General features: G+C 36.1%; 2 protein-coding genes and 1 non-coding gene across 4 annotated transcripts; all 3 read left to right on the top strand.

Moving 5' to 3' along the window:
- The first annotated feature begins 17,206 nt into the window (after positions 1-17,206).
- NDUFA5 (NADH:ubiquinone oxidoreductase subunit A5) lies at positions 17,207-39,309 on the top strand. Its single transcript, XM_036905604.2, has 5 exons — positions 17,207-17,314; positions 17,637-17,681; positions 21,633-21,749; positions 35,157-35,222; positions 38,146-39,309. Exons 1-5 carry the CDS (start codon positions 17,294-17,296, stop codon positions 38,245-38,247), a joined length of 351 nt encoding a protein of 116 aa, XP_036761499.1. The 5' UTR covers positions 17,207-17,293; the 3' UTR covers positions 38,248-39,309.
- Positions 39,310-44,698: 5,389 nt separating this feature from the next.
- Positions 44,699-121,762, top strand: IQUB (IQ motif and ubiquitin domain containing). Of its 2 annotated transcripts, XM_036905605.2 has the most exons (13): positions 44,699-44,846; positions 49,311-49,732; positions 51,996-52,130; positions 55,107-55,268; positions 55,357-55,529; positions 55,692-55,847; positions 80,050-80,260; positions 92,194-92,369; positions 101,029-101,199; positions 103,618-103,794; positions 114,232-114,480; positions 115,130-115,315; positions 119,078-121,762. In XM_036905605.2, exons 2-13 carry the CDS (start codon positions 49,315-49,317, stop codon positions 119,258-119,260), a joined length of 2,397 nt encoding a protein of 798 aa, XP_036761500.2. In that variant the 5' UTR covers positions 44,699-44,846; positions 49,311-49,314; the 3' UTR covers positions 119,261-121,762. The 2 variants fall into 2 exon arrangements, with proteins under 2 accessions (XP_036761500.2, XP_057360715.1); XM_057504732.1 differs by lacking the exon at positions 44,699-44,846 and having other exon boundaries at positions 49,590-50,458.
- On the top strand, positions 102,842-102,948 carry LOC118922676 (U6 spliceosomal RNA). The gene has a single exon (XR_005028844.1). It is a non-coding gene; the product is annotated as a U6 spliceosomal RNA (small nuclear RNA).
- Positions 121,763-123,774: the final 2,012 nt, after the last annotated feature.

The raw sequence follows: 123,774 nt of genomic DNA, 5'->3' as shown, positions 1-123,774 counted from the left end.
TAAGTACAATCTTCTTCTTATACACATTAACTGCCTTTCATTTGATGTTCACTTAATAGCTGCCAGTCTGATTCACAGATAAGGATATGGCATTCAGTGACATCTACTCTGATCAAGAATTTTCAAGTCAAGAACACATATTGTCTAAAATAAATGAACAGCAGATATAAAGTAAGCACAGAATCAGGATTCTTGACTGGGAGAGGGTTGTTCATATTCAGTTTTTTAAAAATCAGTAAGTTTATTGTCTTACTGATTGTCTAATGAAAATAATCTACCATAAATTTGTTTTGGTATGGTTATCCTTGGGTTAACTTGGCCACTGTCAGCTATCACAAAGCCATCTGGCTCCTGTCCCCACCACTCCACTAAAACAGCTCTTCTTAAAGGGTCTCAGCGACCTGCTAGTGTCTAAGGTTGGTTGACACTTTTGATTCTTATTTTTCAGGTGCTGTGTTATATTTTGTTGCCACTATGCCTCTCTTTTTCCTAAAACTTTACTCCCTCGGCTTTGGGGAGTACTATATGCTTTCGTTTTCTTATCTCTCCAATCCACTCTTTGTAGGTGGTATTAATGAATTAAATACATGTATTATAGTGAATTTATCAGTTTTATTTCAAAATTTGGAAAACTAAATGTGAAGTCAGAAGTTCCAATTCCACTTTGTGATAAAGAGGCTGTATTTCATTCATCTTTTTACTCATTTCTTAGAGTAAACCCCAAGAGATATTTTGTATTTATAACACTATTAGCAATGTCTTGAAAGAGTCAAGGTTGAAGGTTAGAACATTGTGTGCGCATTTTATAATTATTAATTTAACTTGGAACTTTTCAATAAAGAATTCTTTTAAGAAGCAATCAGCACTGTGAAACACTTTAACTTTTATACAGCAATACTTTTAAAAAAGTTACAATATTAAAGATTCATATGAAGGTTTAGAGTATAATGTAATTTATGGGAAGCTCTATACCCAACATTTTAAAATGTGGTTTGGTACATTCCAGGGACATTTCTGCTCTTATACTAGTCAATTTATGCCTGTTTTATCCATTTATATAATAGTTATTATAGATCCCTTTATGAAATGCAAAATTTAAAGTAATGCTTAAAATAGAAAGGACAAAAAAGAAAAACTGTATGGTAAATAAATGAAAATATGTTATGGATGACATAGACCTATGAGTAAGTCTTGCTGTACCACTGACTATGTATGTCACCTTAGATTGACTATTTAAATGTTTTGAGACCCATTTTTATTCAACTGTAATATGGGAGTGATAATAATAACCATAATAAAAAATAATAATACAGTGACCATGACACCCACCATTTTTATGAGGCTTATTCCTCAAGTAGTTAATCATCTATGCACACACACAGTAAAGCATGCTTTCGGTAATTCAGATATTTAAAATAATGATTTGTTCATAATCACCAGACTTCCACATTAGCCTGTTTTGGAAGTTGGCTTTTCCTGCTGGTTTTCTCAAAATGGAAACAAAGTGAATCAGATTTTTGAACAGTGCACCTCTGGTTTGTCTGGTGAGGGTGAGTGGCAGGAGGGGTGTGATCCAGCAGTGAAGGACTGTTGGACACTACTGTTGTTCTGAAAGTACATATAATGATACCGACATCCAAACACTGTCCCTTCTATCTATATATAGCAAGATATGCATGTCCTGTATAAAGATGATTATTACAGCAAGTGATAGGAAGAGTCTTAGGTTGAAATGGTTGGATCACTGTGTTAGAGGGACTGGCCCTGGAGCCACCCATTTTTATTTTGGGACCCAGGGGTTTAGGTAGCATTGTATGAGCTCCCAAGGAGCAAAGTGGCATCCTGGCCTTTATGTTTTAGGCACTGGCTGCTACTACACCCCTCACTTGTCTATAGGTACTCTGTGTTCCTGAAAACACATCTGGGGGGCTTGCAGGCCTTTGACTGTGAATTAAAAATTCAGCTGTTGCTGTGATTAGCCATACAGTCACATCCACTCTCCACAAAGCTATTTTTCATATTTCATTCTGATCTAGCCCATCTTTATAAAAGCTTTACCAAGACTGCAGTTTTGTCTTTCTTTCTGGGTCAAATGGTGCTGTACAAACACCTTGGAGAATCCTACTTTGTTTTGTCCTATCATTTTGTAGTTTAGTAAGCAATACTTATGTACATCTCTTGGCTTCATTTTTACTTTGATATATTTCAGATTTTCTTCTTTTCTTCCTTTCTGCATTTGTTCATTCTTTTGGCCTTGGGGGCTGTGAGAAAAAAAAATACATATTTTATTTCAGTTGTATAGAAAACAGAGCAGAAAAGAAAGAAATCCTTTATTTCTAGTATACTTCCCAGTATTTTGATAGTGGGTTGTTTCTTCTGCTATGTTTTCCACTGTTTTTTTTTTTTTCAGACAGAAAATAAAGCAACTGGAACTGTAAATCAAATATGTTAGCCTGCACTACAGTAGGAGTGCTGATGTCACAGGCCTCTGGGAGAAGCTGCACTGCTGACATCACTTGTCATTTCGGGGCCATGTAGCAGCTCAGAGGCAAGTGAAAAAAGGGTAGTTTTAGTAAAGAAGCACTATAGATAGCACAGCAAACCAACGATGAGCAAAAAGTGGGGAGTAGTCTGTACCAGCATTCGGTTACATTTACTGCTTCTTCACCAGGGTCTCATACAGTGCTTGCCAGGTAGAAAGAACACATCAAGTATGTGCTAAATATTTTGCTGACTACTGGTGACTTGTTCGCAGTTATTTCTTATCAAATTTAACTAAAGGTTAATTCAACTACAACTGAGTCATACGTGAATTTTAAGAAAGCAGTTTGATCTTCTCTTTTTTAGAATAAAGCTCTTAGTTTTTACTACTGTGAGAGACATTTCAAATGCATCTAATAGAAAGGACTCTGGATTAAAAGAAGACAGGGAATCTATATTTTAGCCTAAGATCTATGCATGTTTTTGTAAATGAAGGCAAATCATTTAGATGTTTGTGACTCTGTTTCCATCTATGTAGTAATACTGCTCCTGTTATTTCACATTATTGTTATGAGAATAAAATAAGAGCATAATTATGGAAGTTCTTTGAAAATTTAATATTCACTCTAAAGATACAGGAATTATACTGTCTGTATACAGTATCATACTTCTGGGACATAAAATGGACATTGAAGAAACTGTCCCGTTTGGTTGTCTATTCTATACATGCAGACACATGTTTTAGTATTTGTAGAATGTGATGCTAGGCCATTTTGGGGTATGCATGCTAAGATAGGTGGGATGCACAGTTCTAGTCCTTAAGAAGTTTACCATTGTGCAGAGAAAAAATAAGTAGAAAAGAAGCTAGAATTCGGTAAGAGTTAAGGCATAAGTAGGTGTGGAGAAGAAGGTCAGAGAACAGAGGCACACATACTTTTCAGTTTTAAAAAGAGAAAATGGTTTCACATTAATGGATTATCAAAATACTTTCAGAATCTTCCTTTTCCTTGTCTTTTATAATTCTGACCTCTAACATATCCCAAATTGATACTGCTAAGGCAAGGAGACTTTCACTACTCCTAGTATCTTATGTAATATAAACTAAATGATCAGAATCAAGATTATATAAAGGAAATTTATTTTTGCAACCAAAGTAAAATTGAATTATTGAAAATTCAATATTGTAGTCTGTTCTTTCTGAAAATAACTGATTTTTTAAATGTATACCTGTTATGTTCCATTTTTTTTGAAAGTGCTAATGGATAACATTCCATCAATTAATATTTGGTCATGAACAAGAGTATTTTAACACTATCATTCATTACATAAAAGCTATATGAATTTGATGTACTAAACTTACCATGCTAAAACTCAAAAATTTCAATGTAAATTCATCCTTTCTACCATTAAAAGATCCTGTTTTTGCCCTTCTTGCATTCAGATCTTTATTTTTTATATTCAAATTTGAACCACTGTCTTGTGTATGTTAAAACAATTTCAGTGTAAAAAGTAAGCTTAGAGGTTACTTTAAGAAAACTAGAAAAAGGTGATTATTGCTGCCAGACTTTAGATTCATTGTTAGACAGTGTAAGTAATGGACAAAGTATTCTGGGTTTCCCCAAATCTTGTTTCTACTAAATATCCAGCTTATTATGGTTTGATTTAAGGATCTCATATGTAATTACCATACAAATAAGGGAAATTTTCACATTTCCTTCAGAGATGCTATAATGTCAAACGTATTAAAATCAAGTGAGTTTTGAGGTTTTGTTAGGGTGTGTTTCGAGTGTCTAGGTTATTTTCTAATCCTGAAGATCTGGGCCATCCAGTCTCAGCCTAAGTGAATACTTCCAAGAGGGTTTTGGGTGGGATAAACTAGTGAACCGACTCACTGGCTATGGTGCATCCTATAAAGTCAGGAATGGCAGGACCCAGTGAAGTAGATAACTGTGGGATTCTCACCAGTGTGATATTTGACAAATATTTATTGAGCATGTACCTTGCCAAGTTCTGTTCTTGGCTACCAATGACCTCCCAGGTCCCTATCCTTAAGAAATTTACGTTTACATTAGTAATGTGAATATTAAATAAGTAAGAAGAGAAATGGTAATAAACTCTCCGAAGAAAATCAACATGACAATAGTTGGTAACAGTTGTCTCACGTATGAATCCCCACAAGTGATGTGTCATTTTGGGAACTCAGTCCCAGTGCTTCCTAAGTTCAGATCCAGGGAATAAGAAGAAGGAATTTCTTTTTCTGTTTCAAAATATTTGTTTGCTTCTCTAATCATTTAATTAGGTCAAACAGTTTATTTTTCAGTAACTTTAATCAGAAAAAGTGAACCTTTAAGAGGGGGAATTGGTACACAATTCAAGTGCAAGATTATTCTAGTCTTTTGTTGAGACAATTATATCCTACAAGTGAAAAATACAGGGAAATGCCAACACATTTCTGTATCTATTCCTTCACTAGTACCATACTATTTTGATTATTACAGCTTCATAAAATGGTGTGATACTTTGGCGAGCAAGTCCTTCCTCATAATTTTTCTTATAAAAATATTTTTCTTATTTTATACATTAATCTCTTTCAGGTAACTTTTAGAATCATGTAGTCAAAATGGAATTGTAACTGGGAATTCACTAAGACTAGATTCCTTTGGGAAGAATTGGTATGTCTTAAATATTTACTTTCCCCATCTAGGAATATGGTATGTCTTAATTTAGTTAAAAATTTTTGACTTATGTAAAGTGCTATAGTGTTTGACTTAAGTCTTTTTTATTTCTTAAGTGTTTATTCCTCAGTATTTTCAGTTTTTATTTCTTTGTGAGTAGAATTGTTTTCCTCAGCATATTTGAATTGGTTATTTCTGGCATACAGAAAGCTTACCTTCTTTGTATATTTATTTTGATTCAGCTGCCTTTCAGAACTCCGGTTTATTCTAATTATCTTTGGTTGATTTTCCTGCATTTTCTACTTTTTGTACATAGTGCCAGCATGTTAAGTTGTTGGAAACCTTGGGAGAAAGATTAGACTAGCTTGTTAGGGAAGAAAACAAGAGGGAAATTCTACCATGAAACCTTTAAAACAAGTAATTATTATGTAATAAGTATGATTTCTATAGAGCAGTGTTCTAAGGCTTGGCTCCCACTGGCATCACTGATGCCTGGGCCCCTCCCCCAGATACTCTGGTGTAATTCCTGGGCATCAGGATACTAAGAACTGCAGGTAATTCTAACATGTTGCCAAGCTCAGGAACCATATTTATACAGTGATCTAAAATAAGAAATACACTGCCACGCAAAAACACACTTCTTTCATTCCTAATTGTTAACTTTGTGCTGTGACATGTCTAACTCTTGGCTTCAAAGAAAAATCTGTTCTTAAACATGTATTCATTCATTATCACAAAATTATTCATTCACTTATCCAACAAATATTTTCTAAGCAGAGAGTTATGTTCCAGACATACTGTTCTAGATACTCAGTACACAGGAATGAATAAAACATCACCATTTAACATGCAGGGATTTTTATCTTTTTGAAGGCAAAATCTATTGTATTTGCCTTGGACTGGATGTTGGGTTTGTGAGAAAGGAGACCAGGCTGGAGCCTAAGCAACTGGAAGGATAGAGATGTTGTTAACTCGGATAGAAAAGGTTCCAGAAGGAGCAGGTTTAGAGAGGAGGAATAGAAGCTCAGTTTGGATCACATAACACTTGAAATACCTATTTAAGTGCAAGAGGAAATGTTAAGAAGGTGGGTGAATGCGAGTCCATGTTCAGGGGGAAGTCTGAGCTGGAGGAATAAATCAGTGATGCCTAAAGCCATGAGCTAGAAGAGCTTACCAAACAAATACACCATAGATATAAAAATAAAGACAGTCAAGGGATGAGCCCTGGGACTAGCCAAAGCTATGAGATAGCATGCAAGTCAAAGGAAGGAAAATATTTGCAGCAGGAGGGAATTATCAACTGTATCAAATTCTGCTGCTGGGTCAAGTAAGATGAGGAGTAGGAACTGGTCATTGGACTTAGCAACCTCTTTACACTTGTTTTGTATTTCAGAATCATTTCACTCACTGCCCAGGCTTCCTTTCAGTGGTTTCTCATCTTTTTTTGCCCTCTCTATGAGGAAAGAAAGACACAGTGTTCTTATTTTTAGGGGATTGTAAAACCCATATCTATAACTTTCTAAATCTAGGAATGTTACTACCTTTTCTTAAAGCTTTCCTCTCTGACAAATCTCTGTCAGTTCATTTTGTTTGCCTTATTTTATGATTAAGAATCATTGATTTATAAAAATAATTTCTCCTAAGGTTTATACTAGTGACTTCTTTAGAATAAAAACAATGTCATCTAACAGAAATTTAAGTAGAATTAAAAAGTGTTCTATTTTTAATTCCTTAGAAAATCATCAGACACAGGATAAGCAAAGGTTGAGTGAAGGGCAGGACTGTGGCATGATAACTAGTCTCTGAGAGGATTTTTGGAACTGTTTAGAATTTTGCTCCACTTCCTGGTCCTCAATTCTGGCTTCTTCTAAGAGCTCAGTCTCCAGGAGTTCTCTTCCTGTGACATAAGATCATGAGAAAGGAAAATGCCAAAACACATGGAAATGGGTGAGTCCCTTACCTCGCTGACCCTCTCTTTCTCAGCTGAAATATTGAAATTAGGCCTGGAATTAGATGAGCTCCATTTCCCTTTCAATTTTAAGATTCTTTAATGCTATCATTTTATATTCTATAGCCTAAACATTACTTACTCCCAAATTTTCAGATTCTGCTAAAATAATTCCTGTTGGTGATGCTTGTCATCTCTTTGCCTTCTATCTGAATCAGATTTTAAAACAGAGGCTAATAGATTAATTAATAGATTAATCCTTGAATAAGATTGACACTGGTTTATTTCACCACCCTACATTATTATTTGTGAGCAACCGAACTGTGGCGTTATTTCCCTTTCAATAGAACTGCATTCGTTTGTCCACTAGGCGTAGACGTATTAGCAGCTGTGTGCCACGTGCAATGGCAATAGCAAACCAGGCAGCTCTTACGGTGGAAGACGGAGATGAAGAGATGACCGAAGAGGGCAATGTTTAGCTTCCAGGAGGGGAGAAAGCATGCAGCACCGAGAAAATAAAGGTTTGAGCTGGGAAGGATGAGAAGGACTTTTTTGGATAACCTGAAAAGAGAAAGGCATCCCAGGCAGAGAAAATGCATATACGTCTGAGAGAAAATGGCATAGGAGCCCTATAGCCGCTCACAGCATGCATTGAGGAGCTTGCAGTAAATGAGCAGGAGATTTAGGCAGGAGTCAGAATACAGACGATATTATACACTGAACTAGGGAAGTTAAGGTTTTATTTTATTTCTTTTTCTAGGGCAGTGGAGGTGAGAAAGGACTTTCTCACTGGCATGAACTAGGGTGAACACTATTATTCACCAGAATCTCTGCTGCGTGTATAGCCTGAACATTCTGAACTCCCTTTGGATATTCTAATATAAACCCCATCTCCCATCCTCACACATCGGCCCTTCCAACAAGACCTAACCTTCAGACGCTGTGGAATGAATTTGTCTGTCAAGTGTCCTGAGTCTTTGAACCACTGTGGCAAGAGGAAGCCACAGGAGGGTTTTGGGCAGGAAAATGTCATGATCTGATTTAATAATTCCTCCTCCCTCTTCTCATTTTGCAGATATTTTATCATTATGATTAAGATGTAGATTTTTATCCCAAATTAATAGGAGATGCTCTGTTCGCAATGGACGTGGAGCAGAAGCGGCATAATTTCCACCCCAACGCTACCCAGAGTGAACGGCTGGACCAGCCAAAAGGCTCTTTAAAGCTTGTTAGTCAACTCATTTGCTTTACCTAAAAAGCTCATTCATACTGTTTTTAATAGTTTGTAGAAATCTTTTAAAAAATAGTCTTGAAGTCTATTTTCTCCTGAAAATCTGTCAGACTGGGAGTGACAGAGAGAAAATGTGCAGACATATATGGCATATACCCAATTGGACTTAAATAGCATGAAGATAAAAATGTTCATTTTACAAAATAATTTACCAAGTAATTTCTTAAGTAATAAATTCTCCTTATAATTTGATGTATACCAGTGCAACTAAAAAATTTCCCCCAAATCTATCTTTAGTGCAGTGAAATTCACATGTTCTTTAGAACCAGATAAATAAAATAATGAAAAGCCTTAGGACTTAAGTTGGGCTGGATCCTCTTCCTCTGGCATGGAGACTAGATGCCTGGACAATACCTTTTTTGTATCTACACCATTGGTTTACCATGTCCTGCCTCAACTCTCACTGTAACAGTATCAAAGGTGGTCAAATAGTAAAGTGATGCTGTTATTTGGTGAATTAATTATTGATGACATTCCGGTTTTGAATCCAAAGAGTTAGGAAGTCAAAGGAGTTTCTTCACAGTGGCTTGCAGTCCCCCTTCAGCTTTCAGCCATCTGGTGAGAATCCTTTCCTTGGAGCAGTGTTTAAGTAAATATATTAAGGAACTCTCATGCTGAGAGAGAAGTAACACCTCCTCCTCACAAAGAGCTGAAGAAAGGCTGTGGGAGACAGACACTATTTGGCTATTGGTAAATAAAGGCCATTTGTAAACAGAGGTCAGTCCCATAAAAACATGACGAAGCTGTGCCTACATGGGAGACAGCACCACCTGCTGGGAGGACAGTCACACAGGACTGGACACCCATTGCTTTGTTTTCCAATTCTAAGACTTCAGTGTGCACTGTGAATACATTGGTCTCTTTCCATAACTGGCTTAACCAGATGGTCTTCTGACTGAGCCTCAACAATGTTTTGGGGTGTTTTGCTGCCTAGTAATTATAATGATGGCCGATATTTGTAGAATTTGTGATATAATCAAGCATTATGCTAAGTCTTTCCTCAGGGCTTCTGTGTACAGTTGCTCAGGTTGTGCCTGGCACAAGGATATTTGGGGTGAAGGGACTGAAATCCATCTTCATCTCCCCTCATTGAGTACCCTGGTGAAGGCTGTGCCTACCTGGAGAAAGGGTTGAAATTTTCTAAATTGCACAAAAGGTGCTGTACAATGGAGTCCTGTTCCTCTATATGCATTAACTCACACTTAATCCACACTTAATCCTCACATTCCTGTAAAGTAGGTATGATACTATTACGGCCATTTTTTCAAGGAGGAAATAAGGCCTATGGGGTTAAGTGAGTCGTCCAAGTTCACATTGCTAGTGAGGATCAGAGCTATGATTTGAACCCAGAAAAGCCCGCCCATATGCTTGAGGCCTCCCGGAAGCGTGAGTGTGCGTGCGTGCGTGCATGTGTGTGCACTGGAGCACCAGGGGTTGCCTTGCACCTCAAGACTTCACCTGCTACCTTAGCTGAACTTGTTTGCTCTCTGAACAGGCAATGCACATTTTTCCATCTGTGACTTATTCACACTGTCACCTTTCTCAAATGCCCTTTGTTGCCACTCACCATTTCTGCCTCTGGAAGTCCTTCTGCTCCTTTAAGACCCAGCTTAAGTCTTCCTTCTCTATGTCTGTCAAGTTTTTCTAATTCTGTCAGAGAACATCTCTTTTCCTCCTTTATTTCTCATCATATATTTTTTGTTTATTTTGTACTGTAAATAAGCATGTACCTTTCTAAAAAAATCAGGTTTTCATTTACAGGGGGTGTAACATGTGGGACTTGCACAATGCAGGCTCTCAATAAATGTGACTTGAATTGAATGCCCTTGTAGCAGCTCCACCAGATGTTTAATATTCTCGTTTAAACTGTGTGTCTAAATAGGAATTTCAAAATACAGGGAAAGACAAGCTATCAGTCTTAAGGCAAGTCAACATGCATTCTATAACATAATAGATTTGTTTTTAATAAAGACCTAGCGAATAATTTAATTAGTGTGATTTGCTATAATTAACTCAGTTCCCAGGAGCTGAACAAGTTACAGATTTGCAAGCCCCTTTGTACCAGGCAGGTTGCAAACTAGTTCTGAGTTAATTTTTAACTTTCATTTGGCTATGATTAACTATTGGGCCCCAGGCTAAAGAAATTTTGCGTAGAAGTGAATTGGTAATAAAAAAGGATTCATAGAACAAACATTACTATTATAACCTCTGCAGGGAGTATATAGCAATGTAGAAATTTTACAATATTCATTCAAAAAATAAATTTAAGGTCCTTATTTTTTAATCCTAAGGAGATAGTTTTATCTAAAATATTTTCCAATTAAGCCTTGAAATTATTTTGAAAAACATATTATTATGGAATTAATGTATTCAAGTATAATTGGTAAAGTAAATATGACTCATATTTTAATATATTGGATAACATTTACTATTAATACTGTTATTTGATTCTTACCTGTACATATAAAATATCTTGCATATAAAATGTGTTATCATGGATTTATATTAACTAAGAAGAAGAAAACTGGATAACTCAGACAGGAAACAGAAGAAATAAGACTTCATAAAGTTTACAGATGGCAATGAATACCTACCAGAGGGAGGGTAGACCATAAGACATAAAACTCTAACCATGCATGCATAGATTTCACAGAGCAAGAAAAGGTTGAGGCATTGAACGGAATTACTGTGGTTCATATCAATCTCTCTTTTGAGCTCAGATATTTAAAAAGAGCATATATAAAAGATTGCAAAGGTCATTACAATACAGATAAATATAAAAACTGGTGATAATGTTAGGAAAACTAAAGCTTCACATTAACTGAGCTTACATGAATGAACGAATGAAGGAGCAAGTACCAAAAATATAGAGATAACTTTTTATGGAAAATTTCTTTAAAGAGAAAGAGAAGTAGAAGCAGGAAAGAGGGTATGTTCACAGTGTGAGAGGCAAATAGTAAAATGACAGGTATCTCAGTCAAGTTATTTCCTAGAGACTAAAACACATCCAGCTCTGATCACAGAAACACTGCTGCTAACATTTGACCAAGATAGAGGATGAAATAGGCATCAAGAGGCTTTGCAGGGGTAAATGTCATGATTTTAAACTGACATGAAATATAAGCAGGAGTTTGGGAACAGTTAGGTTAGAAACATGTACCTGATATAGATTGTGGGTTACTTTTATCATTTACTTATTATTCATATATCTTTTTATTTATTCAATATTTTAAAAGCAATTTCTATGTGCAAGGTACTATGCTTGTTTATTTATTTTTCATAAGAAACACTAGTCTCGTAGATAGAGATTGTTATTCTACAATGCTTTTGACAGAAACTAACCTAGCAACCATGGGGATAGAGAAACGTGAATGAAGAGTTAGTGGGCTTAAGACTGAATAACCATACCCCAAAAAAATCTTGACTTCAATTTGACTGTATTGTTCAACAAGTTCAATGTGTTTATTTACATCTTAAATCAACTGCTATGAACAGTGAATTTTGGGGTTTTCAAAACCTGGGAAGGAGAGAATTATTGCAGAAAGAATTTAAGTTGACTTATAGTGATAAAATATGACAAAATTGCATGAATAAAAATGGATCTGCATAAAAATATGGAACTCCAATAAAAATGCACACCATTGTGATGGGCTCTCCTATCTTAAGTGAACCAAAAATTGAGTGCTGTTTTCTAATAGATATTAAGAAAAGGAAAACCAGACCATTTATTGAAGTATTTAATGTAAAACATAGTACTTAGTTCTAGAATTGTGTTCTTCTCAGTATAAAAAAAAATAGTGAAAAATATCTCCAGAAATAGCATAGAACACAAGTGCTAATGTTTTTATCAAAATGCAAAACCATCTCAACATGCTGGAAAATGGGGAAAATCTAACAATGGAATGTATCAAGGATATATTAAATTAAACCTTACATATAAGTTCAAAATATTAGTCATATAGGTCTATGAAGTAAAGACTTGACTTAATAGCCAATAATATGAAAAAGACAGAGACTTTAGTTGCTTAATTAAATATCAGCTAGTTATACAATAGCTGTTGTTGCAACTACAACTGCTATCTTATACAATATTAATAAGGGAATAGCTTTAATAGCAAAATAGATAATAGGAAGTTTCCTGGTTTGAAATTTTATGGCTACAAAAGTTCATATTTTTCCCTTTCTCCTTCTGGAAAATTGTACAAAATCAGTAAGGAAAATGACAAGAAAACAAATGTAAATTCTATTTTCAGAAAATCTGACTACTATAATCCATAGCCTTCACAAAAATGTAAGGGCTGCTAAAAGCATAAAGATTTGAAAGAAATTTTGCAGGAGGATGTAATGGAAAGTGAAGAGTGGTGAGAAGGCCTGGTGGCAACAGATCTGAAAAAGACCAGCAAATACACACTTTCCAAAAGTGAAGAACTCACATTCAGAGGAGGTTCTATAGCAAAATCTACTACCTTTGGTTGTAGCAATCTGTGCAGGAACTAAAGAGAGAAAGGTGTTAGCACAAACCCTCTTGCATGTGGTTTGGTTCAGAGAAACAGAGAAAGAGACCTACACAAAGAATCACATAGATAGGCATAGCTGCAGGAAGCAGTCTCTGTTATCTGTTAGACAGGGTTGGCCCAGGAAAATTCAACTTATTTTAAAATGATTAGTAAACACGGAGGTCTTATACCATAGACAGAAGAGTACAATAAAAACTATGGAAAAGAACAACAAAACTTTCTGATAGATGAAGTACAGCCCCCTGGAAAAAGTTGCTATTGAGCAGATGAAAATTATGGCCATATATTTTACCATTAAGTAAAACAACAACATAACTTTATTTATGAAGGAAGACTGAACAGTAGAAATGCAAGAACTAAGTGAAGAGATGGAATTAGAAGTGAAATAAAAACTGGCAGAATTCAGGAAAGAAGCAGAAGAGAAAAAAAACAAGCTGACACAGAAATGGAGATAAATTTGGAGGGCTTCTCAAAGGAGAATAGACACTAAAGAGGACACAGTATAAAGATAGGGGATAAAAATAAGACAAGAAAAGAAAATGGAATGAAAATAAAGCCTTAAAAAGGATAGCAGAGAACATACCTATATGTCTATATATTCTTTATCTATATTTAAGAGTCAAATAAGGTATAACAAATGCATAATTGGAGACCCTAAAGAAGGAAGTTAAAAAAAAAATAGAAGCAAGCAAGAATTGAAAGACATCAATAAAACAAAGTTTACTGAAATAAAAGAAGATTTAAATGTAAATAGCTACAGACACATTATATGCCAGGTAAAAATTACCTTGTACCCCAGCCACATCCTGCCACAGCACTTTGCCTGCTCTTACTTTTGCCCTTACTCTTCCTTCTGCCTGGAACACTCCTTAGCTAGTTTTGTATGAATGGGTGCTTCTCTTCCTTCATTTCTCAGAATAAATATCAGAAAGGTTTTCCTGCATTCTTAACTAGGTACCCATCTCTATCATATCATGTTATTCATTTCCATTATCATGTTTGGTAATTCTATTTATTAATTAGTTTTTTTTTGTTTACTGTGAGTCTAGCCATTATAGAATGAAGTTCCTTGAGGGTTGGGACCTGTTAGTCTGGTTCATTGACAGATCCCTAGTACCTATTGCAGTTTCTGACACAAAGTAAGCAATTAGTATACACTTATTTAATAAATGGTTATTTTCGTTGATCTGCTGTTTATCTGTTTTTTTTCAAAAAATGATCATAGCCTGCATTTCACATTTCTGAAGTCCCTTCTCTACTTTAACTATTGTCTTCTCTCCCTCATTTTAACTTGTTTATTTTATTTCACTTGATTTATAATTTTATGTCAAGGAGACTAGTTAGAAATATAATATCTACACTTATGATATCTTTTTACCATTCAAATTTTTTTATACCTAATTTTATCTTTCTATTTCTAGATTTTTTAAGGAATTCATTTTAAAAATAATTTTTGTCTTATTGCCATTTTACCACCATTTTGTTAATAAATGCTTGTTTATTTTAATCTCATAATATAGTTTTCATCCCTTTAAACAAACTTCCTGCCTTTGAGCCCTTCTTTCATTTCTTCCACTTAAATGGGCAGCCATAGCATTTGGTAGACAGAAGCGGAGCTAGACGTGCCCCCATTGGCAGGGGTGAGGTGGCTAGAAATCTTTGTTATTCAGTTCTTCCAGAGGTTCTGCCTGTTTTTCAGTAGATATCCCTGTGTTTAACCTCCACATTAAATTTAACCAAATCTGCATGAGAGTGTTGGATAGCTCCATTTTTGCAGATTAGGTAACTCAAATATGTGGAAGCTGATAGCCCCTAACATAACCCTGAGCTACGGCTTTTACCTGAGTTACAGCCCAATTAGAATGAGGTTCTAAAAACCAACATAGTGGAAACGTATCAGAAATTGTGTCTGGTTATAGACACTTTTTAGAAGTATACACAGCATAGACAGAAAAGAAGATAGGAAAAAATAGAAATTGTTTTGAACATGCATGATATGAATGGCACAAGAGATGGATAATATTCAAACTATTAGAATTTTAATATGTCAGTCCTTTCTAAGAACCATCTTGAACAAAAAATGATATTCTTTGTTGCCAAGTTTGGGAGAGGAAATAATGCTCTTTGAATGGAGATTACTTTCACCCTGGCTCTCTGATCACGAAAACTATGGGGAAACTGGCCAAAGCAGTGCTCCTCCCCTCTAGATTTTAAGGAATGAGCTCCTCATGCCCTGAAAATTAAAATGCTTTCTTCCTCTGCAGTTGAGTGGTCTCATACCTCTTAAGTAACTGGCTGTAGAGCATAGCTCCAGAGCCCTAGACTCCAGGGAAACATCGTAAGATCCACCCCTTCACAAAAGAGCCTTGTGTTATAAAGGAGCAGTAGTAACTCTTTCAGTAGCTTAATTTTGGAGAAACAAGACCTTCCTTATTGGATAGGCTAGGGGTCCTGCAGAGCAAATTGTGCAAAACATGAGATCCAGATTTTAGCTCTAAGTCACCTGGCCTGCTAACTTTATTTATAGAACTTCCAACATCTATCTCAGAACTCTCTCCCAACAAAGAATACTGATGCAAGAGCATCAAATATAATAACATATTCTTAAATTGCCTTCGATATCATGAATGCTAAGGTTGATATGCCCTTGTAGCTAATGCTTCCATTGTTTTCACTAAAAATATATTTATTGAGTGCCTATTAACATACCAGGTCCTATTTTAGGCATTTCAGATATGGTAGGAAAAAATTTCCATCTGAACATGACTTACATTCCAGAAAGGGTGATACACAAACATAATATAAGTAAGGTAATTAAAGAGCATATTAGATGATGAAAGGGCTCTGAAGAAAACTGAAGCAGAATAAGGAGGTCCGTCTACCGATTTGCAATTTTACATTTCATGGTCAGGGCAGGCCGCATTGAGAAGGTAATTTTTGAGCAAAGACATGAAAGAGGTGAGAGATTGAGCTTCGTATCTATTTGGTGGAAGGATTTTCCAAAAAAAGGGTTAGAAGAGCAACTACCTGAGCAGTGAGAGGGGGATAAGAGGTTGATCTGAGAGGTGAGAGACAGAGGGTACAGTCTCATGTAAGCAGAGAAAAGGAATTTGGCTTTTACACCTTGAGTGAAAAACCACAGAATTTTGAACACAGTACTTTTTAAAAGGATTATTCTAGCTACTGGGTCGAGACTAATAATAGCAAAATAAAAAATTAATAACAATCACTTGTGTGGTACTATATTCCATGTACTGAGCCAGGTGACTTACACATACCAACTCATTTAATATATTCCAGAGAGCGATGCAGGAATGGAAGCAGGGAGACCTGTTCTGGTTATTAGTTGTTACTGATTTTTGGAACTTCCTTATATATTCTAGGCACAATTTACCTTCCGGTGATTACATGTGGTTGCAACTATCTTTTCCCATTCTGTGAGTTGTTTTACTATTTAAGTTATGCTTTTGCTATTCAATGTGTATATATATATATACATACATACATACACACACATATGTATCCTTTGTACATGTATTCTCTGAATTTGTGCTTTTCTTCCATTGACTTTTTAGCAAATGCCTTCTTTAACTGGTCACCCACAATTTTTGGTTAGCTCTTTCCTCTTTCCTGCTACCACTGCATTTGACTCAAACCTTTTTTAGAATACTTATCAAATTACTTATTAATGCATGTCTTCATCATTGTTTTGTGAATTCCAGGATGTGAGATCCTGTTTTACAAATTGTGCTCCAGTAACTAACACATAGTGGGGCTCAGTAAATGTTTGTGGAAGTGCGGAAAAGTGGTATGATCTGGTATCATTTCACCTGGGAAAATGAGTAAAATGGTAAAGTTGTGAGATGGGAAATGGCCTCACACTGCGTACTGCCTCGGTTCATAAGGCTGAGAATACTAACATCTTTGTGCTACAAATTAACCTTTGCAGCTTTAAGATCTCTTGGTAGCTCCGTACGAACCTCGTTTTACTACACACTATATTGTGGAACAGAAGTTGAGGAATTCGCCAAAGGTTATGCACAGTGCAGGTTCCTAGAGCGGCTACTACGTCCGAGTTTTTCGTAGCTTGGAGTGTTCCCCTCAACCTCTAAGCAAGCCGTCAGGGCGGAAGGGACAGGAACACAGACACCTCACACACAACCCTTTTCCCAGTGCCTGTTTCAGACGCTTGTGTACTCACTGCGCATGCGGCGATTTTCCTTTTGGGAAGGGGAGCGACAGAGCCTCTGCCTCGGCTGAGACCGCGCGGGGGAGGAGCCCAGCTGTTTCCACGGTGACGGCGTGGCGGCGTCGGCGGTGGATTGAGCGGGTCTGAGCGCGGTTCCCAGAGGGCTGCGCGCCCTGGCTCGTCGGCGCTGTCATGGCGGGTGTGCTGAAGAAGGTGAGCCGGCTGGAGGTCACTGTTGGCATTTAGACTGCGGGGTAGAGTCCGCTCGGTAGCCCCTGGTCCCACGGGTGGTGGCGGAATTGGCGCGGGCGTGGCGGTGCTTCTCGGGGACTCGTTCTGCTGTGCCCTTAGGAATGGCGAGGTTAGTGGCTCCGCTCGGAGAGGCCGCGGAAAGCTCCGAGCAGGTGTCATTGAGGCCGGTAGCTGGTTTTACGCCAGGTTTAGCCAGGGGAATGGTGGTGGCTTTGGTTTCCGCAGCGTGGTGGGCCCGCGGAATGTAAGTAAACAGCATGAATCGTGTTTTGTTTTTGAACAGACCACCGGCCTTGTGGGATTGGCTGTATGTGAGAGTCCACACGAGGTATGTACCTCTTTTCTCCCTTCAGTCCTGAGTTCCCAAGGAAGACAAGAGCCCTGTGACCTTGTTGGAAAGGCAAACGGGATACGGAGATTTCAAGCCCCAAATTACAACTCCGCATGAGCTCTTGAGGCAGGAACGTTATCCACTTCGTGTCATAGTTATAGTTGTTGCCGTGATGTCTTTCTTAAGCTACTTTTTTGGTTGACTTTTTCCGTGGCACTGTCGTGGCTTCACTTGTGCTTTTGTGAGTGCCCTTCCGTGTCTGTATCTCCATTGTCCACCTACCCCTCTGCCTGCACCCCGCCTCACCTTTTCTGCTAGATTCCGTACACTTTTTGCTAACCGAAGATACCGCTTTACCGATTTCCCCTTTATGTTATCACCTTTCCCTTCTAGCAGGTCTTTGCCATCAGTATTCAGGCTGCTTCCATCTAAAAAAACCAAAAAACCTCCCTTGATTATTCTCCTCCCTCCAATAATCATACCATTTCTCTCCTTCCTTATGTAGGTAAATCAAAAGAGTTACCTGTACTTTACTGTCTCTTAATTTCTCTGTTCCTCTTTGAACCCATTCTAGTCAGGCTTGGCCAGAACTGCACTTTTCTTTCAAGGTCATCATCATCTCTGTGCTGCTAAATCTAAGGATCAGCTCACGTTTCTCATCTTAATTGACCCAGTAACAGCTTTGGATGCATTTGGCACTGTCTCCATCAAACACTTTCTTTACTGTGCTTCAGGATAGCTTCAGGACAGTGCTCGATCTTCTGTTTTGTTTTGTTGTTTGTTTTTTTGCTTTTTGTTTTTTTTCCCTCCTAATACTGTCTTGCCTTCTTTCTGGTTATTCCTCATATCCCCACTTCTAAATTTTGGAGTTCTAAGCCTTAGTTCTTAGATTTTTTTCTATATTCACATTAACTCTTTCTTGGTGTCTGGTTTTAAATACCGCTCTAATGGTTTTAAACACCACCTATGTACTGATAACTTGTAGATTTCCCTATCAGTCACTGACCTCTCTTTATGAGAGTCTTGTATATATATTGCTTTGTGGGCATATTTGCTTGGCTCCCAGATGAGCAACCCAAACTGAAATGTCCAAAATTGGGTTTCTGGTCTTCTCCCTAAAACCTGCTCTTCTCTCAGGCTCACTCATCTCAGTAAATTATAGTTCCATTCTTCTAGTCACTCAGGTTAAAAAACCTTGAAATCATCTTTAATTCCTTTCTTTCTCTCACATTCCATGTTTGGTAGTTCAGTAAATCCTGTGGGTTCTGCTTTTAGAACACATCCAGATTTTTAACACTTTTCACCCTGTCCTCTGCCACCACCCTGTTCTCCGCCACCGTCATCAGGTGTCATTGCTGTGGTTCAGCATTTGCTCCCTAACTGCCTCTCTGTGCTTGTCACTTCCTCAGTTTGGGCCTTTTTCAACCAAAGTAATGTCAGTCAACCTGTTAAAATGTGAGTCAAGTTATATTACTCCTTTCCTCAAAGCCCTGCTTAAGGCTTTCCATTTCACTCTAAATATATGACTCCACTCACTATTCAACACACTGTAGTCAACTAATTAATCTTGTTTGTTGCCTCTCTTTCTACTGGACCATAAGATTTCATGAAGGCAGAAATTTTTTATTCCTTTGTTCACTTCTAGAACTATGACTAGCATGTGGTATGTGCTTAGTAAAGAATGTTGAATGAATATCTTAAACTCATTAATAGTTCATAATGATGTTAGAGTAATTACTTTCTAAAACTGAATTTATGATTTTCCCTTTCTAAATCTGTTTCTTCTACTGTGGACTCTTTTTCTTGATGATATCAGAATCTTTCTATTCCCCAGGCTGAGAATTCAGACATAAAAATTAATACTTCTTCCACCCTTTTATCCTCATGTTCTTTACAGTGATGAGTTTTGTTGATCTTTTTCTGTAATAGCTCTGTAGTCTGACCTCTCTTTCCTTTTCCTACTGTTATTACTATACTTCAGAGAATTGCAACAACCTTCTTACTGGCTTTTCTGCCTGTTTCTCCTTCATCCAATCCTTTCCACTCACTAGTACCACTTTAGTTTTCCTGAAACACAAATCTAATCATACAATTTTCCCAAGTCTTTTCACTGACCACAGAATAAAGCCCAAATGCTTTAACCTGGTATGCAAAAACACATTCTGACTCACTTTTTCTCCAATTCTATCTCCTAAGCATTTCCTTTGTGTCCAGTATTTTTGCCACATGTTGTCCAATAAAAATATAATATGTGTCCAGTATTTTTGCCACATGCTGTCCAATAAAAATAGAATGTAAGTCATAAATGTAAGCCATGTTGGTAATTTTTAATTTTCTAGGAGGCACCTTTAAAAATAAAGATAAAGGTAAAAGTCAATAATGTATATTATCTAACGTATCCCAAATATCACCATTTCAATATATAATCACTGTAAAAACTATGGGCATTTTATAGTCTTTTCATACTAAATTTTCGAACTCCAGTGTGTATTTACACTTGCAGTACATCTCAGTTCAGACTAGCCGCATTTCAAGTGCTCAAAACCATATAGTAGCTACTGTATTGGACAACACAGATCAAGGAAAATAGAACTGTATACTAATTTCTTAATGTTCCCTGTACTTTCTGCCATTCAGTCTGTATGTTTTTATTTGTAAACTTTCCTCTTCCAAAATCTTTCAGTGTTTGTATACGTCCAGCTCTATTTCAGGTGCTTTACCTTTACTGTGAACTTTTCTCTTATATCTGCTGAAGTGACACTTTTCTCCTGTAGAATACTAATGCAAACATTTATTGAAATTTAATGTGTGCCAGGTACTGTTGTAAGTTATATGACACCCTATGAAATAGATATTATTAACACCCCATTTTAGAACCCAAGTCTTTTACCAGGTTTTTCTGTTGTCATACCCTTTGCTAAAATTAAGAAAAAATGAGGCTTAAAAAAACACAGTTCAGATTACATGTTATCTGACAAGCTCTACATTAGGATAGTAGTAGTATTCTCTATTACTGGACATCATACTCAAATACATAAATAATGTTAAAATATGCAGACTAATTTTCAAGAACAATTCTTAAGAGGCCCTCAAAGTGGATTTACTTGTTACTCATATATATATATATATATATATATATATATATATATGAGTGAATAGATATGAGTGAGTTATTAGTACCTATAGATTTTATGCAATTAAACTAGAATTTAACATTAAATATAAAGAAATAACAAAGTTCATCATGTATATATATTTGTGATTACGCTTACTATTTAGGAGCTGTTGTGAGTTAGGATCCGCTACAACAGCTTCTTTGCCATGTGACTTCACTGCTGGTTGCTGTATGTGAACTTACAAGTTCAGTGTGTTTCCACCATTCTGGTGGTGACTCAGTTTTCTTGCTGCTTTTCTCTATTGAGCCTTTGCTGGAACCTTCATTTGCATGGTATAAATTTGGTCATCATCAAAAGCATAAGCACTGAAGTTTTATGACTGCATTCAGTTAATTTGATCACACACACACACACACACACACACACACACACACACACTTCTACAGAAATTTAGGTTGGAAGACTTGAAAAAAAAATCAAAATTTGTAGTGCCTAGGACCTCAGTTTGAGAAATACTCATTTAGTAAATGATTTGATTTCTAAAAAAGATGATCAGCAATAAGTTAGAATGCAGTTTTATTTTTACTTAATATGTCTTTGGCTTATGTACAACTTTTGTCATACATATCACATGAAAAGTTTCCATATTTATACTCACATTTCCCTCAGTTGTAAAAGGGGTAGATAGAGCATTGACATGAAGAAATTGGAGTTAAATGCTTCTTTGAAAGGTAGATGTGCCTTTAAAAAAAAAAATTTGTGGGACTTTTGTATGTTCCATTAAGTCATGGGTGATACTTTAAGGTGGAAATATGTCTATTTGTCTTTTCAGAGGCTAAAAATATTATACACAAAGATTCTTGACGTTATTGAGCAAATTCCTAAAAATGCGGCATATAGAAAGTATACAGAACAGATTACAAATGAGAAGCTGGAAATGGTTAAAGCGGTAAGTAGTTGATTGTATTTTCTTGAATTTATGGTATCCAGTGCAACATTTAACAAATTTAGTTGCTTATATTTTGCATATTTTACACACTTTCCTCTCTTACTTCTATTCTCCTTCCTTCTGTGCTTTTCATCCATCTATTTTCCTTTCATTCAGCAAACTTCTATTCCCTCAGTGCTTTCTACATGCAAGGAACTATATTTAATAGTGAAATATTCTTTAACTTCACTCTGGAGTGCTGGAGTGAAAGATTAAGATCAAGTACCTTCCCTAAGTTAACACTGTGGCTGTTTCTACTACTCTTCCCTATCCAGTCCTTTATTGATCTTTTATTCCATATTTATAGATACATCAATCTTTATCTCTTTCTAGTTTCAGAGTAGAGAAGAATGAAAGCAAAACAAAAAAATATGTGTTGTAGAGAAGAATGAAAGCAAAACAAAAAAATATGTGTTGTGTTTAAAGAAACTGTCAGTAACACCTATTTTAAGAAGTACTATATTGAAAAAGAAGAGAACCAAGTTAGTTTCTTAACTACTAAAAGTTATATTGAGCATTGTTAGGAACTAAATGTGTCCTCTCAAAATTTCTGTGTTGAAGCCCTAACTCCTGGTGTGGCTGGAGCCTTTATGAAAGTAATTATAGTTAATGAGGTCCTAAGAGTGACAGTCCTTTCCAGTAGGATCAGTATCCTTACAAGAAAGACACCAGAGAGCTTGTACTTTCTCTGCCATGTGAGAACAGCAGTGAGACGGTAGCTGCCTACAAGCCTAGAAGAGAGCTCTCACCAGAAACTGACCCTGCTGGGTCTTGATCTTGGACTTCCCAGTCTCCACAGTTGTGAGAAAATAAATAACTATTGTTTAAGCTATCCAGTCTGTTTTGTTAATGGCAGCCCAAGCAGACTAATACAAGCATTATACAGCTTCTAAATCAAAGGCTGTAGCCAGGCACACAGAATTGTTCATTCTTTTATACCAAACCATATTGCTCTGTTAAGTTTTCACACTAGAGATTGTTTAATGAACTTTTGTAGTTATCCAAAATAGTGTTATAAACTCTCAGAGTAATTCACATGCTTGCAATAAGTGGTCCTAATGTTTTTTTTTTAAATTTTGTTATCATTAATCTATAATTACATGAAGAACATTATGTTTACTAGGCTCTCCCCTACCCCAAGTCCCCCCCACAAACCCCATTACAGTCACTGTCCGTCAGCATAGTAAGATGTTGTAGAATCACTACTTGTCTTCTCTGTGTTGCAAAGCCCTCCCCTTTCCCCCATCCCCCACATTATACATGCTAATCATAATACCCTCTTTCTTCTTCCCACGCTTATCCCTCCCTACCCTCCCATTCTCCCCAGTCTCTTTCCCTTTGGTAACTGTTAGTCCATTCTTGGGTTCTGTGATTCTGCTGCTGTTTTGTTCCTTCAGTTTTTCTTTTGTTCTTATACTCCACAGATGAGTGAAATCATTTGGTATTTGTCTTTCTCCGCTTGGCTTATTTCACTGAGCATAATACCCTCTAGCTCCATCCATGTTGTTGCAAATGGTTCTAATGTGTTTTTATTATTAAATTACTAAACTCTGTAGTCCAAAGAGAATTCTCATCTTTTCCTTAGACGTACAGCGAAATAAGCAATTTGATTTCTTTAGCTAGGCAATTCTGGACTTTAAAAGGGGAAGTTAGCCTTTGTTTGGATTTCATGTTTTCCTTAAGAAAAATGGGCTTATGCACTTTTTCATCATCATAGTACCCTTTTTCCTTTTTCTTTTCATGAGGTGAATCTCTTTCTGTCTTTGAGTCTTTCTCTGCTTTCATTCCCCATAATCTTGTTCTCCTTTAACCATTTTAGCCTCCTATTTTATTATCATCTTTCAGCTAGCCTCAAAATGTATTTAGTTTGTTAATATCTTAAAAGAAAAACTGCATCCTTATATTTTCCTTTATGTTTGCCCTATTTTTCTTTTCTCTCATAGCCAGTGTCAATCGAAGAATAGTTCCCTGTCATTACTTTCATGTAGTAGTCCTAAAATACTTTGACCTGGGCTATTTCAGTTGCCTTTTAACTAACTGGTCTGTGTCTAGTAACATCATACTTCATTATATGCTCCATACTGGCAGTAGAGTAATTCAGTACATAAATCTGATCATGGTATTATCCTGCTTAAAATCCTTATTATTATGGCTTTCTGTTCAGTGGTTTCAGAGGCTGAGTTTAAGAATTCATACTGAGCTGGTTGTATGAAAGTCACTAGCTACTTTTATCTGCATGATTTTGATGTCCTGCCAGGTTTGGGAAGCACTGGCTTACAGGATAAAGTCCATAGCTTGGTATGGAAGGCCCCCCAAAGTCTGGCTTTTGGTTATCTTCTCATTCTTATCTTGTCACTTCCTATTTTATACTTGATACTTCAGCAATAGCAAACTGCTAGCAGTTATATGAATTCCATGCAATTTTATTTTTGTGTTCCTTTGTATTTAATTTCCCTCTCCCTGGAATGCCCTTATCTTCTCTGGCAGTTCTTACTCATTCCTCAAGATCCATAACATTCTCTGTGAAGCCTTATTACTTCAAGTAGAGCTGGGCAGCTTCCTTGCTTCTCTTCCATTGTACCTGTTGACCAAGAAATGAAGTAAAGATCCTGGTCAGGTTAAACGGTTTTTTTCAGGGTTTGTTACGACTGCAGCCTGGGAGACACAGATTGATTCAAGATGCACTGGTATTATGTTACACCAGACCACAGAATGGAAGAGGCTTATGAAGGTAAAAACCAGGTTAAGAAAAATCACACAAGTTGTTTGTCAAAAATTACAATTGGTGCTGGCAAGAGGTGAGGGTGCTTATTAGGATCGACAGGGAGAAATATTAGAACTACAAGGTTACAGTTTTCAGCTGGTATTTTGAAAAACTACAAGGTCACAGTCAGCAGAATTTGGTTATGTTAGTTCTTGAGACATTGTTGTTTAGCAGAGTTTAAAGTTCATGTTCACATTGCACTGAGGATGTGTATAGCCCTGTCTCAGTGATGTCCGCCTAATTCCATTTTAATTGACAAATATGACTCCATCTTATTTTCTAAAAATGTAAAAAACATGGTCACCTTTCACACTGTATTTTATTTGTGTCTCCTAGCATGTAAGCTACATATGAATGCATTCATCTTTGTATCCCAAGAATTTAGTGTAGTACCTGGCACTTATATAAGATCCCTTAAAAATGTTTATCCAAAAGGCTAAATACAAAGTTTTTAGCAACCCCAAGTACAACATAATAGTTATATAACTGATTCCTGTTTTTGGTGAAATTATCACAGGTTTTTAATGCCCCATAGAGCCATACACAAAATCTTTAGTGAATATTGTTAGGAAGGATTTATTTACTAAGCCTGAAATAGAAATAAAAGTAAATATTTTTTCAGATTATACTAGGGAAATAGAAACAACATATTGGTGAAAAGCAGTGGTTTGTAGCCTGTCCAAAATTTTCATCTCAGCTCTAATACTTACTTGCTGTGTAACTGTTGGCATATTGCTTATTTTCTCTGTCTCAATTTCCTTATCTATAACTTGGGTATAAGAATATCTACTTTGAAAAAGATGGCAGTGTGAGAGGAGAGACAGAGGCTTCCTCCTAAAACTGGGTACAATTAGAAAATATAGTTGGTACAACTAATCGTGAGAGAGCAACAGGAAAGAGGACGGCGCCAGACTACAAACACCTGGAGAAAATAGCAGACCTCACTGAACAGGGTAACATACCAGAGCTGTGGCTCCGCGGGACCCAAGCCCCTCCCCCAACCCAGCTCACCAGCGGGAGGAAGAGAAACGGAGCAGGGAGGGAGTGGAAGGCTTGAGACTGCTGAATACTTAGCTCCGGAGATCTGCTCTGGGAGCACAAACCTACATTGCATGGTGCTTTCATGAGACTCGCATGACTACCAGGTTGGCAAGTTAATACAGGCAGAGTTCCTGGGGAGACTGGGATTCCCGCTGCTTGTGGAAAGCAGAGATCCATATCTGGCTGCTCTGGGACAAAAACATACCTGTGTGACCAGCCCACTGGCTCAGGCAGTGGAGACAGGCACAGCAGCCAGGAGGCGGGGAACAGCTCTTTCCTCCCCCCAGGTACCAGTACCGCTCCCCTGCGACCCCCGACATTGCTTCAGGGGCTGAGCAGCTCCAGAATAGGGCTTCTGGACACTAGAGGGCACCATATACAAATATGAAACGCCAAAGGAACCTTGTCCACAGTAAAATTATTAATACAACTCCCGAGAAAGATTTAAATGATATAGACCTCGTGACTCTTCCTGAAAGGGAGTTCAAAATAAAAATCATCAACATCCTAATGGAGGTACGGAAAGACATCCAAGAACACAGGAATGAATTCAGTTCAGAGATCCAATCGTTGAAGAGCACGATGGAGGGTATTAAAAGTAGGTTGGATACGGTGGAGGAGACGATAAATGAAGTAGAAACCAGAGAAGAGGAATACAAAGAAGCTGAGGCACAGAGAGAAAAAGGATCTCTAAGAATGAAAGAATATTGAGAGAACTGTGTGATCAATCCAAATGGAACAATATTCACATTATAGGGATACCGGGAGAAGAAGAGAGAGAGAGAGAAAGGGATAGAAAGTGTCTTTGAGGAGGTAGTTGCTGAAAACTTCCCCAATCTGGGGAAGGAGATAGTCTCTCAGGCCGTGGAGGTCCAGAGATCTCCCAAAACAAGAGACCCAAGGAAGACAACACAAGACACATAGTAATTAAAATGGAAAAGATCAAGGATGAGGACAGACTGTTAAAAGCAGCCAGAGACAAAAATAAGATCATATACAAAGGAAAGCCCATCAGGCTAACATCATACTTCTCAGCAGAAACCTTACAGGCCAGAAGGGAGTGGCATGATTATTTAATGCCATGAAGCAGAAGGGCCTGGAACCAAGATTACTTTATCCGGCAAGATTATCATTTATATTTGAAGGAGGGATTAAACAATTTCCAGATAAGCAAAAGCTGAGAGAATTCATCTCTCACAAACCATCTCTACAGTCTATTTTTGGAGGAACTGCTATAGATGGAAGTGTTCCTAAGGTTGAATAGCTGTCACCAGAGGGAATAAAACCACGGGAAAGAAAGTAGAACAGCTAATTGCTAAGCAAATGCAAAATTAAATTAACTATCTACAAAGTCAATCAAGCAAATGCAAAATTAAATTAACTATCTACAAAGTCAATCAAGGGATAGACAAAAAGTACAGAATATGATACCTAATACATAAAGAATGGAGGAGGAAGAAAAAGGAGGAGAAACAGAAAAGAACCTTTAGATTATGTTTGTAACAGGATACTAAGTGAGTTAAGTTAGACTCTTAGATAGTAAGGAAATTAACCTTGAACCTTTGGTAACCACGAATCTAAAGGCTGCAATGGTAATAAGTACATACCTATCAATAATCACCCTAAATGTAAATGGACTGAATGCACCAATCAAAAGACATAGAGTCACTGAATGGATAAAAAAACAAGGCCCATCTATATGCTGCTTATAAGAGACTCACCTCAAACCCAAAGACATGCACAGACTAAAAGTCAAGAGATGGAAAAAGATATTTCATGCAAACAACAGGGAGGAAAAAGCAGGTGTTGCAGTACTAGTATCAGACAAAATAGACTTCAAAACAAAGAAAGTAACAAGACATAAAGAAGGGCATTACATAATGATCAAGGGCTCAGTACAACAAGAGGATATAACCATTATAAATATATATGCACCCAACATAGGAGCACCAGCATATGTGAAACAAATACTAACAGAATTAAAGGAGGAAATAGAATGCAATGCATTCATTTTAGGAGACTTCAACACACCATTCACTCCAAAGGACAGATCCACCAGACAGAAAATAAGTAAGGACACAGAGGCACTGAACAACACAGTAGAGCAGATGGACCTAATAGACATCTATAGAACTCTACATCCAAAAGCAACAGGATACACATTCTTCTCAAGTGCATATGGAACATTCTCCAGAATAGACCACATACTAGCCACAAAAAGAACCTCAGTAAATTCAAAAAGATTGAAATCCTACCAACCAACTTTTCAGACCATAAAGGTATAAAACTAGAACTAAATTGTACAAAGAAAGCAAAAAGGCCCACAAACACATGGAGGATTAACAACGTGCTCCTTGATAATCAATGGATCAACGACCAAATTAAAATAGAGGTCAAGAGATCAAGCAATATATGGAAACAGATGACAACAACAACACAAAGCCCCAACTTCTGTGGGACGCAGCGAAAGCAGTCTTAAGAGGAAAGTATACAGCAATCCAGGCATATTTAAAGAAGGAAGAACAAACCCAAATGAATAGTCTTACGTCAAAATTATTGAAATTGGAAAAAGAAGAACAAGTGGGGCCTAAAGTCAGCAGAAGGAGGGGCATAATAAAGATCAGAGAGGAAAAAAATGAAATTGAGAAGAATAAAACAATAGAAAAAATCAATGAAACCAAGAGCTTGTTCTTTGAGAAAATAAACAGAATAGATAAGCCTCTAGCCAGCCTTATTAAGAGAAAAAGAGAGTCAACACATATCAACAGACTCAGAAACAAGAAAGGAAACATCACGACAGACCCCGCAGAAATACGAAGAATTATTAGAGAATACTATGAAAACCTATATGCCAACAAGCTGGAAAACCTAGAAGAAATGGACAACTTCCTAGAAAAATATAACCTTCCAAGACTGACCAAGGAAGAAACACAAAATCTAAACAGACCAATTACCAGCAAAGAAACTGAAGCGGTAATAAAAAAAAATACCCAAGAACAACACCCCTGGGGCCAGATGAATTTACCTTGGAATTTTATCAGACATACAGAGAAGACATAATACCCATTCTCCTTAAAGTTTTCCAAAAAATAGAAGAGGAGGGAATACTCTTCTGTGAAGCCAACATCATCCTAATACCAAACCAGGCAAAGACCCCACCAAAAAAGAAAATTACAGACCAATATCCCTGGTGAACGTAGATGCAAAAGTACTCAACAGAATATTAGCAAACTGAATTCAAAAATAAACCAAAAGGATCATACACCATGACCAAGTGGGATTCATCTCAGGGATGCAAGGATGGTACAACATTCGAAAATCCATCAACATCATCCACCAAATCAACAAAAAGAAGGACAGAAACCACATGATCATCTCCATAGATGCTGAAAAAGCATTCGACAAAATTCAACTTCCATTCATGATAAAAATTCTCAACAAAATGGGTATAGAGGGCAGTTACCTCAACATAATAAAGGCCATATAAGATAAACCCACAGCCAACATCATACTGAACAGTGAGAAGCTGAAAGCTTTTCTTCTGAGATCGGGAACAAGACAGGGATGCCCACTCTCCCCACTATTATTCAACATAGTACTGGAGGTCCTAGCCACGGCAATTAGACAAAACAAAGAAATACAAGGAATCCAAATTGGTAAAGAAGAAGTTAAACTGTCACCATTTGCAGATGACATGATATTGTACATAAAAAACTAAAGACTCCGCCACTAGAACTGATATCGGAATTCAGCAAAGTTGCAGGAATCAAAAGTAACACACAGAAATCTGTGGCTTTCCTATACACTAACAATGAACTAATAGAAAGAGAAATCAGGAAAACAATTCCATTCACAATAGCATCAAAAAGAAATAAATACCTAGGAATAAACCTAACAAAGGAAGTGAAAGACCTATACCCTGAAAACTATGAGACACTCTTTTTTTTTTTTTTTTTTTTACAAGTAACTCATTTATTCAGCCAACAGTCACCTTCTTCTATGTGCCACCACTGTGGCATGCACCAAAAATAAAATGGTGAAGGTAACACTTTACACTTGCTTTATCAAGTTCATGGAAGTCATAAGAAAGAATGTTTCCCCTATCTTTTGGTTCTTACAAAATACTGTTCTGTATTATGAATCTCCAATGATTTTTTTTTTTCCTTATTTTTTTTTTTTTGGTAGATAATTATTTTTTATTGAAGGGTAGTTGACACACAGTATTACATTACATTAGTTTCAGGCGTACAACATAGTGATTCAACATTTATATACATGACAATTCTAGGTACCAGCTATCACCATACCAAGCTGTTACAATATCTTGACTATATTCATTACATCCCGGTTACTTATTATTTTACCATTGGAAGTGTGCACTTTTTTTTTGTGAGGGCATCTCTCATATTTATTGATCAAATGGTTGTTAACAACAATAAAATTCTGTATAGGGGAGTCAATGCTCAATACACAATCATTAATCCACCCCAAGCCTAATTTTCGTCAGTCTCCAATCTTCTGAGGCATAACAAACAAGTTCTTACATGGTGAACAGTACAAGGGCAGCCATCACAGAAACCTTCGGTTTTGCTCATGCATTATGAACTATAAACAGTCAGTTCAAATATGAATACTCATTTGATTTTTATACTTGATTTATATGTGGATACCACATTTCTCTCTTTATTATTATTATTATTTTTAATAAAATGCTGAAGTGGTAGGTAGATACAAGATAAAGGTAGAAAACATAGTTTAGTGTTGTAAGAGAGCAAATGTAGATGATCAGGTGTGTGCCTGTAGACTATGTGTTAATCCAAGCTAGACAAGGGCAATAAAACATCCACGTATGCAGAAGATTTCTCTCAGAACAGGGGGGGTGAGGTTCTAAGCCTCACCTCTGTTGATCCCCAATTTCTCACCTGATGACCCCCCTGCGACTGTGCCTGTCTTAGGTTGTTCCTCCCTTGAGATGAGATACTCTTAAGAGAAATTAAAGAGGACACTATCAAATGGAAGCTCATCCCATGCTCTTGGCTGGGAAGAATTAATATCGTCAAAATGGCCATCCTGCCCAAAGCAATATACATATTTGATGCAATCCGTATCAAATTACCAACAGCATTCTTCAATAACCTGGAATAAATAGTTAAAAAATTCATATGGAAACACCAAAGATCCTGAATAGCCAAAGCAATCCTGAGAAGGAAGAATTACATGGGGGGTGATCTTGCTCCCCAACTTCAAGCTCTACTACAAAGCCAAAGTAATCAAGCCAGTTTGGTACTGACACAAGAACAGAGCCACAGACCAGTGGAACAGAATAGAGGCTCCAGACATTAACCCAAACATATATGGTCAATTAATATATGATAAAGGAGCCATGGACATACAATGGGGGAAGTGACAGTCTCTTCAACAGATGGTGCTGGCAAAACTGGACAGCTACATGTAAGGGAATGAAACTGGATCACTGTCTGACCCCATACACAAAAGTAAATTCAGAATGGATCAAATACCTGAATGTAAGTCATGAAACCATAACCTCTTAGAAAAAAACATAGGCAAACATCTCTTGGACATAAAAACGAGTGACTTCTTCATAAACATATCTCCCCGGGCAAGGGAAACAAAAGCAAAAATGAACAATTGGGACTGTATCAAGCTGAAAAGCTTCTGTACAGCAAAGGACACCATCAATAGAACAAAAAGGTATCCTACAGTATGGGAGAATATATTAAAAATGACAGATCTGATAAAGGGTTGACATCAAAATATATAAAGAGCTCACGCACCTCAACAAACAAAAAGCAAATAATCCAATTAAAAAATGGGCAGAGGAGCTGTATAGACAATTCTCCAAAGAAGAAATTCAGATGGCCAAACAGACAGATGAAAAGATACTCCACATCGCTAGTCATCAGAGAAATGCAAATTAAAACCGCAATGAGATATCACCTCACAGCAGTAAGGATCACCACTATCTGAAACACAAACAACAACAAATGTTGGTGAGGTTGTGGAGAAATGGGAACCCTCTTACACTGCTGGTGGGAATGTAAATTAGTTCAACCATTGTGGAAAGCAGAATGGAGGTTCCTCAAAAGGCTCAAAATAGAAATACCATTTGATCCGGGAATTCCACTTCTAAGAATTTACCCTAAGAATGCAGTAGCCCAGTTTGAAAAAGACAGATGTACCCCTGTGTTTATCGCAGCACTATTTACAATAGCCAAGAAATGGAAGCAACCTAACTGTCCATCAGTAGATGAGTGGATAAAGAAGATGTGGTACATATACACAATGGGATATTATTCAGCCATAAGAAGAAAACAAATCCTACCATTTGCAACGACATGGATGGACCTAGAGGGTATTATGCTCAGTGAAATAAGCCAGGTGGAGAAAGACAAGTACCAAATGATTTCATTCATTTATGGAGTATAAGAACAAAGAAAAACGGAAGGAACAAAACAGCAGCAGAATCACAGAACCCAAGAATGGACTAACAGTTACCAAAGGGAAAGGGCCTGGGGAGGATGGGTGGGAAGGGAGGGATAAGGTTGGGGAAAAAGAAAGGGGGCCTTACGATTAGCATGTGCAATGTGGATGGGGGCACAGAGAAGGTAAGTAGTGATTCTGCAGCATCTTACTATGCTGATGGACAGTGACTGTAATGGGGTTTGGTAGGGGGGACTTGGTGAAGGGGGGAGTCTAGTAAACATAATTTTCTTCATGTAATTGTAAATTAATGATAAAATGAACTTTAAAAAATTATGAGCATGACAATTTTATATGCAACACACAGGGAAGATAGCTAATTCTCATTCTCTCTGTCTCCATATGTATAAAATGTCAATTTGGCCACCTCACTTAAAATTAAATAGTTGCAGATTACTTTATTCAGCAGTTTAACCTCTAAGAATTTGTACTGTAGATACTCTTGGTCACATTCATGTAAGAATTTTCTCTGTGCAAAAAAGGCTAAGTTAGTTAAAGCATGGCCATACAATGGGGTTCTTTCCAGCCTTTCTAAAGATTGGGGATCTTCTTATGTGCAATTGTAGAAAGATCTTTAATACACAGGAAAAAAACAAAGTCAGTGTAGAGAGGAGTATTTAGTTTGACCTCATCTGTTTTACTGAATTAAATAAAGGGTACACACATAAAAAAAAAATATCTACTTTGATTATAACTATAACAATACCTATTGTTAGGACTGAATCAAGTAATATATGTACTGTGTACTTAATACAGTTGCAAGCACATAGTGAACATTCAGTATACAGTACCTTATTAAGTTTAATGGCATTCTGCCATTGGTAAATATAAGGCATTATTGATTCACCTTCACATTATTGACTCATTTTCACAATAATGTGAGTGTTAACTCACATTGACTCACTTTCAGTAAGACAAATACTGAGTTTTTGTCCTAACACAGGCTTTTCCTGAGTTGAAAATATTGTTGAACATCCCTTTCCTTCTTTACCTACACCCTCCTGGGTTCTAATAACAGTGACCAGTTTCTCTGTTTTGTTTGTGATTTTTGACTTCATAGCTCAGTTAATTGTGAGTTAAACAGTCTTTCTCCAACATGTTCATCTGCCTTTTTTCTGCCTCCTTTTTCAGTTACTTTTTATTTATTCAAGAAACACTTACTAAATGCCTGTTATTTGCCATGTATGGTCCTAGGCATGGAAGCTAGTGCCTATGTGGTAGTGAACAAAATGGATAAAAATCCCTACCTTCTTGGAGATTACTCATTAATGATGGGACACAAAGAAAGAAATTAATAAGTAAGTGAGTAAAGACATACATTTTATGTAGAAGATAGTGCAGTGAAGGAAAAGTACAAAATGAAGATTGGTGTATACCAGGGTAATGAGGGATGTTACAATATGTATTAGTGTCCTATGGCTGCTATAATAAATTACCGTAAATTTGGAGGCTTAAAATAATAGAAATTTATTCTCTTACATTTATGCAAGCCAAAGGTCTAAAATCAGTATTGGGCACAATTCAGTGTGTTGGCAGGACTGTACTCCCTGTGGAGGCTCTAGGATAGAATCTATTTCCATTGTGGTGGCTTTTGGCCTTCCTTGGCTTGGGGTTTCATCAATCCAGTCTCTGCCTCTGTGGTCAGATACTTTCTCCTCTTCTGTGTGTAATTTCCCTCTGCCACTGTCTTATAAGGGCACCTGTAATTGTATTTAGGGCCCACTTGGATTAGCTAGGATAATATCCACATCACAAGATCCTTAACTTGAGCACATCTGCAAAGTATTTACCATCTCAAGTAACATTCATAGGTTTCAGGGATTAGTTCTTGTACATCTTGTAGGGCATTTTTCAGCCTACTACATGGTCCTCACTAAGCTGATATATGAATGAAGACTGGATGTAAGTGAAGGAACAAATCGTACATATATCCTGGGTCAGCCAGCAGATGCTTTGAGGCAGAAGTGTGCCAAGTCCTGTAGAAAAGCATCTGACCATTTCTCCTTTCCATTTGTGGGCCCCTAACTCCCATCTGTAATGCTTGTGTATATATATATATATATATATATATATATATATATATATATGGTTTCTGACTCTCAAAAAATTCAGTCTATTAAGAAAAAAGTAATGTCATTGAATGTTTTAGGTATTATATTAGTGTCTCTAAAAAACCTTTTATTGAAGAATAATGTACATAAAGAAATGTGCAGAAATCTTAAATATACAGCTTGATGAGCTTATACAAAGTAATAAAAAATGTTACACCAAATCAAAAATGAAGACATTTTCAAAATGCCACAACCCTCTCTTGTTACTCTTCAAGTTAAAACCCTCCTAAAGAGAACTATGCTTTTGACCTCTAACATTACAGATTCATTTTGCCTGGTTTTGAACTTTTTATAAATGGAATCATCAGTGTGTACTTTTTTGTGTCTGGTTGCTTTTACTTATGTTTGAGAGAATCGTCTATGTTACTATATATAGTTGTATTTTGTTCATTCTCATTGCTGTATAGTAACTATTTTATCCAAATACTATAATTTATTCATTCATTCTATTATATATGGTCATTTAGCTTGTTTCTAGTTTGGCACAATAGTTTGTGCTGCTGTGAACATTCTTGGACATGCTTTTTGGTTAATATATTATGCATTTCTCTTTGGTCTATACTTAGGAACAGAATTCTGGGTCATACGGTAGCATTTTTTAATGCTAATGCTCTCAGAGGAAATTTAGGGGATGATAAGAAAACAAAGTGCTATTTTAAAATCTGTATTATAGAAGGACTGAGGTAGACATCATATTACTTACCCTTGATAAGCACATCAATAAAAGTTTAACAGTTTTTAAAATTAAGACAGAAAAGCAATAAAATAGTAAGCAGATGAAAGGGGTTTCTACCAAATATTAGTAAGAATTAGTAAGGGTATGATGAAAGAAAAATTAATTATGTTTGTTATATTAAGTGCTTATTTATATAGGTTTTTAAAAATAAGATATTGAAACATTCAGATATTCTGCTCCTTTGTTTAAATTTTTTTTTTTCCCTTAAATTATAGGAACCAGATGTTAAAAAATTAGAAGACAAACTTCAGGGTGGCCAAATAGAAGAGGTGATCCTTCAGGTAAAGAAAAAGTTGAATATTTAGATATTATCTTCAAATATTCAGAGGCACAATGTATATAGGCACAAAACTGACATCCCAGAAAGGACAACCAAATTTCTTTATTGCTATCAATTCATCAAATATGAGACTGTCACATACAGAAAATACTTGTAACGTGTATGTCAGTTAAATATTTTTCTTTAATTGTAACTTGAGTTTATGAGGTTTCTACTGGAAGTATAGAGTGTGGTACTTTTAAAATTTAATCAGTGTATTGTTAGCCTTAACCTTAATTCAAATTAATAATAAAATATTATTTTTATTTGAATAATTCTGTTTTTTAGATACAAATAATTTTAAGCTTTAAAGGCTTAGGATCTTTTTAGTTCCGAAAAATACAGAACTTTTGATAAAATTAAAATTAATTTTATTTTTCTGTTGGACTGTTGGATTAATATATCTGTGCTGGTCACAAATGTTATAATTTTAATTAAGTCAGGGGAGATGATGCTTTTTATTATTGTGCATTTTTCCCTCAATTACTTGTAAAGTTTAACTTTTAAAATAAGTTCTTGTGTTTCATGTTTTATAAATTATATCCTTAATATTTTTCTCTTTATTTGTTTTTAGTGTTTTTTCTTTTACATTTCTTTGAGCATATTTTAAAATAAAAAAGATATTAAACTTAATTGTTTTTTTTTAGTCTTGTTTGTTGTCTTTGGACTTAACCGAATCACATATGTAGAGGTTTTTTGAAATTTTTATTTGCTCGAATCACCTGCTGTCTTCTCTCCCCATCCCTCTTTTGAGCCCCTGACCCTGTATTACATATTTAGATATCTGCTTCTTATAAAGATCTGATATTCAATTTTGTTTCATTTAATTTTTGCATTTTTTCATATTTTTAGGAAAGTAACCACTTCTTGTTAAGTTTTCTTGCCTTTTATCAAAGGATAAGTAAAAGAAAATGGGTAGTATTAGAGACTAGGGAGGTATATCACCAACAGACATGATATACAAATTAAAAAAAGAATTACTTGATGGCTAGATAAGTTAAAAAAGAGGGATAGGGCATTCAGACAGATGTTCACCTTTTCAGTCTCATTTAAAGGCCTGTTTTCCTCACCTTTCTATTCATTTGCCAGGATGACTATAGTACTAAATAGAGTGTTACAGAAATTTGCTGCAAACTTCTTACTGTCCTCTTCCTGTTCCACTTTCTCCTCCTACCAAATTTCACTTCAGTCATGACTTTAGTTTAGTTGATAAATTAATTTGTGATGCAATTACAGATTTAGGGTACTTTAAGTATTTTTAAGTCAGCTGTGCATTTCTCCACATTTTCATGGACAGTATCAAAGTTAAATGAATTTTAATGTTTTATTTCACCCAGATATCTAAAATAGCATTGAAACAAACAAACAAAAAACAAAGCCAAGCAAAAGAAACAAACATAAAATCATTTTACAGTAAAGGTTGCTGTTTGTCAAGAGTAAAAATAATAATAATAAAATAAAATAGCATTGAAACATATAGTCAATATAAAAAATTGAGATATTTTACATTTTTTAAAATACTGAGTCTTTAAAGTCTGGTGTTTATTTTATACTGGGCAGTATATCTGAATTTGAACTAGCTGTATTTCTAGTTTTCACTCAGTAGTCACATGTAGGTAGTGGCTACCATTTTGGACAGCCCATTTCAAGGGTGATAGTGTGAGATGAATGAGGAAAGGATAGTGTTAGCAGCTGGAGAAGAGGGAGGGAGTTAGGCAACAGGTGCCATATGCACCTGAGTCCAGCTTTGTGACCTCAGTGATGTTCTAGACTAGGCAACCTCCCCATACTGCACAATGCCTTGGGGGAATAGAGAAAGCATGAATGCTCAAGAGACCAGGCCAAAGGGCATCCAGGGAAAAAGCCATCTTAGGGATATTTTAAGTCAACATTTACTGTATTTTCTCTTTCAGTGTTATTAAATACCTCTCCCCTTCAGATTTCCACTAGTTACCTCTATCTCATTATTTGTATACATTTGAGGCTGTTGCTGCTATACATAGGATTGGCTGTTATGCACCACTGGCATAAGTGAGGCATTAGTTTTCAACTGTAGAATTATAGCCTTTAATAGAGTCTAAGCACTTATTCTGTCTGAAGTTCTTCCCTGACATTGTGACAAGTGTTCAACAGTGTTCTAAGCTGACCAGAGTTATAGTAAGTCTTTTTGTTGTAGAAAAAATGTGAAATAAAAAGACATCTAAAATATATTTGTTAAATGTGTTACATATAAATTGTGTTTGAAAGAAAAAATTATATATATAATACAATCTGATGAAGGAAACTAATCCAATCAATGTTTTCCTACATATATTTTCAATAAATACTCTCATGCATTCTATAGACCACTGTTTTACAAACTGGGTCTCAAGTGATTATGGATCATGAAATCTGCTAGGTGGGATGCAACTAGCATTTAAAAAAATACAGTAGAAAATAGAGTGTTTCATAGCTAGTAAATTTTTAGTTTTGTTTTAGTTATGTGTCAATTGTGAATCCCATAGTAAAATGTATTTTTTTTTAATCTGAGAGACATGGTAAAATAAGTTTTAAAAACTATTGACATAGACTAAGAGACGTACTTCTGATCCTGAATTTGTAGTCTAATGGTGAAATAGGCAGTTAAGATTGAAAACTCACCATGAACACTCTAATAGCACAATTTAATCAAACAGAAGTAATCAAAAGCCATCCTTCCTTACTCCTGATGATTGTGTAGCTATTAGAATTAAGGTAATTTGATTAATAATCAACATAAGATGGTGGAACAGCTTATTAGATACTCTTATGAAAGTACCTCTAGTAATTACATTTTGGTTATTAGCTATGATAAATATCTATTAACAGTATAATCAAATGATCTTTCTAAAAAATTTTATTAACAGGCTGAACATGAACTAAGTCTGGCGAGAAAAATGATGCAATGGAAACCATGGGATCCTTTAGTAGAAGAGGCTCCTGCCAACCAATGGAAATGGCCAATATAATCATCATTAAATGATTTGTGCTCTGATGGGAAACTGATGTAATTTGATGCTGTTATATAAAAATATATTATTGACATCTTATAATCAAGAAAACTGATGTAGAACATATTTAGGAGACTTGTTAAAATTGGTGATTATGGTAATAGGGATTGTGAACTAGGTTTTGATTTGTAAAGCATTCGTTCAAATTATTTCAAAGATGATTTTTTTTTTAAATAGGTTGTGGGAAGATTTGAAGGTTAATTGGGAATATTCCTATAGATTTTCAGTGCAGAGGCCATATTTGCAAGGTATTTATAGTGGTATCTTCAACACATTTAATTTTTCTTGCTCTGAAAACAGAAAAGTTGCTTAATTATTATTTTTGTTTAAGCAAATTTTTATAGGTCACTGTTTGAAATGAAGTAGTAAGTAAAAACCATCAAATTAGAACTGTACAGTTGAGGAAATTGATTTGGTATTTGAAAAAGATTTATTATTTACAGTGGTAGTTGGAAAATATTTTCCTTTTGTCTCATTTAAGGAAATAGCTTTCTGGCCCTTAGCCTTTGGTTTTCTTCATCATCCAAACTACATCAGGAGAATTTCTGTGAAAGAAGAGGCATTAAGAGTTCCTGATTATATCCATCATATGGATACACTTATATTCAAAACATCTTAGTTGTATGGTTATAACTTCAAAGTAGAATCACTAGTTTTCACAAAGTTTCCAATATGAGTGCAGCTGGGTATCAAACAAGATATATGTTGTTCAAGGAAGGAAGTAATTAGCAAGCTTAAGGTTAAACAAAAATAAAGTCATTTCTCAGGTGTCCTCACCTTTTCTTCCTAGCCCCCTATATTTTCTTAATACTTAAATTTGGTAGTTTTTATCTTCAGAGGCATCGCTTTGGTTTTTTTGTGTGTAAGTATGCATGTATATGTGTGTTTTGCTATCTCTGTGGCAAAGCAGAAATCTTACAGAATTTTCAGAATGAGGAAAAAAGTTGTATTTTTCTTTTTCCAATATATTTCTCCCCTTAGCTGTGAATTGAATGCTAAATAAATATTAAATGAAGTGGATTGATTTACTTTTTAGCAGTCAGACTGTAAGAGAAAGCTGCTGTGGAGGAAGGAGGAAAAGCTGTAGAAGGGGAGTCAGAAGTCTAGGGCTTCTCATTTCCGTGGCTCTAACACCATCATGAACTCAGTGACTGAGTGGAGGCAAGTTAACATCTTACAATGGCCTATTTCCTTCTCCGTATGGAGAGGTAAAATTTATGATTTATATCTTCCTTTTCAATTGTAAACATATATTTATTGAGGTCAAAATACATAATCCTCAAGCATTTTTGTATAGATGCTTTCAAGCTAATTTTCTAACTAATCATTTTTTTAGGTCTTTGGGGCATATAAAAACAGAAAGATAATTTGTTTGCCTTTGTCATACGACTTGTCCCATAATTCTTGAGTATCTTGTATATTTCACCAACAGAGCTACTGTGGCTGTTAAAGGAGGGGACCTTATTGATGTATGCATTAGAAATGCTAGTTGTAGATTAGTATAGTAGTAATAGTAATAATGTAATAATAATGATACCAAGTACTTGACTAATTTCACTCATTAAATTTGTGCTACAACTCTTCAGAGTGAGATCCTGCAAATTATCTCTATTTTTCCAGATAAGGAAACCAGAATCCAATGTTAAGTAGTGCTTCCCTGCCACTGTGCACCGTGGGGACCCTGCAGACAGTGAGGCAATGGGATGGTGTAATAATATACCCAGGGGCACATAGCTAGTAACATGTGGAGCTAAGTCTTGAACCTAGACAGTCTTGCACCAGAAATCATGCTTCTAACCATTATATTATTATTTGTGAATTTCCTTGGGATGCTACCACTCCTGCCTGCACTGTGTGGGCTGTACCAAAAGAACCTAGATCCTGCTTTCTTGACTTCCTGACAAAATACCTTTATAAAGAACAAATATGAACAGAAGTAGTAAACTGGATTTCATTTGTACAAAAATCTTCATATGAGATCACAGGCATTAATGGGATAGGTACTGAAAAAGCATTGCTGTGTGGTCCATACTTCTTTTACATTTGCTGTCGTTCCAACTGCCCATACAGCCTTACACTTAAGTTTTTACTCCTTCACGTGTTTTCTGGTTGCTTCCTATAAATTTCGAGGTTAAGCTTTCCTGATAACTTTTCAGATTCTTCTATGTAAAGGTTGTCAGTGTTGCTGAGTGGCTTCTAGACTAATTTGAGTACATATCAGAATGGCTCATTTCAATTCTCCCTGAGCTCATGTTTCATTCAGGTTAATCACCATACTCTAGATACTTCAAAAGAAAAAGAAGTGAATCAATTTGTACTTTGCTGACAAAATAGCAGCTACCTTGATGTCCCCTTTCTCATCTGTGGACTGAGGAATATTCAGATTTCTGGCATTCTTTCCTTTAGGACAAAAATATTTTTTATCTAGGTAATTATATAACTTTTCATTCAATTGGTAATGATTTTGAGAATGAAAGGAATTAATAATTCCAAATATAAACCATGTCTCCTGGGCAAGCAGCATATGTCATACCAGCTGGAATAAGGCTCAGCTCCAAAGGCTGCCATTCTTTCTAAACCAGGAGAAGCTGGACTGGAGAAGCAGTCTCATCTGGATAGAAAGGATGTAATGCCAGCAATGTCAGCCCTCATCCCGCGAGGCCTCAGGTTTCATTATGTCCCTTCATTCTTCATTCTATTCCATAATATAATGGTTAGAAGCATGAGTTCTGGAGCAAGACTGTCTAGGTTCAAGACTTAGCTCCACATGTTACTAGCTATGTGCCCCAACCTTTTCCTCAGAATTGGATTAGGATAGAGATAAAATGGAAAGCACTCTTCTGTCAAACGGAGATCAAGATCCTTAGGAGGCTGATTTTGGAACCTGCTACAATGGGAAGACTTGGTGTGTTGCCTTCAGAAGTTAAGTCTCTATGTGATGCTTCAGCAGGCTTTTCAAATAGACCTTCCTACCGGGCCAGCTCTTCTAATTCCTTTTTGGCAGTCAAGATAGTATTACATGTAGTCTGTGTTCTTCCGTTTAGCCAGGAACTCTTCCTTGAAGTCTGAGAAGTTTCACTATTTTCAGAAGCCAAGATCTTCCAGTATTGCAGGACCTTCCTTACCATGTTCTCTGCTGCAGACTTTGGAACTTGAATGCCACTTCCCCAGTCATCTATATTCAGCCTCTTAATCACCGGAAGGCAGATGCTACCCTTAGGTTTTCTCTGAAGGAAGAAAATCAACAATGTCCTGTAGAAGAAAATTCCCACATACAGGCTAACATTGGCCTTTTCTTTTTGCTTGCAGCTACCATGGTTATACAAACAAGTTTTGTATAAGCCTGTGCAAGTGTGTTCTGGGGTATGGAGTAAAGCAGCAAATCACTGAACGTACCATGATCATTCTGCTTTGCATCTGGGGGCAGGATTTTCTTTAAAACTCCACACTCAATGGGATTGCAGCCTGTGTTACAGTAATAGTAATACTTTGTGAGAAAAAGTAAACGAGAAGATAGGAGTTTGGTTTAGAGGAGGATGAAGAGATTTATTTTGAATGGAATTCATTAGAAATCTAAGTGGGTATGTGATAGGGGATTTAAATTATTGATGGAAACTGGAGAAATTTATTGGAAAGTCTTTATTTAGGGATAATAAACCAAAGCTCTAGTTAGTGAAGGAAAATTTTGAGAAAAATAGTGAATTAGCAAAGGCCACCCCTGAATCTCAATATCTTAACAAAAGTTTGTTTCTTATTCATATTATGAGTCTAATGAGAGTTGGTGGTGCTTAAAAGTCACATAAGGAATCTGGACTGAGGATGAAGCCATTTTAACACATGCTTCCATAATGGGTAAGGGAAAGGGTGAATGGCAAATCACACAAAAACAGAAAACTAAAGTTAAAAATTATTTTTTAGTAATGTGTGGTAGAACTCAAATTGAGCTTGCTATCTATGCATTGCTAATAGGTTTTCAGCTTCCATTAGCTAATTTTTTGTACTATGCTTAAATGTAATTTATGATGGATTAGTATCTTTCTGTATATGACTGTAAATGAGGAGCATTGCAGAGATTCTTGGGATTTCTCATGATCTTCAAATGTTATGTTGGTTTTTTCCTCAACTAAAATATTTAGACATTTCTAAAGATACGTATTACTATTTTAGAGCAGGATATTTCATTTTACTCTCTTTTTCTGTGACTGAAGGGTTGATTCCTTTTCTTAGAGTAAAACAGACCCACAATTCTGTATTTAAATTCCAGACTCCAAAAGTGTTGAAAAAGAAGTTTTTGCATAACTTATTTGGAAGTAAAACCTGACCTCAATTAACATAAGGTTATTTGTGGACTTTATCCCATTTTAATGTGAAAAGGAATATATTTTGCCACAGTATTAATGTTTGATTCTCAACTGAAGGTGTTACAGAATATATGTTATATGCCTATATTACCTTTCAAAAATCTGAAAAATCCTGAATTTCAAACATGTCTGTCCCTTAGGGTTTCAGGAAAGGAACTATGGAGCTGTATTTTTAGTCTCCTAACAAAGTTTGGTGGTATGAGTCAAATATAACCACTTAGATTAATTTCCAAAGCCTACTTTTTGGGTCCTCGGTTTTCTAAATTATTCTCTAATATTTTATTCTAACTCATATATATCAAAATACATTTTAGCCTGAAGTAGCAAAGGGAAATACTTTGGAATGCTGATTTCATAAAGCCGCTAGGTGGCATCTTTGTAAAAACGAAAGCACATTAAAAGGAATGTTTCTTGTATAAATGCTGAGACAAATGTAGATTTTTCATGAGAAATAAAAATTTTGGGCAATAAATACTGAGAAAATTCAGGCTTATTATGAAAAGTAAAATGGAGAATGATTTTTTAAAATTACTTTTCCACTTACAATATTGAGAATCTTTTTCCCATTGGTTTGTTTTCAGCTTGTATTTATATTAATTTTGTATAACGAACCATATATTTGTGTGTGTATATGTATGTATATGCATATGTGTGCATGTAATGTTGATGTCCTAATAACCTTTCCAAACTGCATACACTACCTGGGAAGCCTACCAAGTAAGTTAGGCTCATATTGTAAGTTTGAGTTACGTATCATCTCCACAGCAGACTAAAAATATGGACATATAGTGAATATCAAGTCACATTTAATACTGTGAAGTATTTGAAAGTCTCTAACAGGGTTTCTTCCCTCCATTTCCTGGTTCTATCCCTAAGAGGCTACCCAGAAAAGTGATTGTTTAAAACCAGTTCTCACTACAGGTAAATTTAAGACACATAATTTTGGGGATAGGAGTTGGGGAGTGTTTGGGAAAACTTGAATGCACACATCCAGTCACACCTGGTTTACCCATGAAAAGACTAATCCTAGTGGTTTTTCTTAATATGCTTTCCCCCTTTGCTCTTCATAAATGTGGCTTCAAATGTGTTTGGTTTTTTTAAAAAACTAAAGCAAATTTTACCTGATAATATGTAAGAGAACCTATTTTACAATGGATAAATACTGAACAAATGACATCAGGCATTAGTTGCTGGAGAGATGAAAATTGAGTTCTAGCAGAGTGGTATGAAGGAAGAAACATTAGATATTAAAGATGATGAATGGACTTGTATATATGTAACAAAAATTTTCATTTTATTAATTTTAAATCCTTAAAAAATATCAAAGGGCATTAATCAGCATAGAAGAGTGGTTTAAAAATGAGGCTGTAGTCCGACTGGGTTTAGTCCTGGCTTTCCCATTAAATCTCTGAACATTAGTTTCCCCATTAGTAAAATGGAACTAATTACAGTTCTTCCTTAATAAAAAGGAAGGATTAAATTAGAAATATATGTGAAGTTCTTGGTAATAACAATTATTAGTTATTATGAAACCACATAGTTTACTACATTTGCAATAGGAACATAATTGATCCTTTCCACCAATAATAATATGTGCTTTTATAAAAACCTCAAAAGAATTTATACTGATAGAAAAAATACCTTTAAAATCCAGCGATTAATAAAAGCTTCACCTAATTTAAAAGATGGAATAGCTCCTCTCTCCCTTTTCTCTTTGGCTGCGACGTTTTGAATTTTAAGAAAAAAGGGTAGGCAGCTACTGTTCGCACCACTGTTTTCCTTTGTTAAGGTCTTCCTTTTCACTTCATTTTTACGTTTTTGCTAATCCTGATTTTTCTTTTATCTGTAAGCGCGAATTGTGTTTAGTTCGGAGAACTGTGCCGTTTCACAAGGGTAGGTAACGGATCTTGGAGAGGGGTCAGCGTCGGAATTGGGCGGGGACCTGGTAACAGCCCCGCCCCCGCCTCATTACCTTTCCCCGTCCTCGCACTCCCCTGGCACCGCCCCTTCCCTCCTCCGCGTGTCTCAGGCGCCAGCACCGCCTCTTCTCGCGGGAGCGGTGTTCTGGCTGAAGGAGGTGGTGCCAGAGCCGTTGCTAAGATACGACCGGCAACAGAGACTCGGGAGAGGGCGGACGCCGCTTCCTAGGACACCTGAGAAACCGTTTTGACCCGTATGTCTGCGTTTCTTAGTCAGGTAGGAGCACAAGTTCTGGCGGCTGCCGCCTCCTGGCCCGACGCTCAGACCGGCCTTGACATGGTCACAGCGGCGCTGGACTGCTAGGACTGTGTGCGGGGCGCTGGTCCCGCCTGGGCTGTGGGGACTGCTTGGTCACTCGGAAATGTTCCACCTTTACTTTAAAAACTGAAAAGCATCCCATCTTTCTTGGTTACTTTTCTGGCTCCATCTCTATGATTTGGGCTTGGGAAGCAGCATCAAGCTAAGGAGGTGCACCTCACATCCCACTCCAAGTGCTAATCACAGTGATAGTATTGAAGCCACACCTGTGTGTAACCCACATTTTGCATTTGAAAACGGTTAGCCAGCCAGCCAAGGTACCAGTTTCATTTTCAGTGTTTAGTAAATAGAGGGCCTTCCGACTTTCCTCACGGGCATTCTCACTCCTCTCTCCACCCATCTTGTTGCTGTTCCTCTTAAAAAACTGGAATACTCGACAGAACTGTTTGGTGGAAGGCAAACCTGGGTCCCTGGCGTCCTACTTACAGTAACATCGTAGATTTATCAATGAAATAGAGCTTTGTTGGGAAAAGGGGGACTTTGTATGCTATCATAATAGAGAACTGCTTTTTCCTTTTTAAGTAGTTCTTTGAGATGAAAACATTTACGTTTGAATAGCTAATACATTAAAGTAATCTAAAAATTCAAACGGTCAAAACAACAGGGAAGAACTGCCTTCCACCAATCACGACCCACTTCCTTTGCGGAGTTCTTCCATGCATATAACAATATGTAGCTGTACCTGTAAAATTGTACATACTGGTCTGTGCTTTTGTTGGAGGAAGTCATCAAGGGTGTGTGTGTGTGACCCCTGGGTGACCGTCTAACTGGAGCAGGCAGTGGAAGTCTTCTTACCCTCTCCACGTGCTTGGAATGTACCTTCAACTCTTACTAGGAGCCACTTGAGAGACTGAGCCTTGAGACAATAGTGTGCTATTGAGACCATCTGGGTCTCAGTATGTGGCGTACGTAACTCGTTTGAGGCATTTCTCTGGTGATTAGTGTTACTGAGCATCTTGGCTGTGTGCGTGTGTGTGTAAGAGAGAGAGAGAAATTCTTTCAGCAGTTGAAGCCAAGCCTTGTATATAATCTTTGTGTATCTTTTCCCTTTGCTTATTAAACGTGCCTCCTACCTGGAGTGGTATGCCTCTTTATTCCCTCTCTCCGTGCCTTCTGTGTGAAGAGTGTACTTCAGATTTCACTGGGGGAACCCTAGACGCTGTGAACCAGCAGCTTCGCTTTTTCACTTAAGTAAATCATGTAGTCAGTATAGCCTTAACAATTGGCTTCTTCATTTAGCATAATTCATTTGAGCTTCATCCATGCTGTGGTGTGTAGCATAGCAATAGTTTATCCTTTTTATTGGTGAGTAGTAGTCCATATTAGGAATGTATCATAGTATGTGTATTCTTTCTTCAACTAAGTAACATTTGTGTTGTTTCTAGTCTTTGGTATTAAGAGAAAAGGCTTTATAAACTTTCGTGTACAGGTTTTGTGTGAATGTAGTCTTTCAGTCCATCTGGGTAAAGGATACAGTTCATTAGGTCATACCGTAAGTGTATGTTTAATTTTATAAGAAAACTGACAATTGTTCTATATGTACCAATTTTCATTTCCACCAGTAAGGTATAAAAGCTTCACTTGTCTTCATACTCACTAGCACTTGATATTGTGGGGCTAAAAAAAAATTTTTTTTTAACTATTCTAATAGGTATATCATGGAATCTCATTGTGATTTGAAGTTGCATTTCTCTGGTGATTCGTGTTACTGAGCATCTTTTCATGTGATTGTTCTTAGGTCTGGGACTACAGACTGAGGCAACTGAGGCAACTAGGTCCAAAATTTTAGGAGACGTTTTTTTTCTCGGGCATAACTCTTAAGTGCAGAGCAGTGTCTCTATCTAGTCCTGGCCCTGCTTATTTGGCTTCTGTATATATTCTTTGGTGATGTCTCTGTTTAAATCTTTTACTCATTTTTTTTTTTTGCTGTCACTTTTTTTCTCATTAGATTTGAGAGTTCTCTATATATTCTGGATATATATCCTTTGTCACGTAAGAGTTTTGCAAGGAATTATCTCCCAGGCTATGATTTATCTTTTAATTCTTCTAATTGTTTTTATGAAGAGCCGAAGTTCTTGATTTTGTTGCTGCTGATGTTTTAGAACATGCGATCTTCTAGAAGACACCATTTGTAGGGGGGATAACCCACCAGATAGAAACAAAAGCATTACTTCAGACTCTCCAAAAAGGGCAAATGGAGTTAGAGCTTCTTTATAATACTCTCTTTCTAACCATGCCTGGGAGAAAATAACCAAAAAAAGAAGACCTTTTTGTTGGTGAGGGCCTAAAGAGGTTTCTTGAGCTTTTTAAAGATTGAGTGCTCAGTTTTTTCTCATTTTACTTTTTTTTTCCTCTCTATAAACTTTAAAACTTTCAGTTCTTTTATTGGTTGTGCCTGAAATTTATGTGTATTTAATTTAACAAAGTCTAGGATTAAACATATCATATCCCTCAATTTTGTAAGCAGTGTAAAAACTTAAGAACAGTTTATTCTCATCATTCCCTTCCCAATGACATATTATTATTGTCTAATATTTCCTTTTTTTTCTTTTACTATTATCTTGTATTGAAATATTTATCTGGGTTTACCTATATGTTTATGATTAGTTTGTTCACTTTTTCTTCATGCACTTCAGATTTCCATTGGACCCATTTCCATCTTTATTCAAGTGTATCCTTTTAAAAGTTCCTTTAGAGCAAATATCTTGGTGGTAACTTATTTGTAAATGTTTGTTTTCTTTCTTGAAAGATAATTTTGCTGAATGCACAATTCTAGGTTGATAGTTATCTTCTTTTAATTAGTTCATTGTTGCCTTGACCTCAGTATTTATGATGAGAAATCTAATTTTATTTTATTTTTCCTTTATGTTAATGTCAGCATATTAATATTGTTCAAAACAGTAGATGTTACCTACTTTATTACTGGTTGCTTTGCAGACCTTTGTCTTTGTTATTCTGTAATTTCATAACAATATATGTGGCTATGGGTTATTTTCATTTACCCTATTAGGCATGTATTTATGTTGTGCTTCCTGGATCTGTGGATCCATGTTTTTCATCAGTTTAAAAAAATTCTCAGCCATTACCTCTTAAAATATTTTCTCTCTTCAAGTGTTTTTATTTCCGTGTAGGACTCTCAATTTAACATGCTAGATCAGGGGCTGCAGACTTTTTTCTGAAAAGGGCTTTGCAGGCCACATTCAGTCTCTGTTGCATATTTCCATGTTGTTTTTATTTTAACAATATAAAACCATTCTTAGCACACATCAAGATATATGCTTGGTGGAAAAATATAAACTCTCTTTTTCTCTTTTTCATTTCTCTTAATCTTTCATATTTTTCATATCTCTTTGCTGCATTCTGTGTAAAATATATTCTCCCTTGAACTCTAATGCTGTGTATTCATTGAATTCAATGTATATATTTAAATTTTTATTCCAGATATTCCCTTTTATTGTAATTTGTCATCTAGTAGCCAGAGAACTTCACTAAGGAACTTCTCCATTAGGATTTGTACTTAAAGTGGAAGCCAAACACAGCCAAACACAGCCAAACACAGCTTCTCACCTGAAGCTTGTTCCCTGTTTTAATCTCCCCCCTGATGTTGCCATCGAAATGGGCCCCAAAGCCACTTCCCCTACACCCCCTTGCTGGTTGGCAGCTTTCATGGGTAAGCTTCTCCTGTTCTGCTCCTCACTGCTGTGATCCACCTCCTGCCTGTGCAGCCTGGCTCTGGGCTGCTCTTGCACACTCTGACCCAAGCTCCTCGCTGCTGTCCTACTGCCTCCCAAGCCTAAGTTCTTGGTTCTTGTAGTACAGACCCTGGGCAGCGCCAGGATCAATCCACATTTATTTGTTGATATACTTGCTGGGAGAAGCAGGTGTCATTAGAGACTCTGTTATAGTGTGAGAGCAAATCTACACAAAGGGTGTGTACTACCTAGAATATGGTTGCTGTGCAGCTGCCAGGTTCCTTAGAGCTTCTTATTAGTTGTAATGCCAGAAGCATACATCCTGTGTTCGTTTTATATTTAGAAAAAAATTCCTTCTTTCACAAGATACTGTTCATTGAGTAAGGAAGTGATGACAAAATATTTTAAAATATCTTTCAATGTATTCTTCATAGAAGCTTTCTCTCAAATTTATTGTGTTCTCTTTTAGTATGTTAGTACATTTTTTACTTTCTGTGATGTTTTTATTAACCAAGTCACCAATGTTTTTAACTGATGCCCTTGCTAGGATAGTTAATGCTTTAAACAATATCAGCAACATTGTAGCATATTATGAACATTGCAAGGAGTGAATTTGATTTTTAGTGTAGAAATTTTTGTGTAGTAAATGTGTTTATTTTTCTCAACTCAGGAAAATGTCCGAACACAGGGAAGATTTTGATGCTCAGAATGTTGCTGAAGCATCAGAAGAAAGTGATGATGCTTTTGAGACTGTCAATATTCCAGTTCCCACAGAAGAGCTCCCAGAGTCTCCTGAAACTGAAGGCAGTGGATCTGAAGTAGAGCCATCTGCTGGGGGCCGTGCGACCCTCATTGAGGAGAGTGACCAGAGCCTTTCACGTCTGGAAACAAATGATGAACCACTGATAGAAGGGGTTATAACACCCGGACAAGTTTCATTTTCTCCAAAATTTAAAAAGCACTATCTGACTAAGTCTGATAATGCAGTGAAGTCAGGCAGACAGTATTCATATGATTCTGTGACACTTATGGATAAAATAAAGGCTGCAAAGGAATCTCTGAAAATGTCAATGAAGGAGGCTGTAGCAACAGGTATTACCTAGAGAAGATAGGATATTTCTTTTCCTTATCATGAAGAACGGTTACTTTTTCTCATTTTTTTTTCTTGAAGATTTGTTTTATATTTGATATTACTTTCCCTTTCCCTATCACCAAGCTTCTGTAGCTACACCACTTGAATCTCTTAATTATGTGTGAAACTTCTGTATTCTGCAGTATCTACTCTCCTTTAGTGAATGAACATCATTAAACTTTAAATTGATACCTATCTGTTTTCCCCAAATAAAGTAGGTTTTAAAAATGTTTAGGAACCTTGGAAAATGATGGACAAGTTCTTGAGCATGATTTTAGTTCTTTTGCATGCCACTTTGGAATTAATGGTATATACCTGCTAAGAGGTAAGATGGGAACTTGACTCCCATTTTCCTAGTTTAATTCCCTGTGCTCATTTCACATACCTTGTTGCATTTACATACTTCCATATTTCTGCTTAATGTTAACCTTATGTTTAGCTTCAGATAAATCATTGTTGTCTTTCATTATAGGTTAATTTTCAAGACATAATGTTGACAGCCTGTAGGGTTATTATTACCTTGTTGGTAACAAATCAGAGAGGGAGTAGCGACAACGTGGTTATAAAAGAACTATTCTACTTAGGTGTTTAACTGACTGTTCCTCCTCCCCTTTGTCCGTAGAGTTTCTGTCTGTAGGGTGGAGAACATGGGACCATTATTTAGTAGCACCAGCTTGGTCTGCCGGGTAAAATGTAGTTTTTGAATCCAGTGAGGTAGTTTACCCCTCTGTGCTGTGCCCATACAAGTAACAAATGAAAAGGAGGAGGGAGAAGGTACTAATCAAGACCAGTTATACCTAACCAAAGCTGTTTTCCCTCAATTTCATTATTCAGTATAAATTTGGGCTCCATTATATTGATATTTCTGTGATTCTTTGATATTGTAACAAACACATGGTGATTTAAAAAGTCTTGGTCCTGCAATTCTTGAGGCTCACGAATTCCTTAACACATCTCCGTTTCCCAAGGCTTAGGAAGTCACTGCTATGAAAATTTAAAGTACATTAGTCATAGAATTTTGGATCCATGAAACAATTAAGACACCCTTCTGATAATTTAACATCTGCGAAAGTGTTCTCTGTGTTGATAGAGAATTGTAAAAATTGTTTTAACAGGCTCAAAGAACTTCAGCATCAACAATGCCTACTTAAATTTCATCCTGGGATTATTGAAAATTCTCATTTAGCTTTCTGAAAACTGTCACTCTCAGGCATCTAGAAATATACAAAACTTTTTTTGGCCTTTGTATACACTCTATACTTCATTTTACTTGTTACATCTTCATTAGAATTTAGTCTGTAGATATAAAAAAAAAGTTTACCCCAAAATAATTAGTTTTTAAATACTATATTTCATTCCTGTAACTTGTGAACAGATAATCACTTTATAATAACATTTTTTCTTTATTTTTAATATGTAAATGTCTTGTTTTTATCTGTAGAGTGGGTAGTGAGCCACATAATGTCCATTTTTGTGAAAATACATTTGCAGTTAGTTATTACAGATAGTGTAATAAACAGTGATTTTCTCTTTTGCCTTTTAGCAACTGTAGACATACATCAATTATAGGAAGAAGAGTGCACTTAGTATTAGGTATCTTTTGTAGTTGTGAGGTCAAAGAAAATTTTTAATTTTCCTATTGGTTTTTCTTAACTTCAAGAATATGCACTGACTTACTGATGCCTGATGCCAGTATGTGATCAAAGCATGTACATTTTTAAGTTCGGGGACATCCTTCAGGTCTTAGGGTCTCCCTCTCCAATACTTATTACACGAAAATGCTTGATTTTCTATTCTCAGTTATTTCCTATGTTTACATCTGAGTAATATATGTCAAATATTGGGCACCTTTAAGAGCAGTTAGTTTTTATTTCCTATTTCTCATGGCATTCTGCATGAGGAGGAGATTCCAATTGTGCACTGATCCCATAGCATAGGGAATGGAAAAGAGAACTGAATTTTGAGCTGGAGTTGGAGGAGCAGTGTTGACTTTGATACTAACTCTTGAGATTTCGGATTGATTTTCAAAGCAAAAGCTTGCAACTGAATGTGTGTCACTTCTCTTAGAAAGTGAAAAATAACATCATGGAGGTGCAGTTGGGGAACATGGCAGAAGGGACCTACGTTTATGTGATTAAAAATTGTTGTACAATTCTCTGCTTGTGGAATGTAGGTTGCTGACCTTTACTTTTGACTATGATTCTTTTCTCTTTTTATCTGCAGTAAAAGTTATACTTCTTCCCGTGGGCCAGGAAATTATAATGTCTTTTAAAATTGACGCCATTTTTGAACACCTCAAGGATCATTTTTCATACCTATTAAAAGTCCCATCTGATGTACTGCAGATAAGATATTCAGGTAAGCTTAGAAGCTAACAAAACTTATCACTACTTCTTTAGTTTTAATGTAAATAATCAAGATCTTTGATCTGTTAAACTAAATATCTACATACTAACTGTTTGAACACTATTTTGGTTATGCGTTCATTCATTCAACACATTTTTATTGAGGACATACTTTGTTCTAAATATTTTGCGATGAACTGAAGGTATAAAGAAACATGAAACAAAATCCCTGTTCTCAAGTTTCTTGCAGCCTTGTAAGGAAGAAGATTCATGCAGTCGTTACCACACAATGGGTAAATGTTTTAAATGGAGATATGCACAAAAAGCTGTGAGAACAGGGAGGAAGGAAAGGGAGATTCTAGAAAGCTTCATTTGATAAAAGTAATAATACTGTACTAATTCCCAAAGAGGTGAGAAAACCTGGGACTTTGGGAAGTGGTAAGAATTTTAGCGTGGCTGGATGCAGATTATATATGAAGAGCAGGAGGAAATGAGGCTGAAAAAAGAGATGATGAATGAGCATGTATAGAGTTAAGAGGAGGACTAAAAATGGTTTATCTGGTAGTCTTCTATACATTAAGGTCAATTCACATTCCCTTGATGTTCAGGTTTATTTTTGTGGGCAATATTGAGCAGCCCACTTTATATTAGCCTTGTGTGTTGAGTGGATATAGTTTTTGTAATTGTGACAGAGTTAGCAAGATTAACATAACTAAATAAGTGTTTCTGTAGAATATGTCTACACAGATCCTAATATTTTAGTTTAAAAAGTTATGGTATTAACTTATAAAGATAGGAAATAGGAACATATTTTTTGGTAAGAAAAGTTAGCCATATTTATTAAGTTCCTCCTCCTTGCCAATGAGAGAAAAAGAATTCAATTTCAAAATTAGTTTTAGAAAACTATTATAATGAATGTACTCTAATAGTAAGATGTTCATGTAGTCAAACCAATTATTAAAGCTTGTTTGGAGAAATGAAGCTAAAATCTAAATAGTTATTAATAAAATAATGATAATGACAATTATAAAGATCATATTGATGATAATGATTTATTGAGCACCTACTATGTGCTGTCCTTATACAGAATGTTCTGTCTATATTACCACATTAACATTTAATCTGCACAACAACCCTTTGAGGTAGGTATTACTAACTTTTTTTTGAGAGAAAGAAACTAAAGCTTGGGAGATTTATGCAAATTCACACAGCTAAGTGGCAAAGTATGAACTTAAATATAGATATAATTTCAAAAAGGGAATTTGAAACTGCTTGGCATTAACTATAAGGTGGCATTAACTGTAACATTCAAAGAGAAAGCACTTTGAGATTGGAGTAGCTGGACAGTGGTACATAAGAATCTCTTTGTTCTTTGCATTTCATGACCTTTCTTAGAAAGGCATCACCACTGGATAAAAGGCTCATGTCAGCAGCAGTAGTAAAGGGCTTGATTCTGTGTCAACCATCCTTTAAGATACACTCTTTATTCTAGTACTAGACCTGGAGTTCAGTTTCAGTGGGACTAAGTCTACTTACAAACAAGTGGAGGAATGAAGAGAACCTGGGAATCTGTATTAGTTTTCTACGGCTGTTGTAACAATTAACCACAAACTTAATAGCTTAAAGCGACACTCATGTCTTACAGCTCTAGAACCCATAAGTCCTAAATCAGTTCCATTCAAATAGAGTCAGGGTGTCAGTAGTGCTGTTCTCCCTCTGGAGGTTCTGGGGAGAATTTGCTTCCTTGTCTTTTCCAGCTTCTAGGGTTGCTAACATATTTACTGGCTCATGGCCCCTTCCCCCATCTTCAAAGCCAGAAGCATAGCACCTTCATATCTCTTTCTGCTTCCGTCATACTATCTTCTATACAGTCAAATCTTTCTATTTCTTCCTTTATAAGAACATTTGTGATCATGTTTCAGGCTCACCTGGATAATCCAAAACAATCCTTCCTTCTCAAAATTCTTGATTTCATGAAATCTGCAGTCACTTTTGCCATTTAAGTAACATTCATAAGTTCTGGGGATTAGGACTGGACTTGGATGTATTTTGGGACCATTATTCAACCTATCACAAAATTCATATAACATCCATATTAATTTTAAATTGAGAATTGAGGATGTGAAATTGAAACTCAAAGATCTTTAAATTGTGCTTTCTTGAATGTAGCTAAAGTAGATAGTGATATCCAATATATTTCTAAGAGTGAATATAACAAAACCTTGTTATATTCCAATTCAAATTCCAATTATAATTTAAGAAGACCACACATTGGAAGATTGATATAAATTCTATCAATAAAGTTTCCCTGACACAAAACAGCAACTAGTAACATTATACACATTTTTGTATTTCTTGAAATAGAGAAAATAAGAGTCAATTTATAGAATAAACCAATGGTCAGAGTAGGGGTGGGGGTAGAAGTTGAAACAATACGTCATAAAATTAAAGGGACGCACACTTTTCCCACCACAAAACTGAGGCTTAAGTCTACCTTGGCATGAATTAATTTATGTGAGTTCCTGATTATGGAAATAGGCAAAGGAAGGAATTCTTTAGAATTCTGAGTATATACTTTTCTGCACCAGAAAGAGGAGTGAGTATTAAAATAATCAGGTTTACCCTAATGTGAATATGTTCTGTTTATATATAACCCATTGGGACTTTTTTTAGAGTCAATGTGTACAAAGTGATTTCTATTTTTAAATGTTTGTAGAGTTGTGTAGTTATTATATATTCGTACTTCTAATGGATTTAGAGTTAAAGCTTTACTTTACTTACAATGCTGAATTCTTGCTCAGGAGTACTACCTTAAGTTTTCCCATGTGGAGTTCTCCATACGGCAAGATGTGGGCACCATTAATATTCTATCTGGTTACTAAAAATTATGTGTTCATATGAACACCTTTGATGTTTTCCATCCCCTTAAAGTGAGAACTACAGTCATTTCTTTGCCATAACACTTGTTTTAATTTTATCTCATTCTTAGGAATAGTTGTTAAAAATAATGAGACTCTCATACAACATGGAGTTAAGCCACAGGATATTATACAAGTGGAAATCTTTTCTACACATCCAGATCTATATCCAATTAAAAGGCTAAGTGGATTTAATGATGTCTCTCAAATCATAACTTTCAGAGTACAAACTGGTTAGTTGTTCACTGTCTTTTAGGTGAAGTATTTTAAACCCCTTTTAGTTGAGCTTTCATTCATTCACTCTTTGTTTTATCTCCTCAGGCATTCATGAGTACCAGGAGATAGCTGTTGAGATTATAAAGTCTGACTTTCACAAGCCATTCCTTGGTGGATTCAGACATAAAGTCACAGGAATAGAGTATCACAATGCTGGAACACAAACTTTACCTAAAAAGATTCCTGAAAAATTCAATTTATTTTGTAGAGATACGCAGGTACTATTTTTATAGTGGGTTTTTGAAGCTGCAGAATCAACAAATGTACTGTATACTTCCTTAAAATTAAAATCTTCTAAGGAATTATTTGACAATTAAAATAATAAAAGAAAATTAATGTATATGAAAATGGGCTCTTTAATTTTTTTGTTTTTATTTTAGACAGTTTTTCAGAGAAAAAAGCTCCAACAAACTACAAAAACAACATCAACACAGATGACTGAAATTGGTGTGTATGTATCAAATATGACTGATAAACTGGTAACACCAGGAAAATATTTTTCAGCAGCAGAATACCATGCTCAAAGATTAAAGGCGGTAAGGTTACTTTTATTATGGGTAAATATTAAAAAAAATACATGAGCCATTTGTTCTGTGTGTGTCTGTGTGTGTTTCCCTAAGCTATCATAGTTTGTAAAAGAGCCCACATAAGAGTTGTTAAAGAAAAAGTAAGTCAGAATACTTGTTAAAGATGGTAAGGCAGACTTTATTCAAGAGGGACTACTAAATGGAGTTTTGCAGTAGGGAAGAGAGATTGGGCTCAACTCTGAACTCAAGAAAAGTGGGAATTTATAGTATTGGGCAGGGTAGAGGTCAGTGGGTGGAAAATTACTAAAAGAAAACAGCAAGGGTAAGGGAGTATTCTGGCTAACAAGAGTTAACCAGCCTAACAGTTTTGCTGAAGGGTGGCCAGAGTGATTAGGCATCATTTGGAGGATGGTGGAAGATGAGAAACCTGATCAAATATGGGGGGTGATCAGTTTTTGAGGGTGGGGATTTTGGTTACACTGAATTAGCAGGAATTATGCTAAAATTAGGCAATGCTGAGATGAACACAGAGGTCCAAGAGTGAGACCTCGTTGAGAAAGAACTCAGAGGAGCCTGATTGAAGTTTGGTGAGAGAGAGAATCTCTGTGAGTGAGTTATATATTTCACTGGTAGCAAAAGGAGCCTTTGGCTCCATTCTCCCCCGATTATAGGAACCAGAATCCTGAATACTCCTACTCCTTTCCTTTCCCTTAGGGGAAAAGTACTCCTTTCCCAGTACTTTGTGTGTTACCTTCAGCCATCTTTAGCTTTGTCCTCTCCATTGCTTGGCCTTAGCACCTCTCTCTCTTGGCCTCAGCCCCTCTGTCTCTTGGCTTTAAGCCTTGTAATGGGAGAATCACCTAGGGAGCTCTCCAGGCTAGCTGAAACCAAAAGGAGTGAATCTGTTTTCCCTGATGTTAATATAGTCACTGCAACTCTTTCATATTATTGTTTGCAAGATCTTTTTTCATCTTTTTATTTTCAACCTATTTGAGTATTTAATTCTAAAGTATATCTCTTGTGGAGAACATGTAACTGGACCTTGTGTTTTTAACCAGTTTTAAAATCTCTGCCTTTTGCATGGAATGTTTAATATATTTATATTTAATATAATTATTGATAAGTTTGGATTATATCAGCCATTTTGCTGTTTGTTTTCTATTGTACAGCTCTCTTGTTCCTCTGTTCTTCCTTTACTGCCTTCTTTTATGTTGAATAGATATTTTCTAGTGTACCATTTTTTAAATTTTGTTGTTTTTTTTCAATTTAAAACCTTTATTTCCAGGACAGTGTATACTTTTTTTTTAAAGAGTACAGTTCAACGGTTTTTACTATATAGTTATGCAACCTTTACCACATCCTAGAAAGAAATTCTCCGCCCAATAACAGTCACTCCCTATTTCCTTCTACTCCTCTCTGCCTTAGGCCACCACTGATCCATTTTCTGTCTACTGATTTGCCTACTCTGAATATTTCATACACATGGAATCATATAATAGAGTCTTTTGTGACTGACTTCTTTTACTTATAATGTTTTCAAGACTCATCCATGTTGTAACATGTATCAATATTTCATTCCTTTATAGCGCAGAATAATATTGTATATACCCAGAGGTAAATGCCTATTGTATATATGCCAGTGTATATACCACATTTTGTTTGTCCATTTTTCAGTTGATGGACGTTTGAGCTTTTTCCATTTATTGGCAATTAAGAATAAAACTGCTATAAATATTTGTGTACAAAGTTTTTGATGGACATATGTTTTTATTTCTCTTGTGTAAGTAAGTTTCCAGAAGCATAATTGCTGGATCATATGATTATCTTTTTTGAGGAATTGCCAGACTGTTTTCCACAGTGGTTGCAATAATTTATGTCCAACCATCAGTGTGTGAGGTTCCAATTTCTCTACATTCTCATCAATAGTTATTATTATCTTTTTGATCACAGCCATCCTAGTGAGTGTGAAGTGGTATCTCATTGTGGTTTTGATTTGTATCCCCTGATGGCTATTGATATTTATTATCTTTTCATGTGCTTATTAGTAGCTGGTAACTTATATACACTTTTAGGAGAAATGTATATTCAGATCTTTTGCCCATTTTTAATTGGGTCATCTTTTTTTATTATTGCTTTGTTTACTTTTAAAATTATTTTTGAGTAATTTCCTAAGTGGTTGCTCTAAGTATAGTCTAGAGATTACAATATAATTCTCAATTTATAATAAGATACTTCAAATTAATACTAACTGAAACTCAATAAAATACTGAAACCTTGCTCCAACACAACTCCAATTTCATCCCTTCGCCTTTTTTGCTTTGTTACAGAAACTTGTACAGTCGTTGTATGTACTAAACTCTATAATTACTTTTATAGTTATTTTTTATTCAGTTGTCTTTTAAATATGAGAGTAGAAAAGACAAAAATATATTTGTACAGTTTTTCGTATTTACCTACATAATTACCTTTTCTGGTGCTGTTTATTTCATTTGGGTTAAACTTAACATCTAGTGTCCTTTTCTTTCATCTCTTTCTTGTGTATGCTTGTTTGCTTTATGGTGTCCTGATGGTCTCTGAGTCTCTTTCACTGACCTTTTTTTCCTCTTCTTCAGAGTGGATAACTTCTATTAATCTATCATTGAGTTCATTATTCTTTCTTTTGCCGGTTCAGATCTGCTGTTGAGCCTGTCTAGTTTTCATTTCAGTTTTGTACTGTTAATCCCCAAGTTTCCATTTTGTCCTTTTTAAAAATAATTTCTCTCATTGTATTCTCTATTTGATGAATCATTGTCATCTTACTTTCTTTTAACCCTTAAACATTGTTTCCTTTAGTTCTTTGAACATTTTTATAATGGGTGGTTTGAAGTCCTTGTTTGTTAAGTCCAACTGCCACCCCTCAGTGGCAGTTTCTATTGACTGTATTTTTTTTTAATCCTAAATTGGTCAGACTGTCTGCTTTTTTCCATGTCTCATAATTTTTTGTTGTTGTCAAATGTTGGACATTTAGATAATATATTGTTGCAACTATTTATCCTGTTCTTGTTCACTCCAAGGATTGGTGTTATAGCTGTTTGTTTTTTAGTGATTTGCATGGATTAATTAATTAGAGCAGTCGTTCTCAATTGGGAGTGATTTTATCCCTCAGAGACATTTGTATCATCTGGACACATTTTTGATTATGATGACTTAGGGGGAGAGTTGCTGCTGTCATCTAGTAGGTAGAGTATAGGGGGGCTGCCACCAAACACCCTACACTGCATAGAAATCCCCACTCCCACTGCAACAAAGATATTGTTAATACTTTATTTTGACATGATAATATTTTTGTGATTGAAGTAAAAATATATATTTATAAAAAAATATAAAATATTTATTTTGACAGATTTATTTTGACGTGACAGTATTTTTGTGATTGAAATAAAATATATTTTAAATATACATGAAATATACTTTAAATATATTTTATAATGTTAACCTCCTCTTGGACTGTTTTCAGAAATGTGTGCGCATGCACATGCACGCACACACACACACACACACACAAATTCCTAAGTTATATGCAGTCTATAAGCATTTTTATATATGGTTATATAGATAACTTACTGTTACCCTCTTGTGTATTTTCCTAAAGGAGCTCAGCAGATGTCTGAACTTGTATAGAAATGGGCCTGTAGGCAACCTGTAGGCACAGCAGATGCTCTTAATTTGAGAAAGTCTGTCCTGCCCATTTGCTATGTGGCCTTTGGAAGGTTTGTCAGACACTGTAGCTGATGCAGGCTTTCCCTGTCTGGTGAAGTAGGCTGGCTGGCCTGATTGCTCCCTGGCAATGCAGTTTGGAAGGCTGGGAGGACTGAGAACAAAGGCTTCCTTCCATGCCTCAGCATATTTTTCACCAGATCACTAGTATAAAAACTACCGTACTTTTCACTGCCTGTGAGTTCCCTCTCTCAAGAGCCCTATGTTTGACCTGAATGTGTGCTGAGGAAACTACCTCCATCAAGAAGCAAATTACAACCCATTCAATAAGACTCTTTAACTTGAAGGAGGGAGAACAACCAGGAAAATTTGCCTGGTTTGTTTTCAGGATGAAGTTGAAACAGAACTTTGTAAAAAATTAGATTCTCACACATTATTGTATTGGCATATTGCAGTCATTTTCCACATTTGTCAAACACAATTGAGAGCACATTGGTATTAAATTACATATCCTAAATTGTTTAGTGTGTAGCTTCTGGACTGGATTGATAAATGTGAAGAGTACCCATTTAGTTTCTGCCTTGTACCCCAGATTGATCACTTGAGTTGCATCATTTAACATTAGACATTTGAAAGTGGAAAAGAAGTCTACTTACTAGGTCTTTTGAAGAAAGTAGTACTGACTAATAATCCCCATTCTCCTGTTCTGTTGGTTATTCTTGGCAGATTCAGTTTCGCTGCTGATGGTCCCCCTGGACTATGACTCAGTTTTGCTGGGTCCCTAGCTCAGAGTATCATTTGAACAGAAGCAGCCCTTGACAGTGATGAGGACAAGGCTTTTAGGCTAGTGCAACACAAGCACAAGTATGTGACAAGAGGAGGAATTTGTGCCACAGTATGTCATAAATGCTTCTTTCATAGAAAAAGTCTTGCTGTGAGAAAAAAGTTAAACAGCATGTTTGATTTACATTCTGGTGCAGGGTTCTTGAGGATGGTTAGAGTCTGGTAACAAGATAAGCAGTTTGTGGGCCAGCAGTGGGATCATGGACTATATTTTCAGTAGTACTATGAGAATTTAGAATTTTAAACAAGTTCTTCCCTACTCTGGTTCTATGCAATGCTGAAGGTTGTAAATCAGGAGGATGTTCATCACTTTTTCATTTATTTTTGAGACTCAGAAGAGAGCATCAAATTAGGAGGACAAAAATGTGACATAATAATAAAAATACTAATATTCTTCTATTGCGGTCTGAGTGACCAACTCAAAATTGTACAATACACCATACATTTTATTTTTTAACTTTTTTAAAATTAAAAATATTATTGAGGTATAACTGACATATAACATGTTGGTTTCAGGTGTACAACATAATGAGTCAATATTTGCATACGTTGGAAAATGATCACCACGAAAAATCTAGTTATCATTTGTCACATGCAAAGTTATCTTTTAGGGTTACTTTCTTGGCAACATCTAATTATGCTCTACAGTATTATTTACAATAGTCACCATTACATTACATCCCTATGACTTTATTTTATAGCTCAAAGTTCATAACTCTTGACCCCTTTCTCCCATTTCATCCACTCTCCAACCCACTAATAGTACATGAGAGTCCCCTTTTCTCCACATCCTTACCAACACTTATTTTTTGTCTTTTTGATAATAACCATTTTAACAGGTGTGTGGTGGTATCTCATGGTGGTTTTGATTTGCATTTCCCGATGATTAGTGATGTTGAGCATCTTTTCATGTGCCTATTGGCCATCTTTGTATGTCTTTGGAAAAATGTTTATTCAGATCCTCTGCCCAATTTTTAATTACATTATTGCTTTTTGACTGTTGAGTTTTATGGGTTCTTTATATATTTTGGATAGTAACCTCTTATTAGATATATATACTTTGCAAATATTTTCTCCTATTCAGTAGGTTGTCTTTTCATTTTGTTGGTGGTTTCCTTTACCATGCAGAAGCTTTTTAGCTTCTTGTAGTAGTCCTACTTGTTTATTTTTGCTTTTGTTTCTTTTGATTTTGGAGTTACATTAATAATTCATCACCAAGACCAGTGTCAGGTTGTTTACTGTCCATGTTTTCTTCCAGATATTTTATGGTTTCAGGTTTTATGTTTAAGTCTGTAATTTACTTTGAGTTAATTTTTGTAAATTGTGTAAGATACTGGTCTAGTTTCAGTCTTTTGTGTGTGGCTGCCCAGTTTTTCCAACATCATTTATTGAAGAGACCATCCTTTCTCCAATATATATTCTTGCCTCTTTTGTTGTAAATTAATTGACCATATATATGTGTGTGTATTTCTGGGTTCTCTATTCTGTTCCATTGATCTCTGTGTCTGTTTTTATGTCAGTGCCATACCATTTTGATTATTATAGCTTTGTAATATAGTTTGAAATTAGGTAGTGTGATACTTTGTTGTTCTTTTTCAATATTGGTTTGGCTATTGGGGTCTTTAGTGGTTCCGTGCAAATTTTAGGATTGTTTCTGTTTCTGTGAAAAATGTCATAGGAATTTGATTGGGATTGCATTGAATCTGTGTATTATTTTGGGTATTATGGACATTTTAACAATATTATTTCTCCCAAACTATGAGCATGGAATATCTTTCCATTTCTTTGTATCTTCTTCAGTTTCTTGCATCAGTGACTTACAGTTTTCAGTATATAGGTCTTTCATCTCTTTGGTTAAATTTATGCATAGATATTTTATTCTTTTTGATGTACTTGTCAAAGGGATTATTTTCATAATTTCCTGATAGTTTGTTGTTAATTTAGAGAAATTCAACTGATTTCTGTATATTGATTTTATATCCTGTTACTTTACTGAATTTATTTATTAGTTCTAACCATTTTTTTTGTGAGTCTTAAGATTTTCTTTCTCTCTCTCTCTCTCTATATAAAATCATGTCATCTGTGAATAGTGACGGTTTTATGTCTTACCAATTTGGGTGCCTCATTTCCTTTTTGTTGTCTGATTGCTCTGGGAAGGACTTCTAATACTATGTTTCATAAAAGTAGGGGAAGAGGGCACCCTTGTCTCAATTCTGATCTAAGAGAAAAACTTCAGTTTTCACTATTGAGTATGATGGTAGCTGTGGGCTTGTCATATATGGTCTTTATTATGTTAAAGTGTGTTCCCTCTGTATTCACTTTGTTGAGAGTTTGTATCATAAGTGGATGTTGAATTTTGTCAAATGCTTTTTCTCCATCTATGGAGGTGATCATATGATTTTTATCCTTCTTTTTGTAATGTGGTGTTCATATTGATTGATGTGTAGATAATGAACCATCCTTGCATCCTTGGAATAAATCTGATGTGATCATGTTTTGCAACCTTTTTAATGTATTGTTGATTATGGTTTGGCAATATTTTGCTGAGGATTTTTGCATCTATGTTCATCAGGGAGATTGGTTTGTAGTTTTCTTTTGGGATATCCTTGTCTGGTTTTGGTATCACAATAATGCTAAACTCATAAAATAAGTTTGCGAGTGTTTCCTCCTCTTGAATTTTTTGGAGGACTTTGAGAAGGCTAGGTATTAAATCTTACTTGAATGTTTGGTAGAATTCACCAGTGAAGCCATCTTGTTCTGGAGGGATTTTGTTTGTTGTGAGGTTTTTGATTGCTGATTCAATTTCCACACTAGTAATTGGTCTGTTTAAATTTTCTGCTTGTCCCTAATTTAGTCTTAGAAGATTGTATGATCTAGGAATTTGTCCATTTCTTCTAGGTAATACAATTGGTTGGCATATAATTTTTTATAGAAGTTTCCTACAATCCTTTGTATTTCTGTGGTATCAGTTGTAATTTCTCCTCCTACATTTCTTACTTTATTTAACTGAAACTTCTCTCTTTTTTTTCTTGGTCATTTAACTAGTTTGCCAATATGTTTATTTTTTCAAAGAATCAACTCTTAGTTTCATCAGTATTCTCTATTTTTTTAATTTTCTTTGATCTTTATTTTTCCTTACTTTACTAACTTTGGGCTTCTTTTTTTAAGTATAAAGTTAAGTTGTTTTGAGACTTAAAAAATTTTTTTTTGAGAGGGCATCTCTCATATTTATTGATCAAATGGTTGTTAACAGTTAAGAACAATAAAATTCTGTACAGGGGACTCGATGCAGAATCATTAATCCACCCCAAGCCTAATTCTCATCAGTCTCCGATCTTCTGAAGCACAATGAACAAGTTCTTACATGGTGAACAAATTCTTACATAGTGAATAAGTTCTTACATGGTGAACAGTACAAGGGCAGTCATCACAGAAACTTTTGGTTTTGAGAGACTTTTTTTGTTTCTTGAAGTTAGCTAGTATTGCTATAATGTAGGAAATTATTCATCCTTAATACATTTATAAGAGCCCATTCCACCCTGACTTCATCAATGGTACATATTATTTTTCAAAAATTTTTCTTACAAATATTACATATATTGTTATATTTTCTCCCAACCTATTACTTATATGTTAACTTAGTTTATGATGCCTTTAATTATAGTTCACTTAAAAAATATTTTACTTCATGGTTTTTGCATTTAATTATTGTTGTAGAAAGCTGTATCACCCCACAGTTACAAATACAACTTTTTTTTGTTTTGTTTTGTTTTTTATTTTCCTTAGGACTTTCTTTTTTTTTTTTTTGAGGGCATCTCTCATATTTATTGATCAAATAGTTGTTACCCACAATAAATTTCTGTATAGGGGGGTCAATACTCAATGCACAATCATTAATCCACCCCAAGCCTAATTTTCATCAGTCTCCAATCTTCTGAAGCATAATGAAAAAAATTCTTACATGGAGTACAAATTCTTACATAGTGAATAAGTTACATGGTGAACAGTGCAAGGGCAGTCATCACAGAAGCTTTCGGTTTTGTTATTGCATTATGAACTATACACAGTCAGTTCAAATATGAATATTCATTTGATTTTTAAACTTGATTTATATGTGGATACCACATTTCTCTATTATTATTATTTTTAATAAAATGCTGAAGTGGTAGGTAGATACGAGATAAAGGTAGAAAACAGAGTTTAGTGTTGTAAGAGAGCAAATGTAGATGATCAGGTGTGTGCCTGTAGACTATGTGTTAATCCGCGCTAGACGAGGGCAATAAACATCCATGTATGCAGAAGATTTCTCTCAGAACATGAGGGGGGAGGTTCTAAGCCTCACCTCTGCTGCTCCCCATTTTCTCACCAGATGGCCCCCTGCGACTGTGCCTGTCTTAGGTTGTTCCTCCCTTGAGGAATCTTACCCATCTCTGGCTAACCAGTCATCTTCCGGGGCCATACAGGGAAATGTTAAGTTGGTAAGTGAGAGAGAAGCCTTATCGTTTGAAAAGGTTAGCTTTTTACTTCTTTGCATATTTATGCCCTGTGGCTTCTATGCCCAGCTTTTGTCTTGAGGTGTCTTTACCACTTGGAAGAATTATGATACTCGGTAAATTCGACATGTGGCACGAGTTCTATTTAAAGGTTGTGATTAGGTAGGAAGAAGAAAAGCTATAGAAGTAGCAGGCAGAAGAAAACCTGGTTTTCTTGATTATTTCTTTGACATATCTTCTTGTAGAGTAACTTCAGCATGGATAGGTTTTAAACGACTAATTAAATTGTGCAGACACATTAACATAATAGGAATATAGTTACCTAACCAAAGCATACCTGTAATTACCAGCCATCTCCAGTGAAACCAAGAAAACCAGTTAGGCACCTTAGGCATTTGTGAAAACTTATCTATGATATGGTGGATATTGTCCGACTGAACTTAAACAGTCTGAGAGAATTCAGATAAACTAGAACACCCCATTCCTGGGGACTGTTCATATCCCATATGTTCTTTTAACGATAAATAGTCTGTGGTTGTAAGATTTTGGAGTGCTACAATTTGCACTTCTCCTAATTCTTGGTTGAGTTCCAACAGTATAGATCCAGTCAAATTTGTTGTTTTACTGTATGCACAGGCCAGCTTAGATATCTCCTTCCTCATTCCCATGGCAAGTCCAGGAACTGGTGGGATGAGTGCATCTACACCTGTGACAGTGCGTGGATCTTTGTTGAAGTTTTTTTTTTTTTTTTTTTTTTTTTTTCTGATCATCTTCTGTCATGAGTCTTCCCGAGAGTGCTGATGTTGGAAGTTCTTTTTCATATCGTATCTTAGTTCATTTTCAGGGTAGCCAAATTAGGCTTTGATCCTCTGTATAAACACAAACAGACCCTTTGCCTACACTTTTATATGTCCTTTATATCATTGTGTAGAACTCATTAGAGGTCACCACATAGGAACTGCATTTTTTTTTTTTTTAATCATTAATCTACACTTACATGACGAATACTTTGTTTACTAAGCTCTCCCCTATACCAGGTCCCCCCTATATACTCCTTTACAGTCACTGTCCATCAGCGTAGCAACCTGTTGTAGAATCACTACTTGTCTTCTCTGTGTTGTACAGCCCTCCCCTTTCTCCCACCCCGCTATGGATGCTAATCTTAATACCCCCCTACTTCTCCCCCCCCTTATCCCTCCCTACCCACCCATCCTCCCCAGTCCCTTTCCCTTTGGTACCTGTTAGTCCATTCTTGAGTTCTGTGATTCTGCTGCTGTTTTGTTCCTTCAGTTTTTCCTTTGTTCTTATATTCCACAGATGAGTGAAATCATTTGGTATTTCTCTTTCTCTGCTTGGCTTGTTTCACTGAGCAAAATACCCTCCAGCTCCATCCATGTTGCTGCAAATGGTTGGATTTGCCCTTTTCTTATGGCTGAGTAGTATTCCATTGTGTATATGTACCACATCTTCTTTATCCATTCATCTATCGATGGACATTTAGGTTGCTTCCAATTCTTGGCTATTGTAAATAGTGCTGCGATAAACATAGGGGTACATTGGTCTTTCTCATACTTGACTGCTGCATTCTTAGGGTAAATTCCTAGGAGTGCAATTCCTGGGTCAAATGGTATGTCTGTTTTGAGCATTTTGATGTACCTCCATACTGCTTTCCACAATGGTTGAACAAGTTTACATTCCCACCAGCAGTGTAGGAGGGTTCCCCTTTCTCCACAGCCTCGCCAACATTTGTTGTTGTGTGTCTTTTGGATGGCAGCCATCCTTACTGGTGTGAGGTGATACCTCATTGTAGTTTTAATTTGCATTTCTCTGATAATTAGCGATGTGGAGCATCTTTTCATGTGTCTGTTGGCCATCTGTATTTCTTTTTTGGAGAACCGTCTGTTCAGTTCCTTTGCCCATTTTTTTTTTTTTTTTTTTTTTTTAGATAATTATTTTTTATTGAAGGGTAGTTGACACACAGTATTACATTACATTAGTTTCAGGTGTACAACACAGTGATTCAACATTTATATACATGATAATTCTAAGTACCAGCTATCACCATACCAAGTTGTTACAATATTTTGACTATATTCCTTATGCTATACATTACATCCCGGTTGCTTATTTATTTTACAATTGGAAGTGTGTACTTTTTCTTGGTTGTTGTTAGGGCATCTCTCATTTTTATTGATCAAATGGTTGTTAACAACAATAAAATTCTGTATAGGGGAGTCAATGCTCAATGCACAATCATTAATCCACCCCAAGCCTAATTTTCGTCAGTCTCCAATCTTCTGAAGCATAACGAACAAGTTCTTACATGGAGAACAAATTCTTACATAGTGAATAAGTTACATGGTGAACAGCACAAGGGCAGTCATCACAGAAACTTTTGGTTTTGCTCATGCATTATGAACTATAAACAGTCAGTTCAAATATGAATACACATTTGATTTTTATACTTGATATATATGTGGATACCACATTTCTCTCTTTATTATTTTTAATAAGATGCTGAGGTGGTAGGTAGATACAACATAAAGGTAGAAAACATAGTTTAGTGTTGTAAGAGAGCAAATGTAGATGATCAGGTGTGTGCCTGTAGACTATGTGTTAATCCAAGCTAGACAAGGGCAATAAAACATCCACATATGCAGAAGATTTCTCTCAGAACAGGGGGGGTGAGGTTCTAAGCCTCACCTCTGTTGATCCCCAATTTCTCACCTGATGACCCCCCAGCGACTGTGCCTGTCTTAGGTTGTTCCTCCCTTGAGGAATCTTACCCGTCTCTGGCTAACCAGTCATCTTCCGGGGCCACACAGGGAAATGTTAAGTTGGTAAGTGAGAGAGAAGCCTTATTGTTTGAAATGGTTAGCTTTTTATTTCTTTGCATATTTATGCCCTGTGGCTTCTATGCCCAGCATTTGTCTTGAGGTATCTTTACCACTTGGAGGAGTTATGATACTCGGTAAATTTGATATGAGGCACGAATTCTATTTAAGAATTCGTTGTAATTAGGAAGGAAGAAGAAAAGCTATAGAAGTAGCAGGCGGGAGAAAACATGGGAAGATTGATTATTTCTTTGACATATCTTCTTGTAGAGTAACTTCAGCATGTATATATTTTAAGCTACTACTTAAATTGCGCACACACATTAACATAATAGGAGTATAGTTACATAACCAAAGCATACCTGTAATTACCAGCCATCTCCAGTGAAACCAAGAAAACCAGTTAGGCACCCTAGGCATTTGTGAAAACTTATCAATGATATGATGGTTATTATCTAACTGAATTTGAATAGTTTGAGAAAAATCAGATAAATTAAAACAACCCATTCCTGGGCACTGTTCACATCCCATATGTTCTTTTAACAGTAAATAGTCTGTAGTTGTAAGATTTTGGAGCGCTACAATTTGCACTTCTCCTAATTCTTGGTTGAGTTCCAACAGTATAGATCCAGTCAAATTTGTTGTTTTACTGTATGCACAGGCCAGCTTAGATATCTCCTTCATTCCCATGGCAAGTCCAGGAGCTGGTGGGATGAGTGCATCTACAGCTGTAGCAGTGTGTGGATCTTTGTTGGGGTTTTTTGATGATCATCTTCTGGCATGAGTCTTCCCGAGAGTGCTGATGTTGGAAGTTCTCTTTCATATCGTTTCTTAGTTCATTTTCGGGGTAGCCCAATTAGGCTTTGATCCTCTGTATAAACACAAACAGACCCTTTGCCTACACTTTTATATGTCCTTTATATTATTGTGTAGAACTCATTAGAGGTCACCACATAGGAACTGCATTTTTTTTTTTTTAATCATTAATCTACACTTACATGACGAATACTTACGAATACTTTGTTTACTAGGCTCTCCCCTATACCAGGTCCCCCCTATATACTCCTTTACAGTCACTGTCCATCAGCGTAGCAACCTGTTGTAGAATCACTACTTGTCTTCTCTGTGTTGTACAGCCCTCCCCTTTCTCCCACCCCGCTATGGATGCTAATCTTAATACCCCCCTACTTCTCCCCCCCTTATCCCTCCCTACCCACCCATCCTCCCCAGTCCCTTTCCCTTTGGTACCTGTTAGTCCATTCTTGAGTTCTGTGATTCTGCTGCTGTTTTGTTCCTTCAGTTTTTCCTTTGTTCTTATATTCCACAGATGAGTGAAATCATTTGGTATTTCTCTTTCTCTGCTTGGCTTGTTTCACTGAGCAAAATACCCTCCAGCTCCATCCATGTTGCTGCAAATGGTTGGATTTGCCCTTTTCTTATGGCTGAGTAGTATTCCATTGTGTATATGTACCACATCTTCTTTATCCATTCATCTATCGATGGACATTTAGGTTGCTTCCAATTCTTGGCTATTGTAAATAGTGCTGCGATAAACATAGGGGTGCACTGATCTTTCTCATACTTGATTGCTGCATTCTTAGGGTAAATTCCTAGGAGTGCAATTCCTGGGTCAAATGGTAAGTCTGTTTTGAGCATTTTGATGTACCTCCATACTGCTTTCCACAATGGTTGAACAAGTTTACATTCCCACCAGCAGTGTAGGAGGGTTCCCCTTTCTCCACAGCCTCGCCAACATTTGTTGTTCTCTGTCTTTTGGATGGCAGCCATCCTTACTGGTGTGAGGTGATACCTCATTGTAGTTTTAATTTGCATTTCTCTGATAATTAGCGATGTGGAGCATCTTTTCATGTGTCTGTTGGCCATCTGTATTTCTTTTTTGGAGAACCGTCTGTTCAGTTCCTTTGCCCATTTTTTAATTGGGTTATTTGTTTTTTGTTTGTTGAGGCTTGTGAGCTCTTTATATATTCTGGACGTCAAGCCTTTATCGGATGTGTCATTTTCAAAGATATTCTCCCATACTGTAGGGTTCCTTTTAGTTCTATTGATGGTGTCTTTTGCTGTACAGAAGCTTTTCAGCTTAATATAGTCCCACTTGTTCATTTTTGCTGTTGTTTTCCTTGCCCGGGGAGATATGTTCAAGAAGAGGTCACTCATGTTTATGTCTAAGAGGTTTGTGCCTATGTTTTCTTCCAAGAGTTTAATGGTTTCATGACTTACATTCAGGTCTTTGATCCATTTTGAGTTTACTTTTGTATATGGGGTTAGACGATGGTCCAGTTTCATTCTCCTACATGTAGCTGTCCAGTTTTGCCTGCACCATCTGTTGAAGAGACTGTCATTTCGCCATTGTATGTCCATGGCTCCTTTATCAAATATTAATTGACCATATATGTCTGAGTTAATGTCTGGGTTGTCTAGTCTGTTCCATTGGTCTGTGGCTCTGTTCTTGTGCCAGTACCAAATTGTCTTGATTACTATGGCTTTATAATAGAGCTTGAAGTTGGGGAGTGAGATCCCCCCTACTTTATTCTTCTTTCTCAGGATTGCTTTGGCTATTCGGGGTCTTTGGTGTTTCCATATGAATTTTTGAATTATTTGTTCCAGTTCATTGAAGAATGTTGCTGGTAGTTTCATAGGGATTGCATCAAATCTGTATATTGCTTTGGGCAGGATGGCCATTTTGACGATATTAATTCTTCCTAGCCATGAGCATGGGATGCGTTTCCATCTGTTAGTGTCCCCTTTAATTTCTTTTAAGAGTGACTTGTAGTTTTCAGAATATAAGTCTTTCACTTCTTTGGTTAGGTTTATTCCTAGGTATTTTATTTTTTTTGATGCAATTGTGAATGGAGTTGTTGTCCTGATTTCTCTTTCTGTTGGTTCATTGTTGGTATATAGGAAAGCCACAGATTTCTGTGTGTTGATTTTGTATCCTGCAACTTTGCTGTATTCCCGTATCAGTTCTAGTAGTTCCGGGGTGGAGTCTTTAGGGTTTTTTATGTACAGTATCATGTCATCTGCAAATAGTGACAGTTTGACTTCTTCTTTGCCAATCTGGATTCCTTGTATTTTTTTGTTTTGTCTGATTGCCGTGGCTAGGACCTCTAGTACAATGTTAAATAACAGTGGGGAGAGTGGGCATCCCTGTCTAGTTCCCGATCTCAGCAGAAATGCTTTCAGCTTCTCGCTATTCAATATAATGTTGGCTGTGGGTTTTTCATAGATGGCCTTTATTATGTTGAGGTACTTGCCCTCTATTCCCATTTTGCTGAGAGTTTTTATCATGAATGGATGTTGAACTTTGTCAAATGCTTTTTCAGCATCTATGGAGATGATCATGTGGTTTTTGTCTTTCTTTTTGTTGATGTGGTGGATGATATTGATGGACTTTTGAATGTTGTGCCATCCTTGCATCCCTGGGATGAATCCCACTTGGTCATGGTGTACGATGGTTTTGATGTATTTTTGAATTCGGTTTGCTAAAATTTTGTTGAGTAGTTTTGCGTCTACGTTCATCAGGGATATTGGTCTGTAGTTTTCTTTTTTGGTGGTGTCTTTGCCTGGTTTTGGTATTAGGGTGATGTTAGCTTCATAGAATGAGTTTGGGAGTATCCCCTCCTCTTCTATTTCTTGGAAAACTTTAAGGAGAATGGGTATTATGTCTTCCCTGTATGTCTGATAAAATTCCGAGGTAAATCCATCTGGCCCGGGGGTTTTGTTCTTTGGCAGTTTTTTGATTACCGCTTCAATTTCGTTGCTGGTAATTGGTCTGTTTAGATTTTCTGTTTCTTTTTGGGTCAGTCTTGGAAGGTTGTATTTTTCTAGGAAGTTGTCCATTTCTCCTAGGTTTCCCAGCTTGTTAGCATATAGGTTTTCATAGTAGTCTCTAATAATTCTTTGTATTTCTGCGGGATCTGTTGTGATTTTTCCTTTCTCATTTCTGATACTGTTGATTTATGTTGACTCTCTTTTCCTCTTAATAAGTCTGGCTAGAGGCTTATCTATTTTGTTTATTTTCTCGAAGAACCAGCTCTTGGTTTCATTGATTTTTGCTATTGTTTTGTTCTTCTCAATTTTATTTATTTCTTCTCTGATCTTTATTATGTCCCTCCTTCTGCTGACCTTAGGCCTCATTTGTTCTTCTTTTTCCAATTTTGATAGTTGTGACATTAGACCGTTCATTTGGGATTGCTCTTCCTTTTTTTAAATATGCTTGGAGTGCTATATACTTTCCTCTTAAGACTGCTTTTGCTGTGTCCCACAGAAGTTGGGGCTTAGTGTTGTTGTTGTCATTTGTTTCCATATATTGCTGGATCTCCATTTTGATTTGGTCATTGATCCATTGATTATTTAGGAGCGTGTTGTTTAACCTCCATGTGTTTGTGAGCCTTTTTGCTTTCTTTGAACAGTTTATTTCTAGTTTAATGCCTTTGTGGTCTGAAAAGTTGGTTGGTAGGATTTCAATCTTTTGGAATTTACTGAGGCTCTTTTTGTGTCCTAGTATGTGGTCTATTCTGGAGAATGTTCCATGTGCACTTGAGAAGAACGTGTATCCTGTTGCTTTTGGATGTAGAGTTCTGTAGATGTCTATTAGGTCCATCTGTTCTAGTGTGTTGTTCAGTGCCTCTGTGTCCTTACTTATTTTCTGTCTGGTGGATCTGTCCTTTGGAGTGAGTGGTGTGTTGAAGTCTCCTAGAATGAATGCATTGCATTCTATTTCCTCCTTTAGTTCTGTTAATATTTGTTTCAGGTATGTTGGTGCTCCTGTATTGGGTGCATATATATTTATAATGGTTATATCCTCTTGATGGACTGAGCCCTTTATCATTATGTAATGTCCTTCTTTGTCTTTTGTTACTTTCTTTATTTTGAAGTCTGTTTTGTCTGATACCAGAATTGCAACACCTGCTTTCTTCTCTCTGTTGTTTGCTTGAAATATCTTTTTCCATCCCTTGACTTTAAGTCTGTGCGCGTCTTTGGGTTTGAGGTGAGTCTCTTGTAAGCAGCATATGGATGGATCTTGCTTTTTTATCCATTCTATTACTCTGTGTCTTTTGATTGGTGCATTCAGTCCATTTACATTTAGGGTGATTATTGAAAGGTATGAATTTATTGCCATTGCAGGCTTTAAGTTTGTGGTTACCAAAGGTTTAGGGTTAGCTTCTTTACTGTCTTACTATCTAACTTAACTCGCTTGTTGAGCTATTATAAACACAGTCTGATGATTCTTTATTTCTCTCCCTTCTTATTCCTCCTCCTCCCTTCTTCATATGTTGGGTGTTTTGTTGTGTGCTCTTTTTAGGAGTGCTCCCATCTAGAGCAGTCCCTGTAGGATGCCCTGTAGAGGTGGTTTGTGGGAGGCAAATTCCCTCAACTTTTGCTTGTCTGGGAATTCTTTAATCCCTCCTTCATATTTAAATGATATTCGTGCTGGATACAGTAGTCTTGGTTCGAGGCCCTTCTGTTTCATTGCATTAAGTATATCATGCCATTCTCTTCTGGCCTGTAGGGTTTCTGTTGAGAAGTCTGATGATAGCCTGATGGGTTTTCCTTTGTAGGTAACCTTTTTTTTCTCTCTGGCTGCTTGTAATACTTTGTCCTTGTCTTTGATCTTTGCCATTTTAATTATTATGTGTCTTGGTGTTGCCCTCCTTGGATCCCTTGTCATGGGAGTTCTGTGTACCTCTGTGGTCTGAGAGGCCATTTCTTCCCCTAGTTTGGGGAAATTTTCAGCAATTATTTCTTCAAAGACATTTTCTATCCCCTTTTCTCTCTCTACTTCTTCTGGAATGCCTATGATTCTTATATTATTTCTTTTATATTGATCACTCAGCTCTCTTAAAATTCTTTCATTCCTGGAGATCCTTTTATCTCTCTCTGCATCAGCTTCTCTGCGTTCCTGTTCTCTGTTTTCTAGTCCATTAATGGTCTCTTGCATCTCGTCCATTCTGTTTTGAAGTCCTTCCAGAGCTTGTTTTATTTCTGAATTCTCCTTCCTTAGTTCTTGCATATTTCTCTGCAAGTCCATTAGCATGGTTATGACTTTTGTTTTGAATTCTTTTTCAGGAAGACTGGCTAAATCTATCTCCCCAGATTCCTTCTCAGGGGAAGATGTAGCAGATGCTGAAGCTGTCTGGGTTAGTCTTGTCTGGATCATATTTTTTTGCCTTTTCATGTTGACAGGTGCTATTGACTGTCAGCTGGGAGGGCCAAAATTTTCACTTGCTACTGGCCTTTCTTTACTGGGACAACTGCGACCCCTAGTGGCTTGTGTTGGGTAATTGATTGTAGAGTGGGTCTTTGTGTCTTGCCTGGCCGGAAGGGAGAAATTTCCCTTTCTGTGGGCGGAATTTGTCTCAGGCTGCTTCTCTGCTTTCGCAGCGCCCGGTGGGGTAATGGATGGGGGGGCTGCTTGACTGTTTGCCTCCGTGAGGGGTCTCAGAGCTGTTTCCCAGGGGGTTAGTGCACCCGGTTTTCCCTGTAATTTCCAGCTGCTGTACTGTGACCTGGGTTGTTTCCGTCAAGCTGTTAAGTCCCTGTCCCTTTAAGACTTTCAAAAAGCCCCCGCTTTTCTTTGTCACAGGGGCATCAGCTTCAGCACCCGCTCAGAGGTCTTACTCCCTGTTCCCCCAGTATCCAGGGCCCCCTGGGCATGTACTGTGTCTGCGCTCTGGCCCGGATGGCTGGGGCTGGGTGTTCGGCAGTCCTGGGCTCCGTCTCCCTCCCGCTCTGCCTACTCTTCTCCCGCCGGGAGCTGGGGGGAGGGGCGCTCGGGTCCCGCAGGGCCGGGGCTTTTATCTTACTCCTTTCACCAGTCGCTGGGTTCTCGCTGGTGTAGCTGCAGTCTGGCCACTGTCCTGCGTCTTCTGGTCTCTCTTTTAGGGCTAGTTGTGTTTGTTGTATTTTCAAAAGTATATATGTTTTTGGGAAGAGATTCCCACTGTCCTACTCACGCCGCCATGTTGGCTCCGCCTCCACAAATACAACTTTTTAAAAATGGTTTGTATTCATGTAGTACTTTGGATTTCTTAATGATATGAAAAAGAGTTATGATTTTATTTTTTTCCAAAGATAACATCAGTTGCTCAATATAATTGATATCCATGTTCTCTCTACATTAATTTAATGTATATTACATTTTCATATATACATGCATCTGTTTCTGATTTCTCCATTCTCTTATTAATATATATGTATATGTCTCCTCTGTCAGTAATATATTATTTTAATTACTACTGATTTATAATATATTTTGAGATGGGGCAGATGGGTTCTGCCTCACTATTCTTCCCCTTCAAGACAATTTGACTATTAATGCTCATTTTCCATATGAATTTTAGAGTCAGTTTGCAATTTTTTTGAAAAATTGGAGATTCTGATCAGAAGTACATCAGTTGGTTGGGGAAAAATTGACACCTTTACTTTATTAATTAAGTATTGGGATTTCAGTTAAACACAATATATGATGCACATGAATTTTTTTCTCTGATCCCTCCTAGCATCATTTTGCTGTGAGTAAAAAAGACTGGAAAGCAATTATTTAATTTGTGGTACAACAGGAAACTCAGAGCTAGTCTGTTGTTTTAGGTTGCTCTAGCCCAATAAACCTAAGACCTTGGAAGACAAACCTATGTAGTCCAGCAGAGCCAAGTGTGTTGATACTGCATTGAAGCACTTTGCATACCAGGAGAGCCATGGGGCTAACTTTGTAACTAGTTTCTTCAGTGGCTGTTACTCTAGCCTGAAGAATTTTTACTTTTTCTGTCCAAACTAATCTTCACCAAACAAAGGAAAAGATGGAGTTATAGACTTTTGAGGAAGAGTGAAGTTTCAGTGAAATTTAAATGAGATTCTTGATTGTCTCTGTGCAAAACAAGTTTGTGTGAAAATGGGTCAATATCAGGTCTGAACTGAGATGGATCAGAATCCTGTTCCTTTGGTCACAAAGTTAAGAGAGATGTGGAATATTGTTTCTTTTCTGAAGTTTAGCACATGATTGTAAATCAAGGCTATTTTTTCTGTCAAAGTAACGTAGATCCTCTAGGCAACAATGGGATGTTTCATTCTTAGTGATCTAATTTAAAACAAACTTGTATGATTTTAGAACAAAATTTCTCAGTAAGTAGGAAAATAGGAGTCACTCAAAAAGGGGAATGTTATATGACATTTTATAGCTGCAGAATGTCCTTGGGAAAAATATTGTTTCCTGTTAACTTTGAAGCTAATTTTATTAGTGACTAAATTTATTATTCCAGCCTGATAGATTTTTATGTTCTCAGACCAAACTAATTTTTACTTTCTTGCTATACTTTCTTACTTGGATGGTGGCTCTGTGATGACATCAGGAACCTAACGTACTTTTACCTTACTACTCCATTAATCTTATCATGAGCTTGGTAACATGTGATGATAAAATGGTTAATCAACCTTTAGCATAATGTCTGCATTCTATGCAGGAGGAAGGGAGAAGTCCAGGGAGTATATCCTGTGAATGCCACCTCCAAGAGTTTTTCCCGAAAGCCCCATCCAGTGCCTTTCACTTATATTTCATTGTCCAGAACTGCGTCACATGACTATCCCTGCTGCAAGTGTGTGATAAATACATTTTTAAAGTTTCATATTGTTGCTCCTCAATAAGATTAAGTATTTTTTAAGTAAGGAAATAGGGAGAATGGATATTAGGTGGGGAAATGGAAGTCTCTTCAACACTTTCCAAAATCAAATAAAAATGATACTAAAGGAATTTTTAAAAGTATAAACATAACAGTAACAAAGAATACATAAGAAGAGAGAAGAAGAAATGTCAGTAGATAATTTTTAAGTTGTGAAGCAGATGGAGAAGTGTTAACTTGACCTACTTGAGTAGAAGTGAAAATCTTTCCTACCAAGGGGAATACCATCAAGCACCAAATCTGTCTGCTCCGTAGGTCCTTCAGAAGTGAATAGGAGGTTCAGGGGGAGGTGCAAGTGGCATGTGAGCTGTAATAGAGGGACTGGTTAAAGGACAGTCTAAGGAGTAAATTTCCATTTAGGAAGTTCTTTTATCTTCACTGATTCCTTTCTACTTTTATCATATTTATTTTATTTTTTAGCTTCTTGAATTCAATGCTTAGAATTTATTTGAAACCTTTCTTATTTTAGGCAAGATAATGCAGGACTACTGATATTTTTGTATTCGTTCCTACCATCATTTTGTTTTTTATTTTACTCATATCTTGTTTACTTATTCTCTTGAGAACCTTTCCTTTGGATTGTTGGTTTGACTAAACTTTTCTTTTTCATGTTTTTCTTTCATAGTTCAGAAGGTACTTTATTTCTGTATTTCTAGTTGTTACTTATAACATTTTTCAATGTACCTAAATTTTGCACTCCAAATGCATACTTAACCAGGCACTATACCTTTTCCATTAATAAGTCAGTGACCTTAGTAGACTTTTTTCTTCATTTCCTTCTCGTCCCTCATTCCTCTTATTAATAGTCAATATATTATTTATCATATAATTTACTGTATAACTGGGTTCTTTTTATATATTTAAATTGATACACTGTATATGATTTAAAAAATAATGTATTTGACTTAATACATTATTTTTTTTGTTCACTTCTTTATTTTTTCCCCTTTAATTTATTGTTTTTGTTGGAATGCATCCTCCATTAATTCTTTCACAGATTATTCATGGGAAGTAAACCATCTAAAACCTATTGAATTAACCTCCCCCACAGGTTTTAGTTTGAGTGTAGAAGGTTAGATTCAAACTTTTTTTTCAAAACTATTTTCCTTTATAGTTTTGAAGTTGTATTTTATTAAAAGTCTGATGTCACTGGGATTTGTTTCCTCTTTCTGGAAGCTTTTAGGATTTTTACTTTTTCTGTAGTAATCTTATTGTGATATGCTTGAGACTTGGTAATATAACTCTCTGAGAGCTCATGCTTTAGTTTGGGGAAACGTTCTGTTATATTTTGAGTAATTTCTCTAATTAACTTTCTTTATTCTCTCTGGAATTATATTAGCCATGTTTTGGAATGTCTACATTTATCTTCCATGTCTTATTTTCCCTTCATTATTTCTAATTTTTATGACCTTGTATCCTGCATTCTCTCTTGCCTAAGTTTCTTGCTTACTAATTCCTTCTTAGGTTGTGCACATTCTGCACTCAGTTTTCAACAGTCTATTAGTTCTCAGCCAATAAACATTCTTCCCATTGTAGTAAAGCTTTAGCTGGGCACATGGCTTTATCACTGAAGGCCACATTGCATAACCTGTTTTGTATATTGCTGAGGCCAAGTAACTAAGGCCTGGAAAAGGAAATGTGAGAGGAATTGATGTATGCCACTTCTGGGTATTGTGCTTAAAGCGACTCAGTTGCAATACTTTTGTTTTTCCCCCTTTGTCTTGGATGGAAGGTGACGAGAATCGGACCAGCCACCTAGGACACACACGTAGGAAGGCATTTGTTGAATATGGCAGAGCTTCCTACCAGCCCTAAACTGCTTGCCAATCCTTGGATTATGATGCGAGAAGGGAAAAGCTTCTGCGTTGTTTAAATAACTGTGTTTTAGTGTCTTTAGTGAGTTTAAGAAATTTGATAGCACTAAAGCTAAGTACCTTCTACTGATTTTTTATAATTTCAAAAATAAAAATTTTGTCACAGATTTTTGTTGATTCTTATACAATTGATTCAATAGGCTTTCCTTTCTCTGAAAATGTTAACTGTCTCATCTGGTCTTGTTTTTTGTGTTGTTTTGTTTTACTCTGGCGGAATGGTTTTAAGACTTCAGCAGGCATCAGAAACACCTGGAGAACTTGTAAATAAATGTGTAGAATCTGTGTCTCACCCAGAATTTCTGATTTGAGAGCTCTGATGTGGGTCCATTTCTACCAGTTTTCCAGATACTGCTGATGCTGCTGGTCTGGTTATCATTCTTTGAGAACTGCTGCTCTAGTAGTTTTGTTTCACGCAAATGTAAATTCTTCCTTGTTGAATGAAGAACCTTTTATTTTGCTAGCCTTCTCAAATACTTGGTTATTCTTGGGTGTGTACTCATAGCATTTGAGATTCCTGATGTGTGATGTGCTACAACATATTTGTTTACTACACCCTTACTCCAGTGGTTTTGGTTGGTAGGCAAGGCATGAATCTGGGAGAGAGCTAGTTTGCTGGAGAGGGGGCTTCTGTTCATCCGAGGTGTGACCAGCCTTCTGGGACACTAATGCCTCTTGTCTAGAAGCAAACATTTCTGTTGTTCATTACCAAAATTGTTTTAAAGGAGTCTGTCTCTTTTTCATTTTTCAAGCAGTATCCTTGTTAGATGCCCTAAGACCCCTTCTACTCAGAGGATCCACCAGTTTTGGCCTTGAAATAGTCTTACAGACACTTCTGCATTTTCTAGCTTGCCTCTCTAGTACAGTAAGCTACAGATTCCTTCAATTTATTCCACCTGTTTCCTTTCTTGGGCCTCTTCAAAGTTTCTGTTCCTTTGGGAGACTCGTTCAGTATGATCCAATGTCTTCATTGATTTTTCCTTATATAATTTTATATACTTACCAGGGATTAGGATGAGAGAAAAGAATGCATCAGCATAGTCTGTCTTCAGTCTTGATTTAGCCTCTCTACATTTTACTTTTGTTTATGAGTTTAGTAAATAAAGATATAAACTCTTTCAGCTACATTGCAAGCTTTTTGAGTACCTTATTATGCTGTACCCTCAGACATATTTATATTTTTCACAATTTAATAAGTACTTATTGGCTAAAGTCCCTTTTTATATAGTCTGCCTTTTGTGATTTTCACATATAACCTAACTGTTGTGTGTATAGGAAATATAATATTGTTTTAAATGTGAGCTTAAGCTAATGACAGTTAAGATATGAAGTAGAGATAATATTCATAACAAAAGAGTATTTATTGAAGACTTGTGATGTACTAGGCTTGACCTAAGTGCTTTTTATGCATACTGTTATTATCATAGATGAGGGTACTACCACACAGAGATGGTAAATAATTTACCCCAAATCAAATAACTAGTGACTAGCAGAGGGAAGATTTAAAGTAAGTTTTACGCCAGTGCCTATATTCTTAAGCATTTACAGACTGCCTCCTGTGAATGTATATTTGCTAGATTTCAAAGTCAAATAAGTCATGTATTTGCCAAGACTTTTGTGTTATAATGTATGTGAGAGTATCTGGCAGAGAGCTAAAACTAGACTCTCAGTATTTTTTGTAGTTATTGATTTGGAGTAAAAATAATGATTGTTGCCTTTCATTACTCTGTGATAAAGTTGTCGGTATAGACACTTTTTATTTCCTCTTAATTCAACTATAGGTAATAGTGATACAGACTTACTACAGACAATGGCATGCTAAAATTGTAGTAGAGAATTTAAGAAGACAGAAAATGTTAAGGTTGAAGTGGGAAGAACAGGAAGAACAAAGGAAGATAAGAGAAAAAGAAGAATGGATGAAACTGGATTATTACCGAAGGCATAATCCTCAAACAAAAGAAGATTTTGAACTTCTTTATAATGCACTAGAACGTAAGTTTGAAATAGGCTTTGCATAAAACATTAATTTTATAATTTTTCATTAGTAGAAAAAACAGGTTTACTAAAGACAAAGGAAGACATTATTTTGGGAAGATGGGAATCTGACCTAGAGAATTCAAAAGGATGAATAATGTCTTACATTTTAAACAAATTAAGGCTGAAATGAAACTGGTTATGCATTTACATTAATAATGGGTAAATAAAATGTGTATACTGCTCTGTAAATTATGCAGTTTTAGTACCTTACCTCATTTGATCCTTATCCCTATGAGATAAAAAGAGAAAATATTATCCAGTCTGGTTCTCTGATGATCTTGGAAATTTGTGAACTCAGAGTTGAACTGTCTCAACTCCCTCAATCCAGCTGTCTTTCCTCTGATTCTTCTCTTTAGAGGAGGGGCCTGGCAATACTGCTTGTTCTCCTCCGTTAATGTTGACATACAAATGTATATACTATGCCATACCTCTTTTATGTCTCATTTCTTCCCTGGGATATGTATTAGTCATTGACACAATTAAAAGCTTCAGTTACTTGAAAAAGCCAAGCAATCCCTCCTCAGGGCAGTAGATACACTGTTCTTGAAGTAAATTTCCATTGCCTGCCTTCCAAATCTCAGCTTTAATGTCACTTTCTGAGAGGCTTTTGTGACTGGCAGTACATCTTGAATATCCTATTATTGTCTCATGGTTCTTGCTGCACCTCAAGTCTTCATTTATTTCACCAAAATTTATAATAGTACATCTTTTGTTAACATTCATTTTCACCTCTAGATTGTAAGCTCCATGAGAAAATAACTCACTTATTTTTTTGATGATCTCTTTTTCTATGCTTAGCATATATGCATGACGATTATGGGTAGACTGAATACATGAATGAATGAAGGGGAAATCAGGATGTAGTAATGCAGGTCTCTTCTAGCTTCTGCTTTCCCAGGAAGTAGCTAAAGCAAAAGAATTTTAAAATTTAAAGACAGTCTCACTTTTTTCTTAGCTGAACAGTGTCTTTTTATTCAAAGAAATAAGAGTCTTTAACTCCTCTCTGATTATTCATAACTTTAAGCAATTTTTTTTGCTATAACTTTGTTTCTTTATATTCTATTTGTGCATGTTATTTGTTCTGCTACTCAAGTCACCCTTTCTTCTCTAATTAAATACAGTTTTAGATGTCAGATATTGGGTCTATTTAAATAAGTATGTGATAATAAGCTATTTACTGAAGATGATGCAAATAAAAGTTAGGTCTAAAAAGCCATCCTAATAAATGTATCTCTTTGGTAGCATGCAAAGTCCAGTGGCTTTAGGAATGTGGCAGTGTTTGAGGCACAGGTAGACCTGCTCCCCAGGCTTGTGTGTCTGCTTCCCCATTTTCCTAACCATTGACCTCTGCAAATGCTTTGTTTTACTTTAAATTTCACTTTTACTTCCATTTCGTCTCAGATGAAAACAGAGTTTATATGTAAGTTTTAGTGATTAAACAGTACTGTTAGAAAGGTGTTTGCGAAAGGTCTTATTAACAAGTATAAAACTGAAGTTCTGTGATAGCAGAACTCTATTTGAGTAATATTCAAAGCATGTACAGGCATACTTTGTTTCATTGTGCTTTGCTTTATCGCACTTCACAAATACTGGGTTTTTTACAAATTGGAGGTTTGTTGCAACCCTTCATTGAGCGAGTCTGTTTTTTACTAGCATTTGTTTACTTTGTGTCTCTGTGTCATTTTGGTAATTCTAGCAATAGTTCAAACTTTTCTATTATTACTTTATTTATTTTGGTGATCTGTGATCAGTGATCTTTGATGTAATTATTGTAATTGTTTTGGGGTGTGTCTTGCCAATGGGTTTCAGCCCCAGGCAACTTTGCTATGGGTTCAATGTGACCAAAGAAATTGACAGCAAAACGTTCTTTGGGGTGAAAGGGTTTATACCCGGCTTGTTCTCCCGGTGGTAGGTTGAGCACTAGCGTCTCTGCCTCCGCCCAGAGCTCTGGGCCCAGCTCTCTATATAGCGCAATAATAGCTTATTGCCTAAAGGTGTGGAAGCGGTAGCCTAGCAACAGGCCAGTTACATCATCAGGTGGTTTAAGTTCAGTGAGGATCCCGGCCATAGGAACCCCAGCTTCTCCACAGGGTGCCATAAACCTCACCCATATAAGAGTGAACTTAACACATGTGTGTGTTCTGAGGCTGTTTCCTTGTCACTCTCCCTCTCCTTGGGCCTCCCTATTCCCTGAGAAACAACAGTATTGAAATTAGACCTATTAACTAATAGCTTGACCTATTAACTAATAATTGAAATTAGCTATTAACTAATAGCTTTGCAGTGCCCTGTAAGTGCTGAAATGAAAAGAAGAGTTCCACATTTATCACTTTAAATCGAAAGCTAGAAATGATTAGACTTAGTGAGGAAGTCATGTTGAAAGCCGAGATAGGCTCGAAGCTAGGCCTCTTGTGCCAAACAGCCAAGTTGTGAATGCAAAAGAAAAATTCTTGAAGGAAATTAAAAGTACTTCTCATGATGATAAAAAAGCTCAACAACCTTATTGCTAATATAGAGAAAGTTTTAGAGGTCTGGATAGATCAAACTAGGCACAACATTCCCTTAAGCCAAAGCTTAATCCAGAGCAAGACCCTAACTCTCTTTAATTCTGTGAAGGCTGAGAGAGGCAGGGAAACTGCAGAAGAAAAGTTTGAAGCAAGAGTTTGGTTCATGAGGTTTAAGGGAAGAAGCTGTTTCCCTAATACAAAAAAGTACAAGGTGAAGCAGCAAGTGCAAGCTGCAGCAAGAGATCCAGATCTAGCCAAGATCGTTAATGAAGGTGTCTACACCGAACAACAGATTTTCCATTTTCTATTAGAAGAAGATGCCATCTAGGACTTTCATAGATATAAAGAGGAGTCAAGCGTGGCTTAAACGAGATTGAAAGGACAGGCTGACTCTCTTGTTAGGGGCTAATGCAGCAGGTGACTTGAAGTTGAAGCCGGTGCTTTTTTACCATTCTGCAAATCCTAGCGCCCTTATGGATATGCTAAATCTGCTCTGCCTATGCTCCCTAAATGGAACTACAAAGCCTAGATGACAGCACATCTGTTTATAACATGGGTTACTGAATATTGTAAACCCACTGTTGAGACGTACTGCTCAGAAAGATTCCTTTCAAAATATCGCTACTCATTAACAATGCACCTGGTCGCTCAGCTCTAATGGAGATGTTCCGTGAGATGAATGTTGTTTTCATGCCTGCTGTGGATAAAATGAGAGTTCCTGTGGCCAGGATTCTCACCTGGCCCTGGTTGACTAGCTCACTGCACACCTGTGGGCAATACATGGCTGTGGACTCCATATAAAGAGCTCCACCCAGTACTCTGGGTGCGACACAGTGGCAGGGCTGCAAGGCTGCAGGAGAGCAGAGCAGAGGCTGGAGTGGTGGCAGCGCTGAGGACAGAGGCCCAGAGGATGGCTGTGCAGAACAACTGTGCAGAGAGGCCCAGAGGACAGCTGTGTGGGACGGCTGTGCAGGCAGAGGCCCAGAGGATGGCTGTGTGGGTGGAGGGGCCCGGAGGCAGAGACGGGCTTGCTGCATGCAGACTTGCTCTGAGTGAACGGGATTTTAGTGACTGATCTGCCACCTGAAAATAAAGTTGGGTATAACCCTTTCACCCCAAGAACGTTTTGCTGTCAGTTTCTTTGGTCACATTGAATCCATAGCGAACTTGCCCGGGGCTGAAACCCATTGGCAAGACACTGCTAACACAACATTTATTCTGCTCCATGGATCAAGGCGTCATTTTCAGTTTCAAGTCTTGTTATTTAAGAAATGCATTTTGTAAGGCTGTACTTGCCATAGGTTGTGATCTGGACAAAGTAAATTGGAGACCTTCTGAAAAGGATTCACCATAGAAAGATGCCTTTAAGAACAACTGTCAAAATATCAACAGTAACAGGAGTTTGGAGGAAATTGGTTCTATCTCTAATGGATGACTTTGAGGGATTCACTTCACTGAAAGAACTAACTGCAGATGTGGAAATAGCAAGTGTGAATAAAATGAAGGTTCCTGTGGCCAGGATTCTCACCTGGCCCTGGTTGGACACACGTGTGGGCAATATGTTGCTACCAACTCTATATAAAGAGCTCCACCCAGTGCTCTCAGCGACATGGTGGCACGGCTGCAAGGCTGCAGGAGAGCAGAGCAGAGGCTGGAGTGGCGGCAGCGCCGAGGACAGAGGCTCAGAGGTACAACTGTGCGGGCTGAGAGACCCAGAGGCAGAGACTGGCTTGCTGCATGTAGACTCGCTCTGAGTGAACAGGATTTTAGTGACTGACCTGCCACCTGGAAATAAAGTTGGGTATAACCCTTTCACCCCAAGAACGTTCTACTGTCATTTTCTTTGGTCACACCAAACCCATAGTGAACTTAACCCGGACTGAAACCCATTGGCAAGACAGCAAGGTAACTAGAAGTGGAGTCTGAAGATGTGACTGAATTGATGCAATCTAATGATAAACATAATGAATGAGAAATTGTTTCTTATGGATGAACGAAGAAAATGTTTCTTGAGATGGAATCTGCTGGTGAAGATGCAAGGCTGTTGAGACGATAATAAAGGATTTAGACAGTTATATAAACATAGTTGATAAAGCAACAGCAGAGTTTGAGAGAATTGACTCCACTTTTGAAAGAAGTTCTAGTGAGGGCAAAATGCTATCAAACAGCATCGCCTGCTGCAGACAAATCACAAAAGGAAGAGTCAACTTCATTGTTGTTTTAAGAAATTACTGCAGCCACCCGACCTTCAGCAGCCACCACCCTGCTCAGTCAGCAGCCCATCTGCACTGAGACAGGACCCTCATTAGCAAAAAGATCATGACTGGCTGAAAGCTAAGGTCATGATTAGCAGTTATTAGCAATGAAGTACTTTTGAATTAAGGTATGTACTTTTTTTTTAGACATAATGCTATTGTACACTTCATAGACTACAGCATAGTATAAATATAACCTTTATAAGTTCTGGGAAACTAAAAAGTTCATTTGACTCACTTTATTGCAATAATTGCTTTATTGTGCTGGTCTGGAACTGAACCTGCAGTCTCTATGACTAAGTCAAAGGATGTACCATTGTTATTTTGTTTGGTTAATAGGCCAGTGTCCAAATAATAGAAAATATGCTGAATGAGGCTCTACTCTTTCTACTTATTAGTGGTATTAACTTGGACAAGTTCTCACTTCTTCTAAGCCTCAATTTCATCTAGAAAAGGACTTAATTTCTGGCACATTCTACTTCAAAGGCTTTGTAAAGTGAAAAATATAAAATACTGCATTTATGAAAGTAATTTTAAGAGTGCAAAGATTTATGCATATGTAAGTTACATATATATGTTATATGGTAAATTATTTTTTTTACAGATTTTCTATATTAAAATAGAACATATATGTTTTATGTGTCTATACATGATTTTTATGAAAGAAAATGAAAATGAAATTTCTTACATATAAAATAAATTTCTTATTTTTTCCAGCCCTAAAATTCTAGGTTAAAACTCTTAGAATAATAATTTTTAAATTCTATTTTGTTGTAGTTAGAATTTCTGGTTCACAAGCTCAATAATTTATTTTGCACTTTAATACAATTTTCATTCCATCGTCTCAACTCCAGCCTTTGAAACCGCTGCCCTCTTGTGGCTCGTACTGACAATTGCATCATTTGAATTAAAACTAATACGAAGTTTTATCATTACCCCCAGATAACTTGTCCCTCAGTAATAAAAGCAAAAGGATAACAATTTAAGAAAACCAATTTAACTATATAAATTAATATCTATCAAGACAATATTATCTCCAGGAAAAACTTTGATTTTTTTATAGAAATACGTTGAGGGTGATTTTTTTCATTGATCTGAATTGTTACTCTCCTTTCCCGCTCAACATTAGGGGTCACCATCTTCAGAAGCCTCTCTTAACAGCACAGATTGAGCTCAGAGCCTCTTTTCCTTGTGCCGTGGTTCTCTGTGCTCATCACTCTTAACTGTCCACCTTTGTACCTAGGGTGTCTGATAGGATTTTGCTCTTTGTGTCTAGTAAATCTTTGTTGAACTGAATCTTCTAACCCTTTGCTTTGTTTTGACTTTTGTTAATGGTATTTTCTGACTCTAATTACTACCTCTTGATCTCAAAGTACTTTGACTTCTAGCTTTGGAAGACTCCCTGGGCCCAGTCCATTGACATTTCTGGTTGTGGTCCTTGGGTCTGAATCTTGCTTCTCTCCATTCAAGCTATTAGTCTGTGATGAGAATTTTTAAAAAGAGATGTGTATAAACTGTAAGTTGTGTACAAAATATTGTGTATGGTGCTATTTCTTGTTTGGTAATTGCAAGTTTAGATCTCAGAAATTTTATATGTGCAGACTTCAGATAATAGTTATGTCCTTTGATCTTGCAGTTGAACTCCCTATAAATTAAGTGAGTCACCCAAGAAGATAAACTAGGGAGATAAAATAAAATGTATTCTTTTAAATGGGCCAATTCATTTCCTATCCATTTCTCTTACAATTGGTGATTATTGACATGATGGGCTGAACTATGTGTTCTCCCCAAATTCATATGCTGAAGTCCCAATGCCCTGTATGTCAAAATGTGACTATATTGGACATGGGACCTTTAAAGAAGTAATTAAGAAAAAGTGAGATCGTATGGGTGGGCCCTGATCCATGACTGGTGCCCTTCTAAGAAGAGGAGATTAGGGCACATTCACGCGCAGAGAGAAAATCATGTGAAGACACCAGAGGAAGATGGCTAACTACAAGCACAGGAGAGATGCCCTCAGAGGAAACTAGCCCTGCCCTTAAACTTAATTTTGAACTTGCACCTTCCAGAACTGCGAGAACATAGATTTCTGTTTTTTTGAACCACACAGTCTGAGGTGCTTTGTTGTGGCAGCCCTAGAAAACTAGTACGGCATCCAAATTTTTTCTGTTTGTTTTTATTATCATCCCTAGGGAACATATATTTTGAAAGGGGGCAGAACCTCTCGTGTTTTCTTCAGTGTTTTCTTGTATAGTTCTGGAAACTGTCAAATCAGATATAAAGTCAGTTTTGTCCAGTTGCTTCTCATTCCTGTGTTTTTCTCTTCCTTATTAGTAGATGGAACATGGTATTTTTCAGATGCTGTGTTCCATCCCTTACTGTAGATTTACAGGGAGAATTTTATTGGAATTAAGGCCCATTATTTTCATGAATAATTAGCTGCATTGGGTTGTTTCCTTTTTAAAAGTCATACTAATAATTTAAGCAGTGTAAAATCTGAATATAAGTGTATTGGAATTCACATACGTGTATCTCCATATTCACCAGGACCTCAGTACTAATCAAGGAGAGGAGTATATTGCTCTCTGAGGATGGCAGAATAACTTAAATAATATTCTACTGGATATATCGAATGTGAAACTAAGAAGTCAAATAGGCTTACTAACATCCCTCAATTTTTATTTGCTTTTTGGGAACATGCATGTAATCCCATGAGATAAATATTCTATTTCCACAAGCAAACAATTTTTCTCTTCATTATATATTTCCTTTTGGTATTTGGATTTTGTGAAATTTTAAGAAGTTCTTCTGGTTGGTGAAACTACCCTTAAATGTAAACTCATAAATCATGAGTTTCCTGGACTTTCATAACATAATTCAACTCTTAAATTTGCAATTCTTTTGTTGAACACAATTTAGCTTGTAAATTTACAAATCATCTTTTTGGACAGACCAAGCTGTAGCATCTGAATAATGTACTCCTAGTAAGGGAGAGAGTAGATTTTTTTTAATAAGGAACACGGCTGTTAAGTCCTGACCTGGTCAGGATGATTTCAAATTTAAATTTGAGAGAAAAAGAAATAGTCTGATAAAAATAGGCATCAAAAGGCAGTGGTTATAGCAGAAGAGGGCCAGAAACAGCACTTATAGCTTTAGATATTTACCTTTTAGTGTTGAGACTGGTGTTAAAATAAACTTGAAATTTTAACTGAAGAAGCAAGTCATAATTTATAATTATTTAAAGTATATATAAATATAATATATTCTGAAATATCTTTGCACGTGGAAGTCCCCATGTCTGGAATATAATAATGTAAGAATACATTTTCCTTGATTGAATCATATCAAATAGAAGATAAGAAAATGTAATTTTATGTCAAGGAGAGATCTATCCTAAGGAAGCCTTTAAATCTAATGGTAAAAAATTTCAAGTTTTTGGGTAAAAATAAATGGAAATAGAAGCAGAAATGCTGTCCTTGTGGGGTGATTTTATAGTCTATTCAACTAGGGAGAGGCAAGAAGACATGTTAGTACCTTCACTTCAAAAAGAAGTGGGGGGTGAGGTGGGGGAGTTTTCAGTGTAGCATAGATAGAAAGAAAGTTAAGGCAAAGTCTAGTTACACCTTGGAACTATAGTTCCTGTGTTTTATCAGCAGAGAAGAGAGTGAGATATCTGTAAGGAAATGCTGGTGTAGTGAGGCCAGAGCATTCAGCATGTTCTGATATACTCTGGGGTGAGGGTATCTTGAATAAAGTGAAAGTTTTGTAAACCTGCATGGATGGAAAACAGGCCCGCTGCCTATGGAAAGGACTCTACAAGCATGCTGCTCATGGAAGTGCAAGAAGATACTCTGCCCATTCAAAACCAAGATTACTGCATGCACAATAAACAAAGATGGTTACAAAAAGTGGCACAAAAGTATTTTCAGGAATCCAAACACTAGGAATGAACTGAAGCTTATAATAAATGTCAAAGACGACAGTTGGCTTTTTGGAATATTTTTTCCAAATAAAGAACAGTAGGCTGTTCTTTCAACCTTTGTTTTGTTTCCAAGTTCTGTGATGAACATACAACAAACATGGCTTAAGGAGTTCAAGTTCCCAGAATAGATGTACATACCAGGGTATCAAAACCACTCTCAGTTATCTGGAAATAATCATGGAGAAGAGGAGAATGCCCAGCAGACATACTTACCAGGAAAGGCCTGTGATTGTCGAAAACATTACAGCTTTTTATAAATCTTCCCCTGACCTGCATACACACTTTTCACAGGTACCTGATTTGAATTAGAGGCTTATTTATGCAAAATCCAGCCAACTTTATTGCAATTTTTGTTGCAGCCTATGCATTTTGATGTGTAGTGCTTTTCTTTCCTTTGACAGTCAGACTTTTTACTTCTTGTTTGATTAAAATGTTATTTTTGATAGTATTTCTTACATTTCTAAGCAGTTGGGACTATTTCTTTTTAAGCTTAAGTTTTTCTAGCTTAATTATACTATGTCAAAAAATGCAGTTTTTGACATTTCTGATTTGGGCAATTTGTTTTCTTTTATTCCTACTCCTGGAATTTATATAATTATTCATAGGGCTTTGAAAATAAGGTGTATTTTCAGCCTTTGATGTTCAGAATTTGATGTGTGTTAATTGAATTTGTTAATCATATTCAAGTATTTTTATGCTTTGAATACTTCTTTACTTGACTGGCATAGACAAACTCATTTATGTTTTATTTATGTTTATATATAGTAGAAAATATCCTCATCTTTATAGCTGATAGAAGTTTTGCTTTATACAGTTTGGTGGGATGTGATTTTGTTTATAAGCATTCATGAGAGTCATAGCTTTCATCACAATAGTATTCTAACTTGATAACTGAATTTTGAGTGCTTTCCCCTTTATTTTCAACATGTTAATATTACTGCTCCTGCTTTCTTTTTGTTCATGTTTTCCAATATTTTGTGTTTAACCTTTAACATTTGGTGTCACATTGTTTTAAGTGCCTCCCAAAAACACCATATAATTGGATTTTTAATAAATTATTCTATTGTATGTTCAGTAAAAAAATTAGCCATTTCATATTTTTAAATATACTGTTTGAATTTGCTTCTCTCATTTTGCTTTATTCTTTCTGTTTCAGATTTTTTTGTCTTTTTCTGCATAAAAAGTTATGATTATTTTTCTGCAATGATTTGAAACGATTCTTTTATTCCTCCTTAATGTTTTTCAAAGCTTTCTTAAAACATTGTAAGCTACCAAATGGGTTCATAGTGTACCCTTTTCTTGAGCTCTGAGTCATTGAATTAAGGTTTCCTACTTTCTTCTGCTACAGCATCCACTTTCTGAGATGAGACCAATCGTTTGGGGGATAGTATTTGTATCTCCTTGAGTGTCTTCTGGTATATCTGCTCTACATCTTAAAGAAATCCCCTGAGTTTTCTACTATATGGAGCCCGCCCCTCTGTGATTTCTAGTACTGATTTGGGTCTCTCCTTCTCCTCCATTTCATATTCCTTGTATCATTTCAACAGGAATTTAGAAGAAGGGCGTTAGCAGCCTGTATATAAACCTCCATCTTGTCAGGAATTTGGTATGCCATTTTTTAAAGTGGCACTGTGATAAACCAGAGGAGCTTTGCCTGAATAGGACATGAATTGTGTCAAATAATGTGCAATTTAAGGAAGGGTAGTGTTTATATGTTTAGAATAGAGAAAACTTGAATAGTTGACAGTCACACTCTTTACTTCTTGTTTGATCAAAATGTTATTTTTGATAGTGCAATGTGATAGCTACCTTTGGATCCCCAAAAGGATGCCATGCAGTCCAAAGAACAGACTGATAATGTTTGCCTCACAGGCTAATACTAGGACCAGGGTGGTCATATTATACCTATCCTAGCTGCTGAGAGGAGGATACTGTCTTAAATTGGGGAAAGGTGTGAATTTCTAAGTTTGTTTCCAACACTATGAATTTTTTAGTATAAATAAGTTTGACATTTTTGAAATGTGGAATATAAACACAGTTTCCTTCCCCAAATTTGGCACATAGAGGAATGGAATGGAATCCCTGTTAAAATATATATAAGCCCAGAAATTTTGAGTTATTTAAGTTTGGGGAAGAACCTAATAACTCATATATTCTGATGTGGGTTAATTTTGAGAATATGGTGTTACTCTTTAGGTAAAATGAGTTTATTAAAATACTATTCTTTGGCATTTTATGATTGGTCCTAGGATGTATTTCATGTCTAGTAACCAATGCTTTAAAATATTACAAATATTATTTTAACTTAATTGGTTGAGTAAAGAGTAAATTCAATTACTTTTAACACTTGCTGCTATAATTCTGTAAAGAAATGGAAAATGGTACCTAAGTGCTAGTGATGAAGAAACAAGAAAACAATTGAAGTCAACATTTCTACATATAAGCGCCAGTTCGGGTCCTGGGAAGTAGACATCAAGCTGGAGTTTAAAGTGAAAGATCAAGAAAGGGGAGAGAGATCAGGGAAAGGCAAGGAAAGTCTTTAGATTGAGAGGTGTTTTGACACCTGCGAATGTTAGAAGAGTGAAGGAATGAGGATGAGGGACAGAAAGCCTCTAGCAGCTACAGCAGGAGGCAGTCTGAGCCAGCCCTGTGGTCAGCTCTGATACCACAACTGAGCACGGAAGAGATCACTGTTGGGCAGGCATGGTTAGGCCCTGATTCCCCATAGTGCTCCGTCATAGTCTGCTCTAACGAGGGGGCAGGTCCAAAGTGCTCTAGCTGGAACCCTCAGATACCTGTCCTCCCAGCAGGTGCTCTCTTGGAGGGAGATTTGTGGCTGCCACAAACCCAAGCCATATTTATTCAGTACTGAGGAGTGTGCATGCTTGTTTGAAAGCATAATTTGATACTATCTTTACTGATTTCTTTGGCTTCTGTTTGTTTGACTTTTACTGCTTTAAGTTGCTTGGCTTCTATTTCATATTTTTTTCATATTTCAGATGTACAACATGAATCTAAATATGTCTAATTTTACTTATGTTGATATAAAAATAAAATATTACTTGTCAGGATGTGATGATAAAAAATGCTCTGTAAAGATGTGAGGTTTTAAGAACTTAGGAGCCTTTCATGTTATTCCTCTAGTTTGGCAGCAAGAAGAGATTGCCCGCATTAACCAATCTTTCACTGGAGCCGAAAGGAAAGCTGCTTTGTGTGAACTTCTGGAAAAAGAGATCCAGATAATTGCTTCCATTGGGAGGCATAGATACATCGCTGATAGGGAGAACAAGGAAGCATTATTACAAACTTTTTTGAATAAGGTTAGTGAAGTAACAATTATTTAAATATGAATATATCCTGTGTTTAAAAATGTACAATAATGAACTAAAGGAGAGACTTACATTGTAAGAATTTGCATGAGTTTTGTTTAGCACTTTAGTGATACATTTCTTTAAATTCTGTATATGCTTTTCCTTTTTTCTGACACAGCTTTAGATGTTAACTGCAGCCTAGAATAATGATTGACAATATGAAATGAATACGTTCTTAACTAAAGAGATTTGGCCGTGAAGGAAAAAATGGAGACACTCTCCCTGTGACTCTGTTCACTTTAGCTTTAGGCTGGCTATAAAAGTTAGAGATAAATTGTACACCCTGATAAAATGGAGAGTACTGAAGTCACATAAAGTCTGGGTCTGGGGTACCCCCATATTAAGCAACCTGGGGAAAATAGCTATAAACTATTTGGTGCATTTGCTTTTGCTCACCAGGTCATTACTGACTGGAAATTTCTGAGCAAAAAGATGTGTGATTATTGAAACCATGAAAATATGCATAAAGGAAGCTAAAATAATCACCCTTTTGTGGTAAAACTGCCTGTTTGATATTGGTTGAATAGCCTGTTTCCATAGTGACCACTTTCTTTTTATACGCCTCACCTTTCCAAACAATTAAAAGCCAACTCCACCACAAGAAGAAAAGGGATGGAGTTTTTCAAGATATTCACCTGTAGTGCTTCTAGTTATATGGTTCATGTTGTTTGTAAACATTCACTCTTAAAAAACATATTTTAAGTGTATTTTTTAAAAATTGAAGTATAATTGATATTCAATATTATATTGATTTCAAGTATACAACATGGTGGTTCAACAGTTGCATACTTTATTGAATCCTCATCCCATCTGGTGCACCTACTATCTGTCAACATAGAAAGATGTTATGGAACCACTATGTTCTCCATGCTGTGCTTCTATTCCCATGACCATCTTATATATTATGATTGAGATTTTGTGCCTCTTTATCCCCTTTACCTACCCACCTACCCAAACCCATCCTCCATGGGGATCACCAGTCACTTATCATTGTCTATGAGTCTACTGCTAGGAACTATTTTTTAAATACTATAAATGCCATATTCTCATCTTACTCTGGTATTTGACCTCCATTTTTATTTTGGTTTTAGTTACTACCTGCATTCTAGAACTCCCTGCAGGTCTAGACCAGACCTCTCTTAGGAGCTTCCAAATCACATATCCAGGTGCCCACTGTCATTGCTCTTTGGATGTCCCAAGAGTACAACTCAAGTTGACATGTCAACACCTAAGTCATATCATCTTATCATTCCCTGGGCCCCTCATCTCCAAACTGATCCTATTCCATAGCCCTCACATAATTTATCTTTATGAGTTTTTCATTTACTCAGTTGCTTTAGTTAGACACCTGGCTATTATTTTTGACACCCCATATAGCCACCAACCTGTTTGTTCTATGACTTCATTAATCTTCTCACTTCTCTACTTCTTCCTCTCCAAACCCACTACCACTGCCTGTAGGGAATGTCCCTGAAAAGGTGCTCTGATATCTCGTTTGTGCCTAAATGGGCCATGTAGGCAAAGACTTGAGCCACAGTTAACCTGTGTCTTGGTGGAATGCCTTGTGAACCTGCTGGAACATGAAAGGATGGGAGGCTTCTGAGGAGATGCCTTGAGGCAGCTCCTTTCCCTTGCTTCCCTGTCTGCCTTGGGAGGCTGTCATGAGGCAGGTCTTGTCTTGTGTGTATGAACTTGACACTGACTTAATGGAATCTGGATCTCTTTCTCATCTGGATTACTTTATATCTCCAAATTAGGCTCTTGGCCTCCAGTCTCACTTCTCAATTCCTTCCTCCATCATCCATACTACTGCCATAGTGACCTCACTAAACACAGCTCTGTTCCTCCTTGCTGCCATCAGGGAACCCAGGGTTTTTATTTCTTTTCCCATTTTACCTGTCCCACTACTGTCTCACTGTCATCTATGCTCACACACTATGGCCATACTGCTCGCGCTATGCTTGATTACTTGCACATCCTCAGAAAGACCATGTGCTCTTGATATTTCTGCCTCTGGTGTTGCCTCTACATGGACCAGCCTTCCCTTTCTTCCTCAGTAGCCAGCTACTCACTCTTTAAAACACGCTCAGGTGCCCCTCCTTACAGAAAGGCTCCGCTGATCTTCCTACTTTAGCCTGTTCTATATGCTTTCATGAACTCTGTTTCACTTCTTAGTACATAGTCAGTTTTTATGCAACTATTTACATGTCTGCATCCTTTCTAGATTCTGAGCTTCTTAAGGCAAGAACTTTCTTTTTTCTCTGTATCCTCATCTAGCACAATGCTTATCACAGACTATTAATAAATGCTTCTGGAAGAAGGCAAGGAGAAAAAATAAGGGGCAGAAATAATGGCTGTGTAATTTTATATTTCAGATATGATCAAGAAATTATGAGATGTGGATACTGGCATTTCAAATTCTTGAATGTCTTCAGTCTAGAAAAGATGAGTCTACTGTATAAGAGTATAATATTCATACTTCTCCATAGTCAGATTTCAAACTAAACATACTGCTTTAGCAAGTTACTTTATCTTGAATTCACCTTCATCACCAAGAACTGTATTCCTTATGTGTCTGATTGTTAACCTTACCAAAGAGGGCAGCAGTGGACCCAGGGCACAAGAGTGTTTGAAGGAGCTGGAGGCCTCTGAGGTGCCCATGGACAGGCAAGATGGGTGGCACTTTATCCCCTTTACCTACCCACCTACCCTAACCCATCCTCCATGGTGATCTCCAGTCACTTATCATTGTCTATGAGTTTCTTCTAAAAACTATATTTTTTTAATGCTATAAATGCTATCTTCTCATCTTACTCTGGTATTTGATCTCCACTTTTATTTTGGTTTTAGTTACTACCTGCATTCTAGAACTCCCTGCAGGTCTAGACCTTGCACAGGAATTCCCACTGTGCTTTCTTTACTGTTTTGTTTCCTATAAACTATTCTAAATTCTTGTTGTAAATACTCATACAATGTCTGTTCTTCTTTATGCTTTTATACTCCTCACACCCTACAATCCAGGATTTATGTCTAGAATTCTCTCTAAGCATTATTTGAATTATAAAGAGTCCAAAAGTAGATCAAATCCAAATAAATATAGTGACTTCAGAGCCCTTTGGTGACTGCTACTTTTTCTCATGAAGTATAGCCCTCTAAGAAGATCTTTCAGACTCACCAAAAACAGATGAGATGGGGAAATTTTGTTCACAGGAATTCCTGTGAGGAAGGAAGATCTGTTCTTTGTTTATGTTTTTTATAAATACTCTGATAAGTTGCTGGGGTAGAATCTGAGACCCTGAAGGAGCCGAGTGTAGGAAGAATTGCTCTGTGCCAGGAAAATGGAGGGTTTTGAGTGTTGCTGGGAGAGAAAGGTAAAGTAGAGTGAGGAGATAGTTGGAAGGCACTGGGCACAATGTGGCTTCTTGTGACTTTGTTAGTTATATTACTAAATAAATTAAATATTAAGTGCAAGATTTTTTTTTTTTTTTGTGAGAGGAAAGGGAATGAGAGGAAATGACTGGGCCTTAATGCTCGCCTTGATTCAGGCAACACACAAGGATGCAAGGCCAGAAGATTGAAGGAAGGGTAGAGCGGTGGCCACATGAGCTTGTATAGATCAAGGAAAAGGTTTCTTGTGGGGCATCGGTTTTAGGATGGGGTCGTAAGCCCACTGTCACCTCAGCTGATAAACCAGGTAATCTCACCAACACTGAGGCCGAGATTTAGAGGAAGCGGAAGTTTCAGCTGATACAAGGGAATTTTACCTCAGTTTTGACCCACATGTCTTATAGAGCAAGAAAAACACAACCACAGAATGGAACAACTACACTTGACATCACTCCCCAGTCATTCCATAGCTTAATTAGTCCAGTCTTTAAAAATATTGATTTTTGGTCAACTTCTAACCTCTTACAGTAAATTATAAAATCTTTGTTATTCTAATGCAAAATCATTTTAATCACCCTTTTGTGTATCATGCCATATTAAACATCATAGAAAACAAGGTAAATTTTATAGTTAGTTTTGTTGTAAATACTTATACAATGCCTTTTGTTCTTTATTCCTGCTCACCCTTCCCCACCCCCATGTCTGGGATTGTCTCTAATATTCAGGAGAAGACAGTGCTGACTTCATAAAATTCGAAGTGACTTATTCTACATTTTGTTTTTTTTTGGTTACTAAATTAAAAAATCTTATAATTAATCCCTGAAGCTAGACAAGGTCAGAATTTTTTCACATGTCAAAGCTATTAACCAGAGCCATAATGCAGATTTTAAGACTACAAATATTTATATCCTACAACATATAGATATGTAAAGGGAATGTTTACTTTCCTATAATTTGGAAATAACTTTGAAGAATAGATATTTTTTCTTTTTTTATTGAAATATAGTTGATATACAATATTATGTTCATTTCAAGTATATAACATAGTGATTCAACAGTTATCTACATTATTAAATTATCACCCCAATAAATGTTGACAATGTAGTTATCTGTCAACATGGGAGGTTATTACAGTATTATTGATTCTATTTTCTATGCTGTACTTTCATCCCTGTGACTAAATTATATATAATTGATATTTTGTACCTCTTTATCCCCTTCACCTATTTCACCCACCCTCCCCCACGGCAACCACTAGTTCTCTGTGTCTAGGAATATATTTCTGCTCTTTTCATTTGTTTTGTTTTGTTTTTTAGATTCCATATATAAGTGAAATCATCGTATTTGTCTTTCTCTCCTGGCTTATATCATTTAGCATAATGCTCTCTAGGTCCATAAGAATAAAGTTTTATGTTTCAGTTTTAGTTTAACTTCAATGTATTTAAATATTATGCAGCTTAGTGAACTAATATTTTCTTTTCATCTTCTTATCCTGAATATAGAATTTCTCTAAGTAATGAATGATTTTTTTTCAATTAGTTAAATCAAAACATTGAACTAATTAGTTATTATAGGTTCTATACTAAGCCTTCATTCTCTATAAAACGCTTCAAGATTTTTTTGAGGCATTGATTAAATAACCTGTAATTGTAACATGCCAAACATTGACCTCCACAAGTTATCAGATGTTAATAACTCACAACTTTACAGAATTGAAGAAATTCATATCAAGAAATTTGAATGAAAAATCGTCAGCCAGTTTCTAATATATCTTTGGTGTGCTTTACCCAAACTGTAAAGAGACATTTGAATTTCTGCAAGAGGTTACCCCTAGAGTTTAGGACACTTATTTCTTTGATTCTCCTTGATTCGTACCACTTCTCACAATCACAAGCTAAAAACACTGCCATCCATGTTAGACTGTGTCATTTAAATGTTTTTATTCTCCCCCATACTCAGGTGGCCAACAGCTAATGGGATAGAAAAATGCAACTGGCTCTTGCCTTTCTCTGAGCACCACAGTACACAGTGGTGTCCTCTATGGATGAACAAAACCCCTATGCCATGTAAAAGAAAAGTTGATTACTACCCAGTAGTTTTGGGGGCATTAAGGTTATTCTTAATTTATCCCCTTAGGGACCTGAGTATTAATTTAGGAGGAAGAAAAGACCTCCTTTCACAGTGCAGTCATTTCTTCTATTTTATGGAAAACCTGCTGCTTTCAAGGTTTTGTTATCTCTTTACCTTCCCTTTCTTGAAAAGTGTCTTCCTGCTGTTCTTCTGTTCTCTGTTCCAGAATCTGTGCTGTGTCATTTGGTAGCAGCTAAGTGGAATTTATTACACTCCAGTTTTCTGAAGCAATTTAAGAACATGATTGTTGTACATGTCTTATTATAGCCAAAGCATTCAAAGAAAAAGGGAAATAGGAAAAATAAATAAGCAAAGTTGACATTTTCCTGTATCAGAGTAAAAAAACACCTGCAGGCCTGAAGTCAAATAAGCTTAGACTAGAAGAGCAAATTATCAGTATTGGCAGAGACACATCCAAGTATGATAACAGCTTTGCCAAATAGATTTTTTATATCTTCTCAGCACTAACCAGGGAACTCGAACTTCAAATCTGGGATTCTTTCTATCAGTTAGTTCTCTTTAACCTGGCTAACTTCTAGTTATTCTTCATGTTTCATCTTAAATACTATTTTATTTTCACTAGTTAAATGCTTTATAGCAACCTGTAGTTACCTATTTACCTGGAGTCATCAAGCATAATCACCTTCTATTTTAATTACTTATTTCTGTATCTTTACATCCCATCAGATTTGAGAATTCTCAAAATCAGGATAGCATTTTATTTACTCAGTACCTAGTACACTAATATATAGTAAACACAGTAAATATTTGTTTAATGAGTGAATGAGCCCTGTAGGCCCTGTGAGATGTACAGAACTACATGAAAAATTTATTTCTTATAATCTTTTGGGAGAAATATAATTAACAAACATAAAATAATCATAGAACTATTTGGATTCAAATTTCATTCCCCTGAGTGATTAAAATAGAGACACTGCATACTTGTTTGTGTGTGTGTTTTTACAAGCACAGTAGGATTTCACATACTAGTGATTTCATTGGCTCAAACCATAGTTAGGAATCGTGGAGAAGGTAGAGTTTTACTTAAAAATTGAAGGATGGGAAGGATTTGAATGTTGAATGTATTTGGAAAAAATCCAAGGTATTACCATATCATACTATATTAAATGGGGCAAAAACTTGGAAGGAAAGTAGAGTTAAATCAGTCCGTCAGCTGAAAGAAACACAATGAAGTAGATGACTGGGCATTTCATTAAAAGGTTATTATGCTTGGATTATTGCAAATGGAATAGGTTAGCAGCCTGCAGAGTGAAAGGTATTGTCCACATTACCAGAAGAAAAGAAATTACATTTAATAGAGCTACCCTGAGGAAAACTGCATGCAAAGGTTAAGACATTAGACTTTAGAATTTGCAATATGAAACTTACCCCAAGATTGCTTATTCCTTAAAACTTTAAAAAGGAACTTTGAAATAAGCATTAAACTTCAGTAACTCTTTAAGGCCTACCCTCAAACAAGGCTGTGTCCATTTAAAATAATACATATTTTTAAATCTAAGTGATAACAATTAAATGATAGAATATTTTCTTATTGAGCTATTTCTCTTTTATAATCCTTAATAAATGTTACTTAATTCTATTGTTCTGCTAATTAACAGTATATTACTTAATGTTAGATTTATTCTCTAAAAATATAATGTAAGTCTGTGGCTTCTCATTAGCTAGGTTAAAACTAGAACTGAGAATCTAGTTTCTGATGAAGATCCTAACTATGAATTACATTTATTTTGGCTTTGTTCAGAAAATGATGTTATTACTCTGAAAACAAATCAAATACAGTTGCTTTTAAATGGTACCTTTACAGTTTTCAAGGTAATTTTGTTAATAGGAAATGTAAAAAAATTAAGGGTAAATTGAGACTGTAACTAAAAATTCCTTGTAATACTGTCACGCTAAATGCAGTCTTACATTATTTCTCTATTTGGCTAGTCTACATTCCTGAGTTGTTCCAATACATGGGCTTCTGTTTAAACTTTAAATTATATAAAATCTAAGATTTAAATGGTTGCTAGTACGGCATAAATTGAGCTACAGGTGTCCAAAGCAATTACTAATCAGCCTACAAAAAATCCAGCATTTGGACAGTTAATTGTCATGGTCAACATAGTCTTGTTTCTGATAGATTATAATCAGGGAAACCTAAGCATCTTCAGACCACAAAGTAGATAAGAAAATAGTTCATGAGTTTTCAGTGTGAAATTTTTAGGTGAATGAATCTTCTCTTAAAGTCTGAGTAGGAGAGAACAGAAACAGCAGCAAACACAGACTTAATCTTCATTAAATATATCTTTGGTGTCTGAGTTTGCTGAGGACTCATACCATCTCCTGTAGCTGGTGTCTGAATTTCTAGCCTGGAAGTTCTCAGATGAGCTTCAGAGCAAGTGAACTCCATCTATGATCCTCAGTTTGGGAGATGGACTAGGTTAGAAGGCACCAAGCCAGATGTGGAAATAGTAAGTGCGAATCTTAGCCATCAGCATGGAGGCATGGACCACAGCACTGTGAAGCTAGCTAAGTGTATTTGTCTCACTATGGACATCTGCTTTGTGAAGAACTATGAACTTGCTATAGATTTATTTTTATAGGAAACAAAACCGTAACTCACAAGATCCAGTTTTGTTGTATCTGTAAGACTGTAACAATTGTTCCATAAAAGTTGTCTTCAATTCGCAAGGCATGATTAGGACACCTTTATATATAGCTCAGTATAATTGAATCAAACAGATAATCTTTAGATACATTATAAATAGCATGCTTTTTTCCTGAGGGGGGGTCGTAAGCTATTCCATATATACATCAAGCCATTCAACATACCAGTTAGTACAAATTAGTAGCAAATTCAGGATCCTATAAAAGTGTTTGAACTTCTACAGACTGACTGACTCATATTTTTTTCCTAAAATGTTTCACTTTCCCATGGTCTAAAAATTCTTCAATTAATTTTCTTAAGTTTTAGTGATACTTCTATTCATAAAGCACATGATATTATAGTTAACTTTTAGTAGAAGGAACAAAACTATTTTTTAACCTTTAATTAACTGATAATAATAAGCATAATACTATTTTCAAGTGTTCAGCTCCAAAGATATGGAGAACATTTAATGGAAAAAAAATTGAGATGGATACACAGTTCACCATCAGAGCCAGAGAGCTTCAAAACATCTATGAATGCATTATGCTGAAAAATATCTCTCAAGATGAGAGGCTGGATGTACTCCTGACACTTAAACACACTGTGAAGGTACGTTAACTGTCTCTTAATTTTGGGGTATCACTATCAATATCAACAGAAAAAAATACTAAAATATGCAAGATGTTTTGTATGAAGTTATTATAAAGATGATTAATGTTTATATATAGGAATTTTATTTTGTCAGTAACTATATTGTTTTGGTGTAATTTGGGGAGGATATGGTTTATGCATTAATGTTTACCTAAAAGTTCTCAGGCTATATGTTAATATAAATGTAATAAATATAAGTAGAGCATAATGAATATTCCAAATGTAAGTGTATGTTTATGTAATGGAAGTAAATATATAACAGCATGGGATTAATACCCAATTCAGTGAAACAGCAATTATTGTCTATATATTTTGATACTTTTCAATGAATATGTATTTTTAACATTAGTGTATTTTATCTTTTTTTCTCAAAAATTATTGAGTTAAGCCACATTCATTAGTTGAGTAAATGGTCTTTATTGGGGGGTAAGTCTCCATGCATCTTCCACATTTCTGCCCATGAGAACAGAGGCATTGACTCAATTAGGCATTGAGGGTCCTTGTTTTGGACTACCTTTTCAAAGATGCGTTTGTAGTGACTAGTCTTAGAAGATAGAAACAGTTAGGGAGAGGGGGAAAGTGATAGGTTCAGAGGTAGGAAACAAGGAGGGTAGTAAAAAGACCAGACTGAAAAGGAGAGTGCAGATAGGGAATATAGCAGAAATCCTCTTACCTGACATAATTAGGATCATTAGCTGATTAACAAAAAGAAAACAAAGGATGGACGCATGAAAGATAAATTGTGCATATCTTAAACAGTATGTTTAACCTATATATCCACATGTACATTTATTTAACAATATTTTGACAGAATTAAAGCCTTTAAGCATGAATCAAATTCTGACTCTATTCATTATGGTTGTACAACCTTAGATGTTATTTACTATTTCTGAAAATCAGTTTTATCATTTTAAAGTTAGTTGCTTTGAGGATATAAATATTTCTATGTCTGTATATATGTACATACTGATATAAAATAGAAATTTAAAAAATCTATGTCTCAGTGCTTACAGAGAGCCCTCAATAAATAATAGATAATATTTTGATGGCAATTACTAATACAGACTAGTGAATCTTAAACTTGAGTTCATTGTAGAATCATCCAGAGAGCTTGAAAGAGAGAGAGGGGAATGGGGGAGGAGAGAGAGAGAGAGAGAGAGAGGCATAATATGAGAATAAATGAAGAGGAATGCTATCTAGGTCCCATTTCAGAGCAGTTAAATTAGATCGTCGAACATGAAGGCAATGTTAAAATCTTTAAAAATCTCCCCAGATCATTCTAATGTACCTTCAGGGTCAAGGACCACTGATGTAGACTCTTTTATTAGCTCTACCAAGTATGTTAAAAAGTACAGAAGAGCATTATTTCACAGTTAGTACCTTTATCTTCTGACTCTCATTCAAATTATGTTTCTTAGAGTTCTCTCATGAGCAGCTGGAGCTCCTTACTTATATTTTACTAATAAATCCTCTTACCTCAATCTCTCAACTCTTACCTGGTGCTTTCTTATTCAACCACACATAATTCTATTACTTTATTTAAAAATTATTGTGCATTATATTAACATGCAGAAAAAAATGTATAAAACACATATGTGTAGTGCTCGCTTCGGCAGCACATATACTAAAATTGGAACGATACAGAGAAGATTAGCACGGCCCCTGCGCAAGGATGATATGCAAATTCGTGAAGCATTCCATAAAAAAACCCACATATGTGCAATATGTCAATTAAAACCACCAACCACATAACCACCCTTTGGCCCCAAAACAGGGCATTTGTTTTGCGTGTGTTTCCCCTTTTATCCCCCTACAAGTAACCACCATATTGTTTTTCATGGTAGCCACTTTCTTGATTTTTCTTTGTAGTTTTACCACCTCTGTATATATCTCTAAATAATGCAATTTAGTATTGCTTAATTTTGAATTTTATTTAAATAAATGATACTCTATGTATTATTTTGTGCCTTGGTTCTTATGCTCAACATTAATATGTAAGTTTAAGTTTGTTATTGTAAGTAGCTGTAGTTCACTTATTTCCATATATTAGATAATATTCTACTGTATGAATAATCTGTCAGTTATGTAACCAATGTATTTATAGTATTGGTTGTTTCTAATTTTGAGCTGCTGTGAACAATGACTCTACATGCACATTTCTCTAAAGCACTTAGGAGCAGAATTGCTAGGTTGTAGAGTTTTTGTATCTTAAACTCTACTAGGTAATGTCAAGTTTCTTTCCAAATTAGTTGTACCAACTTATACTCCTATCAGTGATGTTCATTTCTTTTGGAACTTAGTCTTCAGTTTGTTTGAGTGGTAATTTTTAAAACTGATTTTAAAATTCTGTACTGAATATGTTTGTGTTTTGTATAGGAACATGAGTGTAAGCTGACTCAGGAAATTCTAGAATTAATTGACAGAGAGGTTGACCTTATGACGAGGGGAGTCAAACAGCATAACCTTGAAGGACTCAGAAAAAGAATTGCAACACTCTTTTTTCACTACATCAAAACACCTCTGTTTAATCCAGAAGCTGCAAGACACCTTAAGGTACTGTACTTTTTTTTTTCCTGATTCCTTTCTCAAACTTCTGAGATATGCTACAGTAAATTGAAGCATATCCAAATTTTGCTTTAATCTTCACTTGGGGTCAATTTGGAATATTATTTTATTGGTAAAGACTATCTTATAAGTGATTATTTTTTATGTCAATAAATTAAACAATCATTTAACTTCTTCTGTGTCTGTATGTCCAACCTTGAATTCTTTTCTAATCTCTGAACCAAGTTTACAATTGACTAGTGTACTATGTTGAATGCATCATGATCTCTCACACCTTCATGCTTTTGTACACATTGTTGCCTCCACCTGGAATACTTTCCCTTACTTCACCCAGCTCCTATTCATTTTCTAAGACTCAGTTCACATCTCCCCTCCATCATGAGGCTTCAGAGAGTGTTAAAATCTTCATTTCTGTGATTCTACATATACCATGTATTCCCTTCTAATACTTATGATGTAATTATAATTATTACTAAATAGATCCATGTAGACATCCTGAGACAACTTCAAATGTAAAATGTACTTGAATTAAACTACCTTTTCAACTCCAACATGCTTAGGCTTCTGTGAGAATTTTGCTCTTTAAAACTAAGATAAGTGCTTTATTGCCTTCTCAATATTCAAAATGCTTTTTGTAAAGTTTGAGGGAAGGTGGTTTCCTAAAGAATTCTAAATAGTGTTTTATTCCAATGATATTTTTAGAGTCACAATTTGTTTAAGAAGATGATTAAGCATCTGTTTTGCTTTTCTGATATAAATTCTCAATATTTGGGCAAAACTCTTAGAAAAATAAAAATTAATTTTTATATTCCTTATTTTTTAATGAATTTTAAAAAATTAATTGAATTATTATATTAAAATATAATAAAGTCCAAGAGAGAAGTTGTCTATCATTTCTACTTAAATCAGTCTTTCATTTGTCTAAGCTTACCTTCTCTATAGACTTACTCAGTTTTTATATGTTTGCAGTAATAAAATAGAATTTAATATTCTACATGTTCACATAACATTATACTATTTTATACAGTTTTTAAACTTACCTTTGGTAAAATTCACTCTTCTTGGAAGTTTTGATAAATATAGAGTGATTTAATCAACAGCATAATCAAGTTAAAAAATAGACTTACTACGTCCTTCAAATTCCCTCATGCTGCTCCTTTATAATACATATACCCCCTGACCCCCTAAACCATGGAAACAATGATCTCCATTTTATTTCTATAGTTATACCTAACTCAAAGTGTCATATAAATGGGTCATACTATATGCAGTTTTTAAATTTTTAAATAATTAATTAATTACATTTATTTAAACTTTTAAAAATTTTAATTTACTTTAAGAAGTAGCATGATTTTATTGAAATGTTGTAGTACAGTGTTGGAAGTACTCTCCCCAACCCAACACGAGCATGGCCAATGATAAATTCCTGAATTGAGTTGAGGTCATAGCTGACAAAGTTACAACAGGAATATCTATAAGTTTATTAATATAATTTGAGTTGGAGGCTGAGCAACTTTGGTATATTTATATTTCTCTGGCTCCCCTTGTTGGCTAGATAGATGCTGAGTCTAGCCCCACTCAGCAGAGTTGGAGAGGATCAATATATTTTGTGCCTTCACTTAAGAGCAGCAAGGGATGTGCAGGCTCTGGGGTCAAGCTGCTCTTGAGGCATATATGCAGTTTTTTGACTGGCTTCCTTCATCTAACATATTACATTGATATTCACAGTCATTTTTGAGTTTTATCATTAGTTTATTGTTATACCTGAGTAATGTTTTTATTGTCTAGATGTACCAGAGTTTGTATATACATTCACAGTTGTAGGACATTAGGTTGTACAGAATTTTGGGCTTTTGTGAATTTAGTCACTACAAACACTTGCTTCTGAGTTTTTATATAAACTGATTATTTTGGTTAAATACCTAGTAAGTGGGATTGTTGAGTCATATGATAAATGCATATGTATCTTTATGAGAGATTGCCAAACTTTTTTTCCAAACTAGCTGTACCATGTTGTATTCCCATATACAATGTATGAGAGTTTCAGTTGCTCTGCTTCCTTGTCAGCACTTGGTACAGTCAGTTATTTATTCATTTATTTATTTTGGTATCATTAATATACAATTACAAGAGCAACATTTTGGTTACTAGACTCCCCTCATTATCAAGTCCCCATCACATATCCCATTGCAGTCACTTTCCATCAGCACAGTAATATGCTATAGAATCACTACTTGTCTTCTCTGTGTTGTACTGCCTTCCCCATACTCCCCCCCTCTACATTATGTGTGCTAATCGTAATGCCCCTTTTTCCCCCTTATCCCTCCCTTCCCACACATCCTCCCCAGTCTCTTTCCCTTTGGTAACTGTTAGTCCATTCTTGGGTTCTGTGATCTGTTGCTGTTTTGTTCCTTCAGTTTTTGCTTTGTTCTTATACTCCACAGATAGTGAAATCATTTGATACTTTTCCTTCTCTGCTTGGCTTATTTCACTGAGCATAATACCCTCAAGCTCCATCCATGTTGTTGCAAATGGTAGGATTTGTTTTCTTCTTATGGCTGAATAATATTCCATTGTGTATATATACCACATTTTCTTTATCCATTCATCAACTGATGGACACTTAGGTTGCTTCCATTTCTTGGCTATTGTAAATAGTGCTGCGATAAACATAGGGGTACATATGTCTTTTTCAAACTGGGGTCCTGCATTCTTAGGGTAAATTCCTAGGAGAGGAATTCCTGGGTCAAATGTTATTTCTATTTTGAGTTTTTTGAGGAACCTCCATACTGCTTTCCACAATGGTTGAACTAATTTACATTCCCAGCAGCAGTGTAGGAGGGTTCCCCTTTCTCCACATCCTTGCCAACATTTGTTGTTGTTTGTCTTTCGGATGGTGGCCATCCTAACTGGTGTGAGGTGATATCTCATTGTGGTTTTAATTTGCATTTCTCTGATGATTAGCCATATGGAGCATCTTCTCATGTGCCTGTTGAAATTCATGGCCATCTGAATTTCTTCTTTGGAGAAGTTTCTGTTCAGATCCTCTGCCCATTTTTTAATTGGATTATTTGCTTTTTGTTTGTTGAGGTGCATGAGCTCTTTATATATTTTAGATGTCAACCCTTTATCAGATATCTCATTTATGAATATCTTCTCCCATACTATAGAATGTCTTTTTGTTCTATTGATGGTGTCCTTTGCTGCACAGAAGCTTTTCAGCTTGATATAGTCCCACTTGTTCATTTTTGCTTTTGTTTCTTTTGCCCAGGGACATATGTTCATGAAGAAGTTGCTCACGTTTATGTCCAAGAGATTTTTGCCTATGTTTTTTCCTAAGGGTTTTATGTTTTCATGACTTACATCAGGTCTTTGATCCATTTCGAGTTTACTTTTGTGTATGGGGTTAGACAGTAATCCAGTTTCATTCTCTTACATGTAGCTGTCCAGTTTTGCCAACACCAGCTGTTGAAGAGACTGTCATTTCCCCATTGTATATCCTTGGGTCCTTTATTGTAGATTAATTGGCCATATATGCTTGGGTTAATATCTGGACCAGGTTCCACTGGTCTATGGGTCTGTTCTTGTACCAGTACCAAATTGTCTTGATTACTGTGGCTTTGTAGTAGAGCTTGCAAGTTGGGAAGCAGGATCCCCCCTGCTATATTCTTCCTTCTCATGATTGCTTTGGCTATTTGGGATCTTTTGTGATTCTCTGTGAATTTTAGAAGTATTTGCTTTAGTTCGTTGAAGAATGCTGTTGGTATTTTGATAGGGATTGCATTGAATCTGTAGATTGCTTTAGGTAGGATGACCATTTTGACCATATTCATTCTTCCTACCCAAGAGCATGCGATGAATTTCCATTAATTAGTGTCCTCTTTAATTTCTCTTAAGAGTGTCTTGTAGTTTTCAGGGTATAGGTCTTTCACATCCTTGGTTAGGTTTATTCCTACATATTTTATTCTTTTTGATGCAACTGTGAATGGAATTGTTTTCCTGATTTCTCTTTCTGCTAGTTCATTGTTAGTGTATAGGAATGCAACAGATTTCTGTGTGTTAATTTTGTATCCTGCAACTTCGCTGAATTGAGATATTAGTTCTATTAGTTTTGGAGTGGATTCTTTACTGTTTTTTATGTACAATATCATCTCATCTGCAAATACTGACAGTTTGACTTCTTCCTTACCAATCTGGATGCCTTTTATTTCTTTGTTTTGTCTGATTCCTGTGGCCAGGACCTCCAGTACTATGTTGAATACAAGTGGGGAGAGTGGGCATCCCTGTCTTGTTCCCAATCTTAGGTGAAAGGCTTTCAGCTTCTCACTGTTAAGTATGATGTTGGCTGTGGGTTTGTCATATATGGCCTTTATTATGTTGAGGTACTTGCCCTTTATACCCATTTTATTGAAAGTTTTTATCATGAATGGATTTTGAGTTTTGTCAAATGCTTTTTCAGAATCTATGGAGATGATCATGTGATTTTTGTCCTTCTTTTTGTTGATGTGGTGGATGATGATGGATTTTCGAATGTTGTACCATCCTTGCATCCCTGAAATGAATCCCACTTGATCATGGTGTATGATCCTCTTGGTGTATTTTTGAATTCAGTTTGCTAATATTTTGTTGAGTATTTTGGCATCTGTGTTCATCAGGAATATTGGTCTGTAATTTTCTTTTTTTGTGGGGTCTTTGCCTGGTTTTGGTATTAGAGTGATGCTGGCTTCATAAAATAAGTTTGGAAGTTTTCCCTCTTCTATTTTTTGGAAAACTTAAAGGAGAATGGGTATTATGTCTTCTCTGTATGTCTGATAAAATTCAGTGTTGGATCCATCTGGCCCAGGGATTTTGTTCTTGGGTAGTTTTTTGATCACCGATTCAATTTTGTTGCTGGTGATTGGTCTGTTTAGATTTTCTGTTTCTTCCTTGGTCAGTATTGGAAGGTTGTATTTTTCTAGAAAGTTGTCCATTTCTTCTAAGTTATCCAGTTTGTTAGCATATAGATTTTCATAGTATTCTCTAATAATTCTTTGTATTTCTGTGGGGGTCTGTTGTGATTTTTCCTTTCTCATTTCTGATTCTGTTTATGTGTGTAGATTCTCTTTTTCTCTTAATAAGTCTAGCTAGGGGTTTATCTATCTTGTTTATTTTCTCAAAGAACCAGCTCTTGGTTTCATTGATTTTTTTCTATTGTTTTATTCTTCTAAGTTTTATTTAGTTCTTCTCTGATCTTTATTATGTCCCTCCTTCTGCTGACTTTGGGCCTCATTTGTTCTTCTTTTCCCAGTTTCAATAATTTTGACTTTAGACTATTCATTTGGGATTGTTCTTCCTTCTTTAAATAGGCCTGGATTGCTATATACTTTCTTCTTAGAACTGCCTTTGCTGCGTCCCACCAAAGTTGGGGCTTTGTGCTGTTGTTTTCATTTGTCTCCATATAATGGCCGATCTCTGTTTTAACTGTCATTGATCCGTTGATTATTTAGGAGCATGTTGTTAAGCATCCATGTGTTTGTTAGGCTTTTTGTTTTCTTTGTACAATTTATCTCTAGTTTTATACCTTTGAAATATGAGACGTCGGTTGGTAGAATTTTAGTCTTTTTGAATTTACTGAGGCTCTTTTTGTGGCCTAGTATGTGGTCTATTCTGGAGAATGTTCCATGTGCACTTGAGAAGAATGTGTATCCTGCTGCTTTTGGGTGTAGAGTTCTGTAGATGTCTGTTAGGTCCATCTTCTAGTGTGTTGTTCAGTGCCTCTGTGTCCTTACTTATTTTCTGTCTGGTTAATCTGTCTTTTAGAGTGAGTGGTGTGTTGAAGTCTCCTAGAATGAATGCATTGTATTCTATTTCCTCCTTTAATTCTGTTAGGATTTTTTTTCACATATGTCCGTTCTCTTCTATTGGGTGCCTATATATATTTATAATGGTTATATCCTCTTGTTGAACTGACCCCTTTATCATTATGTAATGTCCTTCTTTATCTCTTGTTACTTTCTTTGTTTTGAAGTCTATTTTGTCTGATACAAGCACTGCAACACCTGTGTTTGTCTCCCTATTGTTTGCATAAAATATCTTTTTCCATCCCTTCACTTTTAGTCTGTGTATGTCTTTGGGTTTGAGGTAAGTCTCTTGTAGGCAGCATATAGATGGGTCTTGCTTTTTTATCCATTTTATTATTCTGTGTCTTTTCATTGGTGCATTCAGTCCATTTACTTTTAGGGTGATTATCAATAGATATGTACGTATTGCCATCGCAGGCTTTGGATTCGTGGTTACCAAAGGTTCAAGGGTAGCTTCTTTACTGTCTAACTGTCCAACTTTAACTCACTTATTATGCTATTATAAACACAGTCTAATGATTCTTTATTTCCCTCTCTTCTTATTCTTCCTCCTCTATTCTTTATATATTAGGTGTTTTATTCTCTACTCTTTTGTGTTTCCCTTGACTGCTTTTGTGGATAGCTGATTTCATTTTTTGCCTTTAGTTAGTATTTGGTTGGTCTGCTTTCTTTGCTGTGATTTTATTTTCTCTGGTGACATCTTTTTAGCCTTAGGAGTACTTCCATCTAGAGCAGTCCCTTTAAAATACCCTGTAGACATGGTTTGTGGGAGGTAAATTCCCTCAGGTTTTGCTTATCTGAAAATTGTTCAATCTCTCCTTCAAATTTAAATGGTAATCTTGCTGGATACAGTATTCTTGGTTCAAGGCCCTCTGTTTCATTGCATTAAATATATCATGCCATTGTCTTCTGGCTGGTAAGGTTTCTGTTGAGGAACCTTACAGGCCAGAACATTCTGATGATATCCTGGTGGGTTTTCCTTTGTAGGTAACCTTTTTTCTCTCTCTGGCTGCCTTTGATATTCTGTCCTTGTCCTTGATCTTTGCCATTTTAATTATTATGTGTCTTGGTGTTGTCCCCCTTGGGTCCCTTGTGTTAGGAGATCTATGGGCTTCCATTGTCTGAGAGAGTATTTCCTTCCCTAGTTTGGGGAAATTTTCAACAATTATTTCTTCAAAGACACTTTCTGTCCCTTTTTCTCTCTCCTCTTCTTCTGGTACCCCTATTATGCAAATATTATTCCATTTGGATTGGTCACACAGTTCTCTTAATATTCTTTCATCCCTAGAGATCCTTTTATCTCTCTCTGCCTTAGCTTCTCTGTATTCCTGTTCTCTGATTTCTGTTCCATTAACAGTCTATTGCACCTCATCCAGTCTGCTCTTAAGTCCCTCCATTGCTTGTTTCATTTCTGTTATTTACCTCTGGACTTCATCCCTTAGCTCTTGCATATTTCTCTGCAGCTCCATCAGCACGGTTATGACTTTTATTTTGAATTCTTTTTCAGGACGATTGGTTATATCTGTCTCAGCAGGCCCTTTCTCCGGTATTTAGTTATTTTGGACTGGACCAGGTTCTTCTGCATTTTCATGGTGATAGAAGTGATCACCAGTGAGTGGCGCATACGTCAGCTGGGAATACAAAGTCTCTTCCTGCTTGCTAGTCACCTTGCCCTTCTCTGCTGCCCGTGCTAGTTACCCACACACAGTGAGCAGTGTCTGGGTTAGTCCCCTGAGCTGCCATGGGTGGGGCAGCTCTCAGGATAGCCTAGGACACTGCTTGGTTCACAGATGCACCCGGTGTGTTCTCCTGTGAGAACGGCACCCCTCTGTGCCTTCTGGACATTGAATTGACACAGAATTGACAGGACATTGCGCTGGCTTCCTCTGCCTGTGCCGGGCAGCTGCACACAGGGGGCAGCCTCTGGGTCTGGCTGGTTAGCTGCATGCTGGGAGAAGACTCTGAGTGGTTGCTGTGGGTGGCGCTGTCCCCGGGCTGTTCTGCAGCAATGGTGGTTCAGCCGGTCCACTTGCAGTGCTGGTGGGGGGGAATGCACGGCAGGCTGCTTATCACCGTGAGGGGCTTCAGAGCTGCATTGCCACCCAGGGTGTTAGGGCACCTGAAGTTCCTTAAAATTCCCAGCCTGCTGGGCTGAGTGTGCCAGGATGTATTTGTCCACCTGTTAAGCCCTTGTCCCTTTAATACTTTTTAAATGCCCTCTTTTCTTTTGTCCCAGGGGAGCCAGCTGTGGGGACCCCTTCACAGTCACCATCTCGGATTTTACTTTTCCGTTAAATATCCAGTACACCATGCAATGTGTGTCTGTGCTCCCAGTGTAGATTACTAGGGCTGGTTATTTAGCAGTCCTGTGCTTCCACTCCCTCCGCACTCTAATTCTTTTCCTCCTACCTGTGAGCTGGGGTAGGGGGACTGCTCAGATCATGGCTTTGTATCTTACCCTTTTCGTGGTTTCTTGCAGATGTAGATGTAGCCTGGCTGTTGTATCTTCCGGTCTGTCTTTTAGGAATAGTTGTATTTTGTATATCAATGATATTGTATATCAAAATGTATATTGTCTTGGAAGGAGATTTCCACCGCCCTACTGACACCGCCATCTTGAGTAATTCCCTGGTATTGTCAGTTTTGGAATTCTAATAGGTGTACAGTATTATCCAAGTATATTTAAATCTGTGTTTTTCCTAATGACAGATAATATTATGCATCTTTTCATACACTTTTTTTCTGCTATCCATATATCTTTTTGGTGAAGTGTTTACACATATCTTTTGTTAACACCCCCCATTTTTAGTTGACTTATGTTCTCATTATTGAATTTTGAGAATTCTTTACATATCTTAAATATAAGTCCTTTGTAAGAATATTATTTACATATACCTTCTCTCAGTTTGTGGCTCATCGTCTCACTTTTTTAACAATATCTTTAGCAGAGCAGAAGTTTTTGATTTTGATGAAGTTGAAATTACCCATTTTCAAAGTGAATCACACTTTTGTGTTTTTTTCGTATTTGAAAAAATGAAATATTATCAAAATATTCTCTTAGTATTTTTCAGTACCATGCAACTATAGATTCAGTGCAACCCCTAACACAACTCCAATGGTATTTTTCATAAAAATAGAAAAAAAATCCTAAAACTTATATGGAACCACAAAGTTCCCAAATAACCAAACCAATCTTGAGAAACAAGAACAAAGCTGGAAGCATCATGCTTCCTGTTTCAAACTAGATTACAAGCTATAGTAATCAAAACAGTATGGTATTGGCCTAAAAACAGATATATAGGTGAGTAACACAGAATTGACAGGCCTGAACTAAACCCACATGTGGTCAACTAAAATCTGACAAAGGAGTCAAGACCACACCATGGGGAAAGGACAGTCTCTTGAATACATGGTTTTGGAAAAACTAGATAGCCACATGCAAAAAGATGAAATTTGACCCTTATAAACATACCACATATAAAAATCAACCCAAAATGGTTTAAAGACTTATATGTCAGACCTGAAGCTATAAAACTACTAAAATAAAACAGGGAAAAACCTTTCGGCATTGGTCTTAGTAATGACTTTTTGGTCATGACACCAAAAAAATAAACACAACAAAAACAAAAATAGACAAATGGGATTGCATCAAACTTCTGCACAGCAAAGGGAACAATCACCAGCATAAAAAGCAACCTACAGAATGGGAGAAAATACTTGTAAACCATATATTTAATAAATTAATATTTTTTAAATAAAGGACTAGCAAAATAATTTTAAATAATTTTAACCCAATTTAAAAATGGACAAAGTACCTGAAGACATTTTTCCAAAGACATACAAATGGCCAGCATGTACATGAAAACGTGCTAAACATCACTAATAATCAGGGAAATGCAAATCAAAAGAATAGTGATAGTTTACCTCACAAATGTTAGAGTGGCTATTATCAAAAAGACAAAAGTTATTAAGAGGCAAGATAGAAAGGAATTCTTGTGCACTATTTGTGGAAATGTAAATTTGTACAGCCATTATGGAAAACAGTATGGAAGTTTCTCAAAAAATTAAAAATATAACTACCACATGATGCAGTTTCAAATTTTAAAAATTGATCATTTGAGCTAATCCAAATTTATTGTTAAGATGAATGCAATAAAAACACTTGGGTTAGTGACTTTTCTTTATAGCAATTGCCTGTAAAAATAATGAATGTAGCATAGCACCAAAATCTAAATTCTTAAAAATAAGTGCCAGAGCACTTCGAAGGTTCTTACTATTTTGCTACCCAAGGCTTCCACCTTATAATTTTTTCTCCTGTCAATTACTTTTCTAGGTGATTTTACAACATGTTTCTAAGGGTTGATGAATAATATGAATTTGTAAATATTTTGGCAGGGTAAATGAATGCTGCCTGAAAGTTAAATTTTGTATAGAATAGGAAGTAAAGGGCAAAATATGACTTGAAAAATTAACCAAGTTTTTATATCATTCTAAAATAAGTTAGCCATCAGTGCTCCTGTTGGTTAGTATTTGCCTTGGCTTTCTATTTTTTATATATGCTTATTTATTTATTTTTACTATTTAGGTCCCTCAAGACCCACTAAAGTTTTATAAGAAGATTTACTTTTGCCATAGTTGCCAGCTCTATTTGCCTTCTACGGAGTTTGCCATATCATCTACCTCACAGCGCATATACCGCTGTCGTCACTGCGTTAACCTTGACAATGAGACACGACGACGAGAATCATTTTTGAAGTACAAATGTTTACTTAAACGGCTCTACTATTCAGAAGCTGATTATGAAGATGATTCTAAAATTGCTTTCCTGATGAAGGTATGATCAGTAAGTGTTGCAGGTCAAGGATGAAATTTGTCCACTGATTTTTACAGAAATGATTCCTGATTTCCCACACAAACCTTTTAAAATAATGGTTTGTTTTTCTATGCTTACACTTTGTGAAGCTTGCCCTTCTGGCAATTCTGAGTGTATATATGCAGATCTTCTGATAAAAAGTCATTTCAAGAATATTAGCTAATGCAATTTAAATTTAAAACTTCAAACAGCTATTTTACTCCCCTTTCTATTTTCTTTAAAACAATCTTTTTAATAACACTAAGCAAATTGCTTAATCTTTATTAAATCCCAATGTCCTCATTTGTAAAATGGGAATAAAATGACCTACAATAACCCTGAGAGTAAGGTGATAGTTGCTAATAAATTTTGTAAGTATATAGTACAATAAATGTAAGGTAAAAATAGCATACTGGGTTAAAGATGCACCCATGGCTGAGGCTGGTAATGCAGTTTAGGCAGAATGAGCAGAGATTTGGTGAAAAAATAAGCTATGTGCCACTGAAAACCTCACAAATAATGTTTTGCTTTTAAAAATAGTCTCTATAATTAAATTATTTCCTCAAGTAATCTTAAGTAAATTTTATATTGAGAATAAAACCTTACTTTTCAAACTTGTTTTGACATGCAGCTACAAGATATTCAATACCTGACGGAGAACATCTGGGCATCCCAGTCAGTGCTTAGTGCCTGGAATGATCTCAGTGATCTGGCCATGGTCAGGTGGGATAAGTCTCTGGAGTGGTCCCCCTGGAACTGCATTCTTCTTACCAAAGATGAAGGCATTGCTCATCTCAGGCTAACAAATGTTGAAGAGGTAAGAAAATTGAACTTCATTTGGGAAATTAATCATTAGGATTAGTAGAGAAACTTGACTGCCTCTTTTTACATTTTATACATAATTTAAGTACTTCCATTGGATTAAGAAACGGAGAACTTGTGAATAACATTAACAAAACATATGGATGGCGTTTATGGCAGAGATTAAAATTAAAAAGAAGCTAAGACACATAAAAGGTAAAGATAAGAGATCTGGACATCTTACAAGTACCAAAACATGATAGATACCTCTCTCTTCTGATTAGAGCAAGTTCAAGCACATTAATTCCACAGTAAATTCCATGAGATCTGAGATTTTGTTTAGCTTATTTGTTTCTATGTCTCTTATACCTACCACAGTGCCTACCACACACTAGGGGTTTGATAAGTATTTGTTGAATGAATAAATGCATTTACCACCAGATAGGTATTATGGAACCCAGAATCTGTCTTCTGAGTTACCACAAGTCTGCCTAAAAGCATACTAAATTCTCAAATAAATTTTATTCATAATTTTGTGCTCTAAATGACAGTCATACTAATAGGTTCTGAATGGAGTCCTGAGAGTCCATTTTTCATTTGCTTCCAATTAAGAGTGGGAAAACCACTGTACAAATTCAATACCATTTAATTTCAGGAATTTACAAGATGCAATCTGTAAAATATTTTGATAAACAGAATTGTCAGGACCCTGAAGAATTCTCAGAGAGCTCCACTTAACACTAAGTGGTCTGAGGATCCCAGGAGGTATTACTGATTCACTGCCTTCTATTGATTAAATTATAATCAATTAAATTGATTAAATCCATGTAAAATGTCAGTTAAGAGAACATAAAGAAATGACTTCAAGTATAATGGTCATTATGAACAGTGCTATTCCCTGCTTTTGTTTCTACTTGGGAGGGAGAAAGTTTAAAGAGGAGAAATTAGTTAAATTTTTAGCTTTTTGGAATGATTTTCTAGTAGAGCCAGACTCAGAAAAGTTTTACTGCAGGGATTGGAAGAAAAGGAAGCAAGAAATTGAAGCTGTGTTCAAGATTATAGTCAGTAAACTAAGCTGCCTCACAAATATTTAATCACTGGAAGCATAGCTCATATTAACAATATCATTCCATCTAGGACCCATAGTGGGATTGAAACTCATTCCCCAAACTGATATTCCACTGCTTCAATTAATCTACACAACTCCCTTTGTGTATTTAATCAAATTACTGCAGTACAAAATTAAATATTCACATGCATTTCTAATTTCAGGATGCTGATCTTCCTGAATTTGCATAAAAAGAGCTAAGGTTCTTAGCCAGGCAAACTAAAAAAAATTTGCCTTTTTATGATTTTGGACTGGCATTATCTTTTAAGTATTAATATTCAGCCTAGTTAAAGAATGGTTTATGTCTTGCAGCAAGTTAAAGATCTCCAAAATTGCCTTAATGCACAGAGATATTTGCTTTGTCAGTGAGTAAACAAATACTCAAAAAAGTTAAAATAATCTTGACTCCCTGCTATCATGACACAGTTACAGGCAAATCATGGTGAAAAACTTCTGTTGTCTGAACTGTAAATGAAGTAGATCTGTTTTTCATGGAGTGCACATTGGTCAAAGTGGGAACAATAGTGGATTGAAAATCAGGCAACCTGACCCAATATTTCTCCATTTCTGTCATTATCAATCTTCAGGACATTAAGACAGTGTCCTCTTTGCTTCATAAATTTGTATGAAGATTAGATAAAAACATGAAATCACTATAGAGGATAAGAGTAGCCCTAGCTTTGAATTCTGGCTCTTATGTATGAGCTGGTAGAAGTTGGGCAAGTTTGTTAATGTCTCTGTGCCCTGGTTTTCTCATCTATAAAAAGTGGATAATGTAAAAAAAGGGATAGTCGATATTGGATGTCTTTCCATATGTTATTCCTTAAGAGCTACTATTGTTCCTGTGATTGTATGTACCATAATATATTTTTCTCAACTTAAATGATTACTGTTTGGTTCTATAAAGGCACTTTGAAAACCTGTAAAGCTCTGTATATGTATAATTTAATGTTGCATAAGAGAAATGTATTCATTTTTCTTGAATGAAATAAGAGCTAAGGAGTGGTGAGACAAACATTAGCACAAAGGACAAGAATTTTGGCCTGGTAAATTTGTCTGTAGAGTAGACCTTTTAAGCCTAGGATATTCCTACATAATATTTTCTGCTATGATATCATATTCTTTGGTTCCTTTTCTCCCTGGCTTTCTTTACTTTTGATTTGACATTTTGGAGAGAACTTTAGTAAGGGGATGTCTTACTTAAAACAAATTTTAGGAGCAAGTATAAGTAGTATTCACTATTTGGTTGAAAAGAAGGATCAATAAAGATTAATAAAGAGAATAGATGGTATTTATTAATTCAATCAGAATTTTAGTTTGAAGGTACCAGATACTGTTCTACGTGCTTGGGGATAAAATGAGGAAATGAACACAATTCTTCATTGTTTCAGTTGCATTTAAGTTTAGCTGCAAATAACAGACTAAGCAATTTATGACTTAATCAAATGTAGTGTTAGTTTTGTTATGTAACAGGAAGTGCAAAGGTTGGTGGTCTAGGGCTCATGTGTACAGAAACTGAGGCCCTCTAACTTTTTCCTCAGCTGTATTTAATCTTTGGCTCTCATTCTCTTGCTTGTGGACTCTTAAAGAAAGATATTTACTTCATCTCCTGCATTTTATCCACTTCCCAGGAATGACAAAGCCTAAAGGTATGCCAGGTTGAGTCTCCCCACTTTTAAAAAGCTTGCCTGAAAGCTTTATCCAGTGACTTCCATTATATGTATGTATGAATAATGGCCAGAGACTTGTCACATGGCCACCCCTAACTAGAATAAAGGCTAGGGAAACTGAGCGGATCACAAAATATAAAATCATGCCCCTATACAAAATCAGGCCTCTCAATACAAATGGAAGAGAGAATGAATATTGGGTTTGCAACCAGCAGTCTGCTACTCTCATCAGAAAACAGATTGTGTTAGAATATGGCAATGTTACATAACAGATAAAGTTCAAAGTAGGCGTTGATTAATTTAAAATTAAGAACAAATAAAAATGGAAAGGCATAAAGAGTTAATAAAGACAGGAAGGTTTTCTGTTTAGAAGGCCTAAGAGAAATAGAGCCAGGGACTCATAAGGTGGGAACATAAGGTAGTAAAAAGGTGACCAAAGAGAAGTATACATTGTCACAACACCAGTGTGGTCTTTACTTTGAACTCTGGAGATAATTTTAGAACTCTGTACATCTTAGAAAAAAAAAATTCAAGTTGGTAATTGTATCAGTGTTGAAATAGACTTAAAAAGAGAGAACGAACATGGTAAGTGCATACATTGAAAAATACTGAGGCTATATCTTACAGTGCCAAGAGACACATATATGAAAAAGACCCTGACTGAACATTCAAGGAGTTTTCCTTATCACGCAGGAGATTCTCAAGCACAAGTAAAATTCAAGGCAGAATGAACTAAATACCACAGTTGAAATACATAAGAGTGCTTGCAAGTATGGAGGAAGGGGGGATTTGTTTGAACTCAGGTCAGAGGAAGAATCAGGAAAGGCTTCAGGTTAAAGCAACATAAAAGCTGAGCCCTCGAAGATGATAGTCAATGTTGGAAAAAGTGTATACTAGGATGAAAGAACTGATAAGCAAAGGCACTGAGGCAGGAAACTGTTCTTACTTGGCAAAATATATCTGTGACATTTAATAGAATTTGATTTTCTTTTCTTTTCAGGCATATGAACCCTTGTTTATTCACAAGATCAAACACAAACATATCCTGGCTAAGAACTATTTTTCTCAGATCCCAGTGCTGGCTTCATTTATACTTGATGATGGTGAAATAGATGAGATCAGAAAGAAATATCATACAGAAACACCACCTAAGATTATAGAGTCCCCGATGGCCAGTCTTTAGAAGATCCAGGAGTATTTGTTCGACAGTGAGTATTTCTGTCCACAGAGCTCACACAACATGGAAATAGAATTTTATTTTTTTATTGGTTTCAATTGTTTTTGTTCTTAAAGCATAATAAGCTGTATGAAGAGAAAACTGATTAGACAATTAGTCTTAAATTGAAATAGTTTTATTCCTGAAATTAATATTTTAAGGTAAAGGGAAGATTTTCTTCTCATATTTTTCATATTAAATTTTTTTCAGAAATTTTAGTGCATCATAGTTAAAACCAACAAACAAAAGCTAGGCTTAACTCTCAACTCAATTTATTTTAGATAAAATGTAGTTATAGGAGAATAGTAAGTGTATCATGGGAGGAAACAATTTTAATTTCTTGAAAATCTTTACAGATTGGATAAAAGATGCTATGTTTTAATAAGAGGATTTGAATCTTCACTTTTTATCTTCTACTTTCCCCTTCCATCCTTCTCAAAATTCCAGTAGAACAACCAAAACAGAAACAGTTATAAACAAACAAAAAGTACATTCTATGCCTGAAAATAGAGTTAACAGTGGAACTATCTTTTATCCTATGGAAGAAAAACTCCTAATGGGGCAATGGGGGAAGTATAGGAAGTGGTCAAGTAAACTGTAATAATCCCTTTCATCAGCAAGCCAAAGGAATAACCTTGACCACATGCATGTCAGGGATTTACAATGATGAACAAGGGTATGTGAATCAGTCTTAAACAGGAAACTGATGGCACACTCAAAATAGGAAAATTCAAAGAGGGTTTATTTACAAAGGAACTTATTATAAAGTGTGGCCAGTGTGTAGGAAGCCAGAGGAATAGTGCAGGAACCCAGGGCCAGTGTTCACTAAGCTGTCTGTACAGTAGTCTCAAATGAACCTAGGGAGGGAGAGGTCTGGGAAACTGGCAACCCAGAAAGAGACTGTAAAGAAGATAATTAAGAGGATCAGTGACCAACTGTAAGGAGAACAGCCAGTCCTCGTTGATCTCATGACTAGGGAAGTAAGTACTCTGAGCTCATACTTCTCCTTTCCTCCAGTCTCCTGCTTGTGTGTCCCACTGACAGAACCCAAAAGGAAAGCAGAAGTCTGCTGGCATAATTCATACAGCTGCAGGTCCAAGAGTGGAGTAGATAAGGGGCAAAGTGGAGCTGGATACCTAACTAGAGAGAAAGAATTAAAAGTGAATATCTGCAACTCAAGTAGAACTATTTCATACACGCACACACGCACAACATAATTTTTTGTATATATATATATATATATATATATATATAAACGTAAATGCTATACAAGATATATAACACAAATGCTGTATATGAGATTGCAGACAAGGGGGTTGGGGAGAATTTTTCTCCTAATTCCAATCAGCAATTAATGAGGCTGTTCTCCCAAGTTTAGTCATCAAAGGAATTGAATCTAACTACTAATATTTTTTATTCATAAATATTTACCAGCATTTTAGCAACATATATTCTAGTATATCTACAGTTTTTTTTTATTTAGCAAGAGTGATTGTTTTTAAGGAACTAAACATCAAGGAGGGAAGTGCTGTAATTCTGTTAGTTTCAAGGTTTCAAGAACAGTTCAGACATTCGGAAACTTTCTAAACAATAAATTTGAGCTGGAATTAGATCGGAGGCCATTCCAGTCACTGAGAAACAGGTAACAATTTAGCACAGACAAAAGTGGGTTTAAACTGGGATGTAAACAACCATATTTTCACAAGATGGTTCAGGAGAATGCTCTGTCTTCAGAAAAGTATGGGCTGGAGAGGCAGGCAGTGAGGGGGAAATAATCCTAGGGCAAATAAAGGACTTTGGGAATTCTCCTTTTGCCCTAAGGGTGAGACAACTGACTAGACCGGCATTTGCTTATAATAGTGGAAGACTTGTAGAATACAAGTGTGAGGGGTGGGCCAACCGGAGCAGTTGATTCCTGGATGAAAGGGTCAGTGCCTTAATTTAGGGCTGGGACAATCACCAGAAAGGGGGAAAAGGCATCTCAACAGCAGAGAGGCTTTCCCTAATAAACTCAGTTATTCTGGTAAACTTTCCATCCATTTGGAACTACAGTTCCTGTTTTACACTGGTATCCAAAACTATAGCACAGAAGGCTAGACTTGGAGTTGTGTCATGCTAGAGAGCAGTCAGTGGGGTGTCAGGTTGCAGCCTACAAGAATCCTAACTCCAGGTTACTGTAAAGCAGCAACTAGTTAAGCAGTTCAGTTTCCCTGTCTTTGTGGGACCTGCATGCCTCTAATTTATGACCTGATGAACATACTTCCCCTGGCCCACTAAGAAATGAAAACATATTCCTTTCTTTCTACTTTATGAGGACTTATATCATATCTTATCATATTGTATGGATAGAGGCCTAAGAAATATTACAGAACAAAATTTTATATTCCCAAATTGCAAAAACAGGCTGATCAAGAACAGTCTCCAAATATGTAAAAATTCAAAAATCAAAAAGGGACCCTTTTGAAGAATTCTCATTTTATGTATATATATATATATATATATATATATATATATACACACACATACACACACACACATTGTATATATATATACAAATAATCATTTAATGAATCTCTTAATTCATATTAAGGATATTTGATAGCACTTTTCATCCTTTGGAGGAAAAACAATACCAGGACAATTGCTTTTAGTAAAATAAATAGTTGCTGAATTACTAAAGTACAGCACATTGGTGGCAGTGAGCAGCAGATTTGATACCTGAAAGTAAAGCTTAAACAGAAATATGGTGGATTAGCTCAAGATAGTCCCCTAGAATCAGAGGAAAAGGACAAAGAGATGAGGAAGATGTAGAAAAATAATAAGTTTAAAGACTTTGCTCTGTCTACCTGAGAAATAGCATAAGCCTAGAATGGAGTAGAAAAAGAGAAACAAATAGAAAAGAATGAGTTAAAGCTAATTTCCCTAAGTTAAAAAGATAGATATATTTAGCTGTATAAAAAGTCTACCAAGTACTGGGAACATTAATATAGAGACACATAACACAACTTTTGTGGCATTTCTGAATTTCAGGAATATTGGACAAGTTTTATAAGCATTCAAGTTGGAGGAAAAGAGCCACAAGAAAAAAAAAATGGCATAGATCTCTCTTCTGTAAAACTAAATGCCAGAAGATAAGGAAGGAACATTTCTATTGAAGGATTTTAGATTTTGAGGGTAAAAAAATGACCTAAGAATTTTATTTCCAGACAAAGTTCTTGTGTGTGAAGACAACAGAAAGACATTAGGCAGAATATCATCAGTCTGTGTACCCATTCTGTGCTCCAGCTGGGCTCAGAACTGTGGAGGGAGGGCATGGGTGTGATACTGTCCAGGAGAGGTGGCAGTAAGCACTCCAACCTCAAGACCCTCATGATTTGTATGGTTATGAGGCAACAGAATGAACAAAAATAATTCCTCAAAGTCTATAACTACAAAAACAGGCAATCAAAAAACCTGAAAGGGATAATACGAATCTATGAAAAACAATGCCCTGACTATTCCGATAAAATGTTGCTGTAGGAGGGTTCAGAGGGAAAAAGGGCTCCACATTTTTAAGGAAAGAATGGTCATCAGATATGTAGGTAGGAAAGTAGATATTCCAATATCTAGTTGATATACCTAAAGGCAACCACTAGCAGAATGACATGAAATGGTAAATTCCACATTTCTAGAAGAAAAGGAGAAGCAACAATGAACTTGAAACCATTTTTGTTTTTAATTTTTTACGGTTGACGGGAAGTACACGGACAACAAAAACAAGATAAAAAATACTATAATGCATAAATTTGCATAGGTTAAAATTCGCTAGTAAAGGATAGTTATATTGTATTAAAGAGTCGACTGTATTCTGTGGACTGGATATAGGCCCCAAATGAAATGACAGTGAAGGTTAAAAATAAAGGTATTTAGTAAAGCTATCAATCATATGCAAACAGATAACAACAAAACAATTGGAGGCAATATTAATATCAAGGATGAAATTAAGAAAAATAGCAGAGCAAAAGAAGTTACTTATGTTACATACCAAAGTAGGTTTAAAAACAATGTCAGCTGGGAACAATTCCCCATAGACTTCTCATGTTTCTGTGTGTCATTAAAGCAGAGGCACCCATTCTCCTTTTGTACACACTTATTTTCAAGGATATTTATATAGCAAGCAGTCTTGGAAGATAGAGACAGTGTTTACCATTCCTGTAAGAGATTCAGTTTCTAAGCTGGATTCCTATCCTGTAAAGAAGCTCACTGCATATGTATGTGTCATCTGGGCTTTGTGTCACTCTGAGGGAATTAGGGCAAAATGCTGATATTCTGCTATTCCTGTGAACAATAAATTGTGCTTTATTTCTGACCCAGTAGTCTCCTGTCTGCTACACTCATTTATGAAACTGGCTGGCAAACTTCTTAGCTTGTGATGAGGATAGCATCTTTTAGAACTGGGTTTAAATCAGGTTATACTACATAACATACATAAAAAATGATCG

The sequence above is a fragment of the Manis pentadactyla genome, chromosome 7 (assembly GCF_030020395.1).
Source record: "Manis pentadactyla isolate mManPen7 chromosome 7, mManPen7.hap1, whole genome shotgun sequence".
NCBI lineage: Eukaryota > Metazoa > Chordata > Mammalia > Pholidota > Manidae > Manis > Manis pentadactyla.
This window is presented reverse-complemented; position numbering and strand designations above follow the sequence as displayed.

Bases quoted from the DNA above. Each gene is read 5' to 3' on its own strand.
- NDUFA5 (XM_036905604.2), top strand. From the start codon at position 17,294: ATGGCGGGTGTGCTGAAGAAG. The intron at 17,682-21,632 runs GTATGTACCTCT...TTGTCTTTTCAG, and splicing joins TATGTGAGAGTCCACACGAG to AGGCTAAAAATATTATACAC. The intron at 21,750-35,156 runs GTAAGTAGTTGA...CTTAAATTATAG, and splicing joins AGCTGGAAATGGTTAAAGCG to GAACCAGATGTTAAAAAATT.
- IQUB (XM_036905605.2), top strand. From the start codon at position 49,315: ATGTCCGAACACAGGGAAGATTTTGATGCTCAGAATGTTGCTGAAGCA. The intron at 52,131-55,106 runs GTAAGCTTAGAA...TCTCATTCTTAG, and splicing joins ACTGCAGATAAGATATTCAG to GAATAGTTGTTAAAAATAAT. The intron at 92,370-101,028 runs GTTAGTGAAGTA...ACTATTTTCAAG, and splicing joins TACAAACTTTTTTGAATAAG to TGTTCAGCTCCAAAGATATG.